This window comes from Homalodisca vitripennis, chromosome 1 (genome assembly GCF_021130785.1).
Source record: "Homalodisca vitripennis isolate AUS2020 chromosome 1, UT_GWSS_2.1, whole genome shotgun sequence".
NCBI classification, from domain to species: domain Eukaryota; kingdom Metazoa; phylum Arthropoda; class Insecta; order Hemiptera; family Cicadellidae; genus Homalodisca; species Homalodisca vitripennis.
In genome coordinates, this window is record NC_060207.1 from 66,248,115 (window position 1) to 66,384,353 (window position 136,239).

The following is a 136,239-nucleotide window of genomic DNA, read 5'->3' on the forward strand; positions in this document are numbered from 1 at the left end:
TTTACTTTAATTAGGAATGTTTTGACTGCAGAACATTTTATACTTGAAATTAATAATTAGAAATGTTTTGCACTGCAGAACATTTTATACTTGAAATTAATAAGTTTATTAGGTTTTATGTGATATATGTATTAGCACAGTGTTTTCTAAATTACAAAATGTTATTTATATTATATAAATTTTCCTTGAGTTGGCTACGCTAGAGTGTTAAAATCTAACTTTCTTAGTGTATGCATAACTTGTGTCATTATTTTTTTTTTTCAATCTGAATTTGAGTATTAAAAGACCACAATAAAACAGATTTTGATTTTTTTAAAGTTTTTGGTGAATACCTTTAAAATTAACCCAATGTTAATAAAAATCATTTAATGTAACATTAGATTATAGATTTCCAGGTAATAGTAAGAATAAAATACTTATATCTTTCTGGATGAAATCTTTAATATGTATAAAAAATTATTTACACCAAAGGACCTTATGCATAAATACATTTATTTTTATACAATACTTCAACATGCAGCTAGCACAATATGAGTATGTACAGATAAACTTTATATACAGCTAACCTAAAATCAATTAAATGTCTGGGTATAAAAATTAAAATTAGGATAATATCATACAAATAAATTACAGCAATATTTTTACATGGTTTTGCACAACCATTAGTTATAAATAAAGAAATATGCATTACAAATTGATTAAAGAAATAAAAATTAAACATTATAAAAAGTACCATATCTATTCTCAGGGAAAAAACTGTTAAGTAAATGACCTCAATGAGATCTTTAGAACACTGAACTGAACAAAAAAAGTAAGAGTTATTTTCAACTTAAAATACAAATTAACAAAACTGTTTATTTGTTATAATTTATAAAAGGAACTCTGTGAGCCATCTGAGTGCGAAGATCAATGTCGTCTGGTCTGGATGGGAAGCTCATGCTGCGCTGTCGGGGATCTACAGGTCGGCTGGGCCCAGGGGTGTACACTTCATCGTCCTGACGGGGAGTAGGAGGTGGGAACTGCCTCATATCACTGTCCATGCGGTAGAACTGAGGGCGGTGGTCCTCATCGTAGCGTGGTGTGGCAGGTGGCATCAAAGGGGTGGCTAGGAGGGGTTGTCTTGCCCGAGGGTCCCGTACTGGCTCGTCTAACAACCGCTGACGGGGGTCCCTTGGTAGTCCAAGGTCATCGGCTAGTGAGGGCCGCACTGCTCTCCGCAACCGCGGGTCATTCACACCAGGCTGCAATAAGAAATCTCCATTAAACTTACTTATCACAAATACAAACTCTGCACATTTTTGTGATTTTAAGCTCAATCCACAGTTTTAATAATACAAACAATTGAATTCTTATAAATATTTTCTGGTTAAAACTTCTACTAAACTTGCAATTTTATTATTTAATGATGTTTGTAAATTGTTAATAAAATACTGTAAATCTCTTTTAATTAATTCTTTAAGGACCATTTGGAATAAATATAACATATTTCTGTTGCCTGTATTTCATATATTTCTGTATAACGTATTTCTGTTGTCTCTTACTTTGATTTCAAACTTTAAACATCTTAGAATCATCAGTGAAGAGGGACAATATATTTCCGGCAATGTATTCAGGACAATGTCGAGTTCGAATGTGGTTTGTTGTTGTGTTGAATTTTAGTACAGAATGTTCAGTGTAGTTATTTTTTATAAATGACTGTTCTAGTGTGAATAATTAATTGTTCATCTGAAATGTCAAGAACACTTGAGGTCCAGTGAAGTTGATCAGGTGTTAGATAAAGAATAGGAATTTTTTATGACAGTGGTCTAGACCCAACTTACAACCTCTCTACTGCCTCTACTTCTAGAAGAGATTTATTTGTTGGTAGGCCTACCATTAGGACTATTTTTTTGCTTTCTGATTCATCTGAAGATAGTGATTTAGGTGAGGTTAGTTCTAATAGACATCTTAGTTCAATTCAAAGATATATCTAAACTCAATCTAGGCCTAACATTGCTGCCAGACAGACAAGGCAATTTCTGAGTGAGAGCTCAGATACTGATGACGAGAATACCAATGTAAACCATTAACAGTTTAATTATGACAATAAGCCTAACTCTTGGAAAAAACTTATAGAAATTAAACTCATAATTTCATACACAGTTTAGCATTTTATGTAAAATTTGGTTCAAAACATTGTAACTTTGACCCTTAGACATCACAACAATTACTTTTATTTGTTTTTTATTGCAGCCTTTTTAAGATTATTAACCAGTGAAAACAATAATTATGCAGTCTAAACCTTCTTTAGTACACATGATGCTACAAGCAGATTTTGAATTTCAATTTTACTTCCAGAAATGAAAAATGCAATGGCAGTTATTTTGAACATTGTGTTTATCCTAAAACCTACCATATAAGCATACTGTTCAAACAATACTACACACCTTCTCAACAAGTTTCTGTAGATTAATTGACACAAAACACTAGTCTCAACTTCAGCAATATCTGCTAAACAAACACCACCACGATACAAAAATGTGGGTATTCTGTTAATAAGTATTGCATAAGCATTTTTCTACGAAGGTGCAAAATCACATCACAAGAAAACTGAAATAAAAGAAAAGGTCAACAATGGTAATTCAAAGTTATTATCAGCCTTTAACATGTATAGTAAAGACTATCGTGTATTTACAGACAATGTTTTTGGCAGCATACTGTTAGTTCATATAAAAAGCTTACTCTCCTGACAGGCAAGTTAAGATAGAACAGAAGGGGTTTGCCAGCTATAGTATTAGGAAAATCAGAGCTTGGACAAAAAGTTTATTAAAAAATAACAATACAGTCATTGTGGCGTACTGCCATGAAATGAGCCAAAAATACCCAGTTTTAATCATTTTTCTAAAAAAGAAGTAAAAATGTTGAAATTAGCAAATAGGACAAGGAAGAAAAAATACTGAAAATAAACATGTTATTATTAACAATTATAACCGCTATATAGGACGTATTTATTCATTTCGATATGATGTACAGTTATATCAATGAATGCAAAACGATAAAATACTGGAAAAAGTTACATTTAATATTTTGGTACAATGGTCCTAAATGTACAAATCCTATATAAAGACATCACTACTAATAATAACATGAAACCCATATCCAGATATCATTAAAATTATAGAAGGTTTAGAAAAAGAGCAGATTGTAACAGATCAGATCAATTGAAATTACATTTTTATATAGTTCACAGCAAATCGGTAGGTAGATGCTGCTGGTTATACAGTCAAATCAACTTAAACTACATAGTCTTGTTGACTAACGCCAAATCACATGTAAAAGTTAAAATAATTAATGAAGAAAAGATGTCATATATTAGAATGAATTATTCAATTATAACAATTAAGAAAGAAATGCATGTTCTATAAACAGTGTTAACAAAATATTAAATTCGAGCATAGTAGTTTGGGTCCAAGACTAAAAGTTACTACATCTGTTCCTGTCGACCCTGTTCTCCTTGCTATCTTGTTCTTTTTCATCCCTTGGCTTTCTTAGTGGAAGGAGCTGATGATATGCTACTGTGGTAATACAGAAACGATTTAATATAATTTGTATGTGGCAGTTTCACGACCTACATCAAATGGCTCAACCAACCTTGGGCAATTAAATAATCACGTATCCAAACTACATCATATGACGTCGCCAACATTGCCCAGTTTATTTTGCCTATACACCAAACTTCTACATATACGGCAACCAACCTTGGGCAATTGAATAACAGACATATCAGATCTTACCAGACGTCACCAACGTTTGGCTGATCAAATAACCTACACACCCCGACTTGAACTTCGACATATGGCGCAACACAGGAGACAACAAACTAATCAAAATTAACCTTCATATCTGGACTACTTCATGACGGGTTTACAATAAACTTGACTTGCCTCAAAAATTGTGTAGGAGATCAACAAGCATCAAGGGGCTTAGAAAGATTACCTGACAAAAGAGAAAAAACTTGTTGGACTTGTATAAAAAAAGATAAAAGTAGAAAGGAGAGCAGAACTGAATGTTCAAGTTGCAAGTAATGCTGCCACCAATCTCTTTTTGTTTGTGAAATATATGTGTAAAATCAACCAGGCTAAAGAATTATAGCCATTTTCAAAATATTGTATATAGCATCACTTTTATAAATACTTCTTTAGATCTGCTGGATCTTTTTCATAAAGGAAAGTTTAACTAGCCTGTAAGGTTTTGTCTGTTATGCCAAAGCTGAACAGTGCATTTTAGTAAGCGTTACAGAACAATTGAATTGTTATGTAAGAAATTCACAACAAATTCTTAGTTGTGGCGGTGGTTGTACAGCTATAAAGAATTACATGTACAATTAAAAAATAGCATTGTAGTTAATAGTTAATTTATTTTTACACACATTTTTTAACTTTTTCTTTTTCCTTTCATTAGAGAAAGCAAACTGTTTGTGTTATATAAAATGGCCTAAATCTATTTTTTATTAATGAACAATTTTATTATAAACATAAACCCAAAAACCAAATCTGTTCAGTAAATAATTTTGTAGACATGATTTTTCTCTCAGACACTTGAAAAATCACATTATTAATGTGCACAGTACTTGGAGCATGGACAGAAAAACAAAAATTTTCTTTGTTTATGTCCAATTTTGTTCTGATCCTAAAAGGCTTTTAATCAGGAATGCAATGTAAAACCGTTAGTTTCAATGCATTGATTGCATATGGAAAACAATCTCGTATAAAACATTAAGAGAACTATTGTTATTAATAGAAAACATAAACATATGTTATTAATAGGATGATTAAATTTTAAATAATTAATAATGTAACATATTTACTAACTGAGAATGCTTTAAACACAAAATATACTTAATTAACAACTAGATTTCTACATTTAACCTTTTGTGTTTAATGGGCAACTCAGTCCGACATTACTATCTCCGCCATTCTGGTCCAAGGCCGCACTCAGTCCGACATCTGTTGCAGCGTGAAAATCTTTATATTCATGACCAATAAAAGCCATTCGGACTCATATTTGTTCGATATAATGTCTCTGCAGATCTTGTGAAATCACCAGACACAAGTTATCTTTCTTTACAATGTCACTTTTACATTATTACAATGCGTAGTTGAAAACCTGCATAGTCTTTATTTTCAGCTGATCAAGACTTGTAGCCTCTGCTGCTGTTTGGTTAACATGTTTTGAATTCATTTGTTTAGGAATAGATACAGATGTATTATGATTAGTTAGGTGTCAATAAGAAACATGTTAAGTGAGTTTCAATTGAAATGGCGTAAATGAGCCGAGGCACGGTGATGCAATTGTTTTACATGATGAATTAAGAATATACTGTTTGATTTTGATAGTGACAACGATTATATTGATCCTGATTTTGCTATTTCTGACGAAAGTGTAGTGAGTGATCGTGATTTAGATAATAACGAGGCTGAACAATACCCTTCAAGACCAGATAGGGCTAGGCCCAGTCAAACCTGGACTCCTTCCTAACTTGCGTTTTATAAAGTATCATACTACAAAGAGGAACAAATGGACCCCAAAAGGTTAACATACTTGTGATCAATCTACAACATCACTAATCTCTTTAACTAACAGCTTCTAAGGACCAAGACTTGAGTTGTAGGAATTGTTGCTAATTTTTTAAACAAACAATGACATACCTTAGGCTGTATCTGGAGACTGTTGTAATCCGGCTTGATCACATCGGCTGGCTGAAGCTGCCAAGACATAGGTGTGTGTGAGGTGAGAGAGGCATCAATCTCATTGGCTGCGGAGTGCTGCACCGGCTTAAACGGTAGACTACGCAGGTCTACATCTGCACTGGTAGGTTGAGGTTTCACCGTACTGGTAGACTTTAGTCTCAAGTCTACGTCTGATGGGACCGGACTCTCTATCGATCCTCTGTGGCTTTCTATAGACCCTCCTTCTGCCCGCAGACGGGGATCCCTTACCCTGTATCAATAACATAGAACTCTGTAGTACAGTATGATTGATTTAGATTAAAAGAACCGTTCACAAACACAAAATTATAATGGGTCCATAGGAAAATTAATATTGGTCAACAAAGGAATGAAAATAAACAATTTTGAACTCAAAATATTTACAAATCTTATAAACAATTTACAGCATGCAGATTGATCAAATTACTATCAGTTCATTTTGGTTTTTATTTCAAAAACATGTAAATTGTACCCATATTTTCAACAATTTAAACAAATATATAATATTATCTTTGTTACATATAAATAGAAATTAGTAAGTTCTAAATAATTTAAGGACTTACTTTAATTATTAATGCTGCAATAATGAGAACCTATTAAACTTCATTCTCTATTACCAACTAATTTTCTTGGTTATAGTAGATGATTCTTATTTATATGTCATAGTTAGATATAAATAGCAAATATTAATTAATTGAAATAATGGAACACTTGTGTTTCGAAATGCTGATTAACCCCTCACTACCACTTATAAAGATATAACACTATATTACCTAAACTATACCCCTCAACTATACTGCTATAAAAGTCAGTTGGTGAAACAAGTAACAAGATGTTGCTAATATAAACAGGCCACCATGACAATCGATATTTCTCATTATATAGACTACCAAACAATAACAATCCAAAATGACGAACGGAATTACATTATAGGTATTTCATATTATGGTATAGTTTAGCTATGTGTTTATACCTAAAAAGTAATAATTTAATAATGAATTAAAAACTATATAAATGTATTTATTAAATGTAACAAACAAAGTGGTGTAAAACTTACTTCTTACAATTTTTAAGGACAAGCATGTCCAACAGCTTGTAACACAAATAACAAATTCAACCCCAATGTAGTCCCGGCCATTACTCAAATACCACACAAATCATTTTACATTGTTAATCAATTTTAAACAGTATTGTTATAATAAATTGAAAACCGCTAGCTTTAATTTATTGTAAATAACTATAATAAGAACGGTTTTGTATTCAATAGTTTAGGTATTTCTAATTGATAACTTGGATCCCTGATTCGATTGCCTTGGTGGCTGCTTTTATTTTACTTTCTTATATGGAGCAACAGTAAACAGTAAGTTGGATTTAAAGTAGAAAAACAAACAAAACTAGACTCAGTAGGTCCAAATCTTTTGACCTTTAGCATGGACCAGACAAAGTGAAAGGCCAGACGTCAGCATCACCAATTTGACACCACATTTATGGTGGCTCACACATACAGTGAATTCCAGTTGTGTATCCAACAGGCATGTCCAAAGTCAACCGCAAAGGGTTAATTACAATATTTAGTCTTGTTAAAAAGACATTTTTTAATATGATACAAGCAAAATTAAATAAACCAATTCAGAGTTTTAATAGTAGTTACAAGTACTTTAAAAATCCAATCACTGAATATGTAGTGTAACTGTTTACATAACACTGTCCATTGTACAATAGAAACAGGGCAAACAATTTTAGATACAATACTGTTTTACAAACACAACTTAGTAAAATAAATTTTTGAATATACAGGAGCTGAAGTTACCTTGGTAGTTCAGGCTTGACAGGTTCACTCTTGGGAATTTCAACAGGATTTTCAGTCTTGATTGCTGTGGTTGTTACTGAGGTGGTTGTTGGTTGTTGTTCAACTTGGTTGGATGAGCTCATCTTTTTCAAGTTTGTCAGAGCCTCGAAAACTGTACTCAGGCTCAGATTGGTCAAGTCCAGGTTAGAGGGAATGAATGACTGCACACACAAACATTTCAAAATTTGTTATTTAATGTCAGTTTAATTTGAAACTTAAAAATAAGGTACTAATAATAATAATTCAGTGATTTTTAAATAAGTACAAGGTCATTTTAACAAGTTAAAACTAGTCTCTCTCTTATGTCAACTCAGAAAATAAACATTGTTTGTGACAAAAAATTATATCAGGTGGTTTGGGTTTTTTGCTATTGATGGTGATCTCTGTGCTGAAGTATACAATTTAACAGCTGGTGTAAAACTACAGATTTTAAGACAGATAAATATACCTAGGCTAAATAACAACAAATTTTACTAAGTAATATTGTAAAAATCAAACATCTAAAGAACCACAGACAATGTAGAGTTCACATTTAGTATAAAGGTAATTTATATCTGAATTGAGAAATTAAGTCCTTAAAAACTTGATATTTTGCTTCAAGAATGATTTTGAACAATTTAAAATGTAAATACGGGCATAATGGAAAACATTTAACCCTCCAAGTGATGACTAAACCATTTCAAAGTGCTAGGCCATTTTAGAGCATGACTTTTCTTTTTTTTAAACAACTTTTTATATACAAATATATGGTCAAATTGCATGTATTACATATGGTTTTTTTCACAAACATATGTTCTGTAAGATCAAGTAAAAATAAAAATGCTTATCTTTTATCATAACAAAATCTGGTCCTTCTAACCGGTTGTGTAGTTTTTTATATTTTTATTTTTCAAAATCCTTGACGTATAGTTTTTACAAAATGTAGTAGTCCTAATTCTAAAAAATATGCAAAATGTTCAAAATTTAATGCTGAATAAGAGAAATATCACTTCATAACCTTTTGCACAACATATCACAATACTAATTGGTAAAAAACAAAAAAAATGTTTTTTCGCCCAAATTTTACTAAAATGTTTACCACATCAAAAAGTGTCAGTAAGTAGTTGAATAGTGAGTATTGTCTCAAAATAAACACATATTTAGTTACTGATATGAGTAAAAGTAAGAACAATGACAGATAAAGTATTAAAAATACAGAAAAATGGCTTATATACATATTTACATTAGACTAAAAAAAAAATAATGAGTCACTCTCTGGTGGGGGTGCTGCTTTCATCGCTATCATTTCCACTCAAATCGTCATCAAAACAGCGCTTAATGGCACTTGAATTACTAAGTTCACTCATAGCACAAATAATTTACTCAATAAACAATAATATAAGTCACTTACAAATCAAAAGTACTAAGTAAAACAACAACGTCACGGTCACAGAGCATCGGCCGCGAGACGACCGTAACAAACAAACACGCATCGAAATCAGCTGACTATTATTCTTACTCTTCCTCGCAACCTTCTGAATTACATAGTTCTAATTACGTTATTAGATAGGGAATTTATTCCTACATGTAGCCTTATAAACCACGTCATTATTGAGCGAACTGTTCGTCTGTGATATGAAAAAAACGAACATATCGCACAGTGCGATAGTAGCACTTTGAGGGTTAAATATGTAAACATACAAATTCTGACATATTATCAGTTTTACTGATTGTATTGTATATTATCTAATAATAAATAACAGACTATGTTGCTGATAGAATACTTAAAGATATATGTAAGATATTTAAAAGACGTAAGACTGAAATAAACTAAATTTCGTTACAGAAACAGATTGCTCTACATCATACTCACTGTTGGGGCCGGTGTTTTGTTGACATCCATTGGCTTGGCTGCTGCAGACGCATTGGCCAGCAGGTTCAGCAGTGGCACCATCGTAGATGTAGATGTGGATGTGGCTGTGCTCGTAGTGCTAGCACTGCTAGACTGCGTCAGGTTTTGAAAGATGGAAGGTAGAGGAGCAGGGGAAGGGGAAGTCTCCTCATCACTTGAGTACCAGTTCTCGTCAATTTTACTCCCCTCTTCATCATCCTCATCATTTGCACTTGTCTAAAATATTGGATAATTTTAAATCTCTTCACAATGAATATTTTATATCAGCTTAATTTAGCTAACAGAAAAAAAAACAATTTACAAATGAGGGTCTCAAATTTAGAAATAAGGATGAGGAAGCATGTTTAGTCAGAGATTGGCTTCTTGTTATCATAATTGACCCAATAATGCAAATTTAATTGAATAAAAATTTGTCTAATATATTTTGTAGATTGCAGAAATCTAGTTCTCAAATGCTGAAATGCTGTTCAATGATTAAAACCGACAAAGAAACCCTGAAAGAAGCTATCATGGAACAAATTCTCTATCAAAAGAATTTTTATGTGGCCTATTCCAACACACTCTAGCATCACAATATGGCTCAAAATTTACAAATAAGTTTCCTAGTAACATTCCCTAAACACATCAATTCTAGTTTTCTAGTATTTACTTTGGCAGAACAACTACAAGAATCACTAGGCCAATACTCATTGCAGTGCATATATTTTAAGTAGAGTATATATTGTGAAATCTGAGCAAATGAGGTTGATTATCAAATTTTAGTGTTAGCCAAGCGTTTGAGTTTGTTAGCCAATATTGTATAACCTGAGCAGATATAATTCTAAGTTGTCCAGAGACTATGTTTAATTGAAGCTCTTAGTTTCTCTCGTAACTCAGCTTACATTTATTACCATATTAAAGGATCAAATAAGTAAAACCTCAACAAAAACAAGGCACTGTTCTTCATATATAAAGTATGTCCAAAAAGTAAGTTCCATTTTTATTTCTACACTTCAACGATGATGATTAGTTAAAAGAACATGTTACTACATGGTAGAAAACACAGGCAGCAACCTTTTATGAAAAAGGCATACAAAAACTTATGCCACGCTATGACATATGCCTATACAATTTCAGAAGTTATGTAGAAAAGTAGTTTAAGAGATGTAGATTTTTGTACAGTAAATATTTTTTTTTATCCGTACACTTTTTTTTTATATAACCAAATGGAACTTACTCTGTGGACATACCTCGTATGCCAGACATTTATACAATGTCAATCTATCAAAAGATTAATGTAAAGAGTTCAGAAATTATCCCACCTGGCTGTTGTCTGCCTCCCTCTGCTGCTGCTGTATTCTGAGGAACAACTCTCGCTGCTTCTTCGGCAGATGTTGAGGTATCAGACCGTTCTCCTCGTATGTGACCTTCTTATCTTGGTCTTCCACAGACTTATCTGTTGACACAGGTACATCACCGCAATTCCTCACGACATCTGTCAGGTGAAAAACATTTATATTTTTTAAAATGCAATTCAACTTTTTTATTTGCAACTGCCTGTGAAGAAATTTACAGTAAAATCATTAATTGACAATTAATTAAACTTTGAAAATTGTTTAATGAGTCAATGAATGAAGTTATGTGGTATGCAAATGTATGTCATTTGAGTTGTTAAATTACACCACCACTATCAGATTTCTGTAATCTACTCTCTGCCTTTCACAATTAACTACATATTATGTTATAAACTGTACATGAGTATACTAAAGTATTTATAACATAAACACCTACTCTTGCAGAAGTCTTATCTTTTTAAAGAAAGACCTAAATATATTGAAAAATAGTATTAACAATTATCATAATTTCTGTCACATGTAGTCTTAAACAACTCAAATAAAATAAAATGTTTTTATTCACTTTCTCTTGTTTCCATGCACAAACACATAGGTTAAAGAATAAAAAATGTATTATATACAAAAGAGTGACAACATAATACTGAGCAAAAGTATATACAACAATTAGATTATTGCTTGAAAATACAAATTTTAAAAATATATAATACACTATCTATGCAATATGATTCTTTTGATTGGAGCTGTATGTCGTGTGATTTTACAGGATTGTGAACATAACAAAATTTTAGGAACAAAAGCTTTTAAATTATAAAAATATTTAAAACTACTCTCTTTCTTTAATTTAGTATGCTAAGCACACCAATTGATGCTTTAAAAACCACCACGACGATTCTTACTAATGCATCACAATCGACTCTCTAGCGTTTTGGAAGTCATCACGACCCTGTTATAATAAAGTTTGCTGGTAAATTGTAGTATATCTGTATAATAATATAAGTCATTTGTATTTTATATTTAAACTTACCTTCTTGGCTAGGTGACATTATTTCAGAATTTTTACTGCTATCTTGATCCTCATTGTCAGTTTTTTCACTGACAACATCTTTGCTTCGTTCTCTTTTCTTTTCTTTTTCCCTTTCTCTCCTTTCTTTACGTTCCTTTCTGTGTTCTCTTGCTTTTTCTCTCTTCGCCTTTCTCTCTTTACTCCTCTCTGATTTCTCATGTTTCAACTTTTCATAGTCCCTGTCCTTATCCTTTTCCCGTTCTTTTTCCTTCTCCCGCTCTCTTTCTCTCTCTCGCCCAGGCGAATAGTTATCCCTGAAATTAAACAAGCTGTTACTTCTACTGCGACATTTATAAAATGTAAAATATCATGTTTCACTTTCAATAAACAAAAATTATTTTTCACTTTCCAGTTAAATAGATTTTAAAATACAAGTGTTAAATGTAAATTTTAAAAAATAATATGGACATACAGAATCATAACAGAGTATTTGTATCCCCATGTAAGCGGTATATTGAAGTATAGGAAGCATGAAGAGAGTGCAACATTCCATCTTAAAGTATTTCTGAGACTTTGAAATATTACAGGAAAAAAGCAATTCGGTATAAGAATACTAACTAATATGAAAAATTTTAATTGATAACCATGAAATATTGTTTGACTTCCTTTGCAGTATTTATATATCCAAAAATAAGTGTTTTATACAATTTTAAATCAAATTAATTAAACCCACAAGTGTTGTAAGCAAATGTCTAATTCTGTATCCAAGATTCAGATAAATGCTTACAACATATATACAGGCTGAGTCAGAAATATAGTAAAATATTTTAAGACATGATTGTAGAGCTAAAAATAAGAAAAAAATGTTATATAAAGGTAGGTCTGGAAACACTGCATTAGTGAGTAATGGCTGGCTAAAGATTTTGCTTTGTTTTCAGTTCACTTGGTGAAATTAAGTAATTCTGAAATGGTTTGTTCTCACTTTTTAACTCAAATAAGGTGGATTTATAAGGGAAATCACCTGAAAATTCAAATAAAACCACTCTAGAGGTTGTAGTGTGAACAGTTTTTGAGAAAAAGTATGAAATTTGCCAAAAATCTAATAACAAAAATTCCATCTTAAATGTTAGATGTCCAATAACTTTGTTAACCCTCCGGCTGGCGCGCATTTGAGCCTTGACTGGCACCCTGTTTTGAAGCTTCGGGCAGAGTTTTTAATTTTTTATCCTGTACAATTAATTATTGGAGAAAACACAAAAGTGTTATACATCAAATTACTCTGCAGAATATGTTGTACAATATAAACATAATTATAATTTGACTTGCCTAAATAATTGTGGATGTTTGATGGTCAGAACTCAAAACTTTTTTTTTTCAAAAAACACTTTTTTATATTAAGCCATTAAAAAAAACTCAAAATTAATTTTATTTAAAAATCTAAAATATGCATAATGTTCACTTACTTACGCACAAAAAGAAAATACATAGTTATAAACACTTTTATTTACAAATGAAATTACAATTGAAAAAAACAAGACTATATACAAGCACTAACAGTTGCCGAGTCGCGTCACGCGGAAGTAGTCGGGAGCTTTTAGCGGCCAGTAAAATAACAAATATTTATATATATATAAAAGTGAATACATTATTAAAAGGCTTGGGATCTTGTGATTAAAGTGATATAACTTTTATGCGATTCGAGCAGTAATTATCGGAATTATGACGTAATTAGTAGACGATGTTTAATGAGTCGTATATTACGACTCTGCCAGTTCACGGCGGGAAAAAATGAGTCGTAATTTACGACGTTGCCAGCCGGAGGGTTAAATGACCAATAAACAAATTGTTTTTCCTAATACAGACTGTAGAGAATTTAATTCTGAAAACAACCATAGTAAGCAAAGTTAACTAAATGTGTAAAAAAGTTATGAAATTGACTCCTCACGTCTTACACTACACAGCAAACTTTGTGTTAAGTATTTTATTAACCAGTTATTTTCATCCATTTTATTAGTGATTTTGTGTTGTGTGTTTCATTTATTAAAAATGGAAGGTAATATTCATGTGTATTCAAACTCTGAATTAGCAGACATGCATTTAATGTATGGTTTGGGACGCTGCAATAGTACTGCAGCAAGACATCTGTATCAAGAGAACTTTCCTAACTGCAGGTGTCCAAGCGCAAGATTTTTTGCCACTATTCATCAACGCCTATATGAAACAGGTGAACAAACAACAGCTGCTAAAAGGCTACAGAGTCTTCAAAGACTAGCTTGCTTAAGCATCACGGGAGCGATGAGCTCCTGCCCAACACTAGCAATAGAAGCGGTTCTGGGTTACACTCCTCTGGGGATGAGAACAGCCGCTATAAGTGCAATGAAGCTTCTAGGTACAATGGTAATAAATGCTACCTCCTTAGAAGGCCACATGAAAATATTGCAAAAATTTCCTGAGGCTGAAATGCTAACAAAAGTGTCAGACACAATGGTTAAGAAATACTCCTTTGACAAACCATATATGATCTCTATCGGAAGTAGGGAGAAATGGATTAAAAAGGAGGCCTACCCTACAAAAGGAGTCCTGAAGTTTTACACTGACGGTTCACGCCTTGACTCTAGGGCAGGATACGGAATACACGGACCTGGAGTTGACATGGCTGTGCCCCTAGGAAGACAATAGAGTCATGGCAATAGACTCATGTTCCAAAAGACTCATACAAATGAGGACAAAAGGATTATCATACCTAATACTTTCTGATAGTCAGGCTGCACTGAAGGCACTTGATACCTGTTCGTTTGATTCAAAAGCAGTCTGGGAATGCAGGAATGCTCTAGCAGAGCTGGCAATGAATAACAGAGTAACACTCGGTTGGGTACCGGGTCATGAAGGTATTCATGGAAATGAAAAAGCAGACATCCTCGCCAAAAAGGGAGCGGAATCCACAATGGTGGGGCCTGAGCCAGGTCGTGGGATAGCCTTCTCCAACATTAAAGCTATGGTCAAAGATTGGGAAAAGAGGACAAGACACAATAATTGGAGTAGAGCCTCAGGATTAAGACTATCTAAATTGTTTATCTCTACTTACGTTAAAGGGTGGACAGCTCTCCTAGACCAGAATAAGGAGGAGGATATAAGATTGATATTAGGAATGTTAACAGGACATGGCCCTCTAAGGAAGTACCTTATGAAGGTAGGCCTTAGTCAGAGTAACGAATGTCGACTCTGTGGAGAGGAGGAGGAGTCAGCGGAGCACATTTGGTTAGATTGTCCTGCCATCGTAGAGACTTGGAAAAGATACCTGGGAGCATATCTCCTCAGCCCCAAGGACATAGAGAACAGGAGCCCTTAAATCTGATTGGTTTTTGCAAAAGCCTTGGTCTGTGAGGGCACAAAATAAAAGTAAGGGAGGCGCAAAGGTCCTTTTAGGACTAAGCGCGGGGACAAACTGTCCTTTTCCCTCAGGAAGGAAAAAAAAAAATCTGAAACAAGTTCTTTGAAGTCTTCGGAGCATAGTAATGCAGGCATCGCCCGATCATGTAGGACTGTTGAATTAGAAGAGTTGGTTCTTAATGAAATGTTTGATTATCCTGAAAAGAGCGCTAGAGAATTGTCACTACAGTTCAATGTCAGCCAATCTAGTATTCGGAGAATACTACAGAAGTACCAGTTACACCCACACCACTTCCAGCATGTCCAAACTCTTTTGCTACAAGACTACGCCGCTCTCTGTGTTGCTTTTTGTCGATGGCTTCTGGGAAAATGTGCTGATCCAAACTTTTTAAATATAATTCTGTTTACCGATGAGGCTCACTTTACAAGATCAGCTATCATTAACTTCCATAACAATCACACTTGGGCAGACAGAAATCCTCATGCTATCAAACCTAATCGCCCACAACATCAGTTTTCAGTAAATGTTTCGGCTGGAATCTTAGCAGATCATTTAGTCATATTCGTGCTTCCTCCCAGGCATAATGCTGTGGTGTACTTGAACTTTTTTAGAGATGAGCTACCTAACCTGCTTGATTATGTACCTCTGCATTTGCGCCAAAACATGTGGTTTATGCATGATGGGGCACCTGCGCACTACTCTCTGGCTGTTCGTGGACACCTAAATGAGAGTTTCACAAATCAATGGATAGGCCGAGGTGGACCAGTTTCAATGCCAACAAGATCAACGGACTTAAATCCTTTGGACTTTCACCATTGGGGACATTTTAAAACATTAGTTTACTCTTCCCCAATAGATACCATTGAAGAACTTCGATTAAACATTTCTAATGGAATAGAAACCATTAAGCAGACACCTGGAGTTTTTGAACAGGTCCGAAACTCGATAAGAAGACGCCTGAACACGTGCATTTTGAACAACGGAGGTCATTTTGAGCATCATCTTTAATCTTCCGGTCAGACTTAGAGCGATTATAGATATGTTTATTGTATTTAAAAATAAAATTTTAAACTAAAAATATGTTTGTTCTTCACCAGCTGTTACAAATCAGATACTCATTCCTTATTATAAAACAGCAAAAGTTTGTTGTGTAGTGTAATATGTGAGGAGTCAATTTCATAACTTTTTTACACATTTAGTTAACTTTGCTTACTATGGTTGTTTTCAGAATTGAATTCACTACAATCTGTATTAGGAAAAACAATTTGTTTATTGGTCATTTAACAATGTTATTGGACATCTAATATTTAAGATGGTATTTTTGTTATTAGATTTTTGGCAAATTTCATCCTTTTTCTCAAAAACTGTTCACACTACAACCTCTAGAGTGGTTTTATTTGAATTTTCAGGTGATTTTCCTTATAAATCCACCTTATTTGAGTTAAAAAGTGAGAGCAAAATATTTCAGAATCACTTAATTTCACCAAGTGAACTGAAAACAAAGCAAAATCTTTAGCCAGCCATTACTCACTAATGGAGTGTTTCCGGACCTACCTTTATATAATATTTTTGTCTTATTTTTAGCTCTACAATTGTATAAATGGCAATAGCCTTATTTAATTTCAATAAACATTGAATCACAAAAAGTACTTGCTCCGCCGGGAGTCGAACCCGGATCTCTCACTTGCCAGGTGAATGTGCTACCATTACACCACAGAGTGCTTACTTTTTCCGATTCAATTATTTTATATTTGGCCGTATCTGTCACATATGCGTTTAAATAAGCAAACTAACATATGATCGGAAGACCAAATACATGTCAAACGACTTTGGTTATTTAAACGCATATGTGACAGATACGGCCAAATACAAAATAATTGAATCGGAAAAAGTAAGCGCTCTGTGGTGTAATGATAGCACATTCAACCGGCAAGTGAGAGATCCGGGTTCAACTCCCGGCGGAGCAAGTACTTTTTGTGATTCAATGTTTATTGAAATTATATATAAGAAATATATATATATATATATATATATATATATATATATATATATATATATATATATATATTCCTTGTTTTTCCTGTAAATCTGAAGGTCATATTGCGTTTGATATATGTGATTCTGACATCTTTTGTCTATTGGCTTTGTGCCAACTCGGCCTTAGCTATTGGGCCAGATAAGGGGTGAAAAGGAAGAAGAGACTGTTTCACTACTTCCGTCAATCCGTGTTCGGTGTCTGTGGCGTGAGGGATTAATAATAGTAGATTTTAACCTTTCCAGCGTTATTGACGCGGATCCGCGGAGGGCCACTACAAGCTCAAAACGTCATTGCTGTGGATCCGCGTTTTTGCATTCTTTATTTTCTTACTGCTATGTTAGTTGAATATTTTGCTGCTAGATGGTTCTAGTAGTCATGCGACATACAGACGGGTTGCCCCGCCTCGAATTCTGTTACAATGGGAGTGGCAGTTGCTTCTAATTGGCCAAACACTGTCTAGCGGGCGTGGCCCGCGCCTTTCACAAAGTCATTGACGGGATCTCCCGTCAAGTCATCTAGCCAGTTAGTTATGAGGAAGCGTCCGGTACACGCATATGTATTTTGGTTATCGCTAATTTTCTGTAGTGTCCTATTCTTTTTAAAGTAAATTATTCATATTATATACAGCAGTTTCCAGTATTTATTTAGTGTTTTTTACCATCATTCGTGTGAATGGCGAATCCAGACGATTCGGAATTTGAAGATTCGGTAATTTTGAGCAATTACTTGGTCAACCCCAAACTTTTTCATATTTTACTACGGTCATAAGGATGTTATCAGAAAGCAAGAAACATAATTAAAGCCCCGCAAGGCTGTCCTACAGGTTGCCGAGCGATAAGAAGGTTCAAAGTCCACGCGGTAAACAGTGGCTTGCGGGAGACGCGCGGAATGTCAGTTGTGACAGCCCGCCACCAAATAAACACTCTTTGTCTACTTTTGTATTTTTCTAATTTTATTGGTTTGTAATATAGTATATGTTTCTCTATAAAACTGTGTTTCATTCCCATACTTACTGAATAAATAAAAAAATATTGGTGACAACTACACTGCTATTCTACGATATTCTCAAAAGTTAAAAATTATCCTAGGAAATCCAAAAAGGGCTAAACAAATTTTATTCACCGTTAAATAACTCTATTTTGACATACAGAAACGAAAAAAAATTTAACTTTACACATTGGAAATTTAAAAATTTGTAACTTTATCAAAGATCAGGTATAATTTTTCATGACGCTTAAAGGATTAAAACTGAGCTAATTGTAATAGTAAGTAAAAATAGTAAAAGTTTTAAAAAACAAATCCACAATATATCCTTACCGGTCACGATCACTGGACCTTGTTGAATCCTGACTACGCTGAGTTGGTGATGGCATCGGTGTATGACTTCCATCTAAAAAATAAGAAAGAGAATACATAATTATTGGTTACTGTTGAAAAATTATTTAATAATACTCTTTCAGTGGTGCTAAAAAAAATTTATGCCAGTGGAATGGACACAATGCACACTGGATGGTGAGGGTTCACACGATCGCAAAGGCCATGAGAATTTTTATTCAAATATTCTCTTAATCACGATTCAATTCTTTCAATCAATTTAGTGTTAGAGTTCAGCAAATTTTTACTTGGTCTCTTACCAGCCAAATATACACTCAAAAGCAGCATATAAAAGACCATGAAAGTCAACAGCATATACCATGCTTACTCAACAACAGGTAATGAAGACAGGTAAAAAGATTTACAAATAATTTGTACAAGTTTGGGTAGTACATGTTTAAAGACAATTTAATTACCTAAAGTATTTCCTAAATTCACAATTCAAATTATGGTAAGAGCAAAAAAATTTACTTCTTTAGTTCGCCTGATTTTATTATATATTGGAAGCAATGAGAACAGAATATTCTAAAGGTGATTAACTTTTTTACACTTATTAGTTCACAATCAAGCCAAGGGCTATAAAAATTTTGCTGTAAGAAATTCGTATAGGATCTGAAATGTCATCAAAACTTGAATTTATTCCCAAAAATAGTTAAAAAATAGTACAACACAAGAGATAATAGTGTATATTACCGCAACACAACTTTCAGTTTACTAACTGCTCTTAAATAAATCTCATGGACCACTACAATCCAAATTTCTTTTTCATTAGGGTCTTGATTAACCTAACTCCTAAAACCAAATTTCAGAGTTAACAAAACTAATTCTAAGTAAGAAAAGAGAATTATATATTTCACTTAAATTCAATATTTACATTCATAAATAGAGACTCTATGACAAAATGGAGCATAAACCTTATCTCAATGTGTTTCCAATGTAGTATCATGGATCTATAAGCATATTCCAAGCTTGACATGTTTTTACTATCAAAAGAATGATTGTGTATTATTCCATATCAACCAAATTCTCGTTTAACCGAATTATCTCGGTTGCATCTAACTCTTTTAAACAAGACATCCAGTAATTTAGTTTCTTATTGTAAACTGAATTGACAGGATGTTCTAGGTTTTATTGTATATTTACTATTTTGGAATTCTAAATGGAAATACTTTTATCACATCAACAAACAGTAAAACAATTTTTTAATAATAACATATTATTGTCTTGAGTTAAATATTTATAGGAATCAAAAACACACACCTAATTTTTTTACTTTTCTTCAAATAAATTCTTTTATAACCTAAGTATAATATTGTTACCTGAATTCCTCATGTCATCAGATATTGGGAGTTTGATGTCGAAGAGTGATGGTATTTTCCTATCTCTGTCAATTCTGTTTCTCATAAACTCTCCCCTCATATCTCTCATGTCTCTCTGTTCACCTCTCATGTCTCTCTGTTCACCTCTCATATCCCGCAGATCTCTTATGTCTCTCTGGTCCCTCATGTCTCTCTGGTCCCTCATGTCTCTCTGGTCCCTCATGTCTCTCTGGTCCCTCATGTCTCTCTGATCTCTCATGTCTCTCTGATCTCTCATGTCTCTGGAATCCCCTCTCATGTCACCTCTCATATCCCTTGGATCTCCTCTCATGTCTCTCGGGTCACCCCTGTCCCTTTGGTCTCTTCTAGGAAATTCACCTAGGATGTCTTTTGGAGCAGTATCCAGATGCTGAAAAATATACATGAATTTATAAATACATCCATTTTCTTTCTTTACTATGACACATGACTTTTATTTATAGAATTATTTTTTTTTTAGGTATAAATTCAGAAAAACAATTTAGTACCTTGGCTAATATGTTGCGCAGTTGGTCAGTCAGCTGTCCATGGTTGAATTTGCATTTCTTGTTAGCATAGCATTTAAGTCCTGTGTGGAAGTATTTGCAGGGGAACTCACTGTGCATGTACAAGCACTTCTCCTTTTTAGCACAACAGTCTTTCATGTAAAACTTGCACAATTCCATCTTACGCGGCGGCAGAATCTCATGACCGTAAGGACAATCCGAACCCTGCAAACATTGATATTTTGATTGTAAAATACTTTCTTGTTACTTGTTACACTAATATATTTTTTTCTAGACACTTGTATAGTTTTAGATTTTAGTTTTGGAAACTCACCCTATGACATTTTCCTTGCAAAAAGAAAACACACATTTCAGTATCTTCTCTCTTCCTCTTGTTCCCTCCTCTCATGTTGCCTCCCCTTCCTCTTCCTCTGCCCCTCTGGCGCTGGTCCCCTCGCCGATTTATGCCCCCTCGCCCCCGGAATGGCCTATTTGTACGACGATTCACTTCTCTCTCCTCTTCCTCACCTGGAATAAGACAGAAATCTTTTCACATCTCCTGCGTCATTACATTTTCATGAGTAAGTTCTTACAACACTGAAATACTGACTTTTGTTGGGTAACATTAAACAAATTGGTATTACAATTTATTAATATTTGGTTTTATTTAGTACAAAATTCAGATTGTTAAAATATTTATGTTAAAATCAAGTTTTGTTAATGAAATTATATATTATTAGGCGCTATCACATAAAACTAAATAATAAATGGTAAAATTTACATAGTTTCTTACCTTCACGATCCCACTTCTCCATTTCTTCATCCTGCCTATGGGGTGATGCACCTCGTACGAACATCATCTCCTCCTCATCTTCACCTGGCTCTCCCTCTGGTCTCACTCTGCCGTTATCTCCCTCCCGCTCAAAATCATGGCCCCGTCGGGTCCTCTGTATAATACATTACAATCAGTTTCACATCAATAGCGTCTTCCGAGCACACACTGCTCAAAATCTTAAAAAATTATTAACTGGATTTTGAGAGTAAAACAAACACCTTAGGAGTGGGCTCCCACTAAATTATTTAAAATATATCAAATGATCTTTCTTTCGAACAATAATAAATAACTGTTTTCTTTGTGATTCAGCAACATTTTTCAAAAAGGAACTACTTTACTGTTAGGTAAATTCTGTTTAGACATATGCTGATATTTATAATATCCTATCTAATTTTGTAAGCGAGGATAAGCAATTTTTTAGTCTATTACTATTACAGTATTTCATAAAACGTTGATAATATTTTTGGCTTAATAGAAGCAGATATTTGTTTTGTATACAAGAAAATGTATTTATTGACTGAGCGTTAGTGAAGCCTATCACTCCAGGAACAGAGAAAATTTCATTTCTGTCTATCCACACTATATCTAAAAAAACAACCTGACTTTAAGAATTTAAATTGTACATGAAGATTCATTTCTTATGAGGAACACTGAGTTCAATGATAATACTTGTCACTCCCTGGGATTTGGCTGAGAGTTAGTGAACATTTTTACATTGTTCTTATGAGTAACCATGATGACAAGAAAATAGCACAATAAATATATTTGTAAACAAAGTACACCTATAACAGTTTTTAAATTTGTGACATTTTAACACATGTAGCCTAACCATCCTAACACATAAAACTTGATTTTATGGTGACTAAGTGTGTAGAATTTTATTATTTAAACACTGATATAAAAACCAATGTAATGAACAAATAATATAGACAAGATGATATCTTAAGATTTCTTTTATCTGTAGACTTTTAATTTTGCATAAAACATCATTTCTACATACACAAGAATGAGTTGTATGATGGTGAATGTCCAAACATGAAATTCAGCTGAGCATCATTTAATCTTATCAATAAATAAGTCTGATATAATTTATCTTTTGTTTGTAGGGGGATATACAAAGTTCTTTTCTATATGGTTGTTTATCGTTCCATCTGGCAATAATTATATGAGCTATAGGCTTGAAGTTTTTCTGTTGAACCTTAACTATGCCTGGTACACAACACATGGTGCATTATTCCTACCTTGCAATATTTAAGATTAATAATATACTTTATCCAATGTGGTGTGCAAAAGACCAAATTTGTAATAAATTTGTAAGAAATTGTGTTTTTCTCTATATTGCGGTAAAAAAAAAAAAAAACAGTATACCAGGAAAAGTGCATCATTCCCCTCTGCTTCCTTGCTGCATAGTCGTGGCAGATCGTATACAGAAGGTATACAGAATACGTAATCGTATACAGAATATAATAATTTGTATAATAAAATATTGTACAAGAATAAGAAAAGAAGGGAGAATGAGTTAAACTGTCCTGCTATATCAAAAAGTACAAAAAACTTTCTAGGGGCATATCTTCTCGGCCCCAGGGACATCAGAGAGTAGGAGCCCTCTAATGTGATTGGCTTCTGTGTCTCAGATTCTGAGGGCACAAAGTAAGGGAAGCGCAAAGGTCCTTTTAGGACTACATGTGGAGGTGACTCTTTCCCTTGATAATAAAAAAAAGGAAGAATGAGAGAGGATTGGCAAAAACACAAGATAAAAACTGGATATAGAACAGAAATATCATTAAAGACAAACAAACATGTGACATACCTCCCTAGATGACACAATATTTCACATAAATAAGGACAGAATGATCACATTCAGCTCTTTTGAGTTTCTACTATATACTTTAACGTACAATTAATAATTTGGCAAAAATTATAAAAAAATTAATGTAATAGTTTTATTTATGTGATACAATTTGTTTAATACAATATTAAAAATAATGTCAAAAATAAATGATGAAATATTGTGTAAACCTAAAGTTTTTCAATAAAAAAAATGTAGGAAGAAAGAGTTTTGGGTCTTTGTCAACCTTTTATAACTACAGAGTGATTGAAAAGTCACCGACTGTTAATTTAATACTAATTTATAATAACCAATTTAATTCTAAAAAACTGGCAATAAAACTACAGTTTTTTTCCTATTTAACATAATTTATATGTAATATCAATAACTAAATAAACACACTCATGAATTTAATTACAACATAACATATCATACTGTTACTTTGGGTTGCGACTAAATATTATAAGGGAACAAGTTTAGCTCCAGTACATCTTCCTCTTAGCAGCATCTGAAATTTGACACTATCACAGACTTGAACCCTGGAATTCAAAAATATTCAGAGACAAAGAAGCTCAAAACCAACTCTTTGCAACGTTTCACCATCAGGGACCCTAAAGTGTTATCTAGGTGAAGAGGTATTCTCATTGTCTCATCAGGTGCACAATTGAGTGTACTATGGTGTTTTAGACAAGATCCCAAAGCAAGGTGAAGCAACTAAGTTGTCTATACATAACGCAGCTATGATGGGAAAGGTTGATTCAACCAAATATTGAGTTTAGTTCTAGTTCACCTTTTTGTGATGTTGAAATGATGCAATGAGTTCGACTTTATTTATCTCTTCAAACAAACATGACTAGATTCCAGGTAACAAGTCTGTGACAGCATCAGTTTTCAGACACTGCATTAAGAGAAAGGTGAACCGGAGCTAAACTTACCATTAAATCAACCCTTCTCACCATGACTGCATTATGTATAGAAAATTCAGTGCTCCACCGTGCTTTGGGATTGTGTCTAAAACATCATAGTGCGCTCAACCTGATAAGAAATGAGAATATTTGTTCATTTAGATCATACTATATTTTGTAGTCTAGGTGTCTCTGATGTTGAAATGATGCAAAGGGTTTGTTTTGAGCTTCTTCCTTGCTAACTTTTTCTATCTCTTTAGATGGACATAACTCCAGATTCCAGGAGTCGTCTGTAACAGTATCAGAACCCAGTTGCTGTACAAAGAGGAAGGCGAACTGGAGCTAAAGTCAACATTCTCACTGAATCAACCCTTCCCACCACAGCTGCGTTCTAAGTAAATAACCCAAAAATGACAGTTGAGTTCGTTTACAAATCTAACAACATGGAATATGGCAGGAATGAGTTTAAAACGTTCCATGACCTCTTCTCTAACATCCTCTTCTTCTGTCCATTACATGTTTACAATCAACTCCATTTGATTGCCACAGTCTTAAAGATAAAGTTTTTGAACTAAGTGAAGTTTCTAACATCAAAAATTCCACCATTTTTATAGAAGATAGCGAACAGAATAAAATGTTTAATTGTTTTCTTTGTACTGCTTTTCAGATAGATGTTTAAGACTCCTTTCAATATGTCCTTAATACTTCTGATTTTTTTATTGGAAGAGAAGTTTTTGGTCTGACTGATCAAATGTCAATGTAATAACTTTTGATGAGAGTTTTTATACTGTATTTGGAACAAGATAAGCATTCCTACCATATTCTGTTCTCCACTATCGTTGAACTTGTACAACTGACTTTCAAACTTTGTATCTAGATGCAATTTGCACACTCCTCAATAATTAATTGTCCAGCCATTGTATAACCTCAATAAATCAACCAAAAAACATGGTTTAAGTTTTACTAAGTCCACCAAACCATCAACAATGTTTTAAGATGACCTCTCATCAGCTGTCTTTGTTATTTTGATCAAATATATAATTTCCAAGGAATAACAAAAACTAAATAGTAACTTTCCAATTACCCTGTATGTATTTGCTATCTACAAAAATAGTATATATATATATATATAGGTAATTGATATGTGTTGAAGATGGAAGTTAAATTAATGAAACTAGTTCTGCATCAAGTGTTTACAATTTGCCTTTTGGAAATAAATAAGTGCATTTCATTAAATTAAAACAGTAACTTACAAAACGTCTTGTACCATTGTATAAAAATGTAAGTATGAGGAACGAAATATTATAAATAATGATTAGTTTTACCTGATTAAATTGTGCAATTGATTGTAATATACATATATACCTTATTCGGGTCCCTCTTCCAACGGTTGTTTTCTTCATCATTGTCTTCAAAATGTTTTCTTTTACCCCTGAAAAATGGGACATTGTTCTCCCTTCTATCACTGTTTTCAAAATTCCTATGGTTTCTGTTGGGCCCCTCTGTGGCTTTCTTCTGCACAGCAGGTACTGCCACAGCTTCTGGTTGAACTGGCTTTGGTTTCTCTTGGATAGGTACAGAGGCTGGAGTTGGGGCAGACTTAACCTGCTGTGGATCCTCGTCTTCAAAGATCTCCCCATCCTCCAAATCTTCATCATTGAGGACTTCAGCACTGAAACATTAAAAAATTAATATCAGCTGTATTTCTACCAAGAAATTAAATGCTTGATTTATTTGGAAGGATTTACATAAAGTTTAAACTGATAATTTTGTTTCCTTTAAGCTATTGATGGTGTAGCCAATTTTATGAAGAGATGGGTATTCGGATGTTTGCATAATTCATTTATAAAAAACTACGTTACGTTACACAGATGTCACAAAATCTACTTCTTCTAATTGACCTGGAAGAACTATTGATTGATACAAATGGTTTATTTATAGAATACATTACATGACTAACCGCAAATGACCAACTGTAAGTGAAAGGGGCTTACTACCTATAGTTATTATTGCTCGAACAATTGCCAGTAGAGCCATGCAAACGGTGAGGTACCAACTTGAGTTATAGCGCAACTAAAGATTAAATGCTTTCAAAATGAATATATACATCCAATAAGAATTACTTAACAATTTTAAATTTTGACAAAGTAAATATATTACGTACACACTAATAATAAATTATTAAGTAACACCAATAGTAAATATATTAAGGTTACACCAAATAATTTGAGACATTGGCAAACTGTGCATCAAGATGGAATCATCAACCTCATCCGTCCGAGAGTCAGCTAGTGCTCAAAAGGGGTATGGCTACTACTTTACCTCTGTGTGGAAAGTTCAAAGCTATCACGTCAAAGTTTATCAAGAGAACATTTTTTGGCTATGATATTTTTTAAAAGAAATGCTGTGATTGCTATGGCTATGATTTATCATTTAAGAAATAGATGGAAAATCTCAAACTTGCTTTTGTTGATAAAGCACAATCATAAGCCATGTTTTTCTATGGTATTCTGGATTCTAGAGGGATAATACTTCGCTTGAAGTCAATGTATGTTCTGCTATACCTCATTCCACTTTTACTCAGGAAAACATAGATCGTGTGTACACACTGTAACTGAAGAGGACAGAAATTGCACTTACACTATGATCGAAGTTACAGTAAGGATTGAATCTGCAGCAATCAATGAATAATTATTTTAGTAGTCAGAAAACTTGTTTCTTGTTCGATGCCGATCTCAATCTGATAGACTAATAAAAGCTAAGAATGTCAAAATAAGCCTGAAACTCCCCAAATCATTAGTGCTGGTTGTCATCACTTCATTCCTTAAATTGTCACATATGATAAACCTTCATACCCTTTTATGTTTATTCCAATTCATAAGGATTGTCGTGCATTAGTGTTTCAAAATGAGTCAATTCTAACAATGGTAAGCAAAGTACGACATACTTTATAAAAACATTTTAACTGATCAAGACTATAGAGTTGCAAAGACAGAGAACTATTACGGTTAGTAATTCAAATTCATTATTTGCCGGAACAAAACATGTGCACAGCCAAAACCTTTAAAATATTAAATACTGTATTATATTACATCATTCATGGCATAAATTTAACTTTTCAAATACAATTATGTTTCCCTTCTTGGTACGCTCAACAGTGTTTTCCAGATATTTTGTAGGTTTTGAACATTATGGGTCTATAGCCACACCTCAGCAACATGTCATATCATACTCTTACACAAACTTTAAAGTCTCAAAGTAATAGAACTAAGATGCCTTGTTGACCTTATCTTGTTTGCTATGTAAGACTTTAGTTATTCTTAAGCAGCAACTGCGTGACCATCACTTTTCCTCTGAATTATAACATACATAATGAGTAATTTTAATCAATTCCAAAAAAAAAAAAAAAAAAAAAAAAAAAAAAATAGCTAGGTGCTTTCAACATATGGAAACTTTGACTTCAAAAGTTGATTGATACTGCAAGGATTTATTTTCAACAATCATTAAGTTTTTAAATCACAAAAATACTATTCTCATACTCAAAACTTTTGTAGGTATCTAATGTTTAAGCACAAACAAATATTTTGTAAGTTGGCACATCTCCAATAATCAAGCTACATTATTGATAATGCATGGCTATGAACAATAACAAAAAACTAAATACATTTTTAAAACTGGAATGTCCTCTCAATTTGAGGTGTAATTATATCCTAAACCATAGGGGCGTGGTTAATCTCACATTTTATGGTTTGACATATGAAAAAGAATGCTAATACCATTTTTCGAAAGTTCGTTTTTTGTATCTCTAAGATATAACAGAATACATGTATATAATCCTGTTATCCTAAAAATATATCCTATATCAGTAAAATTCTACAAAAGATAGGAATGCTATCTTTGTTGGATTTTATTTTTTCTGGATAAGGACAATACGTTTAAAATTATACTTTAAAAGTACACCATTGGCCATAAGAATCTATACAAAAAACTCAAAGAAACTTGAATTCCAACATAATAAAATAAAATAATTCCATTTTGTAATTCACTCTGCATAACACTTTGAAAAATAATTTTAATTTTTTTGTGTTAGCCAAATTTTGGAATGAAGTTAATAAAATGTCATTGTATAATTTAAGATATTGTACAAGTTCAATTAAATGAACAATATTCCCCTTTTCTCAGATAAAAAAATAACCTATAATGCTAACACGAATATTCATACCAATTTTTGGTAAAAATATTAATTATCTAACCCAGTGAAATTAATGCTCTCCAAGATTAAAAAAGGATACTTAACTTGAGAGTATGTTTGAGAGTTATATACACTGCAACACTGAGTATATGATTAGTTTTTGTTATTTACAACCGTCTAAATAGAGTTAAAAATTGACGTTTTAATTTTTTTTATTTATTTATTTGCACCAGATTAGTGCCAAATGTTTGGTGCATCATAAAACTGCTGTTTCATTACTACATGTGTTAGCTTTAGAAGTATGAATTATAATTATATGTTTATAATGATCATCAGATTTCCGGATATCTATTGTACATTGATATTTTATTTTAACACAAAACTTTGTTACACTTAAATATTTTCATTTTAACTTTTCATATATTATTAAAAGACAATGATGTAGTGTATAACAAAATATGTTCCCATTGTAAACAATAAAATATTCATTTCCAAACTGGCATTTGAACTAACATTTTACAGTTTATATTTATTACAAAGTTTAATTGAAATATTCAAACAATAATAATAATAATAATACCATAGCAATTTTTTTACATATTAAGGCATTAGCTGATGAAAGATAAATATTTATAAACAGATTAAATAACTACAAGACAAATATAATTTTATTTATGAAAACAGTCTAATACACGCTTTTCCTCAGTTTTTATTACATTTAGTTTTAAATCAATTATAATTCCCTCTGCAATTTTGGGTTTTTTAATTACAGTTAAGGAATGAATACTTCCATTAGTGAGCTTTCTCCACTCCACATGTTAAATCATTATTTTAACATATTGTAAATAGCCTACTTATAAATACAAGATGAAATATAAAAAATAATTTTATACTACAGACATAGTAACGATTTACAAAATGTTTATAATTTTCCAAAAGATTAATTTTGTATCTACTAGTCATAAAACGTATCACTAAATCATGATTAGTATTATACATTTTTATCCCTGGACGGAGTAATATAAAATAATTCTATTGTTTGTATCAAGAGCTCCTTAATGTATATTAGGCTACTTACATTTTTAAAACTATGTTAAGATTTTTTACATAAATCATACACTATTCTATATAATTGACATTTACTATTTTTTAACTAAAGGGTGTAGGTACATATTTTTTGTAAGGGTAAAATTTTATTCCCTCAACAAAAATAGCTTAATAACTATCTGATAGTAAATTGCAATAGGGAGATACAATTATATGATTTGAACTTTCGACACAATGAATTATTTGCAGTAATGATAAATGTATAACTGTTATAAAATGTGTAGATAAAATCCTTCTCAATAAAATAAACCTAAAACAGTATCCAAATATTGGCAATTAAATTTTGTCCTAAGTGGAGATTATTAAGTATATAGCAAAAGCTGGATAGAATAAAAAATTCTTATTATTTCTATCTATGTATCTGGCAATGTCTATTTTCTACATAAATTCCTATTTATGAGTTACAGTGTCAATAAGAAATCTATGAGTATCAATAAATGTTATTGTACAAAAAACTATTGTAGGGTAATGTACATCTGCATTGTGTTGTAAATCATAATTACTATCATATCTATGGATGAAAAAGTGATTAGTGTACTTAAGTTTTATATTTGAGAATTGTATTACATTATACCATGCAACGAAAGGGTATTACAGACAATAGGATTTAGTTATAATGATTTGGAACAAAATAGTCCTGGATGTTTTGAGACAGACTAGAGCAAATAGTATACTTATCAATTTATACTATTTTTCATGTTATGAAGGAAATATTTGGAATAATTATTGAGGGACAACCTAAATATATTAAACACGATACATGCACGTCTTATTTATTTCAGCACGAACTATTCACAAACGACCTACAAAAGATGACGTCAACCAGCCACACGGTTTGGATCATAATGGCAATGACACGTAGGCATCTCAATGAACACTAAACTGAGTCATAAAATTGAACTACAACAGTAGACATTTCTCAATTAATTATCATATTGTTGTACGACTAGAGCATACTAAACGTAAACGTAAACAGCAAACAGTGGAGTAATTAAGGAACATAAACTAATCTAATGAATTTGTAAAATTGAAGAGATCATAGGCGACAAAATTTTGCCTTTTATACTAAATGTTTAATTCGAGTCAATGTAATTACGACCCTATCTAGATATTATATATCACTGTTATTAATTTAAAGAATGTAAATCTTTTGGAAAGACTTTCCATCTTTCCGTGCACTGGCTAACTGATCGCCATATTGGTGACGGTCAAGCCAATGCTTTTTATTACCTAGAATCCATTTGCGGAGCCGTGTTTGCGTTTTTAACTCAGACTAGTTTATTTTGGAGAACTGGGCATGCATATAAGTAATTGCTTAGCTTTAAATTGATGTTTAAGCACAACAGTAGTTGAAAAAATTGTTGATCCGCGATTTTCACTAGTAGCTCTATCGTCCGAAGAGAAAGCTTCATCCGACCTCTGCCCGTATTCGCCGCGTCATCCTTGGTGATGTCGAGTCGAGACGTCACGAGACAAGCCCGAACGTAACCGAAGCGTACCGGAGACACACGAACGATAATCGATTTGTTTCTCTTCTACCTCCCCCATCCACCAACTGCTCTCACCTCTCCCTCTTGGCTCCTCATGCCAGGGGGACTGGCGTCTGTAACGGAATGGAATGCGGTTGAGCGAGAAAGCTGTTGTGAAGTAACCTGAAGGGATCTGGACATTTTTCACCATTTATTTGCTATGCTACAGTCGCCGCTGAGTTTGCAAAATCTATTGTGAAACAGTAAACATTCTTATAATATTCATTATTTATCATATTTTAACTTACATTGATTTAATGGTACTAAAAACATACAAAAACGGCTACAATAAATACTATTTTCTCCATTATTTCAATGATAATTTCATTAGTTCAATGATAATTTATGAAACATAGGCTATATACATTACGGTTATTATGGATCGAACTCTATTATTGTGAGAAGGGGGCGTACGGTATAGTAGTAATATAAGAATAATTTAATGTTGTTTTTCATGTTTCAACGCTAAGTATAATAAACGACCTGATGGGTAGGCTGGATGATACAACAAAGGGATATTCGGTTGTGGGTTCATAAATTAATGTTAAAAGGATAATTCACAAAACGTCTCCTATGAAGTTCGCATATTGCTAATGAACCACATATTTCATACCTCGCAGTGTTTTATATTTTGCTAAAAACGTCATGTCAAACAGTCCGAATCTTACACCTATAAATGGGCCCCATCCAGTGAAGAATAGAGGTGAAACAAGGTCACGCGTCGCGCGCTTACACAAGCGATAAATGAACGACTGCGGCGATATAGTGGTGATGCAGGCCTACTCGGTTAGTACAATACACAAACACTGTTAGGCAGATAGGTTAAAAGTGAAATAGTGTACAATCTCTGAACAAGTTATCATGCGGCTGAAATGGTTATGTTGTACAATGTAATGTACAGAAAGTTCACAAAACACTTTTGGGATTTATAATATAATTCGCAAAAGCAAATGAACAACCTCGTTTCGTTTTTCTGCTAAAGTACAAATTTGTAACTACTAAATACAACTTTCCTTGTTAACTTGTAGTTTTTTATTCGTATTATGCAGTTTTATAACGTATAAGTTTTACATGAGAACCTAAAAAGGATATGACAACAATTTCATTTATCATATAAATCTGTAGTTGGCTATAACGTGTCACAAGACAACAGAACTGCAACAAATAATGAAACATCTTTTAAGATGTGTAAATGCTTGGTGGAGGTGGTTAAAATCTCTCTTACGTCTTTGAACTTTTTTATAAAGAATTATACTCTGGTACATTGAGTGTGGATTAATACAGAAAACCCAGGTTCATATTATAAATCAAGAATATTTCACTTTCACTGGCGTTTGCATGAATAATGGATTAAAACGCTTATATAAAAAATATATTATATAAATACTAATTAATGTTAATTTTATCTTTAAACGTTTTATTGATATGCATAGGTTACAAAGCATAAACTAACAAATCAATATATGTATAGTCATTGTCAAAATGTTTAGTTGATCTTTTAGAATGAAGGAATTGTATACATTTTAATTTCAATTCTAGTACCTATATACTGAAAGTAGTATCATCATATTTTCATTGATAATATCAACGTGCATTCACAACAAAATCGTTTTTTCTGGGAAAGGAGGAATTATAAACATAGAAGAAAGCTTTAATTTGCTCGCTGTATTAATTGAGAGCAGGGTCGAAATCCTTTAGATTATAACCTAATTTTTTATTAAAACCTAATTATATAACATTAGTATAATTTAACCTAAAACATATTCAATTTATGAAGAACTTGCCATACTTTTTTTTTCGAAAATACAAATATGATATAAACTGTAATATTCGAGAGCACGTAAACAATTGTTTTTAAATAATTCTCTCAACACAAAATATTAGTCTACTCTATATAATCTTAGTATCTCCTGTAAAACAATGTTGAAATTCTTATACAGATTTCAAAAATGATTCCATTACAAATGTTACGAATCAAAAGTTTGTTATATGAGTTATCAACCAGTTTGAAACAATTATTAATAACTAACAACTAATTAAATACAATGTTTTATGAAAGCAAAATTTACCGACATTTTAATTTTTGTCAGATGCAAATGCCTTTTTAAAGTGCCAGTAACAAAATAAAACAAGCTGATACTGCTTTGGGAAAGATTTTTGTATAAAGTCAGCCTATTTCTATTCCTACTTTCCTCGTGGTATCGCTTAGCGAAAATTTCTGCATAACTTCACCGAACTATATGCTGTATAACGCACCTTGTAGAAACAATAACAGCCTAAGATGGTCCAATCGAACTGAAACTTGGTACAAAAATGTATCTTATAAATACCTCGGCCACGTTCGTTAACCAGCCCGGAACGTAATTTCGCTTCAATATCACAAGTTGGTTATTTATTGACCTAGACAAATAGGAAAAAGGAGTTTTTTAATGCAAACCAGAAACATTTCTTAAAATTTTTGTCACATAAGAACTTTAGTTGTATTTAAAACGATTTTCGAGATATTGAGTGCATGTAATTCAGGAGAAATAAAATTATTAATTTCTCAATTATGTCACAAAATCTAACTATTCCTTCAGAGAAGCCTTTAGAAAATTACTTTGTAAAAGTGATGACATTTTAAGTAACGTAGTAATTCAATAATGATTAAGTATGAAATAACAGATTTTATTTTAATACGTGTTAATCCCCGATAAAATTATGGGAGACTGGCAATACAATGACGCCTGTCTTGCAAGTTTATGTTTAAATGAATGGCTCAGATGTTTTGTCGACACTTCAAGGCTTGCAGACAGCTCATAGCAATGCTTTTTTGTTAGTTTTAGGTTAGGTTAAAGAAACTAGCCTGTAACCAACTTTCACATTTGTCAGTCCTGCGTACTGTTTGTAGTAAAATAATGCACACTAATTAAAAATATAGTGAAGGACTATTCTTTAGAAAAATACTAGGTAGTTTTTATTTTGCGGGAGAAGGCTCTAGAATATCTTCTAGTTGAGGGCTTTCGTATTCTAAAGCTCCCTCCTTCTGTATATAGGCTACCTTCTCCAATGAAAGCAAAAATTAACACTACACTTTGATATGCTAATAAAAATCTGATCTATTTTCATCCAAATTCTATTATTTCCGATTACTGCATATATGCCACAATATTGCATTACGTCTTTAAATTTAAACGTTACTCGTAAGATAATAATTTATGGCAGTAAAAAAATTGTTGTGGCTTAAAGAAATATTGGTAAAATAACCGTGCACAATTCAAACAACTGACCGTTATGGTGGTAGAAGTGGTACTAAGTTGTAGACATATTTAAAAATCAATCAACATTAATACAGCAAATCTAGAGATTTTTGAACACTTAGCGACGATGTTAGTGTAAAGATAGTCATTTAAAATAATTATGCTTATAAGAGATAATGTGCTTATGCCTAGACTTAACTATGATACTAAATTCGTAATTAATTTATCCTACCAAACCATATCGAAAGTTAGGAATTCTCTGTTGCAAAAGTTAGTCACAGTTGTGTTTAAAAAGTCTGCATTTCATTATAAAGCCTGGACATTGTCAGAGTTTGAAGTTTATTCGTTGTAATTCTTTAAATAAAATATGTAGTTTCTTTGGTTGTAACTTAAAGATCCATTTTAAATTGTTAACTCGTGATAAAATACAAACAAAAACGCCAGTAATTGCAACATATGATTCATTACAGAGCGCTAAAATCCAAATTAGTTTCATTATTTTGCTTTGTCTTCAGTGCCTCTTTGATTATACGATCGTTAATTGGGAGGAAAAATCACAATACAATACCTAATCAATAATTTTATATTTTGCAGCTATAAATATATACGATAGTGATTTATTGTTTATATTATCTTTTATCATTTTATTAGCACGTAAATGGGTTACCTTGTTTTGTTTGGATAAATCTACATTATTGGTTAAACTGTTTAACAATCCCAATTAAGTTCGGAATGTATTATCATTTTTTACTGTCTACTATTTTACTACAACGTAACATTAACAATTGGACAAATAAAAAATTAAAATAGAGTGGGTTTAAGTTAATTTTAATTAATATTAAAACATGAAATACCGTATTATGTTAACGTATCAAAATAATCTGTGTACTGGACTCGATTGAGGCCTAGCCGAGCAGACAACCTACACCTACATCGGCCCCGGACATGCCAGATTGGGTTACCATTGCTTATTATTGGTATAAGAAGTCCGTTCAAAAATATCCAGATTGATATCATATCGCATGTTGAACATTATGAGATCGTTTCTAAAAGAATACTATCGTAATGTTTTACGTCGGTTACGGGGTGTCGTTCATTGAAAAAGGTTACAAATTCGTCAAAGTAAGAATTGGGAACTCCAACGTGATAACGCTCCGACTCACAAATCACAACTTGTCCAGCAGTATCTGGATAGGCTAAGTGCACAGCCCCCCCTTCACCACATCCTTGATTATGGATCCTTCGGACGGATTCACATAATCAAGGCTCCCCACTCACCTCCCCAAAGGCCAAAATCAAGTAAACTGAAAGGATGCCGATTTCAAGATATAGTGAAGATACACCAAAATGTGACAAGCAGCTTCAATACCTGTTACAAGCAGTAGAAATTCCGTTGAGCGAATTGTATACCTTTAGGAGAGAACAACTTTAAAGGATGATAAGCCCAAGTCAAACCATTCTCTTTAAATAACACCAATTCAGGTACTTGTCGAATATACGAGTACCTCGTTCTTACTCTTCGTCCAAAGATTGGAAACAAGTTTTTCTTTTATTTAAGTATTAAATAAAATACAAAAACGAATTAATTGTCCGTGCATTCCGATTACATACCTTGACAAAGCTACCAAATTTATCAATGATCAAAGATTTTACTAACACGAACTATCGTGATTTATCTTGCTCTTTTCATACTTGACATATTCGTTTGAAGGAAATCTGAAGGCCATTTTACTCACTTTGAATAAGTTGTACTGTTTTCCTTATAATTAGTGACGACTACTTATAACAGTCTGGGGATTTTTAAAGCTTCAGGAAATACACCGCCATGTTAAATTACAAAGTTATACACTCATAACGTGATTTTGACACTATATATGCTTTTTTATTAATTATATTGTCTCAACACATATTTTAGCTATTTTCTGGAGTAGACCATTTGTCATGTAACATGCTTCGTTTAGGTAGGTTGCAAAATTTCAAATCTATAGTTCATTTAATTCTCGAGATGTTCTGCGGACAAATAAACTCAGTCATCAGAAAGAATCTACATCCTCCCGGTAGACAAAAGATAAGTCGTGTCAGCCTACTGAGATAGGCTCCAATAACGATGAGCCAAATTCAAATACAGTACCTTGGTTTGGCATATACCATCACAGAATTCATTCTTGCTCGTATAATGATGAAATTACTTGCAAATTTCAAAGTCTACAGATGAAATTTTTCACGAGATATTTTGAATTAAGATACATTTAGCAACGATTTTGTTCATTAAGTTGGGTTTCATACCTGTGTTCGAATAATAAAAAGTTGCAGTGAGGTACGGATGTTACTACAGCGTATAAAACTTGTCACCGACATTCCATTAAATTATTTTTCTTCTTATATTACTCTATAAATAAAAATATCTCAATATGTTTAAATCTCATATGGCTGTACTCATGTTTATTTTTTAAATTTATTCTGCTACTTTCTCGTTGCTGTCATGGTTACTCATATGACCAATGTAATGATAAACAAACAACCCACAGCATACAAACTAAAAAATTCTTCAAAAGTCCTTTATCAACAAATTATTATTCAGGAAATACCCGAATTTATGAATTGAAGAATTAAGCAATATCCAACCAGTCAATTAAATAACCTAATTGGCGTACTGTAGTAAATCTCAAGAAAATACAAACGACAAAAAATACGTGACAGCAAACATAACACAAGATACGATCGCTATCTATTCCTGCGCGTCACATGAAAACAATGGACTTTAGTCACAAGTGAATGTGAAGCAGAATAAAAACAAGTCTACGAATAGCGTACGTCGACTATTGTGCATTAAGGTTGGCGGGATGTCTTTATCAGGCTAGTCAAGGTTATCAGAGGTCACGAAAGAGGGCTTTAGTGGGGGGGATAGGGTCTCTATTGACGTTTTAAACCTCCTCCCCCCGCAAGGACATTACCACCACCTTGTACAGCATCAACGATGTTTGTTGTTCACTTTGCAAATTTTATTTTATTCTTATAGAATTAACTTAGAAACTTATTGTAAGACTAATGTACTGTATTGCAATACAATACCGATTTATTTAATGAATAACCATTACAAATAATTTTATTTTTTCTATAACCTGTAAAAATTGTTGTTCTTGAATTTGTAATAAATTAGGTTTTTATTTTATTTGCCTAAAATTGGGATCTGAAAATTTAAAACTTTTCAAATTCGATTATCTTTTATGTTTTAGAAATATTAAAAAGATAAGACTAACGCAATACTGCAGAGTTTAAATGCGAAACAGCACAGAAGATCGTGATTCATTCATTCTCGGCCTGTACAGGGGAAATAAAAACTCTTTTAAACTAACATCAATATATTAATAGTTAGTTTGAAAATTAAAGGTATTAATTGTAATAGCCTTGTTGTACACCAAGTTTAAACAGAATAACTGTTATCCCTGCGTTCTAAATATACTTCAATGTTTTTATTTATCCAAGTACTTATCGAAGACTATGCTAATTTGTTTAATTTTAAGTCAAGTCTCTAGGTTATTATTGGTCAAACGGGGGGGGGGGATCCTCAAGAACGGGCTGGCCATAAACCATATGAGAATATCCAGCACCAAATTAGATGATACTGAAGAATCTATACATTTTTTAGATAATTATTAGGAACCATTGGAATTTATTATATTATAGGTATATTATAATTTATATAATATAATTTATAATATTAATTATAATTTATATATTATTAGGAATTTATCTAACAAAATTGAGATGGACTTTTCAACAACACTTTAAATATCCAACAAAACGTTTTAAGTATAAAATACACAGATAAACAAGGTTTACGAACATAAACAGTATTAATAACGTAAAACATTATTTAAAGATAATGGCTATATCAAATGGTTGATCAAAACAATCCTAATGCTTTAAAGATGACAGTTTAAATGCCGCAACTGTTATCTTGTAATTACTAAGCTACTACGTCCATTTTGTATGTCTCGTATTTATTTACTAGGATTACAGTATATACTACTCCGATATGTAGCTGAATTAATGAACTAATTAAACAAAATCTAACTTCTTAGTACTTGTATTAATTACGATTAATAAAGCCTTATAGAATACAAATACAACAAAATGTGTACAATTTCATATTGCTCAAATATTATTAAATTTGACACATGTACCAGTATGTACGCTAGTTATGTATATTCAAAAGTTTCCTCTGGCATTATGAATTGATAAAGAATCTGACATTGAAAAGCTTGAGAGTAAGTGATGAAAAAGTACAATATCGAGAGTGGTCTATTATGAAATTCTTATAGGAATATGTGGATGTCGAAAGATGTATGAGTTTCAGAAACTGTTAGTCTTGCAATATAATTCTATAATTATTCTATAATTACAAAGGAGACACAGTTAGGGGAGTCACACCAATATGTTTTAGAGGGTTCGAATATCCGAACTTTCCTTGGTTATATATTTGTAATAGTAACACATTTCAAATGTATATACAATTATTGGAGGTTATAGGAATATCACTAGTTCAACACACGGTATAGATAAACGCCAAGACTTCAAGAATAGAATCTGAATTACTGTAGTTTAGAAACCTCTCTTTGCAAGTTTGAGCCATATTATTCTATAATCTCTCTAAATATATAAAACATTTAAATAATAAAAATTAGTGAATAACTTCATGTTATAGTTTTCTTAAGCATTTTGAATGTAGGGAACATATAGACTAATGATATCCTGATATTTCCAAGGTTATACATGTTACCGTATTATGTTTATCATCGATTTACTGTCAGCATATCTATACATAATTTAAAATGGTACGTTGTATAGAAATGTTAACACAATGTTGTCTACATTTATAAAATGCTATTATTATTATTATCATTTACGAGCGTTTGAAAGCTTAATCAACCGTCCAATTAAAGTTAAACTACATTTGTCAAATCAAAATATGGTGATTTTAACAGTAAAATATTTAACGAAGAAAACGGCCAAGACAATTTTATTTGAACAACACATTATTCAATATTAGGGGAATAATAACATGTATAGTAATCAATTAAAACATCTAAAGACACGTAAATGCAAAGTTTCTCGTAATAGAACTTTTTAATGAAAGATTAAAACCGATATATCTATACAACAGTGAATTTTGAAAAAGCCGCCAGGGATGCTGGTGGTGCACGAAATCTTAGGTCTAATTGGCTCAAGTTATTCCCGACAATGGTCTATTTACACAACACTAAGCACGAATGATAACACGTGCTTAACGCTGCATTGTCGTTTGTTTTGTCTCCAACACTGACTGTGTTTACGACACTTTCTAGTTTATTGTCAACACATGCTTACGTGAATGGAGTTAGTTTTGTAAATATCCAACTTTGTTATAGCTACTTGTCTACTTGTTAGGGTTCTTCTTACCCTATATATACTCAGAATATAGAGCAGATAAACTTTTACTCTAATATACGGTTGTACTAGTAGAGGGTTGATACTGACCCCATGGGCTTATACAGGTTAAAACCGTTCGTTGTCTGTTCGTTCGTCTGTGCGAAAACTTTTACTAAAAGGCTCGTAGAGACTTGAAACTTGGTACACAGCACATAGGTTCCTTTTGGTCCAAGGGAGAACTCTATTTATTTTGGGGTGAAAAGATTAAATGGCAAGTTGTCTGTGCGATAACTCTGGTCCTAGAGACTTGGTACAGGTACACAGGAACAATTGATTTTGGGGGCAAAACGTCCTCTTTTGTTACGTTTAACGACAAAAAACGAGTTTTGAATCAACAGCACTCAACCAATAAAATATCGCGCAGTGAATTAAGTGTCCAAATCTAGCTTAATATTAAAAGAATCGAAGAATTAAAAGAGTCATACAAAAACCGAGTTTAGTAAAGCAATCCTTCCCTCATGGCTCACGTTAAAAAACAAAATTTGGGTCCAACCTAATTTGAACTGTTAAATATAAAAAATGTAACACAATTAAAAATAGGTAGCAAAATTCAAAAGAGAGAATTGGTTTGTAAGGTGAAGGGCAAACAAGACAAGGAATGAAGGCAGAATTGAAGAACATGTTGAACGTAGAAAGTAATTCATCCACACACACTGTGTAATAGTGATAATAATAATAAAAATGTTTACAGTTAATAGTGTAATGCTCGCTTACATTTTTCTCAAAAGTTATGAGCGAAATGGAAGCTTGTTTTTATGTACGTGAATTAAATCTTGATCAATAAACCATTTAAGAAGTGAGTTTAACTCTTGTGCGAGTGTTGAAATAAAATTCACATGTGTTATGACAATGGACGGAAGAGCGATCCTATGGCCTTGGCCAAGTGTTTCTGCCTAATGCTGGACAGTGAAATCAAAAATAACCCACCAGAGAATCACTGGCGTAGAATTGGATAGACGCCAGATTCTAGACGCACACGTGAAGGAAAGTACAGTATAAATAAATTTTCTTCTTTTTGAACCCTACGATAGTGTTTGGAAAAATGCAACAAACAAACTCAAATGATAGGATAATAACTAAAACAACAGAATCCACTATGAGGAAACAAAATGGAAGATATCAAATAAAAGTAACCCATATATGCCAAGGACCTTATGAGACTTTGAAGAAAAGCTATGACTGATTTTCTTCAAGTTGGAGATTTGATCAAATAAAGCATGTATTATATATTTATGCAAGAAAAACCTCTTTCAAATTTAAGTATTATACGGTTTGTAAATATATGAAAAATATCCCTTACTTCTTGTTCTTTAGACCAATAAATAATGTGGGACATAGTCGTTAAATAAGTTGAAGATTATTTTGAAGTCTTCACTGTGTTCCCGAATTTGGGTAGAAATGGGAAGCGAATATTATATTTTTGAAAGAGTAACATCATGCGTGTGATGCACCAGATGGCAGAACACCAAAAGACAACTGAATGCAGCGCACAAGTAAAGATATCTCATATTGTGCCAGTCAACAACTACTGCTGAAGATAGAACACCAAAATACAACTGAATGCAGCGCACAAGTAAAGATATTTCATATTGTGCCAGTCAACAACTACTGCTGAAGATAGAACACCAAAATACAACTCGATGCAGCACACAAGTAAAGATGTCTCATATTGTGCCAGTCAACAACTACTGCTGAAGATAGAACACCAAAATACAACTCGATGCAGCGCACAAGTAAAGATGTCTCATATTGTGCCAGTCAACAACTACTGCTGAAGATAGAACACCAAAATACAACTCGATGCAGCACACAAGTAAAGATATTTCATATTGTGCCAGTCAACAACTACTGCTGACGATAGAACACCAAAAGACAACTCGATGCAGCACACAAGTAAAGATGTCTCATATTGTGCCAGTCAACAACTACTGCTGACGATAAAAAAGTGTATTTTCAGAAATAATAAGTATTAGCAAATTTTGGTAAATAGACGTTTTATTAAATTTTTAAGGCAAAAATTAGTATTAAGTAATTACATGAAGGTTTAATTGAAATTTTCATGTTTAAGAAGACCGTTGCTTATTTTAACTGATAATATCACTCTCAATTTTACATTTTCATCATTTTGAAGAGAGATAACATAAAATTGTCTGGGAGTGTATTCGATTTCGTTTTCTTTTATTCATAAACCACACTGATCATGGTTTCAAAATGTTATTATCCGCGTTTTGAAAAAAGCAGCAAATTACAAAAATGCTCTATACAGACTTAAAGTCATTCTAATGAATATTCCCCAAATAGTTTTTATTTTCTACATCCTCTGTATTCCATCACATGACGGGGCCTGGTCCGGGGCCCGCCAATGATGAGTACAGCCCTGTAAGACAGGATGTTAAACACGATATAGTAACAGACTGAAAATTATAGAAACATTCAACCTTATACTATCAAAAATAAAGATCCTTTTGTAACAACTCTCTCCCACTCCAATAAAACATGTTTGAGATCAAATCGTAGTAGGGAATAAAATGTAAAAATAATTAGGCAAAGCCTGTTCTAAGCATATTGTACAATGACAAAATATCACAAAAGTAGTAGAAAATTAAGATTAATAAAACACAACAGATTCACAAACTAATTTATTTTTGGCGAATGATAAAAATGTTATAAAGTATGAAATATCCGGAGTTATACAAAACGACGTGTCAATATATCACTCACGTCATCTCAGTCACCACGTTCCGACAACAATCCCTTCAACCTTCGACTGAACGGGCTTGTCATTCCGCGACTCCGGGATGTCGCGGGTCAAATTATAGATGCACGGAATTTATAAATTGCATGAATTACCTTTAACAAGTCTGTAAGGTCCTGAGAACGTCTTAAACATTTTTGAAGTTTAAAGTTTTTTTATACAACTTTCGTTACTTTTTTACCCAGTTAAATAAGCTTGTTTACGAAAATCCTCTGTATGGTCTATAAAATATTCTATAATCTTTCAAAATACGGCAAGTGTTTCCAGTTGACTAAGAGAAGAAGATAGTGGGATTGATTGTCCTTTGTGATAGCCCATGATGTATATATATACTTACATAAGCCCCATAAACAGTCTAATATCGATTCCCAATACAAGATGTGATACTCTATGGGTTCGGGAAAAGTATCAATTTCTGGGCACTGGTAACTTTTCCTCTATTTTCTACATATTTAGAGCTGAAGTTGAGAACTGTTAAATATCCCCTCCACTTACTAGTCGTCAGAGTTACCTAATTAACTAAAACAGACATTCTTAAAACTTTATATTAGGAATTAATTCGCACATTTTTTATTTTGTTATTATTTTATACTGTAGTTTATTGGCCTTACATGCTCATTCCTGTGTAATGCGGTGTATTAATCATAGATTTGGCAAATTAACAATAATTCTTCTCTCACATTTTAAGCGTAAAAGAGACATTAGAAAGGACGTTGTGGATTCGCCTATAGAACTAGGATCGGACTTGTCACGTTACTTTTACACTGACCCCTCCCCTCCTCCAAAAATCACTGAAGGGAAGGACGAGTTGCGTGACGACGTGAATTAACCACCTGCTCATACAGTTTTACAAACCTGCTGCCACTTGTTGTTTGCCTATCGTATTTATCGATTATTCTTTGTCAAGTTGAGTCAGTAGCCGATTACCCAGAGATTCGATAGAGAATGTAGTAGTCAGTAAACCTTGTCATCCTAAACCTGTTCTCAGCTACTTATTGTAAATGGGGAATAGGCTACAGTTTAACCGAAATATTGTTTATCCGAATTACTGTTTATCAAAAACTTCTTACAGAAAACACGATATCCCCGTACTATCTTAACTTTTCAACATCTTGTATACTGTCCCGTCTCATATATTTTATTCTAATTTAACTACTTAAACGGCTTAGTTTTACAAAAGACACATTGACTTATAAAGTAGCTTTCAATTAACTTATTCCTTTGTATCCTTCGCAGTTCAAACTAAGACTACAGTTTACCGTAACAGTATCTTGGTTAAATGTATCTTTGTATAATGCCTACAGGCTACACATTGTTGTGCCTCTTTACTAACATTAGATGAGGTTTTGAAAGATTTTAGTAAGTTTTACCAAACTTAAAGCTCCTTAGCCTACGCAATCTTATAGCCAAAAGTGATCACAAGTAATAGTAGATGGGATAAACTTGTTAGAGTACTTTAAGGAAGTACTTCTTTCTCGCACTTTATTACTACTGTAGACAATACTCCTAATTATTGGTCCAGAAATTGTAATTGTATGTTTATAGTTTATTAACATTTTCCACTTTTACCGCTTTCTATATGAAACAAGAATTCTCATTGTTCTCATACGACTCATATTAGTTCTACTGTAATCCTCAACTGTATATTTTCGAACAAAATTGTATTGTAATTTCGAACCTTTCTTACGCAATTTATTGTAAGTTTTTGGATAAAAATGTGTACTTAATTAGAATTTCAGCTTTTTAAGTAGAAACCAAATTAAAGATTTATTTATAAGTTTTTAATTTCAATCATGGATTTAAAAATGTTTGTCCAAATTTAATAAACCATTTTAAAATTTCATTACGTGCACATTCTCGGAGGTTGTTTAATAAATCACATCTGCTCGAGATAAAACAATAACTATAACTCATATGATTCCCTTATCTTAGAACGCACTGTTTGCATGTGAGCTATCAGAAACATTAAATTAACAACGCTAACGTACACAAATTCACTGAATGGAAATTGTTAGTTTGTGAAATGGAATAAATTCTTTCGATTCGCGAGTAAATCGATATATTTCTAACTCATTGTGCAGTTAGAAATATATCGATTTGGCTTGGAAAATGTAAAGGTTCAAATATTACGTATGAGTTAGACTAACAGTCAATTTCTAATTTTCCTTCTAGAGATTTACAATGTTTGTAAAGAGAGAGATTTATACATACATATGATGAATTGTGTGTTTTTTTTTTCAAATGCATCATATTTCACAATAGCGGCCAATATATTTTTCTGCGGTAAAATTCTATCTCGTTATAAATACAAAAAGATCAAAACAGTAGCTAGCCAAGGAGAGGTTAAGGGCGTTACCCCCCTCCACCTTACCGCGAGTTTTCCCCTTCCCCCCCAAAACAAATCCATTCAAAATAATTGTCGAGCTGTTAACTTATATTTTTATATAATTCACCATGATGGGGTTTCACCTATATTGTTCCGTTGTAGGGGGTAATATGTCTTTGGAAATGCACTCTCCCTACGCTATTGAGTTAGAACGTATATAACTTGATTTAAAAGAAATAACGTTTTCTTTTGTTTAAAATCCAATAACAAACCATTGAAGTAAATATTTATTGTGCGAGACAACATGGATCCAGTTATTTATTTCAGGTCCACTATTATTAGTCTACTAAATAAATAGTTTATACATTTGTTTCTAAAATTTTGAGATAAGCCCTTGTGCTCTTGACGGTTCTTAGCTTCAACGGTAAACTTATCAAAGATACGTTATAAATTTAAGTTAATGTAAGAAACGTCCCGCAGATTAATTTGAAAGAAATCTACTTTTTTGTTGACATTACAGCAGTTATCGACGTTTAGTTTTATTGAAGGTTAGTTTATTTGTTTTAGAGAAAGAAATGTGTTTCGGTTCAAAGTACTGTCTTAATTAACCGCTGACAAAGAAGTATGTTCTGTACGAGTCAGCCTGGTTGGGTTTAATCAGAAGGGTTATCTCGTTATAAATCGATAATAAACGTGTAGAAATAAGATTACCGTAATATAGTAGAAAGGAATAAAAAATCGGAAAAAGTCAAATCTCTCAGAACAACGCCACTCAGCGTCGTATAACTGACTGACTTCAAGGTCTAAGCACTTCTATCATTTACTGTATTTAAAAAAAGGCACATATTTAAACCCGTTGAAAAAGAATTCACGCTTTTTAATATAAGTTTCGTAATTTGCTTTAAAATACCAAATAAGACACTACCCCATAATTATACATTTAATAGAATTAAAGTAATATAGATTTACATATTTGAAAACCAAATATCTTATTTGTAAAATCTGTAGTCACAGAATATGGATTATATATAGAGAAAACAACAGAGATCTTAATACTAGGCAACTTCTACATTTAAACCTGTTTCCATCACCAACAAACCGAAAAAATTAGTTCCTATATACTCTGTACTCTCAGGTTTATTTCAGATTTGCACAGGTACATGCTAAAGTTACCATGTACTATATTTAAGCTGGCCCTACTATATAACAAAAAAATACTGATTTTCCATCGAAAACGTTATAATTTTGAATTTGATTGATAAGTTTTGAAGTTTAGTGGTTCCATTTGGTGGTCACGAAATAATTCCTTCTTGTCTTAAACCATTCAACACCCCAATTTTGTGATAAGGCGCAAAATAAAACATTACCGGTACGCTTAAAATAATATGATCAATATACCCCAAGTTATTAATTTTAGTATATAATTTAAAACATAAATAGTTTGTTAGTTTTTCAAGCTACTCGTATATATTGATAAATCGTCGTATATCAAAAGGGAAAGTTACATTAATACGTAACATTATTTTGGAAGTGTTCATTTGTGTTAAACTTTGCGTGTAATTTAGAATTGTTTAACCATAAAACTGAAACATCGCTAATATGTTCCTAGAGAATTGTGGAGTAATTGTTTTGTTATAAAAATAATTTAGAAAAATCATTGGTTTGGCTTTGGTGTACATAAAATAATGTTACGAATTCACACATTGCTCTTTTTGTCTTAATGATTATTTAACTGCAATGTAATTTAGGCTACCACTACGAACTTAAGTTGTGTTATTGCCTGCAATTTTGCTTATTTCTTTACACCCTGAAGTATAAATTGCCAAATTAATAGTTTAAAATAAATATCCTAAATGTTTTTCCCCCGATTTGTATTCCCTTTTACATGGTGCGGTTTATATTTAATAGTTAAAAAGTTAATAAATAAATAGGTAGTATAAAAGATTCCATACACTTAAAAATATTTGTATAGAATTAGTTGATAACTTAGTGTTGTATATAAAACGGTTTTTATTATTTTAAGAGATTAGTATTAATGTATAAAAATAATTGTACCTTATCAATACAAAAATGCTGAGTTTCAATTTTATAGCCAAATATAATAGGTACTGATTTCTAACTGTGCTCAAATTGGTTTTTACTCAAACATGAATGTTACAAGAGGTTGTTTCTGGTTATCATTGTTGATCAAAAATAATAAAAACTTTTTACTTGGGTGTTCTTACAAGCCCAACGCCCCTTCCTTTCTTTATTACATCTGTTATCAATGTGTTTATATTTTAGACAATTTAATATTGTTAAACGTTTGACAGAAAATTTAGTGTGTATTTTATCACATAACATATTCATCAAAATTTACCTATTATTTTCTGTTATTGTATGAATTCCATGGTTCGTTTACCGGTAAACCTCTACGTTTGTAAAATAAAGTAAAACTAGAATTTTAGGAGAGTCATTGACTAATAATTATCTGTACAGGAAAAAAAACTGGGAAAAAACTTGTAGTGGCACAACAACAACAAATAAAATACCGAAAATCATAATTTATTATGAAATGAAGTCATAAACAATAAATAGTTCAATGTTCTTGATATAATAAGCAGCAAAATATTTAATTCCATAGAATAAAGGATTTAGTCTATGTTTAGAAACAAACATACGATTTGGTTTGCTAAATATGAATTCAGGTTCATGTTTCCAACGAAGGTCCTACACAAAAAGGATATTGAATTTGTATATTATTGTAGAATGTTGAATTTAATATTATATTAAAAACTAAATAATTAATGAAAAAAGCTGCAAAAGTCATCAAATTTTAATTCGACCAAATTATTACGACCAAGTATGTAAAATCATTTAGCCTACTGAAATACATAGTTATCCTTAATGAATATGACATGAATATAATCGAATGAAAGATATATTATCTCGCCCTTATTAGCCCCAAACAACTAACTGTGATTTGTACGGAATATTTAGTGTTAACATTTAAACTGTATAACAAGTGAATATTATTCCAAAATATTTGGTTGAAAAATTATTGAGAGCGTTTTGCCGATTTGGTAGTTGTTATTGATTGAGCAATAAGAAAAATGAGAATCAGGCGAAACGAATATTATATTTTAAAACTAACAAGTCGGATATAAAATTAATCACTACTACATTAATCGGAAGAGTAAAATCAAATACGGATATTTTCGAAACACACACAAACTATAGAATGTAACCTAAAAATAACTCAGAAAACTTTAACTAAGTTACTAATATGAAATTGAGAAGAATATAAATAAACGTAAAACATCGCATATGCAGTGAACTTAGCTCGACCTTGATTAATGTGACCACCCACATTGGGCCTCTGTCACACTCGTAGTTTAGTTTGCTACTGACTAACATTAGATAGGTTATCAGTCTCAGATAACACTTCATGGCTCTCACGACACCAACTTAAAGCAATGGAATTTTAACTACATTTTAAAATCTAACCAATAAAAATATTGGCTGTAAATAAAATTAACAAAATAATAAAATAAACGCTTAATATTACTTTATCAAACAATATTTAAATTAATTTAAATAGGCCAGCTTAAATAAATAACTTTATGGTATATACATTAACAGAATTCAAGTCTTTTACAATGGGCCATTTAAAATACAACTAATAGCAATGATGATGTTAGTAATAGCAAAATTTATACAAGCTAATGAATATGTTTATTTTAGGAATTGGGTAACTTAGCAAATCTATGCATTTAATCCGTCTACAGCACTTCACTTTGGAGAGGAAAGACAGTGCATCCATTTTTGTTACGCGTTGCAAGAGCCGAGACGCGACCTTCACGTACTTTTCGCTTTTAAACATCGAAGGGGGTAAGTCCCGAGAGAACTTTCAACAAGGCAATTTTATATAACATAAGTAAAGTTACTGAGGTATCGGTTTTGACCTACCAGACTGATTGTCTAACATTCATTTGTAGAAGGTGTTTATCTAGTACGCGGTCACAACATCAGCGTTCGCCGTTCTTTGTCCTGAAGTTGAACAGTGAGGTCGAAGCGGAAGCCCTGCCAAGGTTTCTAATTTCGCTTTCCCCTCCCCACCCTTTCGCATACAGAAACCCCACCACATTAGCCGGTCCTGGGATTCTGGGACTGCCGCGCCCCTCCCCACCCGATGAAAACAAAAAATTTACATTGAGGAAAAAGAATAAGGAAATTTAATCTCAAAAGAACAAAACGAATAACCTTCACTCAAAATTAGTTTGTTCGCCCAACATTTACAAAATATAGTGACAATGAAATAAATACTCCGTAATACGCTTTGATTTTGAATAGGATCGATATTAGGTCACAACAAAATCTACTTGAAATTAAAATCTCAAACTGAAACTGTATAGACTATGTATAAAAACGATAATTAAATGTTATAATTGTCTGGGGCATTGGGGTACAAGAGGGAACATTTCAAGATAAATATCGTTTGTTTGCAAGACCAACAATAGAATTACCTCGTCACTGCCGCCATATTGGAATTTATTATGTTCAGTACTTACTGTATTGCGCAACTGCTGACCAAAAATAACGATGACGAGTTCAAAGCCTACTATTCATCCCAAGGAAAACATTCATAATACAAGTTACAAACGACAATAGTATTTGCAAAGTGACATTTAACTATTTATAACCTAAAATTTCAATTGATTCACACAGTTTGAAGACAAAATCGACTTTTACAATAAAAAAGTTCATGGAAAATCATTTAGGTCATGCATTATGTAATAAATTCCTCCCTTTTTCACAATAAAGGTCGTTTATCGGACCTGTATTATAGTAATGACGTAAGCAACCTAGGGAGTAACTAAAATCTAGGTAAGAGGATTGTAAAGCTTTATGGCCCTTGAACCGAAAAATAATCGTTTACTGCACCTTTCATGCTCAATACAATTGACTCCTGGGGGCGACGGAAGGGTTTCACTCGTTAGGGCCATTTTGTTGTTCACAAAAAGGACCGTGAATGAAGTGAGATTATCCTATTTGCTTTTGGAGCAAAACACTGATTGACACTTTAAATTTCAGTGCGGTAAGTAGGCTAGGCTTTATGAAGGATAATGGTCAGACATTCTTCTGCTTACGACGTCGACAACAGTCCACGACTACACTTGTTGAAGTGCCACGTCAACGTCGGAGAATAGGACGGGCGGACAAAGCTGTTCCTACACTGGAGGGGGTAGCGGGGAGGCAACGCAGCAAAGAGAGGTGCTGTTTACAGATCTCGTCACCAGAATGCGACATCTGATGGATATATCAGTGAACTTATTTGTTGTCTTCCAGGAAATATGATATCAGCATTGAGATAAGAATATCTTTATAAAACTTCAATTCCTCTGTTCTCTACTGTTTCTTACAAATATAAGCGGTTTAACATTGCTATTCTTAAAATTAAAAAAGAAAGATCTGAAGAATAGAGTATTAAATTAAGTTTGTAAGTTTTGTCAACACATATCTTACACTATGCCTCATTGTAATTCTTTGTATATGTTTTATTGATTTACAAATGTGTGTTTGGTGAACAGTAGAGCATGTCAATACAGTGGCGTCCATAGCATTCTTGAAGCCCTGGGCAGTACCTTTTAGCGTTCATGTAAAAATCCATTCTTTATTTTGAAAAAAAAAAATAAAATAAATAAATCCCATCACAACATCCTAATAATGTTGTGTCAATGCTTATTTTTAAAATAAAAATTAGCATATAAGTAAATTATACATACTTTGTATAAAGGGTTTTAGTTGTGCTTTCATTTCTCAATTATGAAATATCATATATAATGTTAAGTCTAATGTAGAAATTTTTATTCCTGGAACATATCACAACTATTATATATTTATTACACCCAATATTTGTATGTAGAATTCCTAAATTACTCAAAAGCATTTTTGATCAAAATTGTATAACTTGTTCTTAGGGTTGATTACCAATACAAAAGCATGAATCTCAAGCTTTGCAACCATTCTGGTTTTGTTGTACCAGGTCCAGTCTGGAAGCATAAAATACTAGAATAAATTACATACTACACATCTAGTCCCTAAACGTATTCTCTACAATTGCTTTTCTATACATGCTTACATTTTTTAGAAATTTGTTACGATGTTCACGAATTTTACAAAAATCACAGAGAATTTATTACCAACATTTGTCGAAACCCCTATTTATTCTGTTGGCAACATTACCCTATCAGTAGTCACTAGTCAGTGATGTCAATATCAACATTTATTAAGAACAATGCATCAAGACTAGCGAAGAGCTACAATACTGGCTCAATAAGAAAAAATACAGGGTACAATACTGGCAATAATTCTATTTTCTTACTTATTCGTTCATATTGTCGGTGCCGGTGTTCGGTCTGACTCATACTACGTGTTACAACAGTGTAACGGTGGTGTATTTAACTTTTTAGTATGGAAGTATAGTATTGTTGTTCTTGAATGTAGTTAGTTTTTGTGCGACTTTGGTCACGATATTAAATTGTTAGTAGGGAATTTAAGAAGAAATAAAGTGGCTCTGGCCTCGGGGAACGAAGGGTACAAGTGATATGCTTTCGATTTACTGCAGTTTATAAAATATGTAAGTACTGCAACACCTGCCAAGGAAGCTGGGTTTCCAATCGTCGAAATAAATATTGAAAATTGTACATGGTTACAGCATAAACCAATTTCATCCGTCACCAATTAAATGCCTGACTGTTAATAATCTCGCTAATATTCACCGGCGATAAAAGAAGATATTCCATGTAAATTTCTTGATAGTGATAGTGTAAATCATCAATAAATACTGGTATTACGCATAAAATATCGTAAAAAACTATTAAAACTACCAACTCATAATGTATTGCAAGCATTTACCAACAAAATTGCCACATAATATAAAATAATATCCTCCTTTATGTTCGTCAGGCAGTTTAAAACAATTAGTTTAATAAGTAGCTGTTAAGTAGTAGAAGGCAAGCCATTGTGAACTATATGTCCTCATTATACTCATGAGTGTGATAAATGGCAACGTGTTTGATCAGATCTCGATTAAACCATCACAAACAAGCCTCTTGCTTCCTCCCTATCTAGGATTTTATGTATACCTACGATTTGTGTGTGTGTGTGTGTGTGTGTGTGTGTGTGTGTGTGTGTGTGTGTGTGTGTGTGTGTGTGTGTGTGTGTGTGTGTGTGTGTGTGTGTGTGTTGTGTTATATGCTTTAGAGTTTGTTTATTGCAGGAGGTTTGTACTCATATTTTGTGTCTTCTCAAAAATGTTATAAATATATTTGATTAATTTTAATAAAGATATGTGGTAGTCAGGGATGTTTAAAACAATTTTACTCATATTGCTTTACAAAAATCGCTTTTTACAAATCTAGACTTTTCTGTTCGATAAGTAGGGTAAGATCTACTCGTATGTTTGTATTCATTTAAACAGTTTACCATTTTACAGAAAATTATAACAACAAAGAAATTATATAACAGTAACAACAAATCAAACAAGAATTTTTATAACAATGGAGCTGCAAGTGTGTGTGGGTTTGTGGTTTCACTAATATAAAAAGAAAAAATACGTTACAACCTCCTTAGATGGCCAATTTTGTAACTTTTCACGTAGACGTTAAAAGTTCTCTATTAAATTAATTTTCAGTCTACCTATTTGACAATGTGCTCGACAGCTATTTGAGTATAGTCTCTTCCTCGGCCGATAGAACGAGTTACTGCTCAAGTGTCATACATTACCAGCAATTCGATGATTCAGCATGGATCACAGCCCCGTGAGCATCACCTAGTAAATATCAATCAATCTACTAGTCGAGTTTGCTAATCGACTATCATGTTACTGTACGTTATTACTATTGAATACCTATACATTACATAACATTTTAAAATAATTATACATTACTTAACACTTATAGCATACGCTCTTCAATACATTAAAATACATAATTTATTCTCAATGTTAAATTTTAAATATGTATGCGTCATTGATGTAAAGATTTATTGTTCTGTTGTACTGATTGATACTGTTATTTTTATCAATGTTTTAGAATAAAAATAAATTGTTCTAATGAGGCATCTTGTAAAGAGTAAGACAAGGTTCCCAAATAAACTCACTGGAGGGTAAACATAGAATACCTAACGGGAAAGTTACTTAAGAAGAAACGTGAATGTCAGTCACGCTAGTTGTGGTGGGGTATCAAATATAAAAATACAAAAAATAATTAGTTCTCAGATTGCACTTAAAACCACCGTACACATAGATAAAAGTTAACCTGGCGTCAACCAACACATTAATACGACTATTTGGCTGAAAATCGTGTCTTTCAGTTTCTTTAATTTAATGGCTAGCTAACGGTGATATGCTATAACTATCAATTTACTTTATGTGTCTGACGGTTGGTTATGTCTTTTGATAATTTTAACTACTTTGATACCCTTCCATTTTGACCACAACTAAAACTGCTGTGGTTAACGATCATGTCTTTCTTGTAGGAAGTCCTTTCATCACTTTCACAAACAATTGTGTTGAGCGTTTAGGTGTAAAAACCTCAAATGCGATGAACTCCCTAAAATGATCCCTAATAGTTATTTGCTAATTATGACTGAATCTTAGGCTCGGACTACAGGAACGGACAAAATGCCGTGTATATTCCGCGGCGATAATATGTGGGACTAGACGAAGTCCACAATAGTCGGTGAATTGACCGCGTTGCATCCGTGGGCTTGATTACACCAAGCAGTTGTTACTCTTTGGTTTCGATAATTGTTTTCTTTTTTAATTCCAATATGGATTCAATACAGATCGAATGTGTTGCTAGTTCTTCTTAATACTACAGCGTGTTTTAATGAAAAACGTAGTGCAAACAGGTGTTGGTGGTCATCACCCTTAAGTGCCGATCCGTTTCGTATGTTTAAAACATACAGAATGTAATCGTTATACAAAATTATTCTTATGGAGTTAGTCAAGATAGCCGGTATTCTATAACAGAATGCACTTTATATCAAATATTACTTTTTCCTCATGTTAAATTCTTAAGTTTGAGCTTAATGTTAAATTTATTTTGTCGATTCTGTTATCTTGTACATTCAGCTTGAATACTACTTCCTTGACCTTCTCTTTGTCACATCATACACCGCTATAACTGTTTTCTTTCCTACCAGCTTTGTCGCCCTCAGACCAACTTTCTTCGGCACATCATTGTTGCAATGCTTCTTTTATACCTCTTTCTCTTCTTTTACTTTCAAGACTACTTTTTTCACTTCCACACTTCTTATCACTGTCACCGTTAGCACTCTTGCTAGTTTTCGTTCTACTCCTATAAAGGCATGATTTATAAGTGATAAGGCAAGGATTTAGGGCATGATTTTAATATAAATTTGGTGTACTACACCTCCTTTGGTGACACATCTTTTAACACCAGTTTATAAGTACACCATTTGCAATGTAATGCTTAGGTCTATTAATAATTTTTGTTAAAAAAATCATTTGAATAAAAGTTAAACATTAATTTTAAATATTTCAAATCTAGGAAAAGAATTGCTGGAGGAATTTTCCTATTCTTTCCTCTCACCATCTTGTCTTATGTTTATCTATGTGGCTTGTGCGGTCAGCTGGGCTGTACTGGTGGGAAAAATTTACCTTCCATAGTGTGTATCAGCAATGCATTCGTATTTAAAGTTGGGTATAGTAAAACAACCTTGAGTTTTACCCCAAAATAACAATGTCAAACTTCAAACGCTTTTACACTCTTATTATTCTCACATAATTATGGGGGATAACTCATTAAAAATAAATACTTAATTAACATCCAGACACTTTCTAGTCTTTCTTGTAAAGTATGCACTTTTAAAATATTTAAAGTATGAAGTACAACAAAGTTTGAGAATTTTTTCTAAATATAAATATAGAAAAACTAAAAAGAGTTTGGGTGTGTATTAATTATACCCTTAAAAGAAGAAATATCCCATAGTTATGCAACTAAAAATAAAGTCTTCAAGATTTGAAGTTTAACATTGTTTTTATGAGATTAAAATATTTCTCTGGAATTGTGCTGCTTGTTTGAGTTGGTTTTCAAATATTTAATAAGTCAAAATTTAGATTGAGATGTGTTATTGTTAGGTCCATTACATTTAGGGTATTACTGTTTTCTGTTCAGTGTCAGTGATGCCCATATACGTTGACATTACTAAGGTAGCCAGTCCATTGATACTGAGCTGATATTTTACCAACTTTGACATGGCAAATATTACTCATGAGAATCTTGTAGTAAAGAAAATAGATGAATCACCGGAGCAGCACTGAACTAGACTACTGAATATGTTACTCCCAGTCCCATGTACATGATTTAGGGCATTTAGAAACTTGAGTCTCATGCACCGAAGTTGTACTGAGATAATGGCATTTCTGTTTTCCTGAGATGCCATTTACTGTTAGAATGTCTTACGAATTATTATCAGTGGATAAATGTAAGGAAATATTCTGGTTCAGGTGTACAAGATTAAATAGTAACTGTGTAAATATATTGTCTGGTGTATGTATAATACACTCTATTTAGTTCTGCATACATGAAAGGCAAATAGAGAATGACAGAAAGCTGTAGATAAAAAACGAATATTTTGTCCTGAAACTACTACAATTTTATTTTGAAATTGTAATAATAGAACTTTATTAAGTGCTAAACATAAAAATGCAGGTGTCATGAAAAGTAGAGTGTTGACTGAAAAGACTATTCTATTTTTGTTAATTAATACAGTAATTCATTTTTTTATTACACTGGCCAGCTACTTGATTTTGGTCAGTATATTTCAAAGTGTCAAGTGTTTGTATCATATACTGTAATTGTGTAAATACATTTTACACTAAATACTAGGACCAAGGGTGATTGGTTTCTAGTAAATATTTTTAATTTCTTATTCTTTTTTAAAGATCAACCCTTCTGTTATCAGATGTGACTTTGGCATCTCATTTGCTATATTTAGTTGGCGTTTTTTATTTTATAGGTTTTGACATATGCAGAAAAGGACAGACCCAGTTCTCAAATCCTGTTGTTTTAATACCACAACATACAGGGTCATTCAAGAAGATATGTAGAAACTGTAAGAGCTCATTCTATATGTAAAAATAATGAAAATAGTTTATATAAATATGGGTCTGGAAATGCTTTGTAAGGGAGTTACAGCTAGCAAAAAATTTCACCCGGATATCAGTTTACCATGTAAAACGAGGTCTTCCTGAAATTCTGGTAAGGTAGATTAATGGGCAATGGGGAATTAACTTTGACCTCGTAAACTTTCTCCTTCATCCATCCCCTTATATAATATATATATAGTTATATATATATAACAGTTTAACAAGACACTTTAACAACTGGTTTTTCTTAATTATATCCAGGAGGATTTGACAAAAAAACTGAAGGGTTGACAAGATGTTTTTAGAAACATCTCAAAATATGTTTTAGAAATTAAAACACAAAGTAATTGGTACAGAATATATATTTACAAAGTCATTTTTATAACTAAAATGGTTACAATATAAATCACAGTAATACTTTTATATAGTAATTTACATATACAAAATTATCTATCACTGTCAGTGTCATTTTCTTTTTCCTCACTCTCAGATTCTTCTTTTCCATTATCTCCATTGTTTTCTTCATCATCTTCTTCAGAAACTGTCTTCTGTGAACAAACCAAAATCAACATGTCATAAATCACATATATCTTCTAAATACCATACATAAAAAAAGCTTTGGTGATTGACGTCAACCAAAAACAACAAGGATTCACTTGGCATATCTTGGAAAACACACTTTTAAATACAAATGTTGTACCACTCACTAAATGCATCTCTGAAACCTATTTGACAACACTCGGGACAAGGAATGTCAAAAATAATTCCATTTGATAACAGGAATCAAAATAAAGTACTACAGTTTATATAATGTAGCAAAAGTTATAACAATTTAACAACCACAAGGGATTTGATTTGATAATGTGAGATAGAGGTCCAATCTGTTGTTCATACGTTGGGGTTAAATTTCAGAAAAAGTGCAACAAACATATTGAGGGGATAGATTCAGGAAACAGTTGTTTTTTTGCTATTTACAAGGTGAGGAGTAGCCACACCACGTGTCACATGACTTCACTGAAGTTGTATGTAAAATTAAAAGTCTATACTTCATTTCATTCTCGAGATACCTTGCAGGTAGACAGACAATCAGACAGAAAAGAAACATTTACAGTCCCCATACAAACAAAAGATAAATTCGGCTAGTCTACTGAGTGATAGGTTTCAGTGATGCTCAGCCAAACACCAGAGGGAGACATGCTCTGTATCAAAAACAATGTTACCTACATGTATAAAATAAGTTGCAAGCAAAATTTTAAGTTCATAGCTTAGTTCGTTCTTGAGGTAATCAGTGGAAAACAGACATGTAGATAGGCAGACGAGAGTGGGGGGTGCCACAGGCACCTGCTAATAAGTTGATTTTTATTATATATAACTTTGGTGCAAAAATGATACTACTACTGAAATACAAGAGTCGTGTCATTCGGCTTGCCGGTGCTGGATTTACATATTATTTATATTGTAATGTTTGAAATAAATTTTCCTCTTTGTCATAATTTCTACTGCCTCTCCTTCGCCACCACTTGAATGGTTTACGTCATGAAAACCACATGAACTACGATGTCTGATTGAAAAGTTTTTAAGAATGGGCTTATAATGGTACAGTGGTGGTACTTATATGCTACTGTGATGCATCTCCTTTAAAGTAGTCTCCTTCTGACTGTACACACTGACTCCAATGGTGTTTCCTCCTTTGGAAACATTCCTGGAAATTTTTTCCTGAAGTGTTCACACTTTTGCCTGGATGTCTTCAATTGAGTCAAATCGCTACCCTTTCAGGTGTAAATTCATGTTATACAATACCGGTAGAATAAAAAAAAAATCACTAGCGGTGTCTCGATCTTAAATCGACTTTGCCGTGCTTTTTTTGGTTGTGATGAATTTAGTCTTTCACTGCCAAGATTGCACTTTGGTTTCAGGATCATATCCATATACCCACGTTTCGTTACCTAGCCACGTTATGTTAATTAGCCTAATTAAAAAATCTGGGCCATTTGCAGTCCGATTAATTAGTACTTGGCATACTTCAAGTTGGTGTTGTCTCTGGTCACTTGACAACACTTTTGGAATGAATTTTGTTTTGCAGACACTCAACGCATGTTCAGATCTCCAGTTAAAATTGACTGAACTGCACAGAAACTTAAATTAAGTTCATCAGCCATCTTCCTAATTGTAAGTCTACGATCAGAGAGCACTAAGTCGTGAACTTTCAAAACATTTTTCATTCGTTTTTGAGGTGGAAGGACGGCCGAACTGTGGTTCATCTTCAAATGATTTGTGGCCATTTTTAAATCTGATGAACCAGACAAAATCACTTGAATGGCTCATACAATTATCTCCAAAAGATGCTTTTAATAGTTCATAAGTTTCAGAAGCTGATTTCCTGGTTTTAAAACAAAATTTCACAAAAACTCGTTGCTTCGTGTTTATGTCCATTTTAACAGAGGCAGAACAAGCACTAACAGACCCGCAATCACTTAGGTCCTGTACCAAAATATCTCCTCACCCTGATGAACCTATTTGAGAAATTCCTTCGAATAGAATCAACAGGTATGATAGGTTATTTCACGGCCCATATCAACCTAAATTTAATGTCAACCCTTCTAGTAAAATTAGACAAAAAATTAGTTTTCAACCTAATGTTTAATTAGTTGATATGTAAATTACAACTAGATTGAGTGCAGTCCCACAGCAGATTAAATTTTTTGTTTCCATTGCCGTATTTTTCCACCAACGATTCAGAAAAAATGGTTCACATAGATCAAGTTACAACGGGGTTCAAAAGTTAGAACAAAGCTAATGAATGTTTCAAAGGACATCAGTTCTATTGAGTGTGTGTATATTGTATACTACACTTAAAGCTCAAAATTGTTAGCTATTTTTTCTCTTAATGAAGAAAACTACTCATCTATCGATGTTATACTCAATAAACAAAAAGAAGAGGTCTTATACAAAAAGCGTGTTGAAAAATAACATCCGCAGTATAATGGAAAGACTGATCGATATTGTGGTCAGTTTAGCTAAATCTGGATACCATTTTCGAGGGTATAGAGAAACTGAGGGTAATATTAATAAAGGATTTTTTTTAAGTTTAGTCGAAATCCTGAAGAAGTATGATCCTATAATGAGACAGCATTTAGAGGGATTACCTCAAAACACATTATATACCAGTAACCACATACAAAACGACCTGCTAAAAGCCTTGCACAACATTATATGAAGAATATAGTAAAGGCTGCACACAAGGGAAACAAATATTTTTAATAGCTGATGAAATATTAGATTTGCGGCAGAATCAACAAATGTCGGTAGTTGTAAGGTATTTTAATGAAGTCAATAACTGTTCTGTTGAAAAGTTTGTCTACTTGCAGAAATTAACCAAACAAATTTCTGAGTTGATTTTTCAGAAATTAAGCTTGGTCCTTTTAAATTGCCTAAAAACTTACTGGTCTTCTGTAATTTCTGCGAGTTGTGACGGTGCGTCAACAATGTCTGGATGTGATAATGGAGTTCAATCTAAGTTTAATAAGATGAGTAAAGATATCATACTTGTACACTGCTATGTCCATTGCTTGAATCTAGTCTTGTACTCTTGTATCTATTCTTAATTGTAGGTTAATAACTCTCGTCTTTATCTACATCTAGGTGGGCTTGTAGGGCAGTGTCTGTTAAGAAAATATTGTTTTCTTCTTGTTGAAACCCTACAAGACAATATATCAATGACAGATAATGCTGAAGTGAAAATAAGAAGTCGTAGACTATTGCATGGGCTGAAGACATTCGATTTCGTATTGGCTTTGGAAATCATTCACCCAGTGCTCTTCCTGATTTTAAAAGTAAGCAAAACACTTCAGAGTGAGGATAATGATCTTTTGACAGCCATGCATGGTGTTCAAATGCTCCGGGAATCTCGTTCATCTCACAGAAATAAAACAACTTTTAACAAAATCTCTAATTTTGCAAAAGAAGTTTGTTAAAAGATAGATGTAGTGGTCCCTGCTTTGTAAAAAAGAAAGTGTCTTCACGTATTGATGAAACTGTCCAAAACTCTCACTATTTTGAAACTAAAGAAAGCTAGGAAAGAAGTTTGGTATTTTACCCGTTCATCGACTTACTAATAATGGTATAAAAAAACTATTTGACCAAGAAACATGTGACTTAATAGTAGCAGTAGGAAAACTTCTCAAGTTGGAAACAGATGACAATGATTTGAAAACAGTGTCAAAATAACTTCATTTTGACCTGCATGGCATCCGAGCAGAACAAAAAGTACTGCAGAGCTAACAATAATTAAAATTCTTAAGTTTATCAAAACAAAATGTTAAAAGATGTGGTTCATAATTATGTATACTAGATGGCATACTCATCTTCTAAAATATAAAACTGGACAGTTGTTTTATAAATTATTATATTTCGGCATCTTACCAAAGCACTCTCAACAGATAGAGAGTTTGGTAAGAAGGTGATATGTAATTCTTCATTATAAGATGATTTTGTTATCAAGAATAAATAAAAATAAAGACATTTTATTTTGTAATAACTTAAATAAAATTACGTGTTTAGGCTTTTCAATGTATATTATAACTTGATGATTCTATCACTTACTAATTCTAACAGCATAGCAATATGTAATGTACTTTTTTATTTTAATTTATGGATATCACAAGGACAGCCTTGGGGAAATGGTTTAAGTGGCTTAGTATTGAAAATCGTGCTAACATATTCTACAAGCTTTACATAGCATTGAAACTGTTTATGGTAATACCAGTGACAAATGCTTCATCAGAGAGCTTTTCTAAGCTAAGCGTTATTAAAACAAAGCTTAGAACAACAGTGACGCAAGAGATATTAAGAGTTTTTTATGCTGCCATTTATTGAACAAGAACTTGCTGTGAATTTTATTTACTCAGACATTATTGAGGAATTTAAGTATCGATACCTGGAAAAAGGCGAATGTTATTTTAATTGTTCTAATTTAATTTAATTATATCTTGTCTTAATTTTATTTTTCCTCCATTGAAAATGTATGCTTATATCAAAGATCGATATTTGTTGATTTTGTTATGACGCAATTACCTATAACCCACTGCAAAATAGTGCTGTGGTTTGTAAGAGTTCTATGTTTAAAAACAATTGTCAAAAAGCTTTAAAATTAATAATTTAGAGCACAATTTTCAGAATTGTACCTACCCGGACCTCTCTTTTGGTGAGGTATTCTATACCACCCAAACTCCCCAGTATGTCAGGCACCTCCAAATTATGAACCTTGTGCATACCTATAGTCATAGTATTACAACCTTCAGGGTAAACAATTTTGGAATCAGTTATCCTCACTTCCATACATGTTGAAAATATCTAGACTACAAGAAGGCAGTGATTACTGTATTCTGTTTATTTACTGGCAATTAAATATCAATCCTTCCATGTGCATGGGTTTTGAATTCCACAATAAACTTGAGGCCAGTTTAACAAACGGCTAATCATCTAATGTAGAGACGGCCTTTACAGATCATCCAAACCATTGTTGAAGCTTGGGCCTTAAGAAGTAGATATTTCAGTAGAACAAAATGAGCCTGCTTATTACTAAGTCTATTCATGTAACGGTTTTCAATTTTAATTTGTTAATCCCACCAAGGTTTTAATTTAATTTAATGACTATCTGGTATACAGCATAAGCTGAACGAAACAAAATTATAATAATTACCAGTTAAATTCTCATTGAACAGTTACTGAACTAAAATTTTCATCTTTATGAGTTGTGCTTATAGTTCCTTTAACAATTTTTACTTAAAACCTAGGGGCTGTAGATACATTTAAGAAAAAAGAGTATTTTTATTATTTTTAAAATTTTAATTTCACTTCAAAAATGGTAATCAGAATAATTAAGTTTTACTCCAAAGCCAATTGTATTTCAAATACAAACTTATTGGGTTGGGCAAATAATATGTGATACAACTTCAAAACTTTGAAAAAAAAAAAAATAATTTGATAATTGACATTTTAATTGAGCTACTAACTCTTTCAGGAGCTCTGTGCGAGTGTTGGTAGAAGACAAAGGACACCCCTGCATCCCAGCATTGTCTAAGTACAGGGTCAACCAGCCAACGCTTCTCTCGACAGTGGTGCCAACATGACAGGTCGTTCGTACAGTCAGCATCTGCAGGTGGTGGCTTAACCTGTATACCATTAACACATCGGCTGCACTTGATCCTGCAATTACAGATTACATTGAGATTATTGGAATGCATGCCGAGGCCTCCACAAAAATTTTATTAAAAAAAATTTATCAGAACAAAATTTGATAATAATGTAAACATATTGAAAGGTTTCAATTACACAAAAAACTTTTAAGACCTATTAAGGTCATATAATTTGTCCAACCTGAATAATGAACCCACAAGGTTAGGTGCTTGCTTAGACAATGTTATTACGTGTCTGTCAAGTGGCAGTGCAGATTGTAGGGTCATTTTCTCATCTATATGGGTACAGAATTTATGTTATAACTGACTAAGCATTAATATTTTCAGGCCAGACAAAACAGAATATTTAGTGTAAATTCTCTTAAAAATCACCATTTTACAAATAATTTTTCTAATATTTGATACCCTCCAAACCACGAGGCCAAGGCCCGCACCACTGGTGGAGCCTAAGGGCCTGTATTTTCTAAATCCAGCCCTGCTTCTACAATTTACTATCGGTCACAGAATTAATGTATTCAGAATATGGTCGAACTGGTGTCGGTAAGAGTTATTTTTATTAATTAACTAGCTGTTTCCCGCGGCTTCGCACGCGTCTCTTAAGCTTTGCCCGTATATTTCTTTGCCTTCAAATAGTGTTTGGATATTTTAATATACGTAACTACTGTGTTGTAATTGCAGTTTATAATGTGCAGGCGCTTTGATAACTTTTATATCTTGCAGTACAGCCTGGTGGTTAGTTACATCAATGGGCATTGCGTATAAACCTTCTACATAGAAAAATACAAATTTTCATAGTGATCGGTCCAATAGTTTCTGAGTCTATAAAGGACAAACACACAAACATTCATTTTTATATATTATGATTGCAGAAACAGTTTAAACAAAATTTGTCGTTTCTCTTAAGCTTACTCTATGCTTTAAAACTATAAGTGTAAAGAAATTTATATATAAATATATTTTTTTGTCGCATTATATATGTTTACAAAGAACAGCTGATTAAAAATTTGAAAAGACTCTTTCACTTAATAACATATGTTTGCTGCAATGCATTTCTTACGGGTATTTCTGTAACCAGTGGGGCGGAATCCTGAATCGGGAAAGGGATAAAAAGTATCCTATAACCTTCTACAGATCAAGACGAACAAATTAAAAAAAAAAAATTAGGCGAATCCGTCCAGCCGTTTGTGAGTGATGCTGTTACACACGAACAGTTTCATTTTTATATATATAGACTAACCATTAATAAATAATATGTATGACTTCACATAAAGTAGATAAATTTAAAAATTACATGAGAGACTGAAATTCTTTAAGACATGATCACATTTACACTTATCTCTCAATAGTTACAGGTTGCTAACCTCTTCCTCAGATCAGAACAAAAGCTTCTACTGTGTTTCTTCAACGAAATACTAACTTGTCATGAGTGTCGCTGGGTGTGTTCTCCTCTAGTTGGAAGAGACTGCGCAGCTCTGAGAGAGAAAAATGCCGAGCCACATCCTCCTCACAATCCACCACAGAGGAGCTCAGAGCTTTCTTGTGGGCTTGACGCTGCATCATCTTTTCCTCTATGCTTCCAGTCTGTGCCACAAAACACCATGTTATTAACATAACTTATTGTAATACAATGGCAACTAGTACAGGGAGTCATTTTAAACAAATTTCAAATACTAATACACTGATTTAGGATAGTGATATAGCAGAGTTTTCCTGATCTGAATATCTTCTACTTGAAATTAGCTACAGTTATAAGTATTTTGTCTAGTGTGGGTTTGTAAGGGTTATGCATGTAGTAGTAACATGGCTGAAGGACGACTTATGAGACCACTCTTTCTTCAACTACTCTCCCTACCTCACCAGAACTTTTATTATTTAAACACTGTTATGAAACTTAACTCAATGAAAGTAATGTGAATGTATTATGTGACAAGGTATCTAGATAAAGATCAACAACAAGCTTTATATTTCCCATGAAACTTCAGTTCTATATATACAAGAATGAGTTCTATGATCATGCATGTTTAATCATGAAATTTAGCTGAGTTTCATTGAAGCACTTAGTGGCTGACAAAAATTTTTTTGTATGATGATTGTCTGTCTATCTAACCACAGGACATCTTGAGAATTAAATGATACTACAAGCTTGAAATTTTGCACTGGGTGGGCACTCAAAATCTTTAAAAATATCTCATCTTTTCCTCGGTTTTCCTGGTTGAAAATTACTGATTTATAGTCCATTTCCAAACCAAATAAACAACAGTAATGCTTATTTAACCTTTATAATGAGTGTAGCAGTGATTGTTTTTTGTCTCAAGCTGTATTTGCAGGAAATTCCATGTAACTGTGATGGCCTACAAAATTTCATCACTGCAAGAATAACCGGATAATATCCCGGTCTATCGTGAAATTCCCTGAATCTTCCATGACTTTCTCCATATTTTTAAAATAACAAACTTTGGTACTAGTGTTTTAAATTTCCCGGTTTTTCCAATTGCTAGACACCCTGCACTAATATACAACACGACATAAGGCTCCTTATGTGGTGATCAGTTGGACTATTCGGTTAAAAAATTTGAACTGTCCGACCAATCGTCATGTATGCATAGAAGTTGTCAAATGAATAGCTGGTCGAAGAACTGCTGAGATTTTCACAAGTCATTATCCAGCCAATGCCACTCTGACGACAAAATCTGACATGTATGGTGGATTCGGTCGACTGCAGCTAGCAACAATAACGATTTAATTGAAAACTCACTACAACACTAATAATTTCAATACTAAACTTGAAGTGTACCTACTAAATAAATTTCTATATTCATTCCAAGAATATTTTGAAAGGGATAATTAATTGGTTAGGTTTAGCTGTGTGTGTTTAAAAAAGAAATAATGGTCTAGTCTACAACTTATTTATTACCATAATATAGAATGTTTTATAAGTTAATATGAGAATATCTTTTATTTATGGATTAACTATAATGTTCTTTATGTGACTTTATTCATTGTACATTCTGTGGATTTGTTTGTGAATAAATCATTTCTGAATCTGAATAATAAGTTGTGCGTACACTGGCAAGTAAAGTTACAAGGGAATTTGCGTTAATTACTTGTATCACTGGTTGTTGTGAGAGTCAATGCGAAATCAGTTCACACAGACGATAGTGATGTCTCAGCAATGTTTATAACTGAAATTTTAATGTCCAAAAATGGTCTACAGTTCCTATGAACAACTGTCCGACACTGGCTGGGCACCACTCATGAGAGCTCTTGTACACGTTTAAACTAGCAATTTTTACTATTGGACATAAAACTTGTGAAACTCCTAAGTCAGTGTAAATACAACTAGTTCAGCCGAAATTTGGATGTGAACGTTAGATCAAAACATAACATCATTGTTATTGTTTTAACCTATGTAATCTGATAACCAATCGGAATATGTATGATGAGCAATCATTCATATAGACCAAACTGAGACAATCGTTACATGTATAGAGGGCTTAATGTGACACAGCGGTAGAACTAACCAAGACAAACTCCACTACGTAAGTGAAGGCAACCTTTGATTATCCTGCAGTGTAAGGTGGGGCTCGTGAACATATGTTGATCTTCATTCACAGTTTCACGGAGGTTAATCAAGTCCTGATTCTAGGAGATGTCATATTATTTCTTGATTTCATAAGGTTTTTTGAGAGAAAATTGTTTTTGAGATTTCCCCAGTTTTACAGGGAGATCCCTGGGTGCATGCAACTTTAGCAAAGGCTCATATGTGACATGTAATGTAGCGTACTCTTACCTTGTAATAATGAAACCTTTAATTTAATGGAAATGCAATAATATAAAGTTTCCATTTACCCATAAAACAACAATTTTCGCGTTTTGATGAATGTTTGACAGTATTATACAACAAAACTGTTATTGTGCAATCTACTATTAATATTATCATTGCAAGATTAAATAATTTTTATAGAGTGGCCTGTAATACTTGGATTATTTTAATGTTTATCTTAAGAAAAAATAAAATCAACATACCAACAATTTAACTAAAATTTTGATTTTTAACATACTTTCTCCGTTACTTTAAACCATCTTCCAACTGGTGTTATTGATTCATCAAAATATTGAGATATGACCATAGCAATAAAAAGAGTATTCTATATAGTTTGAACAATTGCTAATTTCCAAACAAAATATTCCTACACAGAGGAACCTGTAGACAAAGCAGGGTTTCTTCTGGCCGTCTCTCCAGACTCGTGCCATGGCCTGGTCGTCGTTAGCAGGGTTCCAGTCAGGGTCGAACATGACTAGTCGGTTGGCCCCGATCAGATTGAGACCGCAGCCGCCTGCCTTTGAGCTGAGCATGAAGATGAAGTCCCCACCATTTGGATTATTGAAGGCCTCCACCACCTGTTAATCCATTTTATCTTAAATTTTTAGAAAGTACAACAAACATCTGCAGTTTCCAAAAATTAAACATTGGTGCTTAGATGTAAACCCTAAAATATTTCTTTTCTATCAACCAAGTAATATATCTGATATATAGGACTTTTAAAGAATGAATAGTTTGAGGTGGTCATATACATTTTTGATTGATTTTAAACAAAAGCAATATTTAATTGTATATATAAATATATCAATACTATTATATATAGATTTAATGGTCTGTCTGAGTGTTTGTGTGCAACTCAATCACATAAAAACTACTGGACTGATTGTACTGAAATTTTAACTTGAATTTTAAGTTCTTAGGGTCCCAGGTTATCATATAGGCCTTTTCTTATTTTTAAAATCCCTCCGAGCTACATTCCACTGGTCTCTAAAGTTGCATTACAACAAACGAGTATTATTTGGAAGAGCCTGTTAAATAAAATCAACGGTTCTGTGTAAATATCTTTTTATGACAGCACAACCATATGTTTAACTTTTCGATTTGTTTAGATTTATAGTTTTAAAAGCATAAAGTAAGTTTGATAGTAACAAAAATTCTTATTTAACCTTTTCTGCAACTGCTGTTGAGTACAGAGTAAGAAATACCCAGATAAGAAAATTAAAAGTTTTAATACAAATATACTTTTAACTGTAGATTTTAGCAAATACTAAGTTTGCAGTCAGTCCTTGGTCACTACTGTCATACAGATATAAAAGACAATATTACTACCTACTTTTATACTACTAGCCTAAAAAACTATTATAAAACCATCTTCATGTGGAATATAATGTGGGAGAAATAAGCTTCTCAGAGCTGTGTATGTATATGTATTTTTTTGATTGAGAAGACAAGGCAAAATCAACTTAGGCACAGAAAATACTAAGAGCAGAACAAATTACAATAGTCATAAATACACACTTTTTAAAACACTTTCTTGATCGTGGCAACAAGGCAAAATCAACATTGGCGTCTGAAATATAATTTACTCGAACTAGAAGTGCTCATACACGTGCAAAGCCAACGAAATTGCTTGCCATGGGCAATTGCTAGTATTAGAATCAGAATCATTTATTGGCCACATAAATATTTCATACAAAAATACATAGGCAAGTCACAAATTTTATCATAACTTAAATTCACAGTTATATCTTAAAAGTCTAAGATTGTCCACTGTCCATTCATGAACTCCATCCATGAATTACATGTGTACATTTGTTAAATAATTTTCACTATGGTAATGAGTGGATAAACGTTAACTTATTTACAACAAAAGAGTTTTTGATTTTTTGTGGTACATCATTGGGTCTTGGAGACGTGAGCATTGCATTTTTTGCTGTTGTCGGGTTGAACTCCAGGAAAGGCTCCTTTTTCTTCTGATGTGAGGGGGAGGAAAAGCGTTGGTTTCTAGATTTTTTATTATATTAAAATTTTATTCTTCCTATTCTATTAATAGGTTATTTTGTTTGTATTTATAAATGTACACATTTTCCCAAATGTAAATTTTTAAACCTATGTTTACGGATTTTGTAAGCTGGATAGCTGGATTTTGTGGAAACTGGTGATAATTTTGCAATGGGTAAATTGCTCAATTAAATTTATACATTTTTGAATTTTTTTAATGTTTTTTTGTGATCTTTGTATCTTTGGGCTTATTTTTCTTTGTTTGTCCTGTATACACTTTATTGGAGTCATTGTATTCAGTTTTACTCACTCCGTGTCAGTCTTTGTCTTCAAGTGGCAAAATTTTGTTAATTAAAAAAAAAAATCTTTTGCTTTGTACGCTATTTTTATATTTTAATTGTTAAAAGGTCTGTTAATTGTTTTGTCTGATTTCCAATATAACAAAATTTTGCCCGTATATGTTTACTTTCGGAGTTGTTTTGATCAGTTTATTTGGTTGTTATAAATTTATTTTGTACATGGTTTTTGTTTTTTGTCCATTTCCTGTTGCTATTTGGATAAGGGCATGTCGTTCTCTGCAAATTTCTTCTTTTGTAAGGGATTATCGTAGCATTTTATATATGAGAGTTATAAGCTGCTATTTTTTTAGGCATGAATTGTCTGGAATTGTGCTACCTGTTTGCGTTGGTTCCTGAAATAATTTGTAAGTCAATTTAGATGTAATCTACATGTGTCTGTTAGGTTATAGAAATTTAGGCTATTTGATTTTGTCTTCTGTTGAGCATGTAATTTTCTTCTTGGTTAGATTTATATTTATCTAAGACTTGATTGCACTTTTTACTGGCATTTTATGAAATATAGAGTCAATTATCTACATAACGAATCATTCTCCCATTGTATTGTGCTTCTTGATTATGTTCATTATATTTTGGTTTATTGTTTGGAGAAATATTTCTGAGATTACACTTGATAAGGGTGATCCCATTGCTAGTCCATTGGTTTGTTTATAGAATTTGTTTTCCAAATTGGAAATCATTTAAATTCTAAATAATTCCTAGGGTTTCTTCAACATGCTTTATGTGTTCTTCATCTAATTCTTGTTTTTGTAAATTAGGTTTTATTTTGTTTATGGTTTTTTTTTGCTGGGATATTTGAGCACATATTATTTCATATCAAAGAAACATAGTTTAGTGAAGATAAACTAACTAAATACTGAATAAATACTAAACCAATATATTAATACTAAATGAGTAGAACACATATGATAGCACACAGTACCTTCTCGGCAGGAACCTTATAATTTTTAACTTATTTACTTTGTTATCTTACAATGATTTTAAAACATAATTTTCTAACAATTTTTGTATTTATTTACGATTTTTACTAAGAAATATCAAATTACAAACTAGAGAACTTAAAGAAGACTATATCAAATGACTTCAATAAGACTTTTAATATGAACATGGAGGAAGTTGTTATTGTTACTGATCAGAAATGTTAAACGAATTATGGATTTGTATATTCAATAACTTGTCTAGTCATAAAAAATCCTGAAACAAAATAACAGATGGATTTAAGAATTTCAAAGACAATTAGAAGGCAGAAATTCAGATTTTTACGAAAGTATACTTTAAAATTAAAAATAAATATAACAAAGAGAAATAACAAATGTGTCTCTGTAAATATCAAGGAAATAGACCTATACTATATACCTTGAGATATATTAAAAAAAGGCTTCTGGTAAAGCTTAAACAATGTAAGCCTTTGCCAAGTTACTATACCTTTGCTCTCTTCTTGATGGTCATGGAACCGTCAAGTCGCACATACTGGTAATTGCGGAGACGACAAAGTCGCTCAAACAGGTCCAGCGTCTGCGTGTAGTTAGACACGAGCACCACCTTGTCTGTAGTGGTAGTCTTGACCACAGCTAACATACAGTCCAGGACCATCAGCTTGGTGGACAGCTCCACCATTAGGGTTTGCCTGGGCCAAGGAGTCCAGATATATTAGAGAGAGGAAAAAGGAATAAGAATACAGTGGGCTCAGTTGGTCATCAATATTTTTACATTTTAATAAAAATATTATAGTTTTATTACATAGAAAAACCAATTACAATCTAAGCTTCAATAATCTGATATCCTTACAACCCACAAGATTAGAGTATTTGCTAGGACTTAATTACTTTTAATGATATAAAAGTCTTCTCACTGAACGCCTATGAATAAAATACTTTGCTCTGAACCCGTCATTTTGATATCGCCTTTCAGGAGTATCTCATAACAACAGGTACATCAAAAATTAAATAACTGGTTAATTCCAACCGTGATCTTTTCAGAACCAATAATCTTAAATTTATTGGGACAATATAATACAATATTTGGGATTTTGTTGTGCATTTGAGATTTGGGCTAGTAAGTTTTTAACCAAAACTATTGTACTAATTTCTCCTTAATTCAGCTCTCATATAACAGTAGGTCCCTTTGTTTTCTAAGTGACTGAATTTTTTATACTTGCAAGAAAAATGTTATGTTTGATCTGAACATTATTTTCTTTATACTTAGGTAATTTTTATGGTTACTATCATCATTTGGGCTGCATATGAAAACTTTTGAATGAATTCCACCAACAAACTAATAAAATTGAGTTTAATTAGTAATTTAAGTAAAACTATGAAGTTGGGAGGACAGAGAACTATCACAGCAAACTGGTATACTCAATTGATCTGATCGGTAAAAGTTGTTTTCAAAATAGCTTCTTTGGGTTTTCAAACACTGCTTCCAACATGATTCCCATGTTTCAAAGGCTCCCTAAATGTCAACTGTCATAATCTCTATCTGTGACTCTGTGACAGCATGTTAAGTGGTGGGGACATCTTTGAAATTGTCTACCTTGAACTTTGGGAGTAGGAAAATCTGCTGGGCTCACATTGTTGTTTTAAGGTGGCAGCGTCAAGGTTGCAAACCTTATCCGGACCAAGTAGGCAGTCGCAATGAAGGCGTTGTGGTCTGGAGCACTATTGTGGAGGAGCTACCAGTGTTTACAATTTCCAGTTGATTCTGTTAGATGGCCTTAGGTCCCTTAATGATTTCTTAGCAGAAAAAGCTTCTTATTTGTTTATACCTGTGTCTGTTTTATCTTATAATTGTTTGTTTTGACTTTAACATGTTATAATAGTAGTAAATGTTATTAAAACAACACTTTTCCAATATAATTTATTTTTGGATGAGGCATTGTCAGGTGTTTTAATAATATTTACCACTATTTTAAAATATTTTCCAATTGCTCCAACGTCTTCAATGTTATCTTAATATTTAGAGGACTTTACCCCCAAAATCTCTTCTTTATCCAAGTAGCATCCAACATTAAAGTAAAAGATAGTGTAAATCCAAATAAGTATTACTAGACTTTGAAAATTTGTTTAACAACAGACACTTTGAATATTGAGTTTAGTTTCACTTTCCTCATTTGCCTTTGCCTCAACATGTTTAGACATTGTCTCTAAGACATTAGAGTGCACTCAATTGTGTACCAGATGAGACAATGAGAATGCCTCTTCACCTAGGTTACACTATATTTTGCAGTCTAGGTGTCAAACCGATGTAGAGAGTTCACTTCGAGCTTCTTCGTCACGACTCTTACTGGATTTTTTCAGACAAACATGACTCTAGTTTCCAGGAGTCAAGTCTGTGACAGCGTCAGATTCCAGACGCTACATTAAGGTGAATTGGAGCTAAAATTTACATTTGCATTGAATTAACCCTTCCCACCACAGCTATGTTATGACCAGACAATTATTGTAAAATGTACTACAAATTGTGTTCCAGAAGAAACATCAGTTACACTGTCTGTCACTTATTTCTTAACCAACAACCTAGAATGTACTGATCTGCTGGTACCTGGAGTGGGCTTGTTCATAGCCTTGTGGCAAGAGGGAGCGAGCAGACTCGAAGCCATCAGTCTGTGACTTGATCTTGTCCATGACCAGATCCGGGTGGTTACACAGTTTCTTCAAAGAGGTTATAGATGACAGAGCTGACAGTGAAACTTTTCCTTCACTGCTTGTTCCTGGAAACCATCATCAGGTCAAAAAATCTCCTGTATCTAAAGGTTTCATGTTAACCCTTACCGAGCCAATGACGTTACTAGACGTCATGCCTAAACTAGCGCTAAAAGCCAACGACGTCCACTGACGCAAAATCAATTTTTTATTTTAATATTATTTAAAAGCATTTCTGGGTAACAAACTTAGTAAAAACTGTTAAACAAGGTTTATCTAAACAAGAGACAACCGTTCGTGTCTATTTTGAAGGTCACGGCTCTTGTTCGATCGACAAAATAGCGGGCGGCCGGACGTTCATAGTCTCCCGCAGAGCCAACGACGTCTACTGACGCGCGCTCAGTCCGCCTGAATCAGAATCAGAATCAGAATCAGAAACATCTTTATTCATATTAATACACATGGTGTACATAAGAATGGTGTCAATCCAATATAATACTATAATAATAATATTATTAACATTAACATCATTGTTAACAATAGTAACAGGTCATTAGTAATTCATTATATAATACAATAGTTTCATACTAAAATTATTAAAATTACAAATGAAAATTTAAAAATTAAAGTTAAAGAAAAAAAAATGTAATAAAACTGTTTTTATCCATGTTTTTCACCATGGATTTCAAAAAATTCAGAAAACGAATACAGGGGAAGGTTAGTTAAATATTTTTTTAGTTTAACATTGAATAAATTATTATTTTCCAGTAATTTTATGTAGTTTGGCAACAAGTTGAAGAATTTAGCTCCCATGTATTTTGGTTTTTTTACAAAAAAATTCCAAATTATGTCGGATGACTGCCATATTATTTCTATTTCTTGTATTATATGAGTGGTTTTTACCACATTTTTCAATATAATTTATTCGATTTTTCACTGACAATATAGTGTGATATATGTATGCACTATAGACAGTCATGATTTCTAATTGAGCAAAGTGGTTTTTTACGGATTCATTCCATTGTAAGCCGAGCATAATACGAATTGCCTTTTTTTTGTACAGTTAGGATTGAATTTAAATTTCTAATTGAAGTTGATCCATATAGGGCAATACCAAAAACAATATGTGAATGAATATGGGAAAAGTATACTAACTTCAAAGTATTGTTTGTACATAATTTTGATATTCTTCGAAGAGCATAAAGACCAGAACCCATTTTTGAAAGTACATTGTCTATGTGTTTATTCCATGACAATGAGCTATCCAATGTTAATCCCAGAAATTTTACCTCCTCGACTTTTGCTATAGAAATTTGATCCATTTGTATACTAGGATTAATTTTGTTTCTACACCGGTTAGTATTAAATTCAATATAGTTTGTTTTGGTTGGATTTAGAATTAAATTATTTTCTTGGAAAAATTGATTTAAATTGGATAGACTAAGAAACGCATCCATTTCAATGTCATACTTAGATGGTGCGCTTATTCGCAGAGTGGCATCATCAGCATATAAACATAATTTTTCCAATTCAGGAAGACCTTTTAGGTAGCAGAGAAATAGCAGAGGTCCCAATATGGAACCTTGAGGAACCCCAAAAATGGTTTGTTTTAAATTTGGCCTGTAGTCTTCCGTGAGGTTAGATGTTTATTCGCCCTTCCATTTTCGATCCGCGTATTTATCTTTTCAATTTTGATGTTAATCAATATTTTTGATCAATGTGCAGTGTAGTTTATGTATTATTATCGTGATGTAGGGCTTTATTGTCAAGTTTTTTTTTTAGTTCATTGCTTTTATTTAATTTGTATATATTAAATTATTACTATATTCTTTATATTTTCTCTAAATACAAATTACTATATGCTTGTTTTTTGTAAAATATAAGAATAATTGTGTTCAACTATTGTTAATTTTATATATGAACACATAGAATGTCAAAATTATATTTTTTTCAGTGAAATTATGATTTTACCATTTTTTCGCTGTAAATTAACAATAAAGAGTGAAAAGAAATATTTTGTCATTTTTTTACCTCTTATGTTATAAGAATTTAAAAAAAAAATTGGTTTTGGTACGTGGGAATTTTTTAATTTTTAAGGTGTATGGCTCTTAGGAGTAGTTTTGGTTATTTATTTGTGGCTCGCTAAGGGTTAACATACTAGAAAAAAATAAGTTCTAATGTATTTATTGCTGTTCCTTTGATGCTTTGTTCTAAATTAATATTCAATTATGCTACCTCTTTCTCTCTCTTAAAATTCACTATTAATCTGTAAAATTGTCTTCTTGTACAGCACAATCATTTGGAATATGTCAAATGAAAGTTCTTGGTGAAGCTGGAAAATGGTTTACAAAATTTAGCTTTAGTAAGTACGGATTTTGAATAATACTTTTATTATATGGTTTCTGAAATAATTCATAAAGTCTAATCCAAAAAATAAAGATAGTGTTATTGGAAATGTGTGTTTATTTATCTACATTTAATTTGAACTTTGAATATCTCAAATTTCAAAAATTTTTATCTTTACAGGACAAATCTTGGTTATTCAGAGGAGTATTCAGGGAAGCAATGATTATGAAAACTCACTGAGTAAAGGAATAAATAATGAAAGTACTAAATAATGTACTGTCTATATAATTTTCTTTACACTTTCCATCATTATCTTTTTTTTAATTTATTGCCAATAAAAATATTAATATTGGTGTGGTGGTTTTATGGTGTACCACTAGTAATATAATATGCATGTATAGTGAAGTAAATCCTTTCCTAATTCCTTCTTTGTAACAACAGTCCAGCTGAGGTAGTATTAGATGTGGTAACACTTAACAATACAATGTATAGCAAAGGTTCAGATATAAAAGCTTGCTGTGGTAGTGAGGATATTAACACATTCACTGCGGGTGACGAGCATGCTCGTCATGCGAAAGTAGCGCCGGGCGGTGGACGGACGAGCTCGGCATATGGCAGCTGCTTTCATATTGCCTCAGTGTGAGCTGAGCAGTTGCCCGGAAAGGCTGTAACACTTATAGCGAGGTGTGCCTGTTTCGGTGAGTCAGTTGGTGTGATTCGTCGCCGGTTTGCCATTTTCATTTGATGTGTATGCTTTGCGATATTGTGTGAGTGGATTATAGTGTCTGTTGACTGTGTAAGTGTATGTACTCATAATGGAGGAAGACGATAATGTTATTGACGATAATTTTTCATCTGATGAAGACAATGAATCGAGTTCAAACAGTTTTATGGACGGTGAAGGCGGCGCCCCCCACCCCCAGTGGGCCGGCACGGCCAGCGACATGGCTGGTTTACGTGACCTGCCGTTCACTGGTCAACCTGGCTTGCTCGTTCCCATTCCAGGTGACAATAAACCAATTAACTGGTTCAATCTCCTTCTTGACACCGTGTTTTTAGAGAATATCATTTAGACAAACCAACCTGTATGCCCTGGAACTATTTTGTGGCCCCACCACTACTCCCGCGTCTCAAAGTGTCTGTGTGAACTCAGTTGCTTTGATAAGTATCACGAGGACAAATAAGTAGTTTTTAGTCTTTGGCGGTGGGTGGGGATGTATAGTTTTTGTCTTATTTTTACTCAGGTAGGGGGGAGTGTTAACTGTTTTTGATTTTGTATATTTTTCAAACTAATATGTAATATATCCGTGTAATTGATGTACTATCTACGTGTCATTCATGTACTATACACATGTAATTCGTGAGTGTTTGTGCCAAAACCTAGTGCGCTGCGAGCACATACAACACGGGGACCGGCACCCAGTGTGGGTGATGAGCAGATTTGGCACGGACATGACGTCACCCGTTCTGACCAACAAAGCTTCCGGGATACCTTGGACAACCCTTTTGGCTATCCTGACTCCGTTTTGGGTAAGTGAAAAAAAAATTCCTGCATTTTCTGTCGCCAGTAATTTTGTCATCCGCAGTGAATGTGTTAAGAGCTTTGATTGGGTAGGTCGCTGCTAGGGAGTTTTGCGTTCCTGTTTTGATACACACCTAGTCGCAACACGTCTTTTATTTTGTTACAGGGGACATAAATTATGTTCTAATAAAATATTTTACTGAGGGATCATGCTGGGATAGGACTGAGTATCCAAGTGGATTTTAATCTCAGAAATTTAATTTGTTTCAAGGAGTTTTAAATAATAAAATTACCAAAGCTAGCTAGACCTTAATATCTTACACTTTGAAAAACAATTCACCTCTAAAGAATACTAATAAGTGAGGCATATCAACAGATACCACAGTTTTACCATTATCTGAAATTTATCTTTTACCAACTATCCAAACTCGCCTACATTCAAACAATTAACCCAACGAATTAATAATAAACTGACATAGATGCAATGACCCTATTACAATTGAGGTTTTGTTCCAATGAGAGTTATCATCTCATACATCTCACTGGGCATTAAAGAGACTAAGAAGTGTTTGATTTACATGATCTAAAGAAAACAAAACATTTAAAACAGAGACGTCTAATGTCAGTGGGAGTTTTATTAATAATCAGAGTAGCAAATAGTCAATTATTTTGTCTCCAAATTTAATTTATTCTAACAGTTATCCTAACCTTTGAGGGTACGCTTAAATGACTCAGAATTGATGAGATTTCTGTAGAGGTCGGCCTGCAGTGAGGACAGCTTGATGCAGACTACCTGCTCAGTTTTGAGTGGCAGGTACTGAGACAACAGTGCCGATGTGCGCCGTATCAGGCACCGGTTCACCAGTCCTATTAACTGCTGCAGCCGCTCCACAGCCCGAGCTCGGTCCGCATCACTTGCCATCGAGTCTTGACCTCGCAGAATAGGCGTCTCATACTGTTTCCTGAATTCCTGCCCAATACACAACAGTCTCTTAATACTGATACACTAATATATCTTGATATGTGAGACAGATATTTTTAAACATCATGAAATAGAACTGTTATTCTAATACAACTCTATTTCACCTCTTAATGAACTAATTAAATATCTAAATATCTTTTTATAAATACAAAATGTCTCATATAAAACTCATGTACAACATTTCAACCCATATAACTTTTATTGATTTTGCAGCAAAATTTAATACTTTGCTTTCATTACTTTAAATTTGGTTTTAAATATCAGAAAGGTGATAGAAGAAAATAACTTTATAGTCACGACTGTAGTAATCTCTATCCTAATGGTCCACTGATCAAAATAGAAAGATGGCCAAATACGTCACTCTTCATCATGAAAGTCAGAGTGTCCTTTCCTAAACCATTGCCACAATCTACAATGAACCTTTACAAGTAGCATTTTTCCCCAAAGAAACCATACAGCGCGGATTTCATAGTAGTTGTTAGAATTGATTACAGAGAATATTTTGAACTTCATTATGGAGTGCAGACAGGGGTGAGGCAAGCTATTCTTGTGCCCTAGGCAAAATACCATTTTGCCATCCCCCACCACTAACTCGATCGCTCCCCTCCCACTCCACACAGAAACGCTACAGCAAAAAGAGGAATTCTTCCATGTTAGTATATTTCATGGAAATAATAATGGATTTTTTCATGGAATATAATGGACAAAATAAACTACAATACAACACGGATATTCCTGTATGCCACATTTACCACAATTACGATGATGTGGACATATCTGTATGCTGCGCTTTCAGAGTTAACATTATATACTATTTACATATCAAGAGACTGGGAAAAAAGTTCAGATTATTTTGGCTCCACTTTACCTATTGTATTGTTGTACACTAGAGACACAATTATTAGGAATGTGATAATCTAATGTTCTAGATTCTCCAGAGTATACAATTTTTGTTGTAATCTATGTTGTAAGTGATATAAATTCATTGTTAAACACAAAGTTTCTCAACTTAACCTGTTTATGGGTTGTTTTTTATATTACTACAGAATTATCAAATCATACCGCTGAGTACAAAGTCATATGCAACTGTTGGTAGAAGCCATATTGTGTTGTCAGGCGTAGCGATCTTTCTGTGGAGATATTGTTTCATCAAGAACTCATTACATTCTAATGCTTATTAGCGAACGTCGATCCTTGCTGTAGACACGTACGTGTGTGTGTGTGTGTGTGTGGGTGTGTGATACCTCTAGTCAGTTTTTAGATACAATACCAACCAGAAGCAGGTTTATAATAGCAGTTTACCATATCTGAAGTTTCGATTATCCTAAATAGGCTTATTCTTATCAGCTTTTGATAAGCAGATCTATTATACTGCAACCTGCCCTATCACTGTATGTTTGGTATATCAGTATTTTATCTTTGAATAGGTACTGCAGTTTTACGTTAAAATTTAGAGAGATTAATTTCTTACTGTCAGATAAGTTCAAGAAATAAAGCTACAATTAAGTACTGTTTGTTTAGAACATTTTCAACTTTTCAAGGAATAATTTTACAAAAGCAAAAAAAAAAAAACTAAATTATTTTATAAAATTTACATGAGTAACAAGATTACCTGAGCCGTGCCGAGGATTCCCTGGTTTACAAAGTGCACTAAGCTGAAGTACTCAAGGAGATCGTTCTGTATAGGAGTACCAGAGAGCAGAACTCTCCGCTTACAGTTGAGTCCCATCAACGCAACATACGTCTGGCTCTCGCAATTCTTGAGTCTATGACCCTGGGTGTTTGGAGATTAAATAATGGTTTTATAAATACGTATCTGGGTTAATTCCTTTAAAAACCAAATCATTAATTTTTGTAAAATCAGAAATTAATATTCTTACTTTAGAAACAGACATTTCAAAATAAAATAATCTTATTGCAAACTCATAACTAGTAAATAATATATTAAATACAGCCAAAGCAATTGTATTCTCATGCTGGTGAGATATTTGCATGATCTATCAGTCATCATCCACAACTAGAGAATTGTCTTCATTCTGCTTGAGTTTAGTGTCGATCAACAGTTATTTATTATCAACATAAAACAGATCAACACATGTTTTGGGGCTTTTTATAATATGTTTTAATGTTTCAAGTTTAACCTAATTACTAAATTCCCTTATGATAATAAACTATTGTGGTCATCATTGTAGCAAAACCCTTGTCTTGGCAGATGAAAGGGGACCAGTCCTACCTACTAGAAGACATCTTAATATTTATGCATTTAACTCGATAACATATATTTAAGAATATGAAATGTAAACTTGATGGGTCACATTATTCAAAGATTTTTTAAATTGGCACAAATCTGCCATTTGGAATTATCTTTGATGAATTAATTATTTGACTCTAACCACGAACATAGGGCTTTGGAAGGATTTATAAATGCAAATTTAAATGGGGACTTCCCATTTCAATTTCTCTGAAAAGAGAAACCATGAAATGTTTGAAGTCTTTATTTGTAACGTTACAGCCTATATAAGTCTTTAAAAGTATGAAATTGAGGAATAAAATAATGTTCAATGGAAATTTTTTAAATTATAGAATTTGTAAACAGTAATTTAATACATTATCCAAGCCAGATAAACAGATCCTAAAAATGTGAATTTGGGTTTAGATGAGTAGGTACTTCTACTTAAAAGTATTATTTATGAACTTTTTTTACTTTTAGAGAGTTTTAAATATAAACAATAACATAATTTACGTTTTGTAATTTGTATTTCTATGTATATGGTCACCATATTTTCTGACATGAAATCCAGGACATGGTCACATAATGTTAAATTGGACAATGAAATTAACCAACTGGGGAGGAGATAGAAGTGTAAGTTCAGATGACTAGCCTGTATACAGACACATGTCATTGCCGCTGGTCTCCAGACGGTTTAAATACCATACCCAAAATATAATAGGCATTCAAGTAGTCAATAAATACTAATAAAAATCAATTGACATATATTTTTTAATAATAAGTACACATTTTAAAGAAACCTTTTATTAGTACTTTTTGGAAGAAGACAATTTGTTTAGCAGTGTGTTTTCTTTATTTTCTCAAACATTTCAATGCACAGTTCCCACATGTTTATTTGAATAATTCATAAAGCTTTGACACAGACATTGGACATAGAAGTTTTTTCTGAAAGCCAAAAGTTGTTAATTAAGGAAAATGCTTTTTCAACGTATGCATTCATGCCTGGAAGATATAAAACACACATTTTTTTGAGGTTTGAAATTTTTATCTCTTGCTTTATCAAATCGAAGAGTCAGCCATCTTTGCTCAGTAGATGGTTTATTTTAAGATACGATTTTAATATCTACATTTCGTTGAACATTTCATCAGGTGAAGTGTTGGCATACAAAATCTGTTCAAACGATGGTGAGCTTTTTTCTAATTCTTTCCATTTGGGTTGCTGTCTCAAACTTGTCCAAGTTTTGCAATAATGAACTCTGTATCAAATGGCAAAGTATCAGATGAGTTGTTGATACAGACCATAACCTGAGCTACGCAGCCCATAGCTATCAAGGTTTTATTGAAGCTTATACATAGTTTTTTTGAATAGATTTTTAGTTCCTTTTCTCTTAGAACCACCAAAATTGGTATTGATATTATCTGCTGACAAACCAACTACTTTCTCCATAAGTTCATGTTTGTTTAGAGTCAAAAATACAGTCAGTTAATTACTCACTAACGGTCCCTCCAGAAAAAGTTTCTAACTCTAAGAGTTTAAGATTACATGGAAATATTTTACTACAATTTTACTCCCGCAGTAGACTACACCTATCGAATTGCCCTTAAACCCCAGAATCTCGACATTTGAGGTTAGTGATGTGCCGCTCCTGGACATCCATAGGGTTGCCCAGATTTAAGTGATACATTGGTTTTTGCAGCACCCAGTGGTAGGTTCAACCGGAAGGTATAAACCAGCCAGAAGTGATCTATGATGAGTGTGAATCAACCATTACTGAAAGACAAGATGTTTCAGCCAACTCTTTAATCATTTGTCTCTGAGCTTCATGAGCTAAATATTTTCACCATAGCCAAATATTTTGTCCTCGCAAATGAAAATTTTGGCTCAAACAAGCATAACATGAGCTTTGATGTACAATCAAGAAAACTATAACTATTGTTATGTTTAACCATGTGATAGGCTAATACCGCTTTCTAAGCAACAAATTCATTTTTCTGAAAATCACCATTAATAAAACATTTGTCAATTGTGTTCACCGCAATAGCAGAAATAGCATTTAAATATTTTTAGATTTCTGGTGATCTTTTATATCAGACTTACCTCCACAGGCAATACTGATTTCACTGTTATATTGTGTACACAATAATACTGAATGTGGATTATTACGTTTAGCAAATGAAGGATTCCCTTTCTGAAAACTTCCATTGAACACACATTGCATTGTGTCTTCTCACTGTCACTCGTTTTAAGCAACAACTAGAAGTCAACAAGGTAAAAATGCTATGTATGACACAACCACTAGTCCAATAGTCCATTATGCAATACCCACGACGTGATGTGAGGTAAGATAGTTTGACAGATACGATTTCTGCTGAATTTTTCTAGCAATCGCATCGGTCAAATTAAAATGGTTTCTGCTCTCCTGTCAGAATATGCATGAATTGGCGTGGTACATGCGTAATGCGTATTGGCATTATTATCGGACCTCAGTATATGTTGGCGTAGGCTTTCATTTAATGTATTCTGAAATCCGGGACATTCTAAGACGCCGGGACTGTCCCGGAAAATCTAGGACGTATAATCACTATGTAGGATATTACTTGGAAATGTGGCTTCACTTGCAGAGATGTCACGATAATGTGGATCTGCACAATGTGACTGATAGATTAATAGTGAATCAGTAATTTTGTTTAAAATATTTAGTTTTATATATGTGTACTATTTAGGACATCCTGTGTAATACACTTGAGTTATGGCTATTACAAAATGAGAGTTGTGTTAAGTACAATATTATATTTGAATCATTTCATTAACGGGTGAAATATTGAACTGTATGTTACTTTGTTTGTATAATTATTCGGTTTTCATATTAGAGAGTAAAAGACATTCTAAGAACCAGAATTCAGAAATAATACAACAAAAGAACTCACACTCTAGTATATTTCACTTTATTCAAGAGTCAGAATATTCTATTTTATAACACTTGAAAACTTGGACTAAAATTGTGTATACATGTAGTCAGCCTTTAATTTGTTGATCTGACAACCATGAGAAAAGATAAAGTTAGTTTTTTTATTGAATAAACAGTACAAAGATCATTGATAACAATTAAATCTTCCACTTGACATAAAGACCATACTAACCTCGTCACAAAGCACCAACCCCACCTCGCCCTTGTGTAGTACAGCTGCATGACTACGAAACGTTTCATACGATATCACCAATATTGGCTGTGTTGTACGGCCCCGGTATGTCTGCATGAAGCCTTGTAGTTGTCTATCAATGTGGTCCTTGGAGCCACCATCTATAGGCAGCGCATTCACTCGTCCACCTAACCACTTTGTGATCTCATTACACCAGTTCTGCACAGAAACAAACAAACTATTTGAGAAATTGACAACAAGCTTGAAGTTATTGATCAGTCAATTCTATTCGGTTAGGAACTTATTTCCCACGTTTTCTCAGTCATTTGCTTATTAAATTAATGACTATTATAACAATTATTCGACTTACTAACATGATTAGATAGGTCTTCTCTCACTCTACACTTAATTCAAGAAAATTTGGATTAATTTCTTTCAAAACGTGCACAAAGCGCTGGCGTTAAAAAAAAAAAACCAAAATGGAACATTAAGCAGTTAATAAGCAGTTCAACCAATTTTTTATGAAATTAAAATAGCCATACTTTAACACAATCACTACTTTTCAGTGTCAAACTCCAAATAAAATTAGATAAATCCAGCGTAGATTTACAAATAAGGAACTACAGCAATGTATATACTAGAATTCACATTGGTATTGTAAAAAATAGGTTTCTATTATGATTACTAAACATACCAATATACTGAGAAACATAACTTTTTACTAATAAAAGACTAATCCTACAGATTATTTAGAAATTTTGCATGTTTAAAAATACAACTACTCCTAAAAAAGATTTATTTTTTGTTTTAAATTATTGATATTTAAGATTTATGTCCCACGCACATTTGATAATGTTAATTACCTACTTTAACGAGAGAGCTTGGAGCAACAATGACCACTTTGTCTACTGTAGGCTTAGCTTCAGGCCCCTGACGTAGTAGAGTCCAGAGTAATGTAATACACTGCAGGGTCTTGCCCAAACCCATCTCGTCTGCCATGATACAGCCATACGTGCCCTCGATCCTTTGTCCTGTCACACACTCGTACATGAACTTCACCCCCTGCAACTCGACACATCACAATAACAGGCTTGGGAATCTTCAGAGCAATTAGATACACTGCAGGGTCTTGCCCAGACCCATCTCGTCTGCCATGATACAGCCATACGTGCCCTCGATCCTTTGTCCTGTCACACACTCGTACATGAACTTCACCCCCTGCAACTCGACACATCACAATAACAGGCTTGGGAATCTTCAGAGCAATTAGATACACTGCAGGGTCTTGCCCAGACCCATCACAACATTTCACTTTGTCTAACTCGCTCCACCACAACAATAGGCTTGAGAACCTTCAATGCAATGTTCACCATTGAAAAATACACCATGTTGTACCATTTCACAAACAAGTCAAATATAGTTTATGCCAATATTTTTTTACCTTGAAATTGAATTTGTGACAGGTAACAGCCTGAGATTAAGTTTTTTATTTATACTGTGTACTGGTTAAAAATGTTATATTTATAAAGAAACTTTTAAAATGTAATCTTCTGTATGTTTCAGGTAAACATTCAGCATATGCCTTTACTTGTAATCTTTACGTAACATTGAGTGTCTAACACAGTATTTTAAAATACATTTTTAATTGGCTGAGATTAAGCAAATCTTATCATACAGAGGCTGAAAACATTTCATTTTTGTCTGTCTGTCTCTCCGCATGATATCTCAAAAACAAAATGACTTACATCATTGAAATTTTGCATGAAGCTGCATTTGTATAACACAGAGTTCGGTGATTGTGCATGTCACTCCATGGGATTTGTCTGAGGACATCTAGAAAATTAATTGGGTTAGAGATTAGAAATTTTGCAAACAACCTCAGTGAAGCCTGTTATGTGACACGTTGCGTGGCATACTCCTATCTTGTGTGTATATACATTCCAGGAACTTCAAACATTTTACAATGTAGTGGTGTAATGCAAGTAGCAATGACAATAGCAATTTCTAACTTTTACTGTACATGGATAATGAGGAATTAAACTATTTTGTGTGTTTTAAATATAATTTAAATACTGCCATAAAATTGAATGTAATTAACAAAACTCTGAATATGTGCACATAAGTTACTTGAAGTTGGTTTTCTTTGATAAAGTGGCACAGCACATTTTCAGTACCTGAAAGAATAAAAACAGAGGGGTCAGGCAATAACACCGACTCAACTAGCCATTTGCTCCATGCTAGAATTTAAGACAAGGTATGATTACGTTACACATTTGTTACATAATAGGCTTTGCTGAGGTTGCATGCAAACTATCAAATCCATACCTCATTTCATTCTCAAAATGTCCTACGGGCAGACAGAAAGACAAACAATTGTAAATAAATATTTATATAATTTTATATATTATAATTATATTATAAATGTCCCCTTCGGCAGGAAAAAGAGAAACGGTGTCACTCTACTGAGTTATAGTCTTCAATGACACTCAGCCAAATTCTATGGCTGGACATGCACCATCATAGAAAACATGATTTTGTTTGTAGAAATAAATAGTCAATAGGTGAAAGTTTTATTGAGATATCTTGTCACACTCCCATTCCCATTTTTGTTAATTAAATTGGGTTTCATAGCAGTCTTCAAATAATAAAAGTTCTGGTGTGCTAAGGAGGACACTACAATGCAAGAGTGCGCTAAAATCAAAACTTGTTTTAATATTGACTTTCCACTCTCTTTCTTTTTACTCTAGGAATCAAAACCACACCTTTAAATCTCAAATGATTAGATTCGGTTTGTTTACAAATTGATTTATTCTGCTTTTTATCGTTGCCATCATGGTTACTCATAAGACCAGTGTAATAATATTCACTAATGCTCAGCCAAATCCCATGGAGTGACTTGCACAATCATCAAACTCAGTGTTGCTAATATATAAATGATGCTTCATGTAAAATATCGTCTGTTGATCAGTTCATTTTCGACATATTGTCCTGCCACATACTCGTACATGAACTTCACCCCTTGTAACTCGACACATATCTAGACAGACACACATGAAATTTTTCCAGCTCCATAAGTAATTTGCTTTGCTAAAGCTCATCCAAATAAAGTAAGTGCATTGATCCTGTAGTCTTTTCAGTTGGAATCATAGAGCAATGCACCAGATTCCAAAAGTAATTTTTTAGAGCTGAGAAGACTATTGAGGGGAGAGTGAGTCCGTTTTGCATTGATAAGAGATACAATACTGCTTTGTTTACTTAGTATCAGATCTACATACACCATAACTTATGAGAATAGTTATTTTTAAAAACTTTAAGTTAAAGAACATATTATTTTCAAACATAAATTTGTAAGCAAAGCATAATTGGCATTTACAAAATTTCGTAGCACACTCAAAAATGCTAAGCCTAATATAAAATAAATATACCTAAATTGAAAATTAATAATAATAAATTAGAACAAATTAAAAATGTGTACAACTTCCTAACCAGTTAACTATGTAGGAATCCAAACGTCAACTCAAGTAGATAGTTATGTGGATTGTGATATGATTATTGAGCAACAAGACAACATTTTCATTATTTTCACAAGATTTTAGTACCTACAAATAATTTATGATAAAACTGTGTTTGAAATGGTTCTGAAACAATCTAGAGGTAACAGCGCATATCAAATTTTAACTATTTTTATTTAAATACAATCACAGTGCATTGTAATTTTTAAAACGGGACTGGCCCGACATCGAAACTTGTGCGTCTTAATTACGTAGCAAGGCTCATGTGTCACTTGAGTAGGAAGAGTTAAAACTATACAGCTTAAAAATAACCAACTTACCGATTTGATTAAATTTGGACAATACTTTGAAAAAATAATTTTTTAAGTAAACTCAAATTTTAGAACAAGACTTCTAATAAACTCTCTATAAATACAAAATATCTGCAATTGAGATTGAAAAAAAATCACTGATCATTTCTCCAGTTTGGAAACGAATACAAACAACTATTCATATGGTGAGTATCTGACATTTAAATTTGCTAAATTACAGAAGATAATTGGATAAAATAAAATGTTACCTCTCGCTGATGGGGCCTCAGGATGTTGGATAGTACTGGATCTACAACTACATGCACCAGGATCTTATCTCTGTAATAAATTACATATCAAATGAAACATAAAAACTGAATATGAAAAACTTAAATGAAATCCATTGCCATTCTAAACAAGTAAAAAGTTTGATGTTCTTTATTATTTCACACTATTAATCTTTTACATAACCATACCACAGATATACTGGATAGGTGCTCCAACAATATTTTTGTGTACATCTGAATAACATTTATTAGAACATTGTGATAGTATTATAATAAGATTTAAACATATTTGTTTTTATTTCATATAAATGTTTATCTTTATAACAGTTATATAAAGTTTATAAAAGTGTCATATATTTGAAATGAATTAATTTGAAAATATATTTATGTATGTACATTATCATATGCATACAGTACTGTTAACAATAAATAAAAATTAGTTAAAACACACCTTCCAGCATCGTTGGGAGAAAAGGGAATTTCATTGTGGCTGTCATCTTAAAATGTCAGATTCAAGGTACATTGATAGTTTTGAAGTTTCAGTTCTATAAAGTTATTGCTATTACAACCCTTTGACAGTTAGAATATTAACACAGTATGTTTAACAACTCTGAAGCAAACCTCTTGTAACTTTACAAATTATCTGAAGAATAGACACAAGCACATAAGCTTCCAAACACAATTATTTTAATAGAGATAAAAACATAGATAAACAGGTTGTGCAATTTTAGTTGAATAGTCGCCTCAGTTGTTCGACCTTGAAAAAGTTGATCCAGTTGGTATGATGATGTGGATTTTATAGATTAAATCATTTTTGAACTAGTCATTGTTTGTCCTCGAAGTTTTGTGTATGTAGTGCCGTGTGTGTATGTATATTACAGAAGTACAGTACGCGCGCTGAAGGTTCGGCCCTGTCGTTGCCCTACTAACCAAATAAAAACATTGACTCTCCAATGATCCGTCACGGACGGCAATGTTTAATTCTCGCTCGACAATCAACTTATGGTTAGACCAACTTCCACATGTACAATATAAAATTCTGAAACTTCGCAGATCTATTTTCCTGTTTATGCCAATGCTAATGGATGTATTAAGTTTCAATGTCTTATTACTTTTCTTCAATAAACTATATTTTAAAATTAACTGTGCCAAAATTGTGATACAAAAAAGTTTGTATGTGAGGATGTTTTTTATTATTTGGTCAGGAAACTTTCACCAGCGGGAAAGTTTTTCTGAATGAACTGAAGTTAATTTTAGATTTAACTTTTTTTCAGATACATAGTTTAGGTTAGCCGTAACTTAGTCTGAAGTGGAATGTATCCGACACCGCTGCTCTACAGTTTATGGCCCATTCACGTAAATGCAACACGGTAATACCATTTGAAAGTTTAACATTGAATCATTTTGCAATAGTTTATTTCTGAAAAAAAAAAAAATAAAAAAATAAAAAAAACACTTTAGGCCATAGTGGTGATCTATGATAAACTAAAAGTTTTAAACTTTAATGAAATTATGTTGAATTTCATTGTATTATATTCGAATAGAAAGTGTTTTGGGGTGTATTGTTTATAAACTAATTTTATGACAGATGAATAAATACGAAACACTGTTGTATAAAGAATCCTGTTTATGAAAAACTTAATTATTAATTATGTGGCATGAAAATAAATGATTTTTTTAGCATTTCTACGAATACACTATACATAGAGGCATTGGTTATATATGGATTAAACCGTATTACATTGTAGCATTCAATTCCAAATTCAAATACTACCTTAGCAATACATTGTATATTAATTGACTTTCTGACAGATAAGAAATAAAATGCCATAAATCTATTAGTGATTAAAAATCGTAAAATTACTAAACGTCTAACAATACAAATTAAGAATTTAAATTTACAACGCATAAATGTAGAGTCCGTTATTTTAAAATCGGAGTGGTGAATAGTATTTTCCCTAGATTTTACTTTGTTTACAAAGCTGTTCTTACCTATAATAGAGTTGCCAATGGCGAGTTATTTCCATTCTCACCACCCGTTTCCGATTCTTCGCTGGCATCCTGTTCACTGTTGCTGCCGTCAGATGAGTCATTTAAACTAATAATAAATCTCTCTGTTATGTCATCAATTAAATGTTCCTTTTCATAATATTCATCTTCAAATTTTACAACTTTCTTACACACCTTTCCCCAGTCTTCTTTTGTTATTGAGTCTATCTTCTCTTTGCATAACCTTATGGTATTTTTTAATGTTATTTATAACATTTTTTTGACCTACATAATTTTTTATTATTCTCCAAATATTCTCAATCGGATTTAGATCTGGATGGTACGGAGGAAGGCGAAGAACGCTGTGTCCGTGGTTTTCTAACAAATCGTCAAATGCAAATCTTTTAAATACATCCTTATGTTGTTTTACTAAACTGTACAATTCGGGTTTAAGTGACATTGCATCAAACTGCAGTCCATGATCTTGTAGCCACTTGATCATTTCTGCTTTTTTGGAACCTGAATTAGGTGCTTTATTAACTTGGACGTTATGATAGGCGGCATTATCAATAATTATTAGAGAGTTAACTGGTAAGTTTGGAATGAGCTGAGTTCTTGTCCATGTCATGAAGTTCGCATGGTTCATCTGATCATGATAATCTCCTTCGCTCGTTCCCGCTTTCCAGATTAAGCAAGCTCCAGGAATAAGCCCCATTTCACCCCCTGCGTGTAGTATTATGGCCCTCTCGCCTTTACTTATTTTATTTTTAAAACCTTGAAGACTGGCGTCACTTCATCCCTTTTCAGTCACATGAGATGATAATATATACCTTTCATCAATGTAAACAGTAGGAGAGTTCTCTGCTCGCGCTTGTTTTATACTTCGTAAATAGTTTATACGTTTCATTCTTATGTCACTAGCTTCAATCAAAATGTGCCTATTATTTTCAATTTTTGTCCACCGAAAACCTAATGATGCTAATATCTTTCGGAGGCTAGTTAAACCCCCTTCATATTTAATTTTTTTATTCAGCTTGTTTTTTAACAATAATTAAAGAGTTGGCAGGCAACTATCAGTTTTATAAAATTCATGGATGGTTCTTCGAACAACACATTTATCAAAGTCGTCTAATTCTACTATTTTCTTTTTTTTTGTATTTTTTAGGGGTAGTGAACGAACACTCCCCTTCAGTGGAAGAATCCATAATTTTTTTTTCACGGCGAATCTCCTTAATCAGTGTCTTTGAAACACCACAAGCCGGCAGTTTTTTCTAAACATTTATTTATAGGGATTCGTTCATCATTAGATAGTTTCAACTCATTTGCCATGAACTCACTAACCCTCCATATAATTTCTCGAGCCTGGCTTTTCGTAGTTTTTCCTCGAGCCACTTTGGAAACGTATCGGGCCATTGTACCGACTGAGATGATGGATCAAAACAAAACTACTAAAACTTGTAATATAACCTTAGTAGCAAGGATAATATTAAATAATTTGTTACGCCCTACAACTACCAAAATTCACTAACCTCACTACTAACTAAACTAATGAATTGAGTATAACGCACTTAAACCACTTGTCCACTTCTAACAACAGTGAATACTCGACTTTGAGGGAGAACAGGAACAATAAATATTCAGACCGCAGCGGGCCAAACATTGGCGGATGTCTGCAGAACAGTTGTTATATCGGGCAATCCACCCGTCCCCCGCCATAGTCCGCTCGGTTGACTCGGGCCGAACCTTCAGCGCGCGTACTGTACTCTCTTCATTATGTTTTCATGCTTGAAAAACACTGATTGGTTTTCCTTACCCCAACATGCAAACATGACTATGTCAAACCATTAGATTAGATTTAAACCTGTCCATGAATGCAACAATCAGCTGTTTCAATTCATCCAAACAAGTATAAACTGTGTAGTTTGCAACATTCTTTAATATTGCCTGGATATTTGCAGAGTAACTAACAGCACACATATTTATTTAGTATTTGTGGTATACAACAAAAGTTTTGTATCTCTTTGTTTACAAATAAATGAACTTTATTTATGCACCATTCCTTTTGAGTAACCCTGTATTTGTACAGAATAGGCTCAGCCAAACACTCACTTGTCCAGTTTGAGTTGGTCATGAGCACTAAGCTGAGGTGGAGTGTAGAGCACAAGAGCTCCTGGAGCTTCAGGGTCATGAAGCGAACGTCGTGTACCGTCTCTGCGTATCCCAAGTGCTCGGCTCCCAAGTGGGCCTTGATAATTGGCTATCGGAACTTTGAACGGTTTAGACAATAGTTTTCTTATCAGGGCTTCCTGTAAATAACAAGTCAAATACAAGTTTATATTTAAAAATAGGTTACAGTAAATATTTTTTAATTGAACTAAAATGACTTTAGTTTTAAGAAAAAGTAAAAACTATTGCAAGTCTTCTCTTTTACTTTTAAACCTGACAAAGAAATTGTGAAAGGCCTATAAATAAAGTGATAAAATATAATAATTTTTACTAATGTAGATTTTAATGATTACAATATGAAATAAACATAAATATATGAAAATCCTAAAAAAATAATATAATTAAAACCGATTGGTGAGAAACTCACACAACCCCTAAAACTCATAACAATTATTGTCCACCCATATTGACTTTTTTGCACACCTACAACATACATCACCACTACAACATACAAAATTTAATAATATATATGTAATATAATTACTTAATATATATTTTACTCAAACACAAATTTATTTCAAATATAAGTAATAAATAATATGAGATCATATTTATTATAAGTAATTTATTTTAAATATGAGAAGAAAATTGGATGGCCAGCACATTGACGTTTATAAATTTTTAAATAGACATAAACTAAATATAGGTATAGTAGAGTAACAGTTTGTAAAGAGTCACTTCACAAATTGGAAGGATTATAGATTATATTTGATGGAATGTTGATCATCATCTTGTTAGAAATTAAAATAGAATAAATAGTAGACAACTTTGATCTACATTACTCTCAATAGAATTTTGTGGGTACTTAATATATACTTACATGAGCAGATACTTGTTCAGGAGTATTCAATACAACCAACACTGGTCGAGGTTCCGGAGTAACAACCTTCTTGCTTTTCAAACATCTTTTAGGTGAAGGTTGAGATTCGCTTTCTAAAGTACGTTTTATCTGACTCGGAGCCAGACTGCGACGCTGAAAAGATTTATCTGATTGTCAAGATTTCATCAACATAAAATTTTTTTTTTATAATAATCACTCTGAAAAGTGTTAAAAAACATTGCTTATCAACAACTATTCAAGGACAGAAATTTATAAACAAGCTGCGAAAACTGTAATTGGTCATAGTCCAGACCAGTTCCATCAGCAATACTGTACATACCAGCTACAAATGAACAACTTTTAGCCATAACAAATAAAAGAAAAATAAGCTGTTTTTAAATTACGACACAAATAGTATAATTATATTATTTTTAACTGATTTCATCTCTCCCAAAGTTTGAGAAATTAGTATTTTATTGTAAACAAAGATTTCAACTTTTATTTGACTCTTTGGAGGCCAAATATATTCAATTCAGTATAATATTGGTTTCCTAACATGGATTAATCATGTATATTATTGCCACTAAATAATAGATTAGCACATAGCATTTCATAAACAAACTGAAACAGACTTTACCTTTGAATCTCATTAAAACTTACAATCATGAATGTGATAGTTCTATACATGGTTAACCAACATGGCATATTCAAGGAAGAAGGCACAGAACCTTTCACACCATTAGTATCAAAGGCAAACCACAAAATCATTACTGGTTTCTAACGTAACAAACCTAAGCCATAGGCTAATCAGAGCTCAGCAAACAATTTGTTTTGCTTCTCTATGTCTGTTAATGAGAAATAAATACAAAATTTATTGTTGGGTGAGTTTGGCACTGTTCTTTTAAAATATTGCAGTAAATAATATATATTTTATTATTAAAATAGTAATAAAAGTTGTGATGTATATATTTATATGAATTCATAAAACATGCTCTAATTACAGCGATTTCTATTTAATTTGTTATATCCCTTTCATTAACACCAATTAAAAACATTAAAGAATTAAAACTGTTTAGTTATTTTTTAATATATAACTTATGCTACAGAGCCCTGCCAAATGTACTGCCTTAAGAATTACTCTTTTTTTTAGTAAGACTATTTCATGTTGAACGAAAAGAAAGAATAGTCAGATATAATGTAAATAACGGTACTTTGGGATTATACCGACCACACCAGTATGAAGAACACAAAAATATAAATTTATAGAAACAAACACGATAGAACGAAAAAAAAAACAACTCTGTAATTACAAAATTACAAACTTACAAGCATTTCCAGGTATTGTGATCGGTATTGTTGTCGCTGTTATCTTATCTTTCTCGATAATCCAGATTACGGCAGGCCGTGCGGCATCACATGATTTCAATGGTACATAATTGCCTTTCCATTACAATTCAATTTATATTTCTGATCAGCCCCTCTAGAATTTGATATTTTACTGATGTACTATCTCGAGGGATGTTTTTCTTTCGTTGACATCAGCGCGGGGCACTTCCGAAGCCCGCGCTGATGGCCGGAGGCACTCGCATTTTGGGTGGCGGAATGTGATCAAGAATTAAAACAAGTTTTGAGTGTTTTTTCAATAAAGAGTTTAGTTTTAGTTTGGTAATGTATGTTTTTGTTGTATTTTTGTGATTGGAGAAATGTAGAGGTAAAACACGGAAGTACAACAAAGCGACGCGACTCTGCAATCACGTTATCTACTAGACCGCTCGACTTTGACCTATGTTTGAAGATGGGGAGGGGTTTGCGATAAGACAATTCCTGTTTTATATTGACGAAATATTGTTTTACGCTAGAAATATCTAGTAATCAGTAGAAGTAAAATGTCAAATAACGATTCATGTCTAGGTGTGGTCGGTATAATCCCAAAGTACCTAAATAACATATATTTTTTCCAAAAAAATGAAGGGAACACATTTTGGGGTTTTTAATAACAGTTATTTGGGAGGATTCAAATATATTCCAAAAATACAAAACATAGTCATGTGATAGATAAAATCAAAGAGCATTTCAAATGGAACAGAATGCCACAAACTTGAGCTCTTTGGTTTTATTAGCTTTTTGGCTATGCTGTTTAGAAAATACTGAGATATGACCAAAAACTACCTTTTTGTGGGATTTTAAAAGCCTGTCACTAAAAAACCAAAATGCAGAAAATTGTAAAATTTTGTATTTTAACTAGTCTTGGTAGTTACAACTTCCATACAAAACATCATCAAAATCTGAGAGGTCCAGACCATTGGTTGATTTGACATGGAATGGCCCCGTAGGCTCTCAGGTAGGTGTGACAGATTACGTTAGGAAAGTTTTTACTAGCTTCATGAACAAAATCAAAAGTTTGTTAACCATTTTTATATTTTTCAGAAATTTTTTATTTAAAAAATCTGAATTGAAATTCTAAGATAGGAAAATTAAGAAATTTCCTACATTTGCAGATTTTCTCTTTAATGCAAGAATTTTTCTTATGGAGTTTTCTTCACGTTTTTCTTTAATAATATTGGTGTCTTTAACATTTTATCCACAAAAAATAAACAAATCGTGCAAAGTGGGACTTATATACCTTAATCAAAATCCTACTGATCAGATTAAGAAGAAGAATTTATTTACGGAGACTTTAATAAGCCGTCTACATTTGTTAGTTGATTGTTATTATCGAACGATTCATTGTAATAGTAATAGCCAACTTGGATAGGGTACAATAAACGGACCCGGTTTTTAATATTGATATTGACAAATGATCTTACTTAATAATAACTTTTGATATAACCAACCGATACTGATTCTTGAACAATAACTAACTTGTATCAACTATAAACAATTTTTCATATAGTAAACGTATTGTCTTTTATAGATAGTAATAGATAGTCTAAAAAGCTCGTGGAGAACCGTGAAACGAAGTTTAAAAAGTGGCATAAAAGCTGACCTGTTTGCAGATTATCTTTGTGAGTATTGTATAGAAGTGAAATACAGTTTTCTAAAGAAGATGCTTCAACAATTTCTCGAAAGCGGTTAATTATTGGTACCCAGGAGACGACATATAATTAATTACACTTATTGCATATTTCCTGTTAAAAATGTTTTTTATATTGTTATCATTTCATTATTATTATACTGCAGCCTATGAGTTTTTCCTATTTCCAGTTTTAATCTTACATTTGATCATTAGAGCTCATTTATTATTTTTAAGATTATCACTATGTGCATTATATTATTTTAATTTAAAATATGATTGTGATTATGCCTATAGATAAATGAATATTACGTATCGATGATTGTACTGATCAATATAAAAACCGGGTCCGCTAATTGTACTCTACCCACCAACTTCAATATTATACAATCATTGTACACAAAAAGAATAAAATTATAATTTATTAACAACAAAAATAATACATTAGAATTTAAAATCTCTTTAATTCTTCAAACTTCTCTTGACTGTATGCCAAGAACTGTCAATTGTTTATCTCGCAAAAGTTCCTCATATTCATCTCCATTTACAAATTTTCCTAAATGTAGCCTAGTTACTTCTCTATTAATATTCAGAGACAAATATTAAATAATATGTGTTATGCAGAACATATAGGCTACACCAGGCCCGAATTACACTTACCATATTCCTAACACTTTTATTTTAAATCATCAAATAGAGTTCTAACTCTAAACATCACGAAACCTAAAAAATTAAAATGTAATCCTTGTTTTACTAAAAAAAACAAAGCCAAAGTTTTAACACAAAAACTATTAGTTACCACATAACCTCCAATATTCCTTCCAACTTTCAAACATACAAAAGACAAATAATTACAAAACGTCATTTCCAAATTAATTCTCCCTCCAAAATTGTTGCCAACATAAATTAACACATGGAGTTGCCGATGAGAAAAAAATATACTGCTAATTATACTGTAGACTGTTTAGGTAGTGACGTGAATTTATCTTATAATTTTGTAGCTTGTATCCATGCTAACAAATTATATCACATTATAGTGTAATATGTTTATTAAAGGTACACGTTTATTCATTTATATAAGGTCAAAGATATGATCCAAAAAATATTCGAAGTACGGAGAGTCACATAGGGTGAATAAGTCAAATATATGATATACTACACAAGAGATAGATAATAATTCAAAGCTAGAAAACGACCGTCATCTGTGGAGTTAAAGATACTAGGGAACTCTGTACGTTAATTTATTATCTGCAATTCGCAAAAAAGGGAGCGAGTACTTAAACAGTACTGAAGTGCGTCCAAAATGACCTGTACGTGAAGTTGACTTGGTGGTCTCTCTTACTTGTTCCATTGATGGAGTTGCAAGTAAGGAGTTCAAAAACAATATAAATCTAGACGTCTCAACGAAGTTAGTAACTATGACGTCAAAAGACCTCGGTAGTTTTTTTTTTTAGGGAGAGGCAGGAAAAATGCAATTACGCACGCAGGTGGCCAGCCTGTAGTGTGGGACTCCCCTAAAAACGGGTCTAACCACTAAAAAAATAGAATGATGATGTAGATTAGCTTCGTTTATAAATTGAAGGTAGGCAATTAATATGATATAAATTGAGTGTTAGATATTAGTATAAAAATTATAGTAATACCTAAATACCAATCCTGGTATTTATACCAAAAGTTAGTTTCTGTCAGGAGTATTAATATGCTGCAAATAAGTATAAAGATAATATCACGTACAGTAAAAGTTCAATTTAAAATTATACTTATATTACTTAAAATACAGAAGTAAATAAAATAAGCACGCGAATGATAAATTATAAAGTTTCCAAGGAATGCTAAGGACACCATAGAGGTATTTTGAATACAACCCCATCAGTCAGTTACCGCGATTACTATCAGTACCATTGCTGCAACCACAGATATTTCAGCTGTATTTCAGTTCCAGATTGAAATAAATACAATACCTTAACATTTAATAATATCCCTTTATGTATGTTCTGTCCTGGTTCTGCTCTACGCTATTCTTGAAACTTAATATGATTAGCAATTTTGTTTTAGATCAGCTCTTGTTTTACTTTCACATTGCATTATTCAAACTGGTTATAAAATATAAGTAGAAACATACAATTTATTGTTATATTTGAGATCCGTTGCTCACTGTAAGCTGTTGTAATAAACTATTATCAAAAGCTAGTACTAATAATACATTTCAGCTTTGTTATCAAGATGTAACTGTAAAAATTATGTTATTAAGAAAACCTCTTCTACTCTTTAGGATTCTAACCTGGGATTGTTTATCACATTACTTCAGGCTAGGCGTAAATTTGGCTTAAGCCCGTGGGGCTCGCTCCTTATCCAGCCGCTAGGTCAAGGGATCTGGGCCACTTCGCGGTCCAGATCGGGTTTCTTTTCCAGGAGGATGCCCCGGACGAACTGTGACAAACAATCCCAGTTCCCCTCATCCTCCATAATCTGTTCGCAGACCGTATCCACCGAAAAAAAACACCGAGTTTTCTTGTGGCCTCCAGGCGGGGCCTTTCCCAACGCGGACAACGGAAGAAGGTTTGTTCCGCGTCGTCGGGAACGCCTGGGCAGTAGATGCAATCCGGTGAACCGGTCTTGCCCATCCGGTTCAGGTACGACTTGAAATAGCCGTGACCTGTCAGGAACTGCGTGAGGTAGTAGTCCACCTCGCCATGCCGCTTTTCGACCCATGGTTGAACCTGCTCGATGAGTCGCGCAGTCCACCATCCTCGGGTTTCGTGCTCCTGCTGTGTTCCCACTGCTGGAAGGTTCGGGCACGCTCTTCGGATCTTGCTGCGACCTTGCCGATCTCGCCTTGTCTATGATAAATCGCCTTCCTCTCCCCTGCCAAGAGCTTGACAGGGATGACTCCGGCAACCACCAGGACGGCAGGCTCGGATACTGTCCAATAGGCGGAGTCTGCCCACACCTCTGCCCCAGAAAGGAGCACGGACTGAACTGCGGACATCAATAACCGTCTTTTGCTGGACCGAGGACCCCCGACATTGGCCATCAGCTTACTAAGATAAGAGACCACCTTAGCAGCCTTGTCCGCCGAACGGAAGATCTGGTCTCTCAAGCTTAACTTGTCCACCATGACTCCGAGGTACTTGGCGGCACGCGTTGACTGGACCACTTCCCTTCCCACTCGCAGCGGGACGACGGTGTTAATTCTCTTCTTTGTGAGAATCACGATCTCCGTCTTGCTCAGAGCAAGCGAAAGACCGTGATCGGACATCCAGGCGTTGGCCACTCGCATGAACTGGTTCAACTTTAGCTGGGCCAGCTGAACGTTGCGTGCGGCGATGAGAGCCGTAACGTCATCGGCGTACCCAACTAAGACGGTTTCCTCTGGCATCTCGGATCTCAGGAGGCTGTCATAAGCGATATTCCAGAGATCCGGGCCGAGTATTGAACCCTGCGCGGCACCAGAGGTGCCTTCCACCGTCCGCGATCCGTCACGAGTGTCGTATATCAGACGCCTAGACCGGAGGTAGTCCTCGATAAGCCGCAACAGATACGTTGGAATGCGGAAGGTATCACGAAGTGCATCCAACATATCGACCCATCTCGCCGAGTTGAAGGCATTCTTGACATCAAGCGTAACAAGAAGCACTACTCGGCGGGAGAAATGGGTGTGGCTCTCGGCTCTCTCAACTGCTTTCTATACTTCCTTGATCGCGTCGATTGTTGATCGTCCCTTTCTGAAGCCGTTCTGACGAGGGCAAAGGTCCCCAAAAGCTACCACAGCAGAAATCAGGCGGGAACGAATTAACTTTTCAAAAAGTTTTCCAGCCGTGTCCAGCATGCAGAGAGGTCTGTAGTACGATGGCAGCTCGGGATCACCTTTTCCCTTGCTAATAAGCACCAGCCTGGCTGTTTTCCAGGAAGATAGTAAACTCCTTCAATCAAGCGGGCATTGTACATTCTCAGTAACAACCCGGGATTGATGGCGAAAATCTTCTTCAGAGCCTCGCTGGGAATCCCGTCCGGGCCGGGAGCCTTGTTTCTCTTCAGGGTGAGAACGGAGGTTTCCAACTCCTCAATAGTAAAACGCGGAACGTTCTCCACCCGTTCGAAGTCAACTAGTGGTCGCTGTGGATGTACAGGAAACAGGGCAGTGACGATCCACTACATGGTGGCGCCCTCCATGATGGAGGGTGGAGAGCGGGCGCCGAGTTTCTGGGTCACAACTTTGTAACTTAAACCCCAAGGATCGGAATCGACGTCGTCCCGAAGATTCCTCCTGTTATTCGCCTTGCTCCTGTTGATGGCTCGGCGGAGAGACCTTCTTGCAGCTTTGTAGACACCGACTTACGAACTCTATCTGCAGGAATTCTCGCTCTAGTGGCGACACATTTTGCTCTAAGGCATGTTCTTCTGAGTTCCGCAATCTCTTCAGTCCACCAGTAGACGGGTTGCTTGTCTCGGAGGAGTTTCCTTCGCGGCATAGACCGGTCACAGGCCGAGACAAAAAGTTCTATCGTAGTAGACTACACTCGCGATGAGCGCTAACATGGGCTCTTATGGAGTTATTTTAACATGGGTTCTTATGGCGCTATTTTAGCATTGTCTCTTATGGGAGATACATTTTGGTATTCCCTAACCACAGATTTCCTGGTTTCCGGCAACTTATCTTAACCCCAGACTTCCTCTTGTCACCTATCTTAACCCAGACTTCCTGTTTATCACACACCTCTGACTTTCTGTACCACGGCTGTAGCCGACGCCTACTGAACCAAACCTTGGCCGTATGGACACCCGCACACTACCCAGAACCGATACGAATCCGTGCGTATCGATCTTACCTATTGCATAACCTTTACGTCTGCATACACCTATCGGTACCCGCTTTCGTCCGTATTTCTAACCGCCCCTCCGACTGTCTTACGCTGTTAGTCCCTGATTTCTAACAAACCCTTAGCCTGCGCCTACAGCCTAAGCGTCTTAAGGCTCACAATGGTCTGTCTTATGGTCTTATGACCTACACTTTACCGATCACTTTCCTAAATCATTAGTCTGCCGAGACCCTAAATTTTTCCAATACCTCCCGTACTCCTACTCTCTACTTTTAACCGATTGAATGTCCACATACTTCAACCGCCTACATTTTTCGTGTGTTCGGCACCCTGCTCCGCCATTTCCCACCACCATCACCTACCGTACTTTGACGTATCGCCTACACTCGGTTTTATACTGATAAAAATTCACGAACACTTTTCTATTGTCTCCTGTACTTCGGGCCTTAACAGGGCATATAACAACCCAAAATTTACGTATGCCTACGCCTACAGACTTCCCCCTTTTCGGGTAGCGGAGCGCCTGCAGCCTTCAACAGCATACTACCAAGGCTCTAATACTATCTAGCTGTCTCACCCCGGAATATCGCTCATACCCTGATTTTTGCATAGGACTACCCACCCTTTCGAGTACCGGATAGTCTTAAGGATCGCACTGCCGGGATCCGATACTTCTCTAATGCTCTTAGCCGAGCGTATCGCTCTTACCTATCACCTTTACGTGTGCATAGACCTTTCGTTACACGCTTTCACCTATATTTCTAACGGCTCCCTCCAACTGTCTTACGCTGTTAACTCCTGATTTCTAACAACTGTACGTGTGCCTACAGATTTCCACCTTTTCGAGTAACGAGCACCTGGAGCCCTCAACCGCATACTACCAAGGCTCCAATACTATCTAGCTGTCTCACCCCGGAATATCGCTCATACCCTGATTTGTGCATAGGACTACTCACCCTTTCGAGTACCGGATAGTCTTAAGGCTCGCACTGCCGGGATCCGATACTTCTCTAATGCTCTTAGCCGAGCGTATCGCTCTTACCTATCACCTTTACGTGTGCATAGACCTTTCGTTACACGCTTTCACCTATATTTCTAACGGCTCCCTCCAACTGTCTTACGCTGTTAACTTCTGATTTCTAACAACTGTACGTGTGCCTACAGATTTCCACCTTTTCGAGTAACGAGCACCTGGAGCCCTCAACCGCATACTACCAAGGCTCCAATACTATCTAGCTGTCTCACCCCGGAATATTGCTCATACCCTGATTTGTGCATAGGACTATTCACCCTTTCGAGTACCGGGGACTATTATGGCTCACACTGCCTGGACTCCACACTTTGCCTGTCTCCCGAAACACCCTAACCATTACGTTTACCTACGCCTCAGTCTGCGTATCCCAAGCGTCTTAAGGAGCGTCTAAACGTCACGCTGCCAAGGTTCTCATACTTGAGCATACCGGAGTTTACCGTCTACACTGTACCGATCACTGCCCTACACCTTTCGTTTGCCGGATCCCCACACATTCAATATGCATCCCCTACTCCTACCGCTTACTTTTTACCGATGAATATTCACATACTTCAACCGTTCACATGTTTCGTGTGTCGGCACCCTGCAGGGATCCCACACTTTCCATCTGTCTTTCGTACTTGAACGTAACGCTCATACACGGATTTTACCACCGATCAATATCCACACATAAGCCTATAACCACCCCGTCTCTTGGACATGCATTTCTAACGGTCCCTGCCGGAGCCTCACACTTTTCTACTGCTTCCCATACTTTGAGTTTTAACAGAGCGTATAACAGCCCAAACTTTACGTAGCCTACGTCAATGGTTTAAGCATATGGTCTACACTGTACCGTACACTGTCCTATAAAACTCATCTGCTGGTACCCTACACTTGCCCAATGCCTCTCGCACTTCTACTGCCTATTTTACCGATGAATGTCCACATACTTTAACCGTCCACATCTTTCATGTGTCCACATCTTTCATGTGTCGGCACCTTGTTGGGATCCCACACTTTCCGTCTGTCTTCCGTACTTAAACGTAACGCTCATACACGGATGTTATCACCAATCAATCTCCACATACATCGGCCTGTAACTGCTCGTCTCTTGGACATGCATTTTTAAACAGGCCTCACACCTTCCTAACGCTTCCCATAATTCGGGTCTTAACAACCCAAACTTTACGCGTACCTATGCCTACGTCTACAGCCTGAGTACTCCGAGCGTCTCCAAGGCTCACTCTGCCGAGGTTACTTTTCGAATGCCTCCAGCACTCGTAGCGCATACCCCGATTTATCACCTACGACCGGTATCCACATGACTGCCCATATATTCCCATGTATTTTATACTGAAACACATTTCTAATTGCCCGGTTATTCCAGACACTGATGTCTTTAAACTCCTGTATTGGTTGACCATACATAGTCTATACATATTTTGTAGTTCACTTAACTTACTAAAGTTTTAGGCGTATGACCGAAAAATTCACCTTCGCTCCTCGCTCAGTTTCACGGAACCTTTAAGGGATGACTTCAGAAAAAAACATCTATACATGTTTTATAGTACCTGAACTAAATATTAGCCGCGTGTTTTCCAAGGCCCTACTCTGAAGCAACAACCCTAATATTTGCCCATACACTTGTCTCATTACCTTTACCTATTCTAAAACAGTTTAAAAACAGTCTAGAGAAAGGTCCATATATTTTTGTGTATGTACGTCCATGTATTTCGTACACACTGAGCCCATTACGGAACCTCAAAATCTTTTATTCACACTTAATACAGCGGGCACCTATTCAAGTGAGCTTTGCATCCTTTACCGTACACGCCTAAGCCCGACATACTCCTTACTATGCCAATACTTTACTTTTCGGACGAGATACATTCACTTGACCCATATTAAAAACCAAAACTTTTGCATTATGGCCATGCATCTCCATTAATTTATTAATAAACATTATCTTTCCGTTGAGGCACATTAATTTACTACTCTAGTGTATGAATTTCTGCCTGAAATTTTCTTAGTTCCGATATATTTATTACGGTAAACCATCACTTTATGAATGTCGACTTACTTGTTGCACCGCCTGACTGTTCGTGGTCGATAGATCGTGGTTTGCGGTTACCTGCATACTCGGACACGTATACAACAAATACAATATTTATTGAGTTCACGGGATATCTGAATACAGCCAGAACATTCATTTTATCCGAGTGTGTCCAGAGTCTGTTTGGGGCATCATTAACAATAAAGAAAACCCTCATAAACAAATTAAAATTAAAATTGGGGATAAGCTTGTGGATGATGCAAAGGAGGTGGCAAATGAGTTTAACAGATTTTTCGCGTCTGTTGCTTGTGAGCTGAATCCAAGACCATTACAAGCCCCGAGTGAACCCTACGCGTAGGCAGAGTCCGGTATCCTCAATGGGTTTAGCGCCTGTCGTTGAAGAAGAGCTCGAACGAATTATTCAGCAGCTCCCAGCCAAAAGTTCAAATGATTCCAATTTGATATCAATGCGTCTCTTTAAAATATGCTCTAAGCACATTTTGAGACCATTAAACCCTTCTAATTAACTTGTCTTTTGACCAAGGAGTTTTTCCCTCACTCCTTAAACTCGCGAAAGTAAATCCAATTTTCAAAAAGGACGACCCCAGTTTCCACAAACAATTACCGGCCTGTCTCAATTTTGCCAGTAATGAGCAAAATGTTTGAAAAGATTTTTTTGTCAAGAATGCTACAGTATTTGAATATGCACAACCTACTTTCAGAAGACCAATTCGGGTTCAGAAGGGTAAATCGACAGTAGACGCGGTAGCAAGTCTGGTCGATTTGGTTGTAGAGGGATTTGAAAATCGTAGGTCCACCCTCGGTGTGTTCCTCGACTTGTCTAAGGCATTTCGACTGTGTTGACCACAAAACGCTGCTCGAGAGACTGGAATTCTACGGCATCCGTCCGAGGCGTGCCACTCTTGTGGCTCAGATCATTTCTGAGCAACAGAACTCAAGTTGTCCAAATTTCAGACCAACAATCCCAACCAATTCAGCTGAACTATGGAGTCCCTCAGGGATCAATCCTCAGCCCAATCTTGTTTCTCATTTATGTCAATGACATTGGGTCATCACTACTACATGGAAAAATTGTGCAGTATGCTGATGACACGACTCTCTGTTTCAGTGAAAAGACAAAATCTTTGTTGGAAGAACGATCTTTTGTTGATATCAACAACTGTGTTCAGTACTTCAACAGCCTCAATCTCATAACAAACACACAAAAAATCCAAACGCCATGAAACTTTTCTCTTCGATCTGTAGACTCAGAGTGTGACCCTGCCATCAATGTTGGCAGATTCCATTCTGGAAGAAGTTTACAGTATCAAATTCCTTGGAATACACCTCGATCGGGGGTTGACATGGAATGTTCATATCGACCATGTTTGCAAAAAATTGTCCTCAGGCATTCATGTCTTGAGGTCTTTAGCCAAATATTGCCCTTCTCAGGTCTTGATGACGGCATATTATGGTTTGATATACCCCCACCTTACCTACGGAGTAGTATTGTGGGGTGCCAGTGCAAACAACCAGTTGGTGAGAGTGTTCAAACTGCAAAAACAAGCGGTTCGGATAATCGCTCATTTGAATTTTCGAGAGTCCTGCCGAGAAACCTTCAAAAATTTGCAGCAGCTATTGACTCTGCCTAGTCTCTACATTTGCGAAACGACGCTGTTTTGTATGTCTAAGTGTGCCTTAACAACTGGCCGAGACATTCATTCGTATGAGGACTAGAGGCAGGGAAAACTACCGAACTGGACAACACAGAACGGGGGTTTATGAACACCTGCCCTCACAAGCAGGTGTGCATTTCATCAACAAGCTGCCGAATGTGATCAAAAAATGCACCATCGCCCCAGGCGGTCAAAACTCGGTTGAAAAGCTTTTTAGTGTCACAAGCATTTTACAATGTGGCCGAGTTTTTGGCATTTAACTGGGAGACTACCCAACAGGGAGATTGACTTTGGCTGAGGAGGTGGGGGAAATTGGCGAATGGAAGTGCGATGAGTGAATGCGGATTTGTATGTATGAGTGTGATCTTGATGTGGGGAGAGTGGACAAAAATTTTAGTTATTATAGTGACGTTTGCTATACATGTTATACATGTCTATTGCAATAAAAAAATGATTGATTGATTGATTGATTGAGTCTATTTTCAAAAACTGATCTCGCTTAGTTCATACCGGACGCGATGACTGAGGTTTGTGGTCACCTGTAAAAAACCAGACATGCAACATCTACCTCAGCGGTCTCATTAGTCGGAATAAGCGCGTCCCTGATTGGTCTAAATTAGCTTCCTGACTGGTCTGCTCCCTACAGTAGCGGCAACAGATACAACCGACAACCGGTAGAAGGCAAAGAGACAGGACCTGTGCTCAGCGGTATTGTGTTTAACTTCTAATTTATTACTATAGTGAATATAGTGGTATTTGTTATACAGCAAAGCAGTGTGTTCTTAGTGCCCTTAAATGCTTTGAGTTACTTGTATCATAGTGGTGTTTTATTAAAGTTAGTTATCGTATGCGACTGTGTTTCAAGTGCTTGTTTTTACTAAAGCAGTGTTAGTGTGTAGGTATCGTAACGGTAACCTAAAAAGGCTTAGTCAATTCATTCCGGTTATTGCATCATACCATAGTGCACCGTAAAAACGTGTACTGCGCATGTGCGGCTCCCACTCCTATTTAAGCGCGTGACGGGGTCTTCTTGTCAGTCTCTGACGTGACGTTGAAGAATCAAGTCCGTTCTAAAAGCTTGTATCAAAGCTGTTCGCTGTATTATATTAGCGGTTTTTCATTATTCATAGCATTATCTTAGAGCTAATTACATACAACATGGAGCCCATTAAGGTAATGAGTACCAATAAAACCTACAGTAGCAGGTTTAGAATTAATGGATCTGAAACCGTTTTCAAATTTAACCCGGTGCCTAAAGGAGTGTCTGAACTAGATTGGATTAGGAAAGGGTTCTCTGATCTTGTTAAAAAAGCGAAAGAAGGTACTAGCGAAAACGATTATCTTGGCTTCACTTTAAATTCTATAAATTTCAAAACTAAAGATCCCGGATATGTAGCTTATCGACCTGCCAGCCAAGTACATGGCGATATACTTTGGACCATTTTTGGAGGGATCGTTCAGAGTAATGCCGATTCTATTAAATCTTCGGACACTTTTAAAATCACATGTACTAGAGTGAATCTTCCTGTAGGTAGTGGTGGCCCAAGAAGGCCTGGCTTTTATAATAATTTTGAAGAAGAATGTAAAGCACGTAGAGGTATCATAGTAATTAAGAATAGCGATAATCTGTGTCTATCGCGTGCGTTGGTTGTGGCCAAAGCCTACGCCAAGAAAGATCCCCAGTTTAAGGCTATACGTGAAGACAAATGTAAGAGGCAAACTTTTAAGGCCCAAAAACTGATGACCAAAGCCGGTGTCCAAATTTCAGAACGGGGAGCTGGGATCCCCGAACTTTCAAAATTCCAAGACCACCTGAAAAAGTACAACATTAAAGTCTACAGTTATGGAAACAAAGGCCGGGTTGTGTACTTTAACGGTAACAACACTGATGCTCAGTACAAAATCAACCTGCTGTATCACGATGGACACTACAACGTGATCACATCCCTTACCGCAGCCTTTGTATGTAAATTCTTCTGCGATGCATGCCATGTCCCTTATGACCACAAGGGTGAACACAGATGTTCAAACATATGCCCCTCCTGCCAGACCATTTCTCCGCCATGTAAAGAGGAGCATGGAGGAATAGTTTGTCCAAATTGTAACATCAAATTCAAAAACCAAATTTGCTTCGCAGCCCACAAGGGTGAGCGTTGCAAGTCAGTAAAGAAATGTAAAGACTGCCAAAAACTCGTATGTTTCAAAAATCGTAAGTCAAAACACGTGTGCGGTGAAGTGTTTTGCAAAACTTGTAACGATTATATGCTACCAAACCATCAATGTTACATGCGGGTTGACACAAACAAACCCAAAACTAAAGACTTCCTGTTCATTTTCTTTGATCTGGAGACCCGCCAAGATGAAATTTTAGCCGAAAATTCTAAAGTTCATAGAGTCAACCTTTGTGTCTCTCAACAGTTCTGCTGGCAATGTATTGATGGTAAATCTTGTGATATTTGTAAATACAGAACCAAAATATTTAACAATGATCCTGTAAATCAGTTTATGGAGTACGTAATGGATGAGAGAAAAAAATTCAAAAACGTATGTGTAATGGCCCATAATGGCCAAGGTTTCGATTTCCAGTTTTTGCTAAAGTACGTTCTCGAACAAACCAAATTCACTCCAGAGCTAATTATGCGTGGCACTAAAGTCATACTTATGGAGTTGGACAATGTGCGATTTATCGATTCGCTAAACTATTTCCCCATGGCCCTCTCTGCATTACCCAAAGCCTTTGACCTTTCCCCGGAGAAGAAGAAGGGCTACTTCCCTCACCTCTTCAACACATTGGCAAACCAAAATTATGTAGGCCCCATACCATCCAAGGAGTACTACTGCCCTGAAACCATGTTCGAGAAAACCCACAAAGACTTTGAAAATTGGTATAACGAACAAGTCGCTAACAATGTAGTTTTTCATTTTCAAAAAGAGTTGGTCGAGTACTGTATTTCAGATGTAGACATACTGGCGCAGGCGTGCATTAGATTCAGAGACATTTTCTTGAAAGAGTGCAATGTTGACCCCTTCATGGAAGCCGTTACCATTGCCAGCGCATGCAACCTGGCTTTCAGACGGAACTTTTTGAAACCGAACACCATCGGTCTGATCCCTAAGAACGGATACCGTCTTGTGGACATTCAGTCGCCTATCGCTTTGCAATGGCTGTCTTGGGAGGAAGAAAAGCGCGGTGTTCAAATTCAGCACGCGGGGCGGGGGAGAGAAATCAAAATTGAGGGGGTAAAAGTTGATGGCTTCGACGGAGAGCGTGTATACGAGTTCCAGGGCTGTTACTTCCACGGGTGTCCCAAATGTTTTCCTTTTAAAAGGGAAGAGCCCCTTACAGATGACCCTTCCGATACTCTGCATTTAAGGTTCGAGAGAACCAAATCCAAAATTTCTCGACTTGAGAATGCCGGCTACGAGGTAGTTGAAATGTGGGAGTGTCAGTTTCAAAAACTAAAGAAAGAACAAAAACTGGACCATCTAAATTTTCTCCCCATTCTAAACACACTCCCACTCAATCCCAGAGATGCCTTCTTCGGGGGAAGGACAGGAAATGCAAAATCATATCACAAGTGCGAGGACGGGGAAACTATCCAGTACGTGGACGTCTGCTCTCTATATCCCTACGTAAATAAATTTTGTCCTTACATATTAAGCCATCCGACAATCTATGTAGGGGACAAGGAGTGTAGAGAAAGAGGCTTGAAGGCCGAAGGTCTCCTCAAGTGTAAAGTTCTGCCTCCTCTAAATTTGTATCATCCCGTCCTTCCAGCACGTATGAATAATAAATTAATGTTTCTCCTTTGCCGTACATGTGGTCAAGAAATGTCCAACACAGAGTGTAATCATAACATCGAGGAAAGAGCATTGACAGGGACATGGACAATGAATGAAATTCGAAAGGCTGTGGAAAAGGGATACAAAATGTTAGAAATGTACGAGCTCTGGGAGTACGAGGTGGCAAGATACGAGACAGGGGGCCTATTCACCGACTTCATCAACAAATTTTTAAAAATCAAACAGGAGGCATCAGGTTACCCCTCTTGGTGCCTCACTCAAGAAGACAAGGCCAAGTACATTCATAATTACCAAGAACACGAAGGTATTCACCTGGACCCGACCAAAATTGAAAAGAACGGGGGTCTTCGCTCCCTAGCTAAATTAATGTTAAATTCTTTCTGGGGTAAATTTGGTCAAAGAGAGAACCAAACAAAGACATCAATTGTTAGAGACGCTTATGAGTACTTTCAACTGCTGACTAATCCAGAAATAGATGTAAATACTACTCAAATCATTAATGAGACGGTACTAGTTGTGAATTGGCAATATATTGATGAGGTATGTGAACCCGCGAGAACTGTAAACGTAGTAATTGCAGCATTTACAACATCACATGCCCGATTAAAATTGTATGAACATCTAGAAAAGTTAGAAAGCCAGGTTCTCTACTACGACACAGACAGTGTCCTCTACGTTCACAGAGAGGGCATGCACAAGGTCCCCACAGGGGATTACTTGGGCGAGATGACCGACGAATTGGTCGAGTACGGCCCAGGCTCCTACATTGTAGAATTTGTTTCCGGAGGGCCAAAGACCTATGCCTACCTGGTATGGTCCACTAACAAAAATGCACTAGTCGAAGTATGCAAAATTAAAGGCCTTACCCTAAATTTAAAAACCAGCGGAAAATTAAATTTTGAAACTCTGAAATCATTGGTCCTGAGTGGCTCATCGGAGACAATAGACATTGAAGAAAACAGAATAAGACGTACTAAAGAAAAGAACATTGTTACAGTGGAGGAGCATAAATTATTTAAAATTACAGGACCCAAAAGAAGGCTTGAAGGACCCTATGACACTTTACCTTTTGGCTTTAAAAAACAAAAATTAACACACGAGGTAATACATCAATCACATTCTTAACGCAGCGTTGTAAAACCTGAGGAATGCATACAGAGAAAATAAATGTTATTTAACATCCGTTGATTGTGACCGAACGTTTGTTGTAACGCGTCCTTCAGATGTGTACTACTATTGAATTATGTTATGAGAGCTGACCACGAGTAAGAATTTGAGATTATTTTATTATACAGATATTTTAATTACGTACAAAAGAATTTTTTAAATACTAGATATTGTACTGTATTATTGCAGCCATTACATATAATTTTGCACTCCAGACCCTTCTTTGGGTGGTTGGCCAAAGGTGCAAGTATTCTGAGTGTAGTATATCACTGTTCTATCATCTTTACCTTCAACCATGTGAATGCGTGACCACCCTCGTGCCAAGGGAGCGTCTGCTTCTAAGGCAGGCGTAACACCTGTAAGTCCTGGAGCAGTTCGACCTCTTTCACGGCCGGCTTAAAACCCGTAAGCCCGGGAGAGGTTGACCCTTGGACAGTGTGGAGGTATGAATGTGGGAGCTCAGTAGTGTTTGGACTTGGGCATGGAGATGAACAAGTCTAGGCCCTCGAACGGCTCGGTATGGATGTGGTCTTTCGGGTGGGCTAGGCCCCATAAGTCCCTGAGACCGCGATTGTCTACTGTTGACTGAACTGGTATACGCTGATTTTCTTAAGCCCTTTGGTAAACAGTTATTTGCTTTAGTATTTTATATTTGTCTATTGTAGGCCTACTATATCAATGTTTGGAGACTATCACTTTTATAAGCCCCTATGTATGACCTCAGACAAATCCGTTTATTAATGTTCACACCATGATTTTGTCACAAAATGAAACCCTATATACTTAAAAAAAGTATATTCCTTGAGATTCTTTCCAAATATTATATAATAACCCGTAACAGACTCTACACATACCCATGGAGACACACATACCCATGCACACATACATCCAGATACTTGTTATATATTGATTGTAGCTTCTCCGTCTTCATTCCTACACGAGTACTCAGAGAGTTAACATGGGGACCGTCCTTAGGCTTGAGTCTAGAAACATTGTTAGCAAAAATGAGAGGTTTCGTACAACATGTGAAAAACTAAAGTTTTCACTGACCTCTCCCATTGACTTAATAGAATGGCCCCTAGCATTTTCAGAGTGTATTGTTGATCATATAAAGGATGACGCCTTACCTACTGATCACTTTGGAATTACAATCGAACATCAAGGTATGCCTAATGAAGGCCGTATCCCTTTCATGCCAGCATCTAAATTAACCTCTTATGAATTTGATGATGCATTTGAGAAAACATTCTATAATGTTCAAACCTTAGCAGGCCCTTTACTTGTAACAGTAACTAGGGTAAACATACCGAAGCGGTTTCTTCAATAACTGACGTAGATATAATTTAGTACTGAGGTTTACCTTGATTTAATAATCACTCTGTGCTGACCGTCTCATACCGGAACCGATAAAATATGCTGGGAGGTAGCAAGTGTGGCTACCATCGTAAAGAGCGATGGTTGGGGCTCTTTACACACACGTGGATAGGCCTACTGGGGAAGGAGCCACGTAAAAAAATCTCCTAACGCGCCGGGACCCCTACCCCTTGGGTGGTGTGGAAACGTGGGTCAAGGGTAGATTGCTGAAGTATAGAAACTTCATAGATTCATACTCTACGGTATTATATGTTCATATCTAGCAATACCGTTGGTAAAACTTTGATTTTAAGGTTTTGCCAACTGAGAAAGGGGATAGATTCAAGCCTCGAAACGTAGTATCTTACCATATAACGGTGGAAATAATCAAAATCCTATTATGCTTTCATACTATTTAATACAATTACCAATAGTGTTTACCGTGGCTACATTTGTACCATTGAATTAATGTTACACATGCAAGGCTTTAAACATATGTGAAGCTAATAAATGAAAAGAAATTTGTTACCACAATTAATACAGCAGTGCAGTATGAGTCACATAATAGGAACCTACAGCCTGTATTAGCTCGAGTTATTCAAATAAGACTGGTGTATTACTATTCCAATACACCAGTTTCTGTCTGTACTTGTAGCCTAGAAAGGTAGTTTACATTAGTATTGATATATAAAACAGCAATATTGATAGCAAACATAGAAAACTAGCAGTAATACAGACAAGTAGAGTAACCTGGAGGATAGCCCCGCGGAGGATTAGCAGGCCTCTGATTGGTCGAGAGGATCCATGAAGGCGGCGCCCATATGTCGCGGTTGGGCGGGGAAATCCCTCGCAGTGCGAGGGATTTCCCCGCCCAACCGCGATATGGGCGCCGCCATCTTGGATCACGTGACTGCTCTCGACCAATCAGAACGCGGGGCTATCCTCCAGGTTACTCTACTTGTCTGTATTACTGCTAGTTTTCTATGTTTGCTATCAATATTGCTGTTTTATATATCAATACTAATGTAAACTACCTTTCTAGGCTACAAGTACAGACAGAAACTGGTGTATTGGAATAGTAATACACCAGTCTTATTTGAATAACTCGAGCTAATACAGGCTGTAGGTTCCTATTATGTGACTCATACTGCACTGCTGTATTAATTGTGGTAACAAATTTCTTTTCATTTATTAGCTTCACATATGTTTAAAGCCTTGCATGTGTAACATTAATTCAATGGTACAAATGTAGCCACGGTAAACACTATTGGTAATTGTATTAAATAGTATGAAAGCATAATAGGATTTTGATTATTTCCACCGTTATATGGTAAGATACTACGTTTCGAGGCTTGAATCTATCCCCTTTCTCAGTTGGCAAAACCTTAAAATCAAAGTTTTACCAACGGTATTGCTAGATATGAACATATAATACCGTAGAGTATGAATCTATGAAGTTTCTATACTTCAGCAATCTACCCTTGACCCACGTTTCCACACCACCCAAGGGGTAGGGGTCCCGGCGCGTTAGGAGATTTTTTTACGTGGCTCCTTCCCCAGTAGGCCTATCCACGTGTGTGTAAAGAGCCCCAACCATCGCTCTTTACGATGGTAGCCACACTTGCTACCTCCCAGCATATTTTATCGGTTCCGGTATGAGACGGTCAGCACAGAGTGATTATTAAATCAAGGTAAACCTCAGTACTAAATTATATCTACGTCAGTTATTGAAGAAACCGCTTCGGTATGTTTACCCTAGTTACTGTTACAAGTAAAGGGCCTGCTAAGGTTTGAACATTATAGAATGTTTTCTCAAATGCATCATCAAATTCATAAGAGGTTAATTTAGATGCTGGCATGAAAGGGATACGGCCTTCATTAGGCATACCTTGATGTTCGATTGTAATTCCAAAGTGATCAGTAGGTAAGGCGTCATCCTTTATATGATCAACAATACACTCTGAAAATGCTAGGGGCCATTCTATTAAGTCAATGGGAGAGGTCAGTGAAAACTTTAGTTTTTCACATGTTGTACGAAACCTCTCATTTTTGCTAACAATGTTTCTAGACTCAAGCCTAAGGACGGTCCCCATGTTAACTCTCTGAGTACTCGTGTAGGAATGAAGACGGAGAAGCTACAATCAATATATAACAAGTATCTGGATGTATGTGTGCATGGGTATGTGTGTCTCCATGGGTATGTGTAGAGTCTGTTACGGGTTATTATATAATATTTGGAAAGAATCTCAAGGAATATACTTTTTTTAAGTATATAGGGTTTCATTTTGTGACAAAATCATGGTGTGAACATTAATAAACGGATTTGTCTGAGGTCATACATAGGGGCTTATAAAAGTGATAGTCTCCAAACATTGATATAGTAGGCCTACAATAGACAAATATAAAATACTAAAGCAAATAACTGTTTACCAAAGGGCTTAAGAAAATCAGCGTATACCAGTTCAGTCAACAGTAGACAATCGCGGTCTCAGGGACTTATGGGGCCTAGCCCACCCGAAAGACCACATCCATACCGAGCCGTTCGAGGGCCTAGACTTGTTCATCTCCATGCCCAAGTCCAAACACTACTGAGCTCCCACATTCATACCTCCACACTGTCCAAGGGTCAACCTCTCCCGGGCTTACGGGTTTTAAGCCGGCCGTGAAAGAGGTCGAACTGCTCCAGGACTTACAGGTGTTACGCCTGCCTTAGAAGCAGACGCTCCCTTGGCACGAGGGTGGTCACGCATTCACATGGTTGAAGGTAAAGATGATAGAACAGTGATATACTACACTCAGAATACTTGCACCTTTGGCCAACCACCCAAAGAAGGGTCTGGAGTGCAAAATTATATGTAATGGCTGCAATAATACAGTACAATATCTAGTATTTAAAAAATTCTTTTGTACGTAATTAAAATATCTGTATAATAAAATAATCTCAAATTCTTACTCGTGGTCAGCTCTCATAACATAATTCAATAGTAGTACACATCTGAAGGACGCGTTACAACAAACGTTCGGTCACAATCAACGGATGTTAAATAACATTTATTTTCTCTGTATGCATTCCTCAGGTTTTACAACGCTGCGTTAAGAATGTGATTGATGTATTACCTCGTGTGTTAATTTTTGTTTTTTAAAGCCAAAAGGTAAAGTGTCATAGGGTCCTTCAAGCCTTCTTTTGGGTCCTGTAATTTTAAATAATTTATGCTCCTCCACTGTAACAATGTTCTTTTCTTTAGTACGTCTTATTCTGTTTTCTTCAATGTCTATTGTCTCCGATGAGCCACTCAGGACCAATGATTTCAGAGTTTCAAAATTTAATTTTCCGCTGGTTTTTAAATTTAGGGTAAGGCCTTTAATTTTGCATACTTCGACTAGTGCATTTTTGTTAGTGGACCATACCAGGTAGGCATAGGTCTTTGGCCCTCCGGAAACAAATTCTACAATGTAGGAGCCTGGGCCGTACTCGACCAATTCGTCGGTCATCTCGCCCAAGTAATCCCCTGTGGGGACCTTGTGCATGCCCTCTCTGTGAACGTAGAGGACACTGTCTGTGTCGTAGTAGAGAACCTGGCTTTCTAACTTTTCTAGATGTTCATACAATTTTAATCGGGCATGTGATGTTGTAAATGCTGCAATTACTACGTTTACAGTTCTCGCGGGTTCACATACCTCATCAATATATTGCCAATTCACAACTAGTACCGTCTCATTAATGATTTGAGTAGTATTTACATCTATTTCTGGATTAGTCAGCAGTTGAAAGTACTCATAAGCGTCTCTAACAATTGATGTCTTTGTTTGGTTCTCTCTTTGACCAAATTTACCCCAGAAAGAATTTAACATTAATTTAGCTAGGGAGCGAAGACCCCCGTTCTTTTCAATTTTGGTCGGGTCCAGGTGAATACCTTCGTGTTCTTGGTAATTATGAATGTACTTGGCCTTGTCTTCTTGAGTGAGGCACCAAGAGGGGTAACCTGATGCCTCCTGTTTGATTTTTAAAAATTTGTTGATGAAGTCGGTGAATAGGCCCCCTGTCTCGTATCTTGCCACCTCGTACTCCCAGAGCTCGTACATTTCTAACATTTTGTATCCCTTTTCCACAGCCTTTCGAATTTCATTCATTGTCCATGTCCCTGTCAATGCTCTTTCCTCGATGTTATGATTACACTCTGTGTTGGACATTTCTTGACCACATGTACGGCAAAGGAGAAACATTAATTTATTATTCATACGTGCTGGAAGGACGGGATGATACAAATTTAGAGGAGGCAGAACTTTACACTTGAGGAGACCTTCGGCCTTCAAGCCTCTTTCTCTACACTCCTTGTCCCCTACATAGATTGTCGGATGGCTTAATATGTAAGGACAAAATTTATTTACGTAGGGATATAGAGAGCAGACGTCCACGTACTGGATAGTTTCCCCGTCCTCGCACTTGTGATATGATTTTGCATTTCCTGTCCTTCCCCCGAAGAAGGCATCTCTGGGATTGAGTGGGAGTGTGTTTAGAATGGGGAGAAAATTTAGATGGTCCAGTTTTTGTTCTTTCTTTAGTTTTTGAAACTGACACTCCCACATTTCAACTACCTCGTAGCCGGCATTCTCAAGTCGAGAAATTTTGGATTTGGTTCTCTCGAACCTTAAATGCAGAGTATCGGAAGGGTCATCTGTAAGGGGCTCTTCCCTTTTAAAAGGAAAACATTTGGGACACCCGTGGAAGTAACAGCCCTGGAACTCGTATACACGCTCTCCGTCGAAGCCATCAACTTTTACCCCCTCAATTTTGATTTCTCTCCCCCGCCCCGCGTGCTGAATTTGAACACCGCGCTTTTCTTCCTCCCAAGACAGCCATTGCAAAGCGATAGGCGACTGAATGTCCACAAGACGGTATCCGTTCTTAGGGATCAGACCGATGGTGTTCGGTTTCAAAAAGTTCCGTCTGAAAGCCAGGTTGCATGCGCTGGCAATGGTAACGGCTTCCATGAAGGGGTCAACATTGCACTCTTTCAAGAAAATGTCTCTGAATCTAATGCACGCCTGCGCCAGTATGTCTACATCTGAAATACAGTACTCGACCAACTCTTTTTGAAAATGAAAAACTACATTGTTAGCGACTTGTTCGTTATACCAATTTTCAAAGTCTTTGTGGGTTTTCTCGAACATGGTTTCAGGGCAGTAGTACTCCTTGGATGGTATGGGGCCTACATAATTTTGGTTTGCCAATGTGTTGAAGAGGTGAGGGAAGTAGCCCTTCTTCTTCTCCGGGGAAAGGTCAAAGGCTTTGGGTAATGCAGAGAGGGCCATGGGGAAATAGTTTAGCGAATCGATAAATCGCACATTGTCCAACTCCATAAGTATGACTTTAGTGCCACGCATAATTAGCTCTGGAGTGAATTTGGTTTGTTCGAGAACGTACTTTAGCAAAAACTGGAAATCGAAACCTTGGCCATTATGGGCCATTACACATACGTTTTTGAATTTTTTTCTCTCATCCATTACGTACTCCATAAACTGATTTACAGGATCATTGTTAAATATTTTGGTTCTGTATTTACAAATATCACAAGATTTACCATCAATACATTGCCAGCAGAACTGTTGAGAGACACAAAGGTTGACTCTATGAACTTTAGAATTTTCGGCTAAAATTTCATCTTGGCGGGTCTCCAGATCAAAGAAAATGAACAGGAAGTCTTTAGTTTTGGGTTTGTTTGTGTCAACCCGCATGTAACATTGATGGTTTGGTAGCATATAATCGTTACAAGTTTTGCAAAACACTTCACCGCACACGTGTTTTGACTTACGATTTTTGAAACATACGAGTTTTTGGCAGTCTTTACATTTCTTTACTGACTTGCAACGCTCACCCTTGTGGGCTGCGAAGCAAATTTGGTTTTTGAATTTGATGTTACAATTTGGACAAACTATTCCTCCATGCTCCTCTTTACATGGCGGAGAAATGGTCTGGCAGGAGGGGCATATGTTTGAACATCTGTGTTCACCCTTGTGGTCATAAGGGACATGGCACGCTTCACAGAAGAATTTACATACAAAGGCTGCGGTAAGGGATGTGATCACGTTGTAGTGTCCATCGTGATACAGCAGGTTGATTTTGTACTGAGCATCAGTGTTGTTACCGTTAAAGTACACAACCCGGCCTTTGTTTCCATAACTGTAGACTTTAATGTTGTACTTTTTCAGGTGGTCTTGGAATTTTGAAAGTTCGGGGATCCCAGCTCCCCGTTCTGAAATTTGGACACCGGCTTTGGTCATCAGTTTTTGGGCCTTAAAAGTTTGCCTCTTACATTTGTCTTCACGTATAGCCTTAAACTGGGGATCTTTCTTGGCATAGGCTTTGGCCACAACCAACGCACGCGATAGACACAGATTATCGCTATTCTTAATTACTATGATACCTCTACGTGCTTTACATTCTTCTTCAAAATTATTATAAAAGCCAGGCCTTCTTGGGCCACCACTACCTACAGGAAGATTCACTCTAGTACATGTGATTTTAAAAGTGTCCGAAGATTTAATAGAATCGGCATTACTCTGAACGATCCCTCCGAATATGGTCCAAAGTATATCGCCATGTACTTGGCTGGCAGGTCGATAAGCTACATATCCGGGATCTTTAGTTTTGAAATTTATAGAATTTAAAGTGAAGCCAAGATAATCGTTTTCGCTAGTACCTTCTTTCGCTTTTTTAACAAGATCAGAGAACCCTTTCCTAATCCAATCTAGTTCAGACACTCCTTTAGGCACCGGGTTAAATTTGAAAACGGTTTCAGATCCATTAATTCTAAACCTGCTACTGTAGGTTTTATTGGTACTCATTACCTTAATGGGCTCCATGTTGTATGTAATTAGCTCTAAGATAATGCTATGAATAATGAAAAACCGCTAATATAATACAGCGAACAGCTTTGATACAAGCTTTTAGAACGGACTTGATTCTTCAACGTCACGTCAGAGACTGACAAGAAGACCCCGTCACGCGCTTAAATAGGAGTGGGAGCCGCACATGCGCAGTACACGTTTTTACGGTGCACTATGGTATGATGCAATAACCGGAATGAATTGACTAAGCCTTTTTAGGTTACCGTTACGATACCTACACACTAACACTGCTTTAGTAAAAACAAGCACTTGAAACACAGTCGCATACGATAACTAACTTTAATAAAACATCACTATGATACAAGTAACTCAAAGCATTTAAGGGCATTAAGAACACACTGCTTTGCTGTATAACAAATACCACTATATTCACTATAGTAATAAATTAGAAGTTAAACACAATACCGCTGAGCACAGGTCTTGTCTCTTTGCCTTCTACCGGTTGTCGGTTGTATCTGTTGCCGCTACTGTAGGGAGCCGACCAATGGAAGCTAATTTAGACCAATCAGGGACGCGCTTATTCCGACTAATGAGACCGCTGAGGTAGATGTTGCATGTCTGGTTTTTTACAGGTGACCACAAACCTCAGTCATCGCGTCCGGTATGAACTAAGCGAGATCAGTTTTTGAAAATAGACTCAATCAATCAATCAATCAATCATTTTTTATTGCAATAGACATGTATAACATGTATAGCAAACGTCACTATAATAACTAAAATTTTGTCCACTCTCCCCACATCAAGATCACACTCATACATACAAAATCCGCATTCACTCATCGCACTTCCATTCGCCAATTTCCCCACCTCCTCAGCCAAAGTCAATCTCCCTGTTGGGTAGTCTCCCAGTTAAATGCCAAAAACTCGGCCACATTGTAAAATGCTTGTGACACTAAAAAAGCTTTTCAACCGAGTTTTGACCGCCTGGGGCGATGGTGCATTTTTGAATCACATTCGGCAGCTTGTTGATGAAATGCACACCTGCTTGTGAGGGCAGGTGTTCATAAACCACCCGTTCTGTGTTGTCCAGTTCGGTAGTTTTCCCTGCCTCTAGTCTCATACGAATGAATGTCTCGGCCAGTTGTTAAGGCACACTTAGACATACAAAACAGCGTCGTTTCGCAAATGTAGAGACTAGGCAGAGTCAATAGCTGCAAATTTTTGAAGGTTTCTCGGCAGGACTCTCGAAAATTCAAATGAGCGATTATCCGAACCGCTTGTTTTTGCAGTTTGAACACTCTCACCAACTGGTTGTTTGCACTGGCTACCCCACAATACTACTCCGTAGGTAAGGGTTGGGGGTATATCAAAACCATAATATGCCGTCATCAAGACCTGAGAAGGGCAATATTTGGCTAAAGACCTCAAGACATAAATGCCTGAGGACAATTTTTTGCAAAAACATGTCGATATGAACATTCCATGTCAACCCCCGATCGAGGTGTATTCCAAGGAATTTGATACTGTAAACTTCTTCCAGAATGGAATCTGCCAACATGATGGCAGGGTCACACTCTGAGTCTACAGATCGAAGAGAAAAGTTCATGGCGTTGGATTTTTGTGTGTTTGTTATGAGATTGAGGCTGTTGAAGTACTGAACACAGTTGTTGATATCAACAAAAGATCGTTCTTCCAACAAAGATTTTGTCTTTTCACTGAAACAGAGAGTCGTGTCATCAGCATACTGCACAATTTTTCCATGTAGTAGTGATGACCCAATGTCATTGACATAAATGAGAAACAAGATTGGGCTGAGGATTGATCCCTGAGGGGACTCCATAGTTCAGCTGAATTGGTTGGGGATTGTTGGTCTGAAAATTTGGACAACTTGGAGTTCTGTTGCTCAGAAATGATCTGAGCCACAAGAGTGGCACGCCTCGGATGCCGTAGAATTCCCAGTCTCTCGAGCAGCGTTTTGTGGGTCAACACAGTCGAATTGCCTTAGACAAGTCGAGGAACACACCGAGGGTGGACCTACGATTTTCAAATCCCTCTACAACCAAATCGACCAGACTTGCTACCGCGTCTACTGTCGATTTACCCTTTCTGAACCCGAATTGGTCTTCTTCTGAAAGTAGGTTGTGCATATTCAAATACTGTAGCATTCTTGACAAAAAAATCTTTTCAAACATTTTGCTCATTACTGGCAAAATTGAGACAGGCCGGTAATTGTTTGTGGAACTGGGGTCGTCCTTTTTGAAAATTGGATTTACTTTCGCGAGTTTAAGGAGTGAGGGAAAAACTCCTTGGTCAAAAGACAAGTTAATTAGAAGGGTTAATGGTCCTCAAAATGTGCTTAGAGCATATTTTAAAGAGACGCATTGATATCAAATTGGAATCATTTGAACTTTTGGCTGGGAGCTGCTGAATAATTCGTTCGAGCTCTTCTTCAACGACAGGCGCTAAACCCATTGAGGATACCGGACTCTGCCTACGCGTAGGGTTCACTCGGGGCTGTAATGGTCTTGGATTCAGCTCACAAGCAACAGACGCGAAAAAATCTGTTAAAACTCATTTGCCACCTCCTTTGCATCATCCACAAGCTTATCCCCAATTTTAATTTTTAATTTGTTTATGAGGGTTTTCTTTATTGTTAATGATGCCCCAAACAGACTCTGGACACACTCGGATAAAATGAATGTTCTGGCTGTATTCAGATATCCCGTGAACTCAATAAATATTGTATTTGTTGTATACGTGTCCGAGTATGCAGGTAACCGCAAACCGCGATCTATCGACCACGAACAGTCAGGCGGTGCAACAAGTAAGTCGACATTCATAAAGTGTTGGTTTACCGTAATAAATATATCGGAACTAAGAAAATTTCAGGCAGAAATTCATACACTAGAGTAGTAAATTAATGTGCCTCAACGGAAAGATAATGTTTATTAATAAATTAATGGAGATGCATGGCCATAATGCAAAAGTTTTGGTTTTTAATATGGGTCAAGTGAATGTATCTTGTCCGAAAAGTAAAGTATTGGCATAGAAAGAAGTATGTCGGGCTTAGGCGTGTACGGTAAAGGATGCAAAGCTCACTTGAATAGGTGCCCGCTGTATTAAGTGTGAATAAAAGATTTTGAGGTTCCGTAATGGGCTCAGTGTGTACGAAATACATGGACGTACATACACAAAAATATATGGACCTTTCTCTAGACTGTTTTTAAACTGTTTTAGAATAGGTAAAGGTAATGAGACAAGTGTATGGGCAAATATTAGGGTTGTTGCTTCAGAGTAGGGCCTTGGAAAACACGCGGCTAATATTTAGTTCAGGTACTATAAAACATGTATAGATGTTTTTTTCTGAAGTCATCCCTTAAAGGTTCCGTGAAACTGAGCGAGGAGCGAAGGTGAATTTTTCGGTCATACGCCTAAAACTTTAGTAAGTTAAGTGAACTACAAAATATGTATAGACTATGTATGGTCAACCAATACAGGAGTTTAAAGACATCAGTGTCTGGAATAACCGGGCAATTAGAAATGTGTTTCAGTATAAAATACATGGGAATATATGGGCAGTCATGTGGATACCGGTCGTAGGTGATAAATCGGGGTATGCGCTACGAGTGCTGGAGGCATTCGAAAAGTAACCTCGGCAGAGTGAGCCTTGGAGACGCTCGGAGTACTCAGGCTGTAGACGTAGGCATAGGTACGCGTAAAGTTTGGGTTGTTAAGACCCGAATTATGGGAAGCGTTAGGAAGGTGTGAGGCCTGTTTAAAAATGCATGTCCAAGAGACGAGCAGTTACAGGCCGATGTATGTGGAGATTGATTGGTGATAACATCCGTGTATGAGCGTTACGTTTAAGTACGGAAGACAGACGGAAAGTGTGGGATCCCAACAAGGTGCCGACACATGAAAGATGTGGACACATGAAAGATGTGGACGGTTAAAGTATGTGGACATTCATCGGTAAAATAGGCAGTAGAAGTGCGAGAGGCATTGGGCAAGTGTAGGGTACCAGCAGATGAGTTTTATAGGACAGTGTACGGTACAGTGTAGACCATATGCTTAAACCATTGACGTAGGCTACGTAAAGTTTGGGCTGTTATACGCTCTGTTAAAACTCAAAGTATGGGAAGCAGTAGAAAAGTGTGAGGCTCCGGCAGGGACCGTTAGAAATGCATGTCCAAGAGACGGGGTGGTTATAGGCTTATGTGTGGATATTGATCGGTGGTAAAATCCGTGTATGAGCGTTACGTTCAAGTACGAAAGACAGATGGAAAGTGTGGGATCCCTGCAGGGTGCCGACACACGAAACATGTGAACGGTTGAAGTATGTGAATATTCATCGGTAAAAAGTAAGCGGTAGGAGTAGGGGATGCATATTGAATGTGTGGGGATCCGGCAAACGAAAGGTGTAGGGCAGTGATCGGTACAGTGTAGACGGTAAACTCCGGTATGCTCAAGTATGAGAACCTTGGCAGCGTGACGTTTAGACGCTCCTTAAGACGCTTGGGATACGCAGACTGAGGCGTAGGTAAACGTAATGGTTAGGGTGTTTCGGGAGACAGGCAAAGTGTGGAGTCCAGGCAGTGTGAGCCATAATAGTCCCCGGTACTCGAAAGGGTGAATAGTCCTATGCACAAATCAGGGTATGAGCAATATTCCGGGGTGAGACAGCTAGATAGTATTGGAGCCTTGGTAGTATGCGGTTGAGGGCTCCAGGTGCTCGTTACTCGAAAAGGTGGAAATCTGTAGGCACACGTACAGTTGTTAGAAATCAGAAGTTAACAGCGTAAGACAGTTGGAGGGAGCCGTTAGAAATATAGGTGAAAGCGTGTAACGAAAGGTCTATGCACACGTAAAGGTGATAGGTAAGAGCGATACGCTCGGCTAAGAGCATTAGAGAAGTATCGGATCCCGGCAGTGCGAGCCTTAAGACTATCCGGTACTCGGAAGGGTGAGTAGTCCTATGCACAAATCAGGGTATGAGCGATATTCCGGGGTGAGACAGCTAGATAGTATTGGAGCCTTGGTAGTATGCGGTTGAGGGCTCCAGGTGCTCGTTACTCGAAAAGGTGGAAATCTGTAGGCACACGTACAGTTGTTAGAAATCAGGAGTTAACAGCGTAAGACAGTTGGAGGGAGCCGTTAGAAATATAGGTGAAAGCGTGTAACGAAAGGTCTATGCACACGTAAAGGTGATAGGTAAGAGCGATACGCTCGGCTAAGAGCATTAGAGAAGTATCGGATCCCGGCAGTGCGAGCCTTAAGACTATCCGGTACTCGAAAGGGTGGGTAGTCCTATGCAAAAATCAGGGTATGAGCGATATTCCGGGGTGAGACAGCTAGATAGTATTAGAGCCTTGGTAGTATGCTGTTGAAGGCTGCAGGCGCTCCGCTACCCGAAAAGGGGGAAGTCTGTAGGCGTAGGCATACGTAAATTTTGGGTTGTTATATGCCCTGTTAAGGCCCGAAGTACAGGAGACAATAGAAAAGTGTTCGTGAATTTTTATCAGTATAAAACCGAGTGTAGGCGATACGTCAAAGTACGGTAGGTGATGGTGGTGGGAAATGGCGGAGCAGGGTGCCGAACACACGAAAAATGTAGGCGGTTGAAGTATGTGGACATTCAATCGGTTAAAAGTAGAGAGTAGGAGTACGGGAGGTATTGGAAAAATTTAGGGTCTCGGCAGACTAATGATTTAGGAAAGTGATCGGTAAAGTGTAGGTCATAAGACCATAAGACAGACCATTGTGAGCCTTAAGACGCTTAGGCTGTAGGCGCAGGCTAAGGGTTTGTTAGAAATCAGGGACTAACAGCGTAAGACAGTCGGAGGGGCGGTTAGAAATACGAACGAAAGCGGGTACCGATAGGTGTATGCAGACGTAAAGGTTATGCAATAGGTAAGATCGATACGCACGGATTCGTATCGGTTCTGGGTAGTGTGCGGGTGTCCATACGGCCAAGGTTTGGTTCAGTAGGCGTCGGCTACAGTCGTGGTACAGAAAGTCAGAGGTGTGTGATAAACAGGAAGTCTGGGTTAAGATAGGTGACAAGAGGAAGTCTGGGGTTAAGATAAGTTGCCGGAAACCAGGAAATCTGTGGTTAGGGAATACCAAAATGTATCTCCCATAAGAGACAATGCTAAAATAGCGCCATAAGAACCCATGTTAAAATAACTCCATAAGAGCCCATGTTAGCGCTCATCGCGAGTGTAGTCTACTTATCGTGGATGTTATTAAAGCCTCGACGCCAGCCTCGCCAGGATTCGCCTGCGCCCCCCAAGAGATGACCTCGGTGAACTTGACCACGTCCAGTTTATTGGTGTTCCACCGGCGTGGCCCTTCCCGAGATGCGGAAACTCTACGGTTTATATCATGCAGATCAAAAACAATTTACTGGTGGTCACTACCCGTGTAATCCTCCACCACCCTCCAGCCAGAGATCCTCGAAAGAAGAGACTCAGACGCGAAGGTTACGTCAGGGATCGTGCCTCTCTGCCCGGGGCGCCTGAAAGTAGACGTGTCGCCCTGGTTGAGGACGACGAGCCCGGCCCTGGCGAAGAAGTCCAAGATGTATTTCCCCCGGGAGTTGGTAAAGGGCATTGCCCACTCGACGGCCCTCGCGTTGAAATCACCGACAACGACAATATGCCCAATGGTGCCGAGCACGCTCTCCTCCAAACGATCAATCTTGTCGCGGAAGTCTTGGATGGCCTCGTTTGGGGTGAGGTAGCAACTGAAGAAAGTTACATCCCTACACCTTATCCAGACGAATCCTCGGCCACGTCCGTGACTCCGTACCATGACTTCTTGTGGGTTCCGGGCCCAGAAAGCAGCAGTACCGAGACTGTCTGGGATCCAAATTCTTGGGTCCCTGTCCCGATACTGTTCGCTGACCAGGAGCGTGTCGGCACCGAGTTCTCGGGCGAGTTGATTTAGAAGATTATCAGCCCCCCAGGATCTTTGAAGATTGGCCTGGAAGATACGGATTATTGGCCTCTGCCTTTTGCCTGTTCGAGTGCGGATCTAAAAACACCGCACTGACCAGAACCAGGTAAGTGACCAAGAGCATTCCCAGCAGAACCTGTCTCCTTTCAGAGGAAACAGGAGAGACTCGAGGTGCAGTCTTTCTTCTTGTGGCCTTGGTCTCCGCACCGGATGCAGTTGAAACTTCAGTCAGGCCCTCTGCAGGTACGGGAAGAATGACCGAACGCTGGGCACCGGAAGCATCTTTGCACGATCACCCTTCATTTGAGCCTGCAACTCACCCATCCGACTCTCAGGTGCTGGAGGCTAAGCAGCTTATTAGCGTGCTTTTCGCCCAAATCAGCAATTGCCATACGCTGCTGGCTCCGATTTGGTTTTGTCAACCAGACCTTGAGAACTCCCGTTTCTCCCAGTAGTTCTGGAAGCGCCTTCTTTAACGCTCTGGTCACCTCATCCTCTGTAGATAGAGCGTCTAGGTCTCCAATCTCCACTGAACATCTCGGTTGAAAGGTTCGAATAGCCTTTTCCACCAAGAGCGGTTTTGAGGGAAGCAGCAAAACCGCCCTTGTCCTTCGATTTTCCCAGTTCGAGGAGAACATCCCCGTTCTGGGTTCGTCGGATGGACTTGATTGTAGTCTCCGTCTCTTCCGGTTTCGCCTGGGTTTTAATCTGTCCTAGGACATCGGCGAAAGATCGCCGCCTAAGGGTTTGATCAAAATCGACTCAGCCCTAGGCTTCTTGAGTCTTGATCGTGAAGGCTTCCTGGAAGTTTTGCCAGGGGTCTCCTTAACCGGTTCAGAGACTTGGGCCTTCTTCTTCCCTTTGCAGGCGTCTTTTTTGAGGCAGCCCCGGCGCGCTTTAGCTGTCTCCTCTCCTTTTTTGACAGGCGTCTCTCCCAGTTCCCGAAAGGTGAATGCGGGGCGGGTCCCTGCGAGTTGAGAGATGTCGATGGGAGTGACGCTGGAATTAGAGCAGCTGCTGGTGCAGGAACCCCTACCCGAGCAGGAACTAAAGCAGCAGCCGGAACGTCCTCAGTCTGCGTGGAAGCAGAGAAGAAGACTGGATTCGGCGCTGGATCCAATTCCCTAAGCTCAGGGCTTCCCGACGAAGAACCTCTCTGCCGCTTTGCTCGCTTTCTGGCTTGGGTCTGAGACTCAGCCAGATGAGCTTGAGCTTGAGGCGAATCAGACACGGTTCATGACGTCGCGCTCCTGCTTCACCTCCTTCAACCTGATCTTCCGGCATTCCTCGATTTCACCAAGGAAATCATCGAGTTTCGGAATTTCATCCTTTATCGTCTTGTTGACGTTCCTTTGAGTAAGGAGAGCCTTGGCCATCTCCTTCAAAGGAGCTTTCATTTTGTTCAGTGACAGGTCCTCCTCTTCGCTGGCATCGTCATGCTGCTGTCGAAGTATTTGAAGACCGAATGCCGCACAAAGAGGGCTCTTCCTGGGAGGAATTCCTTCTTTCTTAGCTTGTGGTGTTTCCGGCTTGGTCACCTCCATCGCCAGATCGACCTCCTCTTTCCTGATCCGGACGACGATCCGTTGTCACTAACAGCCTTGAACGGAACCGGTGGAGGGAAGGTTTTAAGTCCCCTCGTCGGCGTCCCAGTCGTCAAGCTCGGAGACCTTTGCATAATTGAGCTGCGCTTGAAAGCGGCTTGCTCCTTCTCCTTTCCATTACTCCTGTACGTGGTTTGACAGTCCATGTTTTTTTGTCACCAGCGCATCGTGCGGCAAGGAGCGGCCCGTTCTTTGGTTGAGAGCGGGTGTACCCTTGGAGGTCCTCCTCCCGTAGGAGAGAGGACGCCCCTACCCCAGTTCCCCGGGGCCCGAACCTCCGTTTGCCCAGCACCGATACACACAAGATGCCGTACGTGCTGGGGGTCGCCCGTGGCAATGCAGAGTCCGATCTCTGCATCCATGCCGCACTTCCTGGCCAAGGACCGAAGTAGCTGGCTTCTGATAACATACTGGAGGGGACCATCGGCAGTGCGAGGCACAAATCAGTCCCTGCAACAAGACAGAAACACTCCCAGGACTCCCCAGCATGCGCCGGTCGAAAGAAGATGGAAGGACACCCGTAATGCGGGGTCGAAAAGAAGAAGGCGAGCAAAGTTAGCTCAGAAAAGAATAAAGACAGTGAGCTAAGACCTGAAAGATGGGAAGAAAGGCCCTAGCTCTGGAAGGACTGTGAGAAGGTTCTCACAGCTTGGCTCAGGTACCTCGGGGTCGCCAAAAACACCCATACAGTGGAAAGCCCACTGCCCCTGAGGGCACAGACGGTAGTGACGATTTATATCCAACCAATAATAGTTCTGGCCGTCGGATGACACTGTATAAAGTGTTCAATTAAAATTACTGAGTTAATATTTTTCGTGGATGTGTTGATTTCTTTTTCGGGCTGGTTCGCTAGAATCGTAATCCGCGTTATCTTCTAAATGCAGCAATGGCGACGGTGCTCGTCCCTACTATCTCCGTTAACCATTAATTTATGTCCTCTCAATTAATGTGTGGTTAATTGAAATGAATAATGAAAGTATTAAGGCCGATTATGTAAGAGTTTTATGAGATTGACCTTTACATATTTTGTATATCAGAGACATGGCATAATCAGTCTGACTAACTTTGTTGGCTACAATCTTGCTAGTGCGCCCTGTAAGATGCCCGTAGTTTCAAATCTACAGGCATATCTCAGTCGATTACAAGTTTTCTTTAGTTTTATAATTATTAATGTGCGAAAATTTTGGTTCTTCTCTTTATTAGTCCAGATCCACCATTAAGGTTATGTTCCAAATCATTAATTCTGTCCTTACTTCTTTATTTAACAAAATTTTTCCAAACGCAATATGTTTTCAAAAAGCCGTTCGATTGCGTTATATATGACGTCTTGTTGACATTGGGAAAATTTGAGAGGTAGGGTGTGCGTGGCCCCTATTGCATTGAAGTCGTACGTATCATGAAGGACGCAAGTGATGAAAATGACAGGCACTAGAGTTCTCTGTCATGGAGTTCCTCGGGGTTGTCATTCATACTGCCGATACTTTTGTGATCTACATAAATGATCTTCCTCTAGATGTCACACTGGACCAAATGGTCATGTATGCTGATGATTGCACGCTTCAGGTATATCAGTTGTCTTATTCTTTAGACACCCAATCTGCAAAATTTATTGTTTTGCCACAATTGCTTTTTTTATAAAAACCAATCCCTAAACTGTAGGGAAACGTCTGATATATACTTTGGTTTCAAAACACGGATCAGCTATGAACGTTGACTTTATTATTCTTCCTAACGATAGCTCTTTAAATTATAATTTTCTTGACGACCTTTTGAATCTTTACGTAAACAAGTTTCTCAGTTGGGACTTCCATGTAGAGAATGTTTGTCGGCGTTTTCGTTCTGTGTGCTTTGCCTCTCCCGGTCTGCAGTCTTCGAGTTTTCCTAATCGTATACCTCTCCAACGTAGGCACCATATTACAGTACGGGGTAATATTTTGGGGGATCTCAAACAGTAAGAATGTTATTAGAATGTTTAGACTGCAGACATTGTACATTAAATCTGTAGTAAAGCTCAACAGCCGAGAGCCATGCTGACCCTATTTTAAATCACTTCACGTTCTGACCATTATATGAGAGTTAATAGGTTCTAATAATGTCAATACGTTTTATTTGTATACTGCTTTTTTAATCCTTCAATCATAACTTTAGTAAAACTATTCTGCTTTAGACGTGTGCATAACTTGTCAATTAATTATGTATTGGATGAGTAAACACTTTGATTATTTGTTAAAGGTATTTGCAAATCAAGTACTGTGATGACTAGAAAAGTCAATTGTAAATACTGGATGTAGTGCATACTGGAGGAGCTACTGAACAAGTATGAAGAATTTATTTGTGCGGTCAGAACATCTAAAGTTAAGGGAATACAGTCCCATATCTACTTTATAGCAAATCAGAATATTGCTGTATGTGTGGGTGACTACAACAAACATTGACACTTACATTTATTTATTTACAAGTAACGAATAGTAATTATATAATTACTTGTAGTTAAAAATCATTCATAGAGTTTTCATTTTTATACCAAATATATCCTATGTATTCATGGCAACTGTATATCATTTGAAACAAATATTCAAAGGTGATGTTAGTAAAAATTACGTTTATCGTTAACATTATACTTGTATTAACATTGCTCTTATTATTTACTTCCAGTTTACCAGCATGATTTCTGTAGTTTTATATCTATACCAGTGGGGCGGAATCCTGAATCGGGAAAGGGATAAAAAGTATCCTATAACCTTCTACAGATCAAGACGAACAAATTAAAAAAAAAATTAGGCGAATCCGTCCAGCCGTTTGTGAGTGATGCTGTTACACACGAACAGTTTCATTTTTATATATATAGATCTCATGTATATATATATATATATATATATATATATATATATATATATACACAAATATAGTGTCGACAGATTACACTAGAAGGTTCCCACATGGACAAAAGCCTGTATGTGAGAACTGAGTCCATCTTTACTCGAGTTTGCAATTACAATATTATTAATACGCACTTTACAATTTAGAACAAAATTGAAGTCGCATGATTTTTTAAATTTTTTTTTATTTTTTATTATTTAAACGGCATCACCATTTCAACAAGTAAGTTTCCATTTTATCTACATGCATAACAATTGACCAAAGAAATTAATTAGTAGACTAAAACAAAAACAATAGAATATGCATCCAGTAAACAAAACAATAGATACATAATGAAAAAAATAGATATGAATTGTAAGATGCATAACAAGAAAGTATAAATAGATAACAAGTAATGTGTAACAATAAATATATAAGTATATAACAATAACAAAGAAAGATGCTTAACAAGAACGATGCAAAACAAGAAATTAACTATGACGTAGGTAACAGTTTTGACAAAGAAGTTAACTGTGATAATAAAATAAAGACTCAACAAGAAATAATGACACCAAGATCAATGCTTAACAAGAGATAAACTATGAAGTATCAATTTAACTAATATAAAGGGCAACTGTGAAAAAGTAACTAATAATTAATACTGCTTAACAAGACAAAAAACAATGCGTAAAAAAGGAAAAACTGTTGGTAAAATAAATAACTAAAAAAGCTATGAAAACTAATTATATCAACATCCTAATGTGAAATGAATTACACTAATATTACATGGCAAGATTTTAGTTAAATGACAACAAGAAAAACAAGCAACTAGGTAAAATTTAGGATCCATCAAATCACGTGACAGGAAGCACCACTCAAAAACTTTCTGTAGCACTTTAAAGGCGCCACAACGAAACACTGAGACACAACACAGGCAGGGTAGGTGTAGAGACGAGCCAATAATAATAACAGCTACAGTGATGCAAGCCGGCTTTTGATTGCAGATGTGGATGCGATAAAGATGTCGAGGGTGGATGGAATGTTGTTCCCTAGCCGCTAAATCCTCAGCATTGTGCCATTTGCTGCATAAGAGGAGGAAGCTGTGACCTTAGTGAAAGAGTTCATGGCTCTGATTCCAAACGATGCCTTGAAGTTGATTTTTTTCTAGAAGGTCAGGGCAGTCCGACTCAGCGTTGAACAAACATGGTAGAGAAACATCACATCCTTAATACAGCGTCTAGAACTGAGTGATGGTATGTTCTGGAAAGTAGCAATATCTTGTATGGGGACATCTGTGTATCTATAACCAAGACGAACCCCAAAAAGTCGCAAGAAACGTCTCTGTATCTTCTCAATATCATCTACAAGGTAGTGCTGGTGCGGTGACCAAACGACGCTGTAGTACTCGAGATGAGGTCTGACATGTGCATAGTACAAAATATTCAATGAGTGAATGTCGTTAAAGGGCTTGGTGAGTCTCAGTATCAAGCCCAAGTTGCGAGCAGCCTTATTGCATGTATTCCTGATGTGAAGTTCCCAAGATAGATTAGATGATAAAGTCACACCAAGATCCTTGACAGATAAGCTTCTATGAAGTGCATGACCTCTGATTGAGTAGGTGTGGAAGACTGGAGACTTATTGCGGTTGAAAGTGATGCAGCTGGACTTGTCAAGGTTGAGAGTTATTGAGTTAGCTTGAGACCATACATCTACTTGTGTGAGATCGTTCTGAAGGAGTACAGTATCTTCAGCGGTGCAAATCTTCATGTAAAGCTTCAAATCGTCTGCAAAGAGAAGATGTTTGCAGCGAAGACGAGATGTGACATCATTTATATACAAGTTAAATAATGAAGGGCCTAGGTGAAACCCCTGAGGTACACCAGACGTAGCAACAAATTAATTTGAGATGTGTGATCTGTATCGCACTTGAATGATTCTGTGTTGAAGGTAACTCTTAAGTCAACGGAGAAAGGTTCCTTTGAACCCATATGCTTCAGGCTTCCTTATCAGAATGGTGTGGGACACACGATCAAACGGCTAATAATAACTAATAATAACTCTGTTTGGATGCAGAGTATAAAAGTCTTCTTATTTTGCAAATATAATCTAAGAATGGCAGTGATAATTAATCACATATGATAATAAAAACTACATGGCAAAGAATGCAAAAAATCTGTTATAAGCAAAAACAGCCCACGCACGCACGCACGCACACGCACTCAATCTATCATTTCAGCTTTTCTCTCAAACGTTCTCATCGGTTAGTGGTATCATTCCTATATTAATGTTTGTAATGAATACAAGAACTCAATATTCAATCTTGACAAATGAATGAATGAGAAAGAATACCTAAATATCAATCATTGCATTTACACAAACGTAAAGTATACGTTTCCCCCAAAGGAATGATATATATAATATATGTTTCCTTAATTTATTAAGTGGGACTAAATATATCCATCAAATTTTCAAAAATTTATGAGGGTAAATGAAGTAAAACATAAAGAGCAGAAAACAATAGTTAACCCTCAAAATGTTACAAATATATAAATAACATATTACGCTTAATATATGTATATTAAGTGTAGTTCTGAAAACCAATTAAACTGAATTTTGATGTTCTATTGCTTCTCTTTTATATATAAAATGTTAAAAGGATGAGCAAAATATATGTTAATACACATAAGAAATGATCATGTCGGCTGAATGTTGATGTAAAGAGAATACGCTCAGCATGAAACTTATACCGTATCTTGGTGTTAATTTATTGTATTGAAATACAAAATATTATGACTGTAGCAATAAATTAAATAGGGAATATTCAAAACATAATTTAAACTATGTTTTATAGGAATAGTAAAATATTTGAATATTATCACATATACGTTAAGACAGAGTGCTGGTCAAAAGGGAAACAGAAAAAGAACCTCGGAAGTAATTTATTTTTCAGCTACCACATAGTTTACTATTAGTATTAATATATGTACTACTATTATCTGAAAGACTCTTGCTAGCTAAAACAAAGGATATGAGAAAGTAAAAAATTGAACCACATGAGTTGAATATAAGATACTATCTCTTTTCATTGCAATGAGAGCAAACTGTGATAAAGATAAATGTCTAAAACTGAACATTGAAATATACATACATTTTTAAATATATACAATATATACAAGAACCAATTGTAAAAGTAATTTGAGATACTACTTTATAAAGGTGTAGTCGAATGAAATGAAATTGTAAATATAATATTAATGAGTTAAAAACTTTTGTTTGATTATGGCAATGAACCAGTGTGTAAAGTTCAGCTGATGTCTTTATTATGTGTTAACCTCAAATAAATAATAATAAAATAGAATGATGATGTAGATTAGCTTCGTTTACAAATTGAAGGTAGGCAATTAATATGATATAAATTGAGTGTTAGATATTAGTATAAAAGTTATAGTAATACCTAAATATCAATCCTGGTATTTATACCAACAGTTAGTTTCTGTCAGGAGTATTAATATGCAGCATATAAGTATAAAGATAATATCACGTACAGTAAAAGTTTAATTTAAAATTATACTTATATTACTTAAAATACAGAAGTAAATAAAATAAGCACGCGAATGGTAAATTATAAAGTTTCCAAGGAATGCTAAGGACACCATAGAGGTATTTTGAATACAACCCCATCAGTCAGTTACCGCGATTACTATCAGTACCATTGCTGCAACCACAGATATTTCAGCTGTATTTCAGTTCCAGATTGAAATAAATACAATACCTTAACATTTAATAATATCCCTTTATGTATGTTCTGTCCTGGTTCTGCTCTATGCTATTCTTGAAACTTAATATGATTAGCAATTTTGTTTCAGATCAGCTCTTGTTTTACTTTTCATTATTCAAACTTGTTATAAAATATAAGTAGAAACATACAATTTATTGTTATATTTGAGATCCGTTGCTCATTGTAAGCTGTTGAAATAAACTATTATCGAAAGCTAGTACTAATAATACATTTCAGCTTTGTTATCAAGATTTAACTGTAAAAATTATGTTATTGAAATGTTTTCCCTACCGCAGCCTAACATACATATTAGTAAGTATAGGGCATTAAGGATTATCTACGAAAGTTTATTATTCAAAGTATTAAATATAATTTTCAAATATTATATTTTGTTTTAGGGCAATGCTTGAAACATCGCAACTTATTCTGAAATCCTTGAAATAGCAAAGCACTTATGCTAATAGGAGCAAGAAGAATTATATTTCGACAACAATTATGGTGTTACCATAATCCTCATGTACGTAGTTATTTTAAGAATATACATAAGAGTTCATAATGAAAAATGTAATATATATGTTGTAGTTTAAACTAATTTAAACTCGAACTTATACTCAGAAAAATATTGTTGAATATTTCAACAAAGCACTGCTTTCTAATACATTTTATTTCATTTCTACGGTGGAATATTGATTGAAAAATATCTGACACTATAGGTATGGAAATGTTATAAGGAATTATGAAATAGAGTAAATAAAAAAGAAATTAATTTTATTTCTCAAAGAAAATAATAACATCGCTTGTTCCTCATTTTTGTGATTAAATTACTACGCATTCCTTTTTAGAAAGTAAATAAGGAAAAAAAGCAAAAAAGAAAATAGCGTTTCTATAAAAAAAATAAATAAAGCTTTTCTCATGCTTAAGTCTTGTAACTTAACCCTCATGTCCCTGACAACATAAATGATTCGCACAACACGATGGTGTGTGATAGCAAGTCTCACACAGTGAATGTTTAAAATACTCAAAATCTAACAGACGAAATTGTAACAAAATATATAAATGAGTAATATTCTGCAAATATGGATAGTTGTGTCAATAATATTTGCGTCGGTAGATCTTCAGTGAAGCGTTTATGAAATAAACAACCTAATTGTCCGAGGTAAAACTTCAAACAGTTGTTGCGTGATAATTTTCTCACTTATATCGTCTAAATTGTCGTCCTTTCTTAAATTTATAAACCTGACTAGGAAATGTTGAATATTTAAAGATGAAAAATAAATAAAGAAATATTATGGTAGAGACCATTATTCAGTATTACAGGATATTTCTTACGATGGTTGAAAATAAATTTAATTATATGCATGGTTAATATACTTAGTTAAAATACGTTTATATTACAAGATCTTAGAAATAATGGTTTAGTAATCTTATACCACAAGAAAGTTTTTAAATTTAAAGGAATACAGAATTCTAAATCAGGAAAGACTACTAAATTAATTAAATTTTGTAATTAATTGTTACTACGTTAAAATTTCATATGAATTTACTGAAAGGATAAAAAACAAATTGAAATATAACCTATCCAAATATATTTAAGACATAAATAAAATATAACACCAATATGATTGACAAATATGAGTCACTAAAAACTAACTCTTGCGATATAGTTTTAAAAGTGATTAGATATTTTTATATTTAAGAATACTAAATAGCATTCTTAGTGCAGTCTTCTGTTTGTCATACCATACAGTAAAATGTATATTTTAAAATCTAGTATCTAGTAATTTGTGTATTTTCATACATTTTAAATATATCTTTTGACATCGGATTCAGAATTGAAGTCATCAAGAAATCGTCTTTAATTTTACAACTTTCAAAGTACATTAATTTGTATTTTTTCAGTTTTTTTTTAGGTGGAATATTGCAGTGTGTGGTGGTATGCATTGTAAGGTTATGCATAGGAAACATTTTTTCTAAGCAAACTCTTACAAAAGGAAAACTAAATGATAATCACGGCGATTAGTAGTTGTTTTCATTTTAAACTTTTCTATAATACTAGCGTACAAATGGTTTTAAGACTGTATTTAAATTTCACATTATTTTTACGTTTAAAGTACTACTGTATTTATCACATAATTTGGGAGTAAATCATATTTCGATGTCTTTTGGAGGAACGCCTCTTTTCTAGTTTCGGTTCTCGAATTAGATTTCCATGGAATAATTCCTGCCGTTTTAGTTACCACTTCAATACGGATTATTGTCTGACTAGACATCTTCTTAGCCCTCTCATTGTTACATTATGTAGATCAGTATATGTTTGGTAAATTATATAAACGTTTATTGTGTTGACAGTTTATTGTTTTTTACTCGTAATGCATAAATGGTGCAACATAATGATTTTTTTCTTTGTAATTGTGTATCATTTAATTTAATTCATTTACGTTACCAAGTTAAATTGTACTTGTAATTAATATCATATTCCTGTTAATATTTAAAATAGTGCTTATTTATTTTACCTGTAACTGTTACGTGTATACATGTTGTGGAATCTATTTTAAAAACCGTAATGGGATATTTTGAATCCATAACTTTAAATTAGCAAAAGGATAGTATTTTATGTTTTATGTTATTTTAATGCATATATACGTCTACAACTCGTAGTAATCTACATTTTTGTGAAGAGTTCTAAATAAAATTACAATTTTGAAATGAACAGATCTTTCGGGACGAGGACCGTATATACCGTGATATGTTCTATAATTCATGAAGTACGGTATATATTATTTTATAGCCACATAACAAGAGATAAAACACTAAAATATTGTGGGCGCACGACATTGTTTAGTTGTACTCATAAATATTATCTTAACATCCAAAGTAGTTCTAGCCTGTGTCAATATCATTGTTACATGAGCTTCTGTGAGGTAAAAGATGCATTGACGGATTTGTTTCAGATAAAGGTGTTAGATGGAATAACATTCCATCGCGAGATTTGAAATTTTGTAGCAGTGTTATTTCACAAGGAATTACAATATTCTTTAACGAAATTATGGGAGCAGGTATCTTCCAATTTGGGAAATAGTAGCTACCATAATTTCCAGACGAGATATTGGCTAATACAAGAACTATCGCCGAATCGATATTAACTAATTGAACGTCAAACCCTTCGATACATTTACTTTTAACTGAAAATGTAGTAATTGCAGAGCATTGTGGTTTCGCTAGATAAAGATCAACCACTAGTAATATTGTGATGTTCTCTTGTGATCATATTATTTCGGCATTTTCATGTTCATATCAAACATCTCATCGTCAATCTTTAGAGTTTTGATGTATCCCGAAGCTCCTTGCTGGGTCAAATTCAGTTTTATTTTTTCCATTAACGATACTGCACGTTAAACCGTGAGATCCACAGTTCCTTCTACTTGTAGTGTTTAATTTTACAAACATTTTTAACAGTCAAAGATTGTGAGCTCTTCGATCCAGTACATATTGCAAACTTAAGTGTTGTGTATTAAATTAAATGAGTTTTTGTTTTTCGAAACGTTTTGTTACGACTTTTGCAAGGCTAAAACCTCCTCATATTTTCCTTTATGATCGCAGAAAATCCACTGTCCAGACTCAATGAGGGATAATGGTGTTATTCTAAGGCGTCTGTTGCTGTGTACGTGTTAAAATTACATCTTGAAGTAAGACGCTTCAATCATAGATTCCCCTCACGATATGTTTGCAAGGAGTCAGTACTCCACCAATATCCAGTTTTATGTTACCTCGCCTCAATTCTTTCGTTTGGCCTATACCTTTCCACCTACCTTGGACTTTTCCGATGAGAGTGCTGACGTGGTTTCTCTTTCTAGTGCAGTTTCACCCTTATATATTGCATAATGTACCAGTATTGTATTAACGTATTTATTCTTTTTGTTATATCCTATATTATTGTGGTTTGTAGTCCCAATACTTAGGTAATTATTATTGTTTTCACGGTAATGGTGGTATTTTTTTACATAACTTATACTACTGCAATCTAATATTGTAATGTACAAATCTTGCTGCATACACCCTATGTTAAAAACAACTTTGTCATTGGAATAATAAAATAAAACAAATAAATAAAT

General features: G+C 35.1%; 2 protein-coding genes and 1 long non-coding RNA gene across 6 annotated transcripts; 1 reads left to right on the forward strand and 2 right to left on the reverse strand.

Moving 5' to 3' along the window:
• Positions 1-421: 421 nt before the first annotated feature.
• On the reverse strand, positions 422-49,857 carry LOC124363683 (zinc finger CCCH domain-containing protein 4). 4 transcript variants are annotated; one of them, XM_046818951.1, is made up of 14 exons: positions 49,582-49,857; positions 25,404-25,710; positions 21,264-21,417; positions 20,805-20,998; positions 20,474-20,695; positions 20,170-20,355; positions 19,947-20,133; positions 18,571-18,643; positions 11,846-12,138; positions 10,789-10,961; positions 9,449-9,703; positions 7,558-7,757; positions 5,688-5,979; positions 422-1,241 (listed from the first exon to the last, which is right to left on the reverse strand). In XM_046818951.1, the coding sequence occupies exons 1-14, from the start codon at positions 49,641-49,643 to the stop codon at positions 855-857; spliced, it is 2,985 nt and encodes a 994-aa protein (XP_046674907.1). In that variant the 5' UTR covers positions 49,644-49,857; the 3' UTR covers positions 422-854. The 4 variants fall into 4 exon arrangements, with proteins under 4 accessions (XP_046674907.1, XP_046674901.1, XP_046674912.1 ...); XM_046818945.1 differs by having other exon boundaries at positions 19,947-20,355; XM_046818956.1 differs by lacking the exon at positions 49,582-49,857 and adding an exon at positions 48,607-48,747 and having other exon boundaries at positions 19,947-20,355.
• A 6,303-nt stretch (positions 49,858-56,160) lies between these two features.
• LOC124363706 (DNA repair and recombination protein RAD54-like) lies at positions 56,161-95,050 on the reverse strand. The gene is made up of 14 exons (XM_046818972.1): positions 94,853-95,050; positions 91,180-91,332; positions 90,243-90,439; positions 86,127-86,196; positions 82,923-83,117; positions 82,056-82,274; positions 78,297-78,458; positions 76,411-76,672; positions 71,734-71,902; positions 69,619-69,820; positions 66,208-66,414; positions 63,431-63,594; positions 61,831-62,023; positions 56,161-56,364 (listed from the first exon to the last, which is right to left on the reverse strand). Exons 1-14 carry the CDS (start codon positions 94,853-94,855, stop codon positions 56,263-56,265), a joined length of 2,298 nt encoding a protein of 765 aa, XP_046674928.1. The 5' UTR covers positions 94,856-95,050; the 3' UTR covers positions 56,161-56,262.
• On the forward strand, positions 71,787-74,533 carry LOC124363716. Its single transcript, XR_006922552.1, has 2 exons — positions 71,787-71,919; positions 74,361-74,533. It is a non-coding gene; the product is annotated as an uncharacterized LOC124363716 (long non-coding RNA).
• Positions 95,051-136,239: the final 41,189 nt, after the last annotated feature.

What these genes read in the sequence shown, in the direction of transcription:
- LOC124363683 (XM_046818945.1), bottom strand. Translation starts at nt 49,643, where the DNA reads ATGGCCCTAACGAGTGAAACCCTTCCGTCGCCCCCAGGAGTCAATTGT. An exon ending in GGAAGAGGGACCCGAATAAG is followed by an intron (nt 21,418 to 25,403) that starts GTATATATGTAT and finishes TGTATTATACAG; the next exon opens with AGGACCCGACGGGGCCATGA. An exon ending in GGGAGGCAGACAACAGCCAG is followed by an intron (nt 9,704 to 10,788) that starts GTGGGATAATTT and finishes CCAATATTTTAG; the next exon opens with ACAAGTGCAAATGATGAGGA.
- LOC124363706 (XM_046818972.1), bottom strand. An exon ending in TGAGGCCCCATCAGCGAGAG is followed by an intron (nt 83,118 to 86,126) that starts GTAACATTTTAT and finishes GTCGAGTTGCAG; the next exon opens with GGGGTGAAGTTCATGTACGA. An exon ending in CCATCAAGAAGAGAGCAAAG is followed by an intron (nt 66,415 to 69,618) that starts GTATAGTAACTT and finishes ATGGATTAACAG; the next exon opens with GTGGTGGAGGCCTTCAATAA.